The sequence below is a fragment of the Hetaerina americana genome, unplaced genomic scaffold (genome assembly GCF_022747635.1).
Source record: "Hetaerina americana unplaced genomic scaffold, ioHetAmer1.1.p SCAF_4, whole genome shotgun sequence".
In the NCBI taxonomy this organism is placed as follows: domain Eukaryota; kingdom Metazoa; phylum Arthropoda; class Insecta; order Odonata; family Calopterygidae; genus Hetaerina; species Hetaerina americana.
The window spans coordinates 31,244,931-31,353,845 of NW_027286985.1; the positions used below are offsets into that span (position 1 = coordinate 31,244,931).

General features: G+C 36.0%; 3 protein-coding genes and 1 long non-coding RNA gene across 8 annotated transcripts; 2 read left to right on the top strand and 2 right to left on the bottom strand.

The window, feature by feature from the left end:
* Positions 1-4,135: 4,135 nt before the first annotated feature.
* MetRS (methionyl-tRNA synthetase 1) lies at positions 4,136-51,794 on the bottom strand. Of its 2 annotated transcripts, XM_071590627.1 has the most exons (17): positions 51,730-51,794; positions 37,425-37,562; positions 36,009-36,184; positions 35,592-35,699; positions 35,142-35,283; positions 32,003-32,136; positions 29,818-29,939; positions 29,570-29,686; positions 25,372-25,665; positions 23,176-23,362; positions 21,356-21,520; positions 14,702-14,921; positions 11,604-11,817; positions 9,490-9,732; positions 7,851-8,034; positions 6,338-6,565; positions 4,137-5,436 (listed from the first exon to the last, which is right to left on the bottom strand). In XM_071590627.1, exons 2-17 carry the CDS (start codon positions 37,435-37,437, stop codon positions 5,263-5,265), a joined length of 2,721 nt encoding a protein of 906 aa, XP_071446728.1. In that variant the 5' UTR covers positions 37,438-37,562; positions 51,730-51,794; the 3' UTR covers positions 4,137-5,262. The 2 variants fall into 2 exon arrangements, with proteins under 2 accessions (XP_071446727.1, XP_071446728.1); XM_071590626.1 differs by lacking the exons at positions 37,425-37,562; positions 51,730-51,794 and adding an exon at positions 36,498-36,710 and having other exon boundaries at positions 4,136-5,436.
* A 531-nt stretch (positions 51,795-52,325) lies between these two features.
* LOC139692441 (methylosome protein WDR77-like) lies at positions 52,326-72,648 on the top strand. 4 transcript variants are annotated; one of them, XM_071590633.1, is made up of 7 exons: positions 52,326-52,536; positions 59,896-60,062; positions 64,826-65,094; positions 66,228-66,409; positions 69,375-69,573; positions 69,674-69,751; positions 72,261-72,648. In XM_071590633.1, exons 2-7 carry the CDS (start codon positions 59,904-59,906, stop codon positions 72,421-72,423), a joined length of 1,050 nt encoding a protein of 349 aa, XP_071446734.1. In that variant the 5' UTR covers positions 52,326-52,536; positions 59,896-59,903; the 3' UTR covers positions 72,424-72,648. The 4 variants fall into 4 exon arrangements, with proteins under 4 accessions (XP_071446734.1, XP_071446733.1, XP_071446732.1 ...); XM_071590632.1 differs by having other exon boundaries at positions 52,326-52,515; XM_071590631.1 differs by lacking the exon at positions 52,326-52,536 and adding an exon at positions 57,152-57,580.
* Positions 72,638-98,312, bottom strand: LOC139692439 (staphylococcal nuclease domain-containing protein 1-like). Its single transcript, XM_071590628.1, has 17 exons — positions 98,145-98,312; positions 96,947-97,065; positions 91,871-92,019; positions 90,138-90,298; positions 88,922-89,089; positions 88,355-88,522; positions 87,987-88,157; positions 87,297-87,421; positions 85,168-85,368; positions 83,120-83,303; positions 82,892-83,033; positions 81,736-81,898; positions 80,235-80,376; positions 78,419-78,653; positions 75,953-76,164; positions 74,575-74,781; positions 72,638-73,976 (listed from the first exon to the last, which is right to left on the bottom strand). The coding sequence occupies exons 1-17, from the start codon at positions 98,187-98,189 to the stop codon at positions 73,866-73,868; spliced, it is 2,703 nt and encodes a 900-aa protein (XP_071446729.1). The 5' UTR covers positions 98,190-98,312; the 3' UTR covers positions 72,638-73,865.
* Positions 98,313-98,391: 79 nt separating this feature from the next.
* LOC139692442 (uncharacterized) lies at positions 98,392-99,399 on the top strand. The gene is made up of 2 exons (XR_011701759.1): positions 98,392-98,613; positions 98,769-99,399. It is a non-coding gene; the product is annotated as an uncharacterized lncRNA (long non-coding RNA).
* Positions 99,400-108,915: the final 9,516 nt, after the last annotated feature.

Consider the following 108,915-nt stretch of genomic DNA (forward strand, 5'->3'; position numbering starts at 1 on the left):
CACTATACTTGTCAACTTAGGTCATGAACACTTTCCAAATAAATGTAGCGCCTTACCTGCTGTAGTTTATAATTATCAAGTAACCTACCAGTTGAGGTAGGTTTCGGATGAACAAGCTACCAAATAAATATTTGGTGACTCCAAAAAAAACAGTCCACCAACCTACTATACATCACATCCCTCTTCATCTCGGAGTACTTCCTTCCTCCCTTCATCCTGTCCAACATCCCTATTCTGTTCCTGCCCTTTCCTCGTTTGCCTAACATTCTGCCCTCTATTACAGTGTTCAACATCCCACTGCCGATCCATACGCCCTTCACCATTTTTCCGGCCTCCTTGGGATTTCTCCCAACAAACCACTCTCCTCGACCACAGCTAGTACTTCCTCATTTGTTTTCCTTTCAGTCCATTTCACCTTCTTCATCCTTCTCCACACCCGCATTTCAAAAGCCTCCAATCTACTTCTATCCTCCTGCTTCGGTGACCACGTTTCCGCGCCGTACATAACTACGCTCCATATCAAAGTTTTAACGAATCTGGTCTTAACATCCTCACTCAACGTCGCTGTCATAAACTCCCTCCTCCTTGTGAATGCCACTTTTCCTGGGGCCTTTTTCTGCCTGGAAAATCACATGACCTTTGTTTTATTTGTATTGATTCTCATCCGATACCTGTCGCACTGAATTTCCAATTCACTCAGCAATGCTTGAAACCCCTTGGCTGACTGACAAACTATGAATCAGTCCTTATACTCTTCCTCCCACTTTTTCCTAAACCTTTTAGTAGTTCCGCAGCAACGTTGTCTTATTTGATTTCATTTCCCTTAATGCCTTTCTATAGTATCTCATCATCGAGTATGCCTGGACCTAAGCTATCTCCCCCTTCGTCATGCTCTTTTTCTATGTCTAACCTTGTTGGCCTAAATTCTTTACCATACAATTCTATATATTCCCTCCAACTTTCTTGGATCTTTCCTGAGTCAACTATTATCTTACCCAACTTATCTCTAACTGTTAGCACAGATCTTCCTTCTTGCTTCCCGATAATGATTTAACCTTGCTGTACAGAACACCAATTTCACCCTTCCTCAGCTAACTTTCCATATCCTTGCTCTGCGTCTTACACCATGCTTCTTTTGCTTTATTCGTTGCCCATCTTTATTTACTATTTAACTCTTCGTTCTTCTTTTTGCCTCAGTTCATTTCCCAAGTATTAGAACTCTAAGAATCAACCTTCTGAAGTTGCATCCTAAATAGTGCTCCAAAATAATGAACACGTTGTCACATTTAAAATTGTAACTTTACATGATGGAAATATTTCACTTGATAAAACTTCATTAAACTGTCACCATTTTATACTGCATTTGAATTTTTCCGGAATTTAAATTATTTCTAACTTGGATAGTTCCAGATGTAACCCTTTTTTTTCTAATCCTTAATTTGAATTACATCAAATCATGTCAACAGTTTTTATAGGATATCTGTCATGTAGATAGAACTTGGAAGCCTGCCTAATCTGTGAAAGTTTTGAAAATCACCTCCAATTTAAGATACTGCAACAAAAATTAGAAATTGCACTGAATTCCTCAAGCAAATGCCACACTTTTTCGGTGTTTTTTTGATATGACTACCGACCTATAAGAAGCATCTATATAATTTTCAATAGTAGTGAGTTGATATCTGTTATGGCCTGAACCCACCAAGAAATTTAGACACAAGGCTTTTCCTGACTGTATCTAGTAGCAAAATCCAAGCATTTTTCCAGAGTTTGACATTTTCATTCGAGCAATTAAAAATTGAGGCATCCAAAGAAAATTTTGTTTTTTACCACATGAAATATTACCAGCTGAAAAACCAGATTTTGGAGAAGATTCAGTTTTTAAGTTTTGAAAACTGAAATCTCTACTTAGGCAACTCAACACGCAGCTAGTTTCAAACAATAACTCAAGAATAAAATAGGAAAGAATAAACCTCTAAATAGTAACAATTGTCATTGAAAAAATAATATGTAAATGTATATGGTCAAGGAACAAGTAATGGTAACATAGGGGATGAAAACCCTAAACAAAAATACATGGGAAGGTCCAAAAGTAACCGGCCTGACCTAGATATGGCAGCAGTTGTTTGAAAAATATCACTGTATTAGAAAGTATGCAATCTGTAAAGTATATGTTTCAAGTTTGAAGACGCTATGTTGTTTAGTATTTGCTCAGCAGCCATCAATAGTGAACGTTTTCAGTGAACTTGTGAAAATTGAGAAAATTAGTCATCGTTATGAGATACAATACTTTTATTTGAAAGGTAGTAGTAGTAGTATTTAGAGGAGCAGAAAACTGACAGCTGAGGTCATTTGCACTATTAGGAATGGACAGGAAAGGATGAAGGGTGGAGAAAAACCCGGCATTAACATTAGCTTACTCTTAACGAAAGGCGCCTAGGAGTCTGCAGCTTAACGTCCCATCCGACAGACAGCGTGCTCACTCCAAGTGCTCTCCACAAAGCACCTCAAGTAGGGATCAAGATACCACTGAAATATATTCAACCCCGCCAGGATATGAACCCGGGCCTTCTGGGTGGGAAGCTAGTATGATAGCCACCGCACCATCTCTATTTAGTTTCTAGACCTCAGCCCAACCAATATAAAGGCTGAACTGGATTCTACTTGGGGGGAGTCAGCTCCTTCATTTACAATAGTAAAACATTGGGTAGCAGAGTTTAAATAAGGCCATATGAGCTGTCAAGACGAGCGTCGCTTTGGTCGACCAAATGAGGTGACGACTCCCAAAACAGTGAGGAAAATCCACGAAGTGATACTGGATGATCATCGGCTGAAAGTGCGCGAGCTAGCAGACATCCCTGTAGTGAGCATTTCAAAAAGTGCGGTACATCGCATATTAACTGAAAATTTGGACATGAGAAAGCTGTGTGCAAGACGGGTGCCGCGTTTTCTCACACTAGAGCAAAACCAGTGTCATGAAGATGTTTCAATTGAGTGTTTAGCAAAGTTTCACAGCAACAAAGCAGAATTTTTGCACCATTTCATAACCATGGATGAAACATGGGTTGATTACTTCACACCCGAGACAAAAGAACAATCAAAACAATGGATTCAAAAGGGAGAACAGGTTCCAAAGAGGGCAAAGACCGTTTCATCCGAAGGCAAGTTCATGGCATCAGTTTTATAGGGCACACATGGGATAATTTTAATTGACTACCTTGAAAGAGGAAAAACTATTACACTATTAACAATGTATTATGCGAACTTATTGCAAAGTTTGAGCAAAGAAATCAAGCAAAAGCAGCCGCATTTGGCTAAGAAGAAAGTGTTGTTTCCTTAAGACAATGCACCAGCTCACAAATCCGTTATTGCAATAGCCAAGTCATGAATTTAAGTTTGAATTGCTACCTCATGCACCCTATTTGCCAGATTTAGCCTCCTTGGATTATTTTCTGATCACAAACTTGAAGAAATGGCTCGGTGGTCAACGATTTTCCAAGAAGTAATGAAGAAGTAATTTCTGAAGAAGTAATGTCGGCAGTTAATGGCTATTTTGAGGAGCAAGACAGTTCTTGTTGTAAAAAGGGTATCAAATTTATTGAACATCACTGGGACAAGTGTATAGAGCTGAAAGGAGATTATATTGAAGAATAAATACATTTTTTTCCAAATTTTGGTGTTTTCTTTGTTGAGTCAGGTACTTCTGGGATTACTCTCGTATACAAAAACATAAACAATGTTCAAAGTTCAATTTTCTGAAAAGCATAAATTGCATACTGCAGGCATTAGTAACAATCAAAATTTACCTGGTCATAGAATGGCATTTTCCAGATCTGATAGTGTTTTTGACTTAGGAAATAATCAATGCTTCATAGATTTTCAATAAAAAAATTTAAGATTTTCTGAAAAATGTAAATGCACAATCTTTGTCACATCAAGGCATAGAGTTGCTTTATTTTCACCCACTATGAGTAAAGAAGAAGAAAAATAAGTGGCTGATCTTCCTGGGGAGTGAGTGTTGGCCTCATGGGTTCCCAAGGGCATACCAGTTGGATGAGTGCATATCCAATTCCTTTGTGAATGTTCCAATTAATATTATTTCCTCATTACCCCTACTGACCCAAAAAATCTCTCTTATTCCCTTGAACGCATTCTCTACCAACTGTGAACTTACTACATTTTGCTCACCGAGAGAGAGAGAGAGAGATTTGGCAGATTTTAAGAGATATCTAATTGGCAGAAAACTTTACCAAATGATCATAAATCTGAGAAGAGATAAAAAGAGGGGCATGTTCATGCACAACATCAGCAGAGCTTTCTTAAGAATTACAAAAGAGACTGTATAGTCAATTGAAATATTTTTATTTCAATAAGATCACCTCGAAAAGATGGCAGTGAAGTCAAAATTTACGAATAATAAAGATATTTGAGCCAACTATTCCATCTATTTCGTTATTCCTCATAATTAAGTTTGAAGAACTTAATACCAGAAAACAATAATTTTATATCTTTCTTCTTTTGAGTGTGTATTGATGTTAAGGAAATACATTTCCCCATCTGGGTTAGCCATCATTAATGTCCATTTCTCTTGCTATCTCTATTTTCCTGTCTTATTACCTTGAGGCATTTCCCATCATCACTGCTGATCAACTATCATGGGTTATTCCTCCATATCATGTTGTATTCCTCCACAAGATTGAGACAAAATCCATTTGAAGGAAGGATCATGTTTTTTTTTTAAATTACCCCCTGTGCTCATAACATTGAATTCAAATAAAAATTAACAGTAAGAGAAGAGGTCACAAATTACAAACAGGCTAGCATTAATTATCAATAAATCATCTAATTTTAAAGCTTCAAATTTTTGTTCTTTTTTGCCCACGTGAAAAACCCAAACACCTTCCGAGCGTTTATTTGCTATCAACCCTAACTTCACATTTCCTGTTTTTTTTATATCAGACTGATGTGATGGTAATCTCACAATCGATGCCACACAAAACTATATGTCGTGTATGACCAGAGTAATCGCAAATCCACCAATTTGACAAAAACATTCAACTACCACTGAAACAAATAAAATGTCACGACTGTAATTAACGATATGTCATCAAATCATTACTTTTATATGCAGCTGGAAAGTTAGAATTTTTAAAGACTTAATTAAATTAAATATTGCCCGAATCCAATCAATAATACTTTTAAGATGATTCAGATATTGCACATCTTACATTTTTTTCAATTCACTTCCTCTAAAATTCCACATCCTCATTTCGACTTTTTACTCTTCCCTTTCTTCCCACTGCTACTGTTTCCTTTACTTGGAGCTGAGGTAGGATCCAAAGACAGTAACTTTGCTTTCAGTTCTAATAACTTAAGCAGTTCATGCTCCCACTCAGACTTTGGCAACCCTTTGGCTTTCAAATCACGAACAACTCCTCCCTGAAATGTAACCAGATTACCGTAAAACATGACAATATAGACATATGAAAATGAATTGACAAAAAAAAACTATTTCAGCATGCATTTTTCATTCATAAAAATATAATACTAGAACTAACACAAATAACTTGCAGGTATAAAAAATATTGACTACTTGAACTACCTAAAGAGTTATGATAGAGTTGAAATGAAACACTCATTGAAGATGTACATTTCCATCAATATTGAGTGTACAATGCAGCAAGTTTTTTAAATTACAGCGACACCAAATTGGATCTTAAAATGCATCATATATTCATTGTTTATACAATAAAAAACAAATATATGTAGCAAATATATCTATCACTGCTCATCAAAAATTCCTACAGTTCAAAGACCAAATGATTTCTCATGCTCTTATGAATCATTGGTGCTCTTGAGATATTGATATGACTGCCAACTGAGTGATTAAAGAAAATTACATCATGGTTTGCAATTACACACAAATATTCACAATTGTGCCCCAGATTTCTTCAAAAATATTTTACTGTCATCACTGAAAAAAGTTAATTTTGAATTTTTTCAAATTAAAGAGTTGAAATGGAACATATCAAAGATGTACACTTCCACCAATATTGAGCATGCAACACAGCAAGTTAGTGGGAAAAAATGCAAAGTTTACTAATTCTGTGATCATGGATTTTTACAAAGTAGAGCCTAAAACCAATGAATTCATTTTACTGTCAGTTCAGCATTACCATGTTAATTATTTAATACACCTATAAATCCACTCGATTAGTCTTGGAAGTGACAACTGCTACAGAGAACTGCAAGTAAAAGAATTCAAATACTGCATGCGATGATGGCATGTACCTGGATCTAAGATTAACTGGAATATGTGGATGTAAAGGAAGAAACAAACCTGCTTATCAACTTCTGCTTGGAGTCCAAGAATTTCCTCATTTGATGCTTTAGGTGACTTTTCTGGCTGTACACTAACTGGTTGCGAATCAGCACCATCCTTCACAACAGTGCTGGGAGATTTAGTATCAACAGTTGGCCCAGGAGATCGATTCTTTTGATTTCCCGAAAATCTGTTCCTCAATTCATCCATTTGAGCATTTTCTAATTTTGTGAACAAAGGGAATGGCTGAAATGGAAGTAGAAGAAGTATTTTAAATGCCTTCAAAAGGCTTGAATGGTAGCACTATAAAAGATTATATATTTAGACGAGATAACTGAAAGAGTATTTAAGAGGATGCATTTGAGTTTTTTTAAAAGAGGTCTAAACACACTGATCATTTTCCCCTACATTGAATTGAACCAAACTTGCTTTTTCCCAGGTAACAACTCAGTTATATCACAATTTAAAATAACAGCTTATATAATCAGAATAAACAGGTAAAATAAAAGAAGAATAAATACATTTAAATACCCACCTGAGCAATAAAATCATGCAAAAACGTCAGGAATTATTGACATTTCTTAAATGGATATTTTGACAGTTTTTGAAAAATTAAAAGACATATTGTGGATATGACCAGTTATTGTTAGCACATTATAATTCCTCTGATAAGGCTAATGCGAGGGAAATAATAACAGGAAAGTACGGATAATACAAAAACATATAAACGGAAACATTAAATACTACTGACAACCTTTGATTTTATGAGATTAAAAACTTCTAAGAAAGCCCAGGTATTTTTACTGAAAGCTCAAACTTTTATTCTTTTAAGTAGATTAAAATTTCAATGCAATTCAATTGTAATTACTAAAATTTTGAAGCACTGGGAAGAAAATAGCAAGGAAAATCCACACATGAATAATCAAGAGTTTATTCTATTAAAATATGTGATATATCTTCAAAGTAAAAAGATAATCCGATTGAAAAAGCCACTTATTGGAAGTTGACATAATTGTGTAAACAAATAAATATAAAGTATACACTTGCAGAATTGATGAGGCATTTTTCTCTCAATACATACTATCATAAGGAACTGGGTCTCAAATGGGAACGTTGTCATGGGGAAAGTAAGGGGAGCCTTTTGCATAATCTTTTAAGACTAAATATGAACTGATAATACTAGCAAATTTATGATTAACCTCAATGTACATATTTTCCATCATACTTTTTCTTCTTTATCTCACAAAGGTGTAGAGGAGGAGTTTCACTGCATTTCATGTTAAGGTGGGAAAAGGAGAGAAAAAATAAGAGAATGATCTTATGAATCAAATATAAACTATTCTCTTTAAAGATCCTCTGACATGAAAGGTAGTTGAATTCGAAACTAAGAAGAAAATCAATAATAAATGAGAGGGTTAAAATAGAATTCAAGGATATTTAGTATGCAGTAGTACCCATTTAGGAAACATATCAAAGGTGGACAGTGAAACATAGAGGCCAGAAAAGAAAGGCAAAGCTATTTCATCCTCACCTTCCCAATTTTATGACCAGCAGGCAATAGGCAGTAAAAATGATTTGGAATCACAAATGCATTCTGTGGAGCATTTAACTGCTGCTGCAACTGCCGGGCAGTTTCTGGCATGTAAGGTGACAGCAACATAGATAGAAGGCATGTTAAATTTGCACAAAGACCAACCACACTACCACCTTTTTTCCTGAAAAGATAAGTTTACATAAATAAAAGCAAGATTTTTCATGAATTGATTAAAAATAGGGTTTAGTTAGTGTTGTATCAGGCAATTTTGTTTATCCTCAGTTTGCAGCTGAATTAAATTCCAAAGTTTTAATGACACATTATAACCATATAATGTGGTTTCTTTTTTCTAATTACTCATTTTATATCAATGTAAATCACATTCATATATTAAATAAATGACACTTCTCCACAGTTATGCCATGGGGTTTCTGTAGATGCGGTTCATGCCCTTATAAGACAGCTGCAGTACAACTGCTTATCAACCATATGTTATCAGAAATGATTAATCTCCAGATTCACAGATTATGCACACAGCATATAACTTAACGCACCAAAAACTGGGCTACAAATTATCTAGTAATGAAATAAACAAATTTAAAAAACTTTCCGAATTTGGCCAAAAAGTTCCAAATTTGGCCATTAAAATCATGCTGTCATCTGATCGGTCCATTAAAATAATAGGTGAATTAATCTGATAATTTTGCAATTCAAATATTTCTCTTGTTTAGGAAGGAAGCACTTGCTTGCTTCCATGAGACTCGAGAAAAAAATACGAAAATTAATCCATATCTCTTATAACTTACAGAGATTTACATTTTGTAAGTGTAATGATTCAAATAAAAGGAATTATTAATGGTAATTCAATTCCACATTGAAATCCTCTCAGGCTGCATTCTGCTTTTACTAACAAAAATACTGGCTTAACTCCAAATGTGTCACTCATTAAATAACATTATAAGATCCTTGTTCCTTTTAAAACAACTGTACATGCATTGCTTGATAATTGTGCATTCTAGCAAAGTTCCAATTCGCATCTGATATTTAAAAAAAAATAATTTACTTCTTCCTAGCACAACCTCTGAATATTATTCATAAGGATAAAACTCCACCATTACTGTTTCTCAACTACAGGCAACTTTTTGGAGGATTAATGTGAAATATAGTAGTTGCAGGGGAGGCGACCGACAGCCGAGGTCATTTGTGCCATTAGGGATGGACAGGAAATGATGAAGGGTGGAAAGAAACCCGGTGTCGCTATTAGCCTACTCTTAAGGCAAGGTGCCAAGGGGTCTGCAGCTTAACGTCCCATCCAACGGACAGTGTGCTCACTCAAAGTCCTCTCCACAAAGCATCTCAAATAGGGATCGGAATACCACTGAAAAATATCTGCCGCCTCTGGGATTCAAACCTGGGCCTTCTGGGTCAGAAGCCAGCACGTTAGCTACCGCACCATTCCAATCCCATAATGTGGAATATTCCTTTAAAAAACTATTTATATACCATATAACCCTGGTGGACCTATGTAGGTATTCAGTTGACACAGTCTGAGAACTTGCTTCATGATTATTCTCAAGCATTAAATAAAGAAAAGACTCATACATCCAACAGCCAAATATACATAACGTCAAATTACCTATCTTCTGGGCTGCCCTTCACCAAAACCCAAGGCTGACTGGACTGCATTAGCAAGTTCCCATGACGAGATATCACCAAAAGACAACGAAGAGCATCCCTTAAACTTCTAGCATTTTCCATCAAACTCAAATATTCCTTCAATTCCTTGTTAACGGCACCGACTAGTGCTCTTTCAAATTCACCATCTATGTTTATTTCAGGAACCTTGCTCTCAAAAAACTTTTCAACAAAAGTCAATGCTCTGGAAGAAATAGAGAAATAAATAAGTAGATGATACAGATTAAACTAATAAGTGTATACAAATATAGAATATGTGCTAATATATATCAAGCATTGTCTTACAATGCATTTATAGAATTTCCAGGCGGTGGCATAGCTCCTCTCTTTTCACAAAAGGGTAAATTTACAACATGTATTAGCAACCAATGAAACAATTTCAGAGAGTAATAATCATTTGCTTTGACCAGGATTATCAAGTTAAACGCACTGATTGCAACAAATCAGTACCAATGAGTTTCTGCCGACCATCCCTAAGGGCAAACATGTTATAATGTCATTCTTCTAATGAATATTGGAAAATATATTGGCATTTATCATTATGGGTCTGTAGCCTTTATCACTAATAATATTATGTCAATGAGAATAAACACCTTTCTATAAAAGCTTGCATTTATCTATGTCAAAAAAATTTGCCCACAAAAGCATTCCATATCATAGGTGAAACATTATGGAAACCATAGATAGTAAAGGCAACAACCCACTTTTCCCAAACAATGCATTTCCCACATTTCATTTCACAGCTTTTAATTTGGCTAAAATTGATATCATAAGCATGGTTCAATGCTTCTAAAAATAGGTGAACCCTAAGGGCTCTTTTGGAATGTTTATAATACAGCATTTTGTTAGGGCAAAATGACCACATGCACTAATTAGAGGAGATATTACAATATTTGCACACCGTGCATGTAAATATTAATATCCATCATTAAACTAGATGAATGTAAAACACAGGTTCTGCCTTTCATTTCTCACCCATGATTTCAATCCAAAGACTAAAAATACTGATTTTTTTTTAAAATAATATAGGTGAAGCAAAAAAATTAATAGCTCATATCATTATGATTTATATTCATTATTCATATACATGATATGTTAATCACCAACATGTCTTGCACATTTTATAAATTAGATTTTTGGGAGGATTTCCAACTTCCCATAGTTAAATTTCAGCAAATAGCATTTTATCTAAATCTGGTTAAATTATCATTGCCCTTATTTTTTCAGGCAGGGCCTTAAATTTGTGGTAGTATGCCCTAATCTGAGGCTGTAATGTCCTAATCAGAGTTTGCATGCAACTCTCACAAACCTGTTTTGTCTGTCCAAAGGTTTAATGTGGGATTGCATACTAATGACCAAGTCCACAAAAAATGAAGTAGGTTATGTATTTAAGATATTTTTTAAATCTTCGGTTCAAAAGTTTTCATTAGTCAAGCACTTGAAAGAAAGATTTAGAAGGAGTTTCAGTACCAAATCTTGTTTTTTTATGGTTTTATTGCTTATAAAATTTATCCAAAAATTTTGACTTCTGAGCAGTGTGCATCCATTTACTGCACCAACCAAAAGTAATTTGCTAACCAATATTACCTTTCAATAGCATTCCACTTTCTGATTCACCCGTAAAGCCCTCTCCAAATTTCTTCCCCTAGTGATAGTCACTGTCTTGATCAAAATATGGAAAAAAATTTCTGCTTTCTATCATGCCTTAATGGCTCAAGGAATTGAAATGTTAAATACTTGCTTCTATCATTTAGGAACATTAGCATGCCTGTTAACCTGACTGGATAATAATGGAATAGTTTCCCTGACATTGCCCAAAAACAATGCTTAGTGTAAGCACATACTGGCTCAAAGTTACAATGAAAGCATATGACTTACACTATACAGCTGCTTTGATACATGTACGATAATAGCTAAATACCTATGTATTTTTTTGCTGGTCTATGAGCATACTTGAATCAAGTAATAATTAAATAAGTGCAATCATTAACATTCATCAGAAATACAATAATTTCAAATAATTGCACAGCTAGGATCAACATAGACTTGACTCACCTTAAAGCAAAATTTCCAAAGTTATTTAACAACTCAGAGTTGTTGCGTTGAGCCAAGTCACTCCAAATAAAAGCTGAATCCTGGTTTTCTGGGCGAACCCATATCAAGTAAAACCTCCAAATATCTGATGGAATGCCTGTGCTCTCTGCTTCTGGTCCAAATACACCCACACCACGACTTTTGGAAAATTTTCCTTCTTCATAGTTGAGGTACTCTGGATTAAGAAACTTCCATTGTATTACAATATTTTGTGATTTTTCGATGATCAGAAAAAATTCAATCAATGATTGAACATTGAACAACATATTTTTTTAGTATTGCTGGGATGAAATAAACTATATGAATTACTGCAGTCATTGTTTTTAAGATATGGGAATCAACAGTGTTCTATGAAATGGGATTAAATAGCCAAACATGTTGTTTTCACATAAAATTTCACATGATGTCACAGTTCTCTTACAGATAATAGTTGCTATAAATATTGACATGCAACCTTATTTATAACTTAGAAAAAGTGGCTATTGAGGCTGTTCCATCTTTGAAACGGATGTTCTCGCTGTATGAATGCACTTAGAAATTGTACATTAAGCTGGAGACAAGGACTGAAGGAAGGCAATCATAGTTGCACATATAGTGTAGTCCAGCACATGTTACAACTAATGTAAAAATCAGAAAATATTTTAAAATATCATGGTTTGAAACATAGAAGCAAATAGTATTGTGAGCTAAAATAGGAAATGGGCAGTTATGCAATGTCACAATTTCATGATTACTATACGTCCTATATTGTCAGGTGAGAAATCTTACAAGAACTAATGTTGCTGCTGAAGTCACACGCCTACTTGCAACCTTCAGAACTATTCTATGCTTTCAGTTTCATTGCTACAAAGTATGAATGTCTTTTAATGTATCACAAAAACTGGTGGAAATCTGGAGCTTAGGCATATGGATTCAAAATAACCCAAAGGGGTAAGTTCATAAATGGTAAATATAATAGAAACTATTATCGGAAGCCTTCCTTAGCTTTTCCTAATCATATGAGAGATAACAGACCAGAGATGCTACAGAAAGGTAAACCAGAGATGTACTAGGGGTGACAAGCACACTAGTGTAAAAAATTATCACAGCATAAACGTATGGAAAATATTGGGAACCAACTTCTACCTGAGAATATAAGAATAGTGAACTCATCAAGAAGCAATGTAACAGAATATAAGGGGTGTGGTGGGAAAGATATGCGCTGTAAGCATGTACATTCAGGAATGCAGAATACCATTACTGGTCAGTACTGACTTAATCCTCTGTCCATTCATGAGAACTGTTCAATAAAGAGTGATCTTAATTTTTTTTTATTTACTTAAATTATTTGACTTAAGCATTGCATCAGCTGCATCTATTTAAAGTTGAAACCTCAGGAGGCATATGGTCAGTCTGCCCTTCCCGATTGCACAGCTAGAAGATGACTTCAAATATTTTGAGGAGAGACAATTCATAGGATGGTGATCCAAGAGCTCCAGTCAATGTTCTTAAACATTATCACCACAGCTGCCATTGTGGGAGAAGATCATTGAATGACATTGAGGGCCAGAATCAGAAATATTAAATATTTTTTTAGATGCCACCCACGCAGTGATCAACGAAAAATTGCACAATCAGGATTATCGTGCAAAAATCAGTGTGATGAATGTTCCTTCTTATAATCCAAATTATGAGGCTTTTTTTTTCCAATGTGAAGATACACCGATATGGAAAGCATTTTTCACCACCGGAAGCAGGTGAAGGCAAATTGAGAATGTTACAACTCGCTATTACTACCACTGCTGCCACAATACCAGAGTGTAATCAATTAGATTTTTACCACACCCATGTATACATTATATATCAGAGTAAAAATAAAACCATGAAATTTTTGCACGAGAGACTATTAAAAATGTTATGACCACTATTTAACAGCTTTCGTATATGAACTGAATACTGAAATCAGGAATGAATATAAACTAACAATTGGCCAACTGAGCAAACACTCTCAACGCTGTTGCCATAAATGATTTACCTAATTGGTACCAACTCCTTGATGCATACTCTGATAAAAATCAGGAAATTCACCAAAACACTCCTCAAATGGGCAAGTGATACAATGAGAAGAGGGAGAAAATTGTACAAAGAATACTCTGAGACATTATTTCAGGGAAGATTAGAGCATCTGGCTTGCCAGATTTCTAATAGTGAAATCCACCAGCCCTGATACTTCAGCTAAATGGTGTCCTGCAGAGAAATTACCAAATAGGTATCCAAATGACTGAATAAAGCTTGGGAAGAGTAAAACGCACAATGCTGATTAATGATGGCTCCACATGAATAAGACATTTGGTACACCAACTGAGGACTCTAAACGATGACTAAGAATGCAGACAGATTCACTGGACCAATCCAGCCAAATGAATTAGGTGATGGAGATCAACAGATCCACCAGGTGAATGCAGAAAACAGATTAAATACAGTGGGTCCCTTTTGGCGGAAGTGTTTGGGCAAGGAGAGAGTACCATCAGCCTGACTGAAGGAATTTCAGACAAAGAGCGAGATTGATTTTGACTACAGGGAGGTAGGATTAAGTTATGCACCTTGCCATGGCACCCTTGCCTTCAGTTTTTGAGGTTGGTGCCATCTTGAATTGATGTTCTTTTTTTGGTTTTGCTAATAAATCTTCTACATAAAGTTAATGTCCAGGGTTTTTTTAATATTGATCCATAAAACCAGACCTGAGTTTCACCTACACTGCAGATGGCAGTTCCTGGCCAAATGAAGCTTACTGTATCATGATATTTTAAGTGGCATCATGGACCACTTGAAAAATCCCAAATGATTAGCTCCTCCAATGCTTTAACATCAATTAACCAAACGTTCATATCTTTCCCAATCAAGTGATTTATAAATGTACCACTGTAAGGCTTGTACAGTTAACATTTCCCAAACATTTTGCCATGAATAATTCATTACATTTTTATATTCCATTTAAGAATCTTGCCAACTATAAATAATAAGAGACCATATTACATTTTAAGGAAGACTAACTTTTGAAGAGAGTAAGTAGTACTAACCTGTTGCCATAAGATGATCAACTGCAATGAGTCCAGGGTTAGCAGCCAAAATACAAGAAGGAAACATTACCGAATGGAATGGAACATTATCTTTTGCCATGAACTGGAAATACTTTACAACCACAGGCTTCTCTGGTTTCCACCATTTTTCCCATTCATTAGTATAACAATTCAGAATGCTCATGTAGCCTATTGGGGCATCAAACCAAACATAAAAGACCTGAAAGTAGATAAATGGTGAAATGATCAAATCAAATAAATCCAAAGAGAAATATATGATTACTCGTGAGAAAAAACTTAAAAAAGTTACCAGCTGATCTATGCTTACAAAACATATCATTAGTGTTTTCAGACCTCAGGAGAATGGCCAGTTGGTAACATTCGCTTACATGCTGTTGACAATGTTTAAGTGGTCAAGGTTGATGCCATATTAATTCTGTTAATGACAATCACACCATTGTTAATTGTTTCTCATACAGCCAAGTGATTACACACCTAACTTGAGTTTTTCAACTTTACTAAATTTGAATTTGTAATTTGGGAATTTTGCAAATTTTTTTCTTTCTGATATTCTGATTTAATATCCACTCCAAGACAATTCAGTACATTTTGATACAAAAGGCCTTCTCTATGCACACCTTATTATATATACAGAGCATAAATGCACTTTGCACATTAATTAGCAAAGATTATATCGCAAAATGGAAAGATTTGCCTTTCTTAGCAGTCTACACAAGTTCTCAGATGAGCACTGCAAGATTTTAATTAGACAAAAGCTACAAAAGCATCTCCATATCCTGTCAAAAACCTACATTTTCGCCAGAATTTCCTGTTTGTGATTGCACGTCTTGCTGGGTGCACGACACTATCCTAACTATTTGAACAGTTTCAGTAGATTTACCACTGTTGGAAACATGTCTTCCTTATAACCTAGAGGTCATAGGCTGGAATCTCAAATTTGGCAGCAATATTGAGTTTGTTTTAAAATGATTTAATAAATTAGGGTACACGCTATGGCCTAAGCAACTGAGTTAGTAATCAAAACCCACATATTTGAATTGAGCTCTTACGGCTAGCAGGATTGAATAAATAAAATCACTCCAATAGCCATAAAGAGTTTACCTTTCAAAACAAAGCACAAATGAGGTTAGATGACTAACACCACAAGTCAAAGGATGGTTTAAGGGTAAAAAAGGCAGGGATGAGAAAGGTGAATACGAATACGCATATTTCGGCCACACGCCTAAGTAGCCCTCTTTAGCTTACTGAAGGTGAATTGTCACGACAACACAAGTTGAAGGGAGACCCCTTTACTTTACTTTAACTACTTCAATCTTCAATCATAACTACTTCAATCTTCAGCATTATTAGTACATTTTTTAACCTGTGTTCTGTGATGGCATTTCATAAGGGTGCCTCGGGAAACTTGGGCACCTGATGTTCTATACAATAACCTCCAACTTTCTGTGTGAATGTGGTTAACAACTAAGCTTTCAACTCAATCATGGTAGGAGTACCTTTAATGATCAATGAATAACTGCCAAAAAAACAATTTCAATTTTCAATCACCACCAAGCAAGAAACTACTTCCCCACTAGTGTGCACTGGTAGCATTTCAGCACTTAATCATGTTTCACTACAGTTAATGCATAACCCATTCCCATGGAAGTTAAACTGACCTTTCTTTCTTACCAGTGACTACTTTAAATAGAAATGAGTAAGCAGCCCATCAGATTAGTTTGGTCTACTGTATTGTTGGTTTTACTAAAAAAACTTAGCCATAAAGTGCCAAAGGGTTAAGAAAAAAATAGCAAAAATGTTTCTCAAAAATAAGTGGAAAAATACTTGTACGAAATTATCTTATAGCCATGTCACAGAGGCACACTTAATGTCACACTCTGGATGAAAAAACATATTGTACAAGAACTTCAATGATGACGTGTACAAATTCCATGATTTCTTTGCAATTTTGTATGCAATTCAAGATTAGAAGACATCCTATTTTTCTTTGATAGTAAGACGTAACTACCAATCAGAGGAAAGTGTATGTTTGCCAGTGAGAGAGAAAAAGATAAACAAAAGTGTATTACCTTGTGCCTGTAAACAGAAGTAATTGAAGCTATTGTAGGAATTGAAGTAACATTAAATGAGATTATTATCGGTATTCTGATGGTTAAATTAAGTTTTGGATGGACACATACTATACAACTTACAGTGACACATTTCCTTGCCTTTCCAAACAAAATACATCCTGATATCCAACAATACAAAGAGCCCCTATTCAATTCTGTATGCTTCCTTCTTCCATTCATTCCATCCAACATGCCTATGCTTCTACTACCCCTTCCTTACTTTCTTAATGTTCTTCTCTCTACTACAGTCTCCAGTTAATGTGAAATTAACCACTTATTCAACCCAATACAATGAAACTGAACAAAATAAGACATTGGCATTGCCACCTTGACTAACCTGAAGATAAACTTCAGAAGAATGCCTCGAGCATCACAAATTGTACATAAAAACACATTCGTTAGAGATTAAAAAATTTCAAATATCATGAAAATATTGAAGGAGGTATGACTAAACTGAATGATTGATAAAATGCAAAAGCCTATACTACCTTGATCAAAAATTTCCCGGAATTTATTCAGAAAATTAAAAATACAAGTTTATTCATCTAAATCTATATTGTCCCCTTCAAAGTAATCCCCATCGACTGCAACACACTTATGCCAGCGCTTGATCCAATCCTCGAAACATTTTTTATATTCGGTTTTCGGTATGTCCATCAGTGCTTCCTGCGATTTTTCCATTACTTCCTCTCGGCTGCTAAAACGCGTTCCCCGTAATGGTTTTTTAACTCGATTGAACAGAAAGAAGCCACAGGGAGCCAAATCAGGTGAATTCGGTGGCTGTTGGATGGTATTTGTTGCATTTTTCGTCAAAAAATTACGAATAATGATAGCACTGTGCGACGGTGCGTTATCATGGTGCAAAATCCACGAGTTTTCTGCCCACATTTCTGGTCTCTTTCGGCGAATTGCTTCACGCAAACGTCTCATAACGCCCAAATAATACTCTTTGTTTACTGTCTGGCCTTCTGGCAAAAATTCATGATGCACTACACCGTTGTAATCCATGAAAACCGTCAGCATTGCCTTCTTTTTTGACTGAAAACGACGTGGTTTTTTTGGTCTCGGCTCATATGGTGAACGCCATTCACTTGCCTGATGTCTGGATTGTGTGTCGTACTCATAAACCCACGTCTCGTCTCCAGTAATGATCCTTTTGATGAATGTGGGATCGGATTCAGCCTCGCAAATCATGTCTTTTGCGACGTCAACACGGTCTCTTTTTTGCATGAAATTGAGGTCTCTTGGCACCAACTTTGCTGCTTCTCGACGGAAACCCAAATCATTAACCACAATGTCTTGGGCGGATCCATAGGCAATGTTCAAGTCCTCCGCTATTTCTCTGATGGTTAATTTGCGGTTATTGACCAACATTTCTTTTACTTTATCAATTTTTTCACCGACTTTCGATGTCGATGGTCTGCCACTGCGTTCATCATCTTCGATTGACTCACGACCACTTCTGAACCGCTCGTGCCACTGGTAAACGACCGTTTTTTTTAGAGAATCGTTGCCGAAACACTTTTCCAACATTTCCAACGTCCGTGCGCCACTAAATCCGTTTTTACGCAAAATTTAATACAAGTTCGTTGTTGCAAATTTAAATCCATTTCTGCAATTGTAAAAAATCGCCAACACACACAGAGATAGATGTACTCTTGGCTACGTAACTTTTGCAAATGTCAAGTTATGACACTAAGATTTAAAGGGAATATCAACAACAGATGTACCAATTTAACAAAAAAAAACAGAAATCAAATCGGAACGATGGGAGCGCCACACGGTGGTTATTCCGGGAACTTTTTGATCAAGGTAGTATACCTGTAATGAAGCTCATCAAAATTAAAGTTACTCAAAGTAATTGAAACTAAATATTTGTATGGAATTTTTAGAAAGAATACATAAAATGGAAACCAACAATGGATTAAAAGCTCGAGATTACCCCTTGTTATTTTCTTATGGTCAATCACTGCTTTTTAGCATCTGATTTCTTCTACATATCAAATTGCATTTTCATGGTGTCCATTTCTCTTGAATATCTGATGACATCAGACATGCCTCTACATGTTTTGAGCTTCATGACTGAGAAATTAATATTGGAAACCTTACTTGAGTGCTTCCGACATGAATTCTTTTTTATTTACTTTTGCTCCTAAATATTTTTTCCATGCCAATGTGCTTGATACCAAGAAACCTAGATGCTTAAATTTTATGCAATCCATGCCACAAAATAAAGACTATTGGAAAATTAAATTCCCAAAATTTCCATAATGTGGTAAGTTAGACAAACATTTTTACCGAACTTTAACTGGCCATGTTTCCACCTGTGCTTAAATAAGATGCACGTCAAATAAGTTTTCACAGCTGAATAGCAGGGAAATTGTAAATGTTTATATTATATTGTTCAAATAAAATGACTTGCAGAACAGTATATAGCAGGGAGTGGAAGATAAAAAAGTCAGTGAAACATGATCGCTATCAACAATGGTTCAAAGTGAGATTGAATTGAAAAATAAGTACATGATTTAAATGGTTCAAGGGGAGGAGACGATGAAAAATGAAGTTAGCCGCTAAAAACAGGAAAGAAAGAAGCAACTCCAGTTAAATCAAAATTCAACATACTCATACACCTAATATGAAAATGAAATTCCCAAATTATCCACAGCTTTAACATGCAATGGTCACCCTGTAGCTAGAACTCATTAAGTGTATTTTTGGAAAGTCATTTTTGGAGACACTTGAGCCACAACCTTGTAAAACAATTTTCATTTTAATAGCACAGCATCTTGCAAATGGTCAAAAGGTCCCATACAAGTAGTAGTTTTAGAGGAGGCGACAGACAGCTAAGGTCATATGCACCATTGGGAATGAATGGGAAAGGAGGAAGGGTGAAGACAAACTCGGCATCAGCATTAGCCTACTCTTATCGAAAGGCACCGAGGGGTCGGCAGTTTTAAGTCCCATCCGACAGACAGCATACTCACTCCAAGTGCTCTCCACAAAGCATCTCAAGTAGGGATCAGGATACCACTGAAAATCATCTGTCCTCCCCAGGATTTAAACCCAGGGTCTCTGGGTGGAGGGCCAGTACATTAGCCACTGCACCACCCTGATCTCTAGCCCCATACAACCCTGACATGCATGTCAATCCACAGAATTGCAGTTGGGAACAATGCACCCACAAATGTTGGTTCTTTCAACCTTGCAGACATTCTTAATTTACAAGGTCTGTTCAAAAAAGATGAGACTGTTAGAATCAATACTTTATTTTACTAGTTAGCCTTTCTGCTTATCTCCCTAAAAATACAGCCCTTGGCTACCAATAAAATGCTCCCTATGTTTTTTCCAGCTTTTGAACACCACCTGGAATGTTTCTTTCAGGATAGCCTTTAAGTCTGCAGTACCATTTGGCTGGATGTTTTCAATAGTTTCAAATTGGTGGATTTCGACTTAGGAAATAAGAGAAGGTCTGCTAGAGCAAGATACGGAGAGTAGGGTGGTTGGTTACTTTTTTTGGCCAAAAACTCAGTAACGATTAATGATGTGTTCACGGGCGCATTTTCTTGATTTAAGCACCTAGACTTGTTTTCCACATTTTTGGTCTTTTCCATCCATCATTTTTGTCAAAATGGTGAAACACAACACTAATGACAACTTCGTTGGCAAACTCCCAGACAGTTAACATATGGTTTTCACGCACCAAATGATTCACAGTGTTGATGTGGGAATTGCTTGTTAATGGTCATCCACTTCTCGGTTGTCATCAGTTGAGGTTTGCCCAGATTGGAAATGGTTGTACAAATGAAAACATTGTGCCTGACTCATAGATTCATTGCAGAATGCCTGTTGAAGCATTGCATAAGTTGCCCGAGGTCAAAACAAAATTAGATGTGCGCGCCCTGCTTCTCTAACACCTTTATTCTCACCGACAAAATACTTTTCACAGCAAGTGTGTGCAAGCTCAGACAAGAATTGCTGTCGTGTGGAGACAAATCGAGATAGGGCCACAAGCAAGGAGGTGTTTCACTCCTCACAAATGGCACTATAAAGCGTGACCTCACTGATTGTTGTATGCACATTGTACTAAAACAAATAGTAAGAACAATTTCTTTAACGATATGGGATGCTTCTGGTTGGTTTCTAAGGGAAATAAGCATTTACAGCAAACCTTCATTAAGACACTCCTTGGTATGTCTGGCAACAGGCCAAAATTAAAATTAAATTTGCCAATAGATGAATTGTCAACCCAGAGCTAAAATCAATAAAAATTATACATGAAACGATGCCTTCCATATGCAAAAGGGCACCATCAAAATTGAAGTAATGAGAGCCCACTTTAGTTCATTTTTTAGTCTTTCAAACATCCTGTTCAGAGATGGGTATTTCAAGTTTTCTAATTATGACATACAATTGTTTTAAATAAAAATAAGACATTTGCTAAAGTGACATTTGAAAAGAGGAGGAGACTAGCTCCAATTATAACTCTTGAGCACCACAGATGAGCATATTTAAAAATACGTACCTTGTCCTCAAAGCCTTCCACAGGTACAGGGATTCCCCATTTCAGATCCCTTGTTATACATCGTGGTTTTAGCCCATCCTTCAGCCAGGACCGTGCAATTACTTGAGCATTGTTACTCCATCCATTTGCAACAGTGTTCATCCATTCCCGCAACTTTGGTTCAATCTAGAGGATTAACAATGAAAATGAAGCACACAAATTCATTACGCTCCACAACTATTAATTAAATCTTTAAAATATGTGACATTTATACATATCATATATTCTTCCACAACTCAAGAGTCCTGCGTGGGCCTTGAAAGTCTGCCCCGAGCTCACAGTTCACCCGGCTCAGGGCAGCTCATGTCAGCTGATGAGCTAAGCCTCCTAATGAGTGGGCCTGAGCTGGATGAGCCAGCCTAAGGCTATGCATGCACACCAGTACCAGCCCACTGATGACTACACAGGCATTCTATGTAAGCCTGTTGTGGGCCTAAAGCTGCACATGGGTGAGCTACATGCAGACTGCCATAAGCATGGACGGGAGAATGCAGCGGTGGGGTTTCCAAGGAAAAAGGTTTAGTACATTACATAAAATAGAAAAATATTTTACACAGTCCTTGAGTCTTTACAATGTATTATCATCTATAAAAGTTTTCACCGCAGTAACAATCCCAATTAATGGCATTACGTTCCTGGGAAGGGGAGCAGAAGGGGAGACTGGAGGGGAATCACTCAGCTTCAAAGGTCACTGCGAGCTGCATGTAGCTCACACATGTACAGCTGTAGGCCCACAGAGAATGCCTGTACAGCTGAAATAGGAGGTGAAATGCCCATGAGTGAGCTCGAATGCCTGCACATAGGCTGGGTGGGCTAAACAGTACCGAGCCCATAATGTGGGCTGAATTGGGCCTAAGACAGCTCAGGCATGTGGGCTGGGCTTCAGTGGGTCGTGGGCCACCAGTTCAGGACTCTGTCACAACTGCTTCCCATAGAGTACAACCAGGACACATATGTACATTGCACACAAACTGCACAAGCGTGAAGGTCAAAGTAGTAAAGAGATTAAAATAAGAATTGGGTTAGGTAAGGCAGCTTTTACCAAGAGGAGCAAGTTGAAAACAAGAACCTTAACTAAAAATGACAAAGGAAATGAGGTAAAACTTTGGCATGGAGATTTGATTCCATACAGCTCAGTCAGTCACTATGAAAATGAGCGTGATTTGGAGACTTCTGAAATGTGGGAGTAGAGAAAAATGGAAAAATAAAATGGACATATAGGAAAACAAACAAGGATATGCCTGGAATGTTAGGTGAAGTGAAGGTTGCTGGAAGAAAGTCTAACAAGGCAGGAATAGTACATAAGGGCTTTGAAGTGGTAATGGACTTATAGAGGGAAGAATATTGGGTAAGCTAAGTAGTGGGGTGAAAGGATAAGATGTGTTGGATGGAATGAGGAGAAGTTGCACTTATGTAGAGTTTAATAAATGATTCACTGTCGTAAATTGTATCTAGAGCTTATCCATGTATATATTTAGAGCTTAGAAATGTAACAGTTCTTAGTCATTGGTTCTAACAAAACATCAGTTGACTGTTAGACTACTCCTAATTATACCTAACCACCAGCTACCTGAAGATTTGCTTGCATGGAAACTAAAAATCAATTAAGGCAATACTTCAACATGCAAAACTCATTTATGAATTAATACATTCTCAGTATCATTAATTGCTTACATCTGCTTTAGAAACAACTTGCCCTCATTTGAACTTCATCTATTCTTCAATTACATGATTTCTCCATAGTTAGATGCCAAATACATACAAATATCTTGACGCAGTACCTTGGGAAGATCAAGGAAAAGATGTGTGGATGACTTGAGCGATGGTGTACTGGAGCACAGTTTGCAACGTGGCATCTTGAGTTCGTTGGCATTCACCAGACGACCACAGGAGTCACACTGGTCACCACGAGCATCCACATATGCACACCAGGGGCATGTGCCTTCGACAAAACGATCAGCCAAAAACCTAATCAAAACAAGAATTTAATATTAAATATTAAACCAAAAAAGCAATTAACTTAGTTTAATATAAACTTCAAAATAATGACAATATGCATGTGTACTGCTGCTGTTCATGAGAATATCATGACAGCTTTATCATAACTAATCTGACATCCTCATTTAATGCTCAATAATGCCAAAACTGCAATATTCAGATGAGGTAGAATTAATAAGACAAAGATTAGGAAAATATCCTACACGCACAAATTGGAACACACCAATGGTCAATTTAATTCTTTATAAACACCCTAGATATGGCTGTGATTCATAAGTGATACAAAATTAGATCATTGAGCATAACTGGTGATTGTAATGGATCTATTTGGAATTTAGCTGAAGAATTTCTGATAAATTTATCAAACAAACTAGTACAGTGAAACCTCACTTAAAGAGCAGGAATTCATTCAGAAATCCTTGCAAAGCAAAACACTCATTAAAAGAAAGAAATTTTCCCATATAAATAAATCTAAAATATGATAATGCATTCCATAGAAAAAAAATCATGTACAAGGTTTATTCAAAGAAAATTATATACATATACATTGTTTAGGATCATGGATTATATTCATCTTTTCTTCTACCACAGAATGAAACAACCTGGAATGTGAATTCAATTTGCAGAAAACAAAAAAGGATTGAAATAGTTATTTGTGATACATTCGTACTTCTTTTTTAGTAGAAAGCTGTCTAGAGACATTTCTTTTTGCTGATATTTAAAAATGTTACGCAAAAGTAATACAGTGTCATCATTAAATAATTTTGTTGCACACACAGCTACTGCCTTATTAGGGTGAAGCATCAGATAATGAATCATCTTCATCATTTCTTCTATTGCCTATTTGCCAATGTGGAATGTGAATCCAATTTGCAAATGGCAAAAAAGAATCAAAATAATTACTAATCAGTAGATATTCTTGAAGTCACTGATGAAGTTCCCTGCTGCCTTTGAGCCAGATCTTGCTACTTCAACATGCCAGAGAACACTTTGGATGCCCGTTATTTTCTTAAACTTCTTGAATTACTCGCGGCTTGCCTAAAATACTTCTTCATTGGCCATTAATGATCCTGGCATCTACTTATTGAGGTCAACAAATATCACTTTTGGCATTTTAAGAGCAATTGCTTTTCATTTATCCATCTGAGCACCAACCTTTCAACTTTGTTGAGAATTTCTATCTCCTAAATCTTGTTCTTAAGGATATTGCAAATTTCTGACATAGGCCTAATTAGGCCTATGTCAGAAATTGTATGTGAATGTACCTATGCTTATGTGCACAGATTGTATGTGAATGGTAAATCAGTCACGCTCGCATCTCATTCTTGCTTTTCAATGACTTTACTTTCCATTTCTATGGCTATTTTTATTCTCTTATGGCTGTCTTCTCACAACTTTTTCTTTGAGGACATTTCTAAAACAATGCTCAAAATATTATTTAACTCTGCACAAAAAATTGCGAATAATATGTCTGAACAAAAGTTTGGAAAAATGTGTGATCACCAGCAACACTAAGAAGCTAGCAGAAAGAGTACTGAACACAAACTGAAGCAGCAGGCACGCCAACATTTTGGAAATTTTCATCTCCAGATCACTTGTTATACAAAAAGCCTCTCGTTCAGCCAGTCACTTCTGGGGAAAATATTTTTGCTTCTTATGCGCATTACTTGTTGTGCGAGGCGCTCATAAAGTGAGGTTCCACTGTAGTGGAATGTCCCAGAAAGAACTAGCACATTCCACTTTCACAGAGAGATTAGATTAAAAATAGAAAAGAAGTGAGTAGAATTATTAATATTATTTGATATTCTACCAGCTAAGGTTTTGGATTGACACAGCCAATACAAATATAGCAAAAGTGAATTAATAAACATTTCATGAGTTGGAAAAAAAGTCCTGCTCCTTAGACCTCTCTAATAATCACTCAATTCATTTATATCAGAAGTATACTTATGCTACCTTACATAATAAGTCCAGCTCACCTTTTACAATGCTTGCAGTACTGCTGTTCGATAGAGTCAGATCTTGTATATCCATTTTTATGGACCTCAGAAAAGAGTTTCTGACATATGGCTGCATGCTGAATGGTTGATGTCCGGCCAAAGTGATCAAAACCTATATTAAACCACTTGTAGACTTGGGCATGCAATTCATGATAACGATCGCATATTTCTTGAGGAGTGACCCCTTCCTCCAGAGCTTTTGTTTCAGTTGCAGTACCATACTCATCCGTCCCGCAAATGTAGAGAGTATTATATCCTCGTAACCTACAATACCTACAATGAAAATCAAAGGATAAGAACAGGTAGCATTTTTTTCTAACATACTAGAAAATATTGAGGAACTGTTAATGAAAGTAAAAATGTTATAAGAGGTAAGGGAAGAGCTGGAGATAGGAATGAAAATCAATTGGCAGTTCATAAAATCAATTAGGTTTATGGATGATCAAGCTTTAGCTAGCCAGTCAGGTAAGGGGTTACAATTATTGCTGACCACAATGAAAAATCAGTGATGAGATGAGAATCAATGTGCACAAAACTAACATGTTTTCAAGAAAGAGAAAGAATAAGTTAAATGTTAAATGTAGAGGGCATAAACTAAAGCATGTGGAGCAGTTACTTAAGATGCTAAGAAAAAATTAGTAAAAACTTTGGCATGGAGTGTGGTTTTGAACCGTGTGGAAACTTGGTCATTGAAGCAAAATTATAAGCATATAATTGAGACCTTAGAGATATGAGTGAGGAGGATTGGAAAGGTAAAATGAATGAAAATGAAAACAAATGAAAAGGTACTATGCATGGTGAAAGAGGTGAAAGAATTGCAATGAGAAATTAAAAGGTGGCAGGAAATTTGGATGCAAAACATTTTGATCAATGATTAAATGCTAAAGACTGTGATAGACAGGATAATTTTATGCAAACAAGGTAGAGAAAGGAAAAGAATATTTATGTTGGATAGAATGAAGAAGGCAAAAAGTATGGGAAAATAGAAAGTTTTATTGTGGAATCAGTTACCAGGTTCTATCATGTTATGCAGGGCTTAGAAATAAATGTGTGTTCAATCTATGTCTAAAACCTACCTTAAATGATAAGACTACCAAACAAATATATTGGGTGCAAACACTTGTGATTATCCTACCCTCAGCTGATGTTTTAGTCCACTGTGTAAATGAGGTAAATGGAATCAAGAAAATTTGTACAGAAATTCATCATGCATAGGTACTCATTAGGAGTGAGTAAGTGTAGTGAAATAGTAGATTTTTTAAAATTGGAATCAAAATAAAATTCAGATAAATAGGCTTATTGACTATAATTTGTTTTCTCATTTTTATATTTAAACACAATGGAGGGGACATGGCAGTCCAGGGGCTGTAACTACTGACCAGCGGGCCCAAGTTCAATTAACAGGCACGCCTCTACACATTTAATATCATCCCTTTGCATCCTCCTTTCTGAACTTATGTTTCCAATCACTCTTGCTCCTGTACACCCCTGTTCCTGAATTTCAACATGTGCATCCTTGTTCCTGCCTATTCACTTTCCTGTGCATCCCTGTTCCCATTCATCCCCTTTCTGGGCTCATTTTGGTTTAAACTAAACATCAGTTAGTCTTCAGTGCTGAGTTTAGAGATTCCACATGGGCTCAAAAGTGATTTCCCTTAAATTGTGTGGATAATGATTGTGCTAGCATCTGTTTCAATTCTCCCTATCAATCCCACAAATACCAATTTGTGGAATTCCTTGTATTACCAAAGCGAATCTCTTAATTTGTGCTTAGTAGTAGTAGTATTTAGGGGAGGCGACCGACAGCTGAGGTCACTTGCGCAATAGGGGATGGACAGGAAAGGATGAAGGGAGGAGAGAAACCCGGCGTCGGCATTACTCTAAACGAAAGGCGCCAAGGGGTCTGCAGCTTAATGTCCCATCTGACGGGCGGCATACTCACTCAAAGTGCCCTCCACAAAGCACTTCAAGTAGGGATCGAGATACTGCTGAAAAATATTCAACACCGCCAGGATTTGAACCCGGGTCCTCTGGGTGGGAAGCCAGTACGATAGCCACCACACAATCTCCATCCCCATTTGTGCTTAGCTACTGTTTAAATGCACCCTATCAATCCCTAACACTAACTAGTCATTTGTGCATCATACATTGGCATCAAACTTTTCCTTTGCAGTATTTAGGGCAGTATTAAGTGTATACTAACATTTGCATTCTTATTTATTAATTATTATTGTTGTGACTATCGCCTACATTTACCCCTGCGAAAACTTCCTTTCAGTATCTATCTTCAATTAAACCTACTTAATCCTGCAAGATGCCACATTTTGCATGTAGTAGTAAGCATTAGGATAAAAGCCCTAGGTGGTTTGGTGATCTTCCTTGATTTTTTTGTTCTCCCCTTTAAGCTTCCTTTCTCTGCATTAGTCTTTGGCCTTTCCACTTCACAACAATTATGGACCCTTCCCATTCATCGCCTGCTGGACTAGACCCGCACACAACTCATTCTGCCACTCACATATCAACAAGTTTTCAAACTTTCCTCCCAGTAATATGTCATTGTCACTCCGTTCCCCAATTCCTCTCTCTCTTCACTTCCCCACATCACAACATTTGCCTTCTCCGTCTCATAACAGAAGTGCACCCCTCTTCCAACCCCCTGCCATGGCAGCAAACCATTCACGACATTGAACGCACATTCTAAACTCATTAACACCACCTTTTGCCAGTGCACACTTGCCCCATGCCTCCTGTTCGGGCACCAATCTTGACCCTCATGCCCCTTCGCATGTCCCTTTTTGTTTCCGAAAAGCATTCCAATGTCACATTTCTCCCAAAAACCCTCAAAATTATTCTGCAAGTACTCAAAATAGTCCACTCAACACTTATGAGCTCTTTGCGCTCCAGCTGAAATCATTCCTGGGATCTTTAAAAATGATTCAGCTGAATAACCAAATCCTTCCTCCTCACTTCCACTAATTATGCTCCATACTCTCTAACAATACCTTTCAAACCATTGCACTAGCCGATACCTGGCTAAAGCCTTCCATTTCATCTGATTCCATAAGAATACCCAATTTTATCTTATTGCATAATGATCATTTATGTACAGGGCTAGATTGCCAAACATTCTTCCCTAAATGAGAGTTCTACAGTTATGTAAAGAGAAAAATTAGATGACAATGTCAGAAATAGCCATATAGATCTATTTAGTTTGTACTTAAATCTACAGTAGACAACCCTAAAACGGTAACGCTATTTTTTTCACACTATTCCGGTAACAATTTTCAAAAATTTCTATCTCACACCCAATACACCTATGAGTCATATGAGGGCTCATTTTTTTTCGTTTTTTAATGTAGAATCACGTGATATAAAAATTTTTTTTCAAAGTTTATTGGATAAGAGAAAATTTATTTTAAATACGATATTTTCAACTGCTTTGGGGTGTTTTTTCACCCCCTTTACCGTCTAGGGTTAAATATGGCACATTATTCTGAAGGCATACACCAGAACAATTCATCTCTTAAAATGCAAAAATGGGCAATCAGCATTGTGTGAAAAGTAAGTAAATAAGTTAGTTTAAACAGTTTAAAACACTTCCATCAACATATACATATTTGTTCCTTAATTTATGATAATGTCAAAGTAGTAATTGCTTTGATAATGGGATATGATTCATTTATTGTATTGTATCAATTATATTATTTTCTATAAATTATGTTTTGCAGATCTTTTATGCATTGTTAAATATCCCTTGTTTTGTAGCAAATATTCTTATTGTTATTGTCATTTGTGAAATGACCACGGACCAATATAATTTATATTAATTCATTGGATGTCCTCATGAGGTCTGAAAATAATTAACATGTTTATAATGGTAGGGGGATAAATAAATGATGACATCATATTCCCATTTCTAGAAGCTACAATTCAATTTAAAAGTCTTCTGAAATCAATGATAAACAAAAAACTTAATCAGATACAAAACATCCGACATATGACAAGGAGAATGGAGGAATATATTTATAATGAATTTATATGAACAAAATGCATACACTTTCACATGATCTTCTTAGCTTATAGACAGAGGCCGTGGGCGGGATTCAATAATTGCTAGTTGAAACGGAAAATTTGAGCTGGCATCTTCAATGAAAATTTAAGTAAATTAATGGCTTACCTGGCATAAACATCAGCCGAGAGAACACAGCCAATTATGTTGCCTAAGTGGGGAACATTATTCACATATGGAAGGGCTGAAGTAATCAGAATATTTCTCTCCCCAGCAACAGGAAGCCTGAAATCAGTAAAATTCCTTTATCTAGCATGCACATTCAAAAGAGATTAAATTGCATTCACTAAATATTAGACAAATTACAACGAGAATGACTTCATCACATTAACAACTAACAGAAGGGTAAAACTTACACTGGATGCTTAGGTGTCTTAGGTTTTGGCCCATCTTGACAGCCAAGTTTCCAATTTTTTACAGCCAACACAATTTCATCTTCAGATGCAGAGCCAGGTTCTGGTGACTCACTTTCTTGCGGCTAGATTTGATGAAATTGTGATAAAAAAGAGATGATTAATTATCATCACTAAAAGCATTTTTGTCAAATTGACAAAAAGGGTTGCCATATTTGTACATGTTAAGTTTTCCAGGACAACAATGATATTTGTCAACAAAGTTTTAATACTCTGTGTGTTAGGTCATTCACATATCTCAAAATATTATTTTTTTATTTGCATAACAGCCTGTCAGAAAACTCCTTAATACAGCCAACCATTTTAATTATATCAAGCATGGAGTGGACAATAAAAACAGTTGAAAAAAGCAATCTCGCCTCAAATTCAAGAACATGAAAGTAAACATTTTATAATGCTTATAATCTGGCACTACACCAACAGCTAAAACATGGCTATCCCTGGAGAGAAAATATTTGCATCAAACTGTATTTTGATAGTTGAACACTAACGAAAAAGAGATAAGCTTTATAAGCCTTTGCAGTAAGCATGAAAATTGAAATCAGTATTTTGATATTAATCTTACCACATACATTGATGGCTCTCTTACTCCCTTGTCAACAGAAACACTCAGTTGTCTGAATAACAAATTACTAATAACTAAAGTCAAAACCACCAATATATGTTGGCAAATAAGAGGCAAGAATATTTTTGGGACTATCATTCTCATTACCATATATGCATTATAGGAACAGAACAACAAGCCCTAAGTAAAAAAAAACCTAATCTCCAACCACAAATACCCTCGCTACTACACTCCTTAATTGGATAAGCATGAAGCATTCTAGTAACCAATTTGGCTTGAATCACTGGGATACCCATAATTTCAGGTTACTGGAGAAAAACGTCTAACAATTATTTATTTATATACACCCTGCAAGGGTGTGGGGTAGGGGTGAGTACACACCAGAATAATTTACCTAATCTCACTAATTTTATTAGCATGATCTCTCCCACTGAAGTACAATGGGGTAATAATATATTTTCAACATGAATGCTAAATAAACTTCCTTCCAATTTACACAAGAGATTTAATCTGTAATTTAACCTTCACTCTGCGAGTGATTCCCAGCCTAGCTACTCTAATATTTTGCATACGCTATTAAGTTTATCATAACAACATTTTTACAAATCTAGCTCCTATATGCTACATTTGATCCAATTCGGCAATTAACAACTTAAAGAGGGTCCCATATACTTGCAACATATTCTAAATGAGGCCTAACCAACGACAGATAACATTTCTCCTTGACCTTTTCATCACATTTACCAAGTACTCTTCTAAAAATCCTGATTATTTGTTAGCTTGTTCACATATTCCCCGTAATTAGGCACTAGCCAAACATATCACAAGTAACCTAAGCTGAAGGTTGGCCATTTCATAGACATATGATATTTCAAAATAAAATACAGCCACATGCTATTGTAACTAAGGGAATTATTCCTCCTAGAAGCATATTTTTGTAACCATGACCACACACCTCTACATTATTCCATTACTATATGCAGTTATAAAGCAGTTTGGGCTACGTAAAACATAAAAAAAAGTATTATAATACGCGTGTAACCTACTATACTGCTAAATTGTATGATAATAACAATAATCTTCATTGGTTCCTACAAGTTGTTTTTAACACCAATGGAACACGCTCATATGCTTTGCAGATAACACAGCGGGGATAATACAGAGTCAGCATATTCTCAAAATCAAAATGTAAAGTTACTGAGTAAAAACTAAAACAGGAACCAGGATCTTTGCTAAGTTATTTATGATTAAAATCATTTGCTTTGAGACAGGGACGTGAATTCATCAACTGTATAGGTTTGATGCTCATAAAGGAATTGATATAGTAGGTGGTGTCATAAATGTGAGCAGGCAAGTGTTTCTAATCAAGTAAAAACACAAAAACATAATCACGAATTGTGTGGAAGTCTATTAAAGCTTAATTTAAGGAGGGAGTGAATTAAAAGGTTACTTTCCATGCCAAAATCAGATTAATACTGGAAAATTAAAATTTTGAAACCATCAATAATACAACACAACAAAATCAATAATATCTCATACAAAATACATATACTACTTCCTTACTGATTTAGGTAAAACTTTCACAGGAGCAGCTGCTGCAAGTGGGGCTTTGGTTTTCACAGCATGTGATTTGGCTTTCATGCCATCTGACTGAGCAACACAGCAGGACACCTTCAGTTCATTGAGCTTTTGGACAGCTGCCTGGAATAACATATAAAAGACTATGAGAAAATATTTTATGCATTGTAAGCACCCTGAGGCATTGTAAGTAACTAATAAACATGATTTCCGCTACTTATTACGCTAGCTTTTGAAGGACCAAAGACAAGTGATTCATTGTTAAAAAAAAACCAACAAAAAATATGAAAGTTCCATTTAAAAAGATTATTTACCCGATTGCAGAAATACTGAGTTCTGATACGAGTTATAAAAAAAATAAAAGTTTGTTATATTTTTCACTCTAAATTGGCGCCACTGCTGTATGTGAACGATGTTTTCAAATAAAATAATATAAAATAAAAATGGATTTGTAATAAAAGAATTTGTTTGCACATCATCTGGGTTTAACCAAATGCAGGATGGCAAGAAGGGCTCAATGCAACCAATCAAAAACCTGACAACAGTGGTCAACAGTTAGCTCTAAAATGTTGTCTGATAAAGACAACTATTGCCAGAACATGAGTCTAGCCTAAATCAATCCATTAAATATGAAGTGATGTGCACTTATCAATTTTAAGAGATAGATTAATCTTATCTGGCTTGGATTTTCAGATTTAAAATAGAATTTTTTAGATGAAAACTTCAATTCTAAGGACCATTAATATTAAGTACCAATAAACTTTTGGAATACATGAGTATGAAAGTGCATACACAAAAACAGGTGAATTATACTTCATGTATAAAAAAGAAAATGATTGCCATTTTCTAAGCACCACAAAAATTGAGCAATAAGTATCCACTCAGTAATTGATTAAATAGTGCATTTTGCAATCGGTGAATACTGTGATCTTTAATCACTGGAACTGAAAATATTTCAGAAATGAGATAAATTATAACATTTCCCAGCAAGCAAAGATCATCTCAATTTCCCTAATTTGTATGCACCCCAAAATTAATGTGCATTTTGGTGTGACGACCAGGGACGTAAGAACGATGCCAATCATGGTGGGACACTTTAATTACACGCTCCGGAGAGAGACAGGAGATGTGGATTGGAGTGAACAATGGGAGTTGCAAGACACCGGGACAGATCCACCGAAAACCTGGGGAGGTAGAAAGCGGAAGTGAAAGGTACCTACCACACCTTCCACAAGATAGATAGATAGATAGATAGAGGTCTTTATTTGGGAAAAATTGAGACCAAATGGTCCCTTCTTCCATTTAACCCATAGGAAGATTTAACCCAAGATAGGAAGGGAGGAAAAATACCACCACCTGCGAGAGCTGAAGAAGATAGCCATACTTAGACCCGGCATGACAAAACAGGCAAGGGAAATGAGAGAAGACATTAGAAGGTGGTACAAGAAGGAGACAGAAAAATATGGCCAATATGGGGAGCGAGGGCTTAGTGGCCAAAGACGCATCCCACGAGGATGGCTAACCACAAGTCCTCAACTGTGCTCACATTGATAAGAATGCCCAACGGCATAATCAACACCCAGACTGACCTGCTGAGGCAAGTAATGGAATACTTCATCCACAAATACAAGCTACAAACAACATCCTGGACCCACAATGCATGGCTGAACTCACCACAGGACTGCGTGTTCTGAAGGAGAAGGAGCATGACTAGGCACACGAAGACGTAACGGCAGAGGAGTACTAAGTAGCCATGCAGTCCCTCAGAAGCAGAAAATCTCCAGGGAAAGATGGCCTGACGACCGAATTTTACGAAGTATTCTGGCTAGAACATAAAATGCCATTCCAAGAAATGACAATGGAAAGCTTCCAGAGGGGATGTCTACCTCCCTCAATGGAGAGGGCAGTACTCACCCCTTATTCACAAAAAAGGAAACAAAATCAAGCTGCCAAACTGGAGACTAGTCTCCATAACGACGGTCAACTACAAGTTCCTCACCAAAGTCATTTCCAACAGGCTGAATGGCTTCATGGAGAGTGTCATCTCCTCCAAACTAAGTTGCTCCGTCCTCAGAGGGAGCATCCATCAAAACCTACCCTTGGTCAGGGATCATATAAGGTTTTCCAATCAAAGAATCCACAACCTGGGCATTCACTCTTTAGACCGGGAAGGTGTCTTCAATTGGGTTGATCGAGGCTAGCTATTCACCACCATGATAGCAATGGGATTAGGGAAGACCTTTACCGATTGCATTAAAACCCTGTTTGAGGGGTCAACAGTGCTCACCAGGGTGGAACAAAGCCTGACACCCCTCCCATTCCCTTCTCAAAGTACATATGACAGGCTGGTCCCTATCAGGACAACTGTATGCTCTTCCTGACACACCCCTACTTACAACACTGAAGAAGCAGTTAACAGGGACACTGGTACTAGAAAATGAAGAAAAACTGCTGGCCATTTCCACCACAACATCAGCGTCTTTATCATGGAAAATCAAGACTTCCATGCAATGGAGGACATTTTCCAAGAATACAGTCAAGCCTGCAGAGCAGCAGTAAACAGGGAGAAATCCAAGGGCTTGTGGTGTGGCAGAGGGATGAAAAGAGATTTTAAGCCATTGAAGTAGAAGGAAAGAAGCTAACTTACTAGGGGTTTTGTTGGGTAACAACCATCAGAATACAGAAAGAGAGGCATATGCGTAACTGAAGAAAAAGCTTAGTGAGGGAGTAGAAAGATGGAAGGGGGTGAATGTAGAGTTGTCCTTGAGGGGTAGCGTGAGGGTTGCCAACCAGTTCCTGGCACCCAGGTTGTGGCATCAGCAGCAAATTACAAAGCTATTAATAAGAGAACTAAAAGGTAACCTTGTCTGTTTTGCGTGGGGCTAGGGAACCCAATGGGTGGAGAGTGCCACCATACACACAACACCATACACATACATGAGGTACAAACACACTCTTTCAGCATTACTTCTTGCCAAAATCCTATAATAAACTACCAAGGTATGAAGGCATCACTATTCAATGCTTTCTGAATTCGGAAGAACAAGGCCAGAATGTCAATCAATGTGTTGAAAAACAAGTATATCAGCAATAAGTTACATTTATGTCAACCAGAGAATTTCACTTGCCTTAAAAGATTCCTGGGTTAAAAGTTTATCATACCATTTCTTCAGGTTAGGATATGTAGACAGTAAATCATCTTGATCAATCAACATAAAGTGCAATGAAGACCATACACAAACATCAGCAACTGTTGCTTCTTCTGTCTATTAAAAATATAAAAAAATAATTTAAGCTTTAATAAAATAGAAAATTGACTAATTTGATTCTAATAGAAGGTATCACTTTGCCTTATACATAAAGTTACAGCACAGAATGTCGAAAAAAACAGAGAAGATAGACACCATCCAATATATAAATAGGTGAATATAAATAGAGATCATTTGTAAGGCTTAAAATATATTTGTATTTTGTTCAATTTTATGGAATCGTAAGTGGAGTATGTTACTTTTAACACACAATTCATCAGGAAAAGTTGCAGAGATCATCTCTCCGATAAAAAAGGTACACATACCTCAGCCAAAAAACTGAAAGATTTCAATGCCTCTTCCACTTTGGAGATGATGTCATGATTTGGTGGTCTCTTTTCATTTCTGAGTGGATTCGTAGCATCAGCTGCAGGCTGAAAAGATGAATTACCAAGGATGCACACCTTATGCAAATTTTAGCAGTAAAACCATGCCTAAAGAAAGCCTTCAAGTGTGTTAAATTCATGCCATGAAGTTATGAAAAACCGATACCTTCCTTGAGTCACTTGCGGTTTCCCACAGAGCTCTGATACTCAAATAACCAAACCGAGAGGCATTTTAATATCAGTTTAAAGACGGAACGTCTGATTTGAACTAAGGACACTCTAGTCGTTGGCATAGTCTGCTAGAATATCATGCTGCACATAATTATAAGCAGGATATAAAACTTTGATTTTCCTAACCTGCATAGCTATTGCCTCCCACTCAAGCCATTGCTCCACAACTGACTCCTCTTCAGGATGATTTTTCACAGACTTTTCTTTCATCAAAAGCCATGCTCCAGAATTGGGGGAGAAAATTTGTTCCCCGGAATCCAATAGAAGAAGTGATTGCCTTTTAGTACCAAGAGTCGAGGTATCTGAATAAAATTAAAATATTAAGTGTATTATTAACAGCTACTGAATATTAATGTAAGGGCAAGATTTGAAATCACAGCGCTGAAGACCATTTTTATAAAGGCTGAAATTAAGAGTCCTCATTCATTTATATTAACTCGTAAATTTGCTAAGGTTGTCTGTGGCATCATTTTACATCTATCGACAAAAATGGTCATATTATAAACCAAAATGACTAATAGGACTGTAAATGTTTATTTTATGCTAAATTAATTTATACCGTCATATTCATCTCGGAAATATTTTTTTAAGTATTAAACGAAACTTGTTATTTACCAACTACATCCACAACAAGTTTAACGTCTGCTAAGTTCGCAGCGATCAAGAACTTCAAAGTGGAGGAATTGCGGGATGCTGTCCTTAATTTCATCTTCACTTATTAAAAAATTAAAAATAAAAACCACTAATAAATCTATAAACAATAACTTCACTAGATCTTCAATCAATTATCCATTACACACGTGTACTGCCTACAATCATTCTACTGCAACTTTGATTCAGAAGCAATACCAACTATAAAAAAAATGAATTTCTTATAAATGCCATTTTAGACCAGATGGAGGTATTTTTATTTTAAGAGACATTTATCATCGCACGGAATGATACTTTGGAATTGATATGATGGTAATTTTAAAGAAAAAAAGTGGATTTCGTTAATATTTTACAGTTGCCATTTTATTTCATCTTATGTCCGAGGGATCTGAGGAGGCCGCCACCTTCTCGAGTGGCGAGGGACATATAATATTGCTATAAGCCAATACACTCATTTATTACCTATTGTAACAACAAACTACTTCAAAATCACATACAATCCTACAGCACAGTGAATAATACCAAGATAATTTCATCAACTCAATTTTATCTTCGCTCTGGTAAATAGCAAATTTGTTACGAATATCTTCAAAATTCCACAGCCTATTGTCAAGTTATCACTGGTGCTAGTTCATTCCTGCGTAATTAAATACAGATACCGACTTAATCCAAGGCTTACAGATAGACAATCGACTGCATCTCATTATATTTCACTCGTTGAGTCTTTAAGACAAATTGAGCTGGTCAAAGAAGTCATTAAAACATTTCACATAGATAAGCATACAACATTGACTTCAATGAATAATTACAGGTGCCCGATGATATAATAGGATCATCACATATCAATTAAAAGCAGCAGTTTATACATAGAATAAAAACAAAATAACTTACTCATACTTGTCATCACCTACTGCAAATTTGAACATATTGGTAAGGCTGAACTTCAGACTCTCAACTTTAGTAGCTTAAATCTACTATCGAGAGTGGGATAGTTGTATTGGCTTTGGATACTCCAACAGAAAAGGCACACTGCAACCAAGAAAAGGTAACGTTATGCAACAATGAACACATTTTGCACTATCTACACCGTAGATTCCTAATGTAATTCTTAAAGGTACTCTGCCATTTTTAAATCCATGATCATAAAAGTGTACAACCGGAGTAATCAAAAGAAAGACAATAAGAACTAAGTGAACGAGTGAGAATATGAATCTTGTTTACAGAACCAAAGCTCACTAACAGAAATTTAATCAAATTACAGGCTAGGAGTGTATCTAGGTATTATACTTTTAAGCTTGTTTTTACCTTCTGTTAGAACATATGAGTCTGCTAAGATAAAGAGATTCTGCAATGCACTAGCAGACAAAATTATATCCATTTCAATAAAGCCTAATCATGGTGGAGATTGAATAAAAGATTTGGCTCTAGGTTTCAAAAGAAAATTTTTTTGATAGAGATAAAAAAGATAGCCAACATCTTACTCATTGCTTCTTTACCTAATTTTTCATGCAAAAATTTGTTATTAACCACGAAATGGAATATGCTTTATTGTACATTAAAAAGATGTTTCATACATGAGGATGTCAGTGGGGTATGTGAGCAATCAACAGCAAAGGGCAGTTTACTCTCTTCTATACTGCATACCATACATAGATAACATTCATTCATCATTAGTACAGAGTTGTCTATTCAAGATAACAATAAGTTTTTTCCAGGTCAATGTTTTTCTACAGTTTAACGAACATAAATTACATTGTTAAGTACAATTGCACTGCTGTTTTTGGGAAGTAAACCAAGATAAGGCTTAATACAAGTATGATAAGCATCATCGAGTATGCAATATATGCAGTCAGGGTAGGATGAATTGTATAAACATCACAATAAAATGTCTAAAACACTACTTTGATATGTAGATTAATTTTATTAAACAATCAAAGAATGTCTTTAACTATAGAATATTTTATTTAAAATTCTAGTCAAGAAAAAAACCTAATGAAATGGTAAGCAAGTGAGTGCTCAACAATTTAGATGACATTGCTATTGATGAAGAATACCTGAACAAATGAATAAAAAAGATAGATGTGTGTATGACACAACCAGCTTCTATGTTTTGCTTTAATTCTGCTTTCATTATATTTGGGGAGGATAAAAAATAATGTGATAGCAGTGGTTGTACAATATGGATAGGATTGCATTGTAAAGGCTTGGTGAAAGACTCACCAGAATTAATTGGTATTGCATACAGGAAAAGTATATGGGCCATATGATCATGCTAGATAAAGATTGCTAGTTTCTCTTCAGAAGGAACACCATCTTAGTAAATTATATCCAGTAATTTTTCTGGCGGATCACATTTGGAGATTATTAAAATATTAAGGTTTACAGAACCCAAAACAAATTTTAAATGTTGTAGAAATGATCACCATTTCTCATTATCTGGGAAATTCATACCACACCATCTTAGTCTGCTTCTTAAAATCAGCATCATCTAATTTTTGTCCTTTTCCAAGCTCATCACTACTACCTACCAACTTGTATGGAAAATTAGTAATAACTATCTCCTTTGCCAGATGATATTGCAGGGCAAGACACTGAGTGAATATAGTTAGTGTATTTGCAATTACTTCAACTACACATTTTATCACCACCATCTGAACGAGTGATCACTCATTCATTTGGGTTGGAAGGGCTTTCCCAAAGAATGGCAAGGTTGTAATTAAAATCTTACTCAATAAAGATCAAAAGTTAAAAAATGTATATGATGAAATGCAGGTAAGGAACCAGTTAAATATAAAATCTGCTTAGTCAATTTTTTTTAATTTGCCATCATCAGAGACAATAGTTACATAATTACCTTCAAGTGAAATCATACCATATAATACACTCATCAATTTCTGAATTACAAATGGTATTGTATATTTAACTGAGTACTAAGATCTTTTATTTGCAGTATGAATTACAATTCCTCAACAAATCACCTTATTATTTACAGGGCATTTACAGTGTGTGGATTGCTGCTAGAATGGATCTCAGTTCGATAATCATATCACTAATTCATGATGACACTTTCCATGAAGAAATGATATGTGATAAAATTGTGCATTAAGCTTGGAAAATTGGGTTTGGAGACCATGACCATGGTTTAGGATGCTTGTGGAGATGGATAAATTTCCAAAGTGATGGTTTTCTCTTGCACAGGATGTTCTGGGAAGGTAACGAGGATGTTGACGATGAGAAATACCCTGGATACCCATCAGCAACACAGTGTGATGAAAATGTGCAAGAAGTTAGACACATGCTCAATTCTGATTGACCCCCAAGTGTAAGGATATTAGATTTGAGTGTAATATTCAGATAATCATGGTGTATCGCATTCTTATAGAAGATTTAACCATGAGAAAGGTGTGCCAAGATGGTCCCCAAGGTGTTGTCCGAAGACTGCTTGTAAGGTAACCTTGCCTTGGATCTCTCGGACCACTGTGAAAGTGACCCAAATGTTTTAGAATAGGTGATTACCGGTGACGAGACATGGGTCTTTGAGTATGACCCAAGTATAACCCCTTTGAGTACCATTTTGGACCACTGGATTATGCCATGATGAGATGCCTGGACGAGGGTCCTGTTGATATCTTACAGGAAGCATACCACAATTGGCAGAGGCACTAGTATTGGCATGTAGATACATAAGGGTACTCTTATGAAGAATTTTACTAATTTGTACTTTGTTCAGCAATAAATTTTTTCCCCAGATTTATTCTACTTATTTTAAAAATGCTTAGATAGCGCTATGCATTACATGCACAAGAAATACATTCCATTCATATACTTTTTAATTACTTATATTGCATGCTACTGAAATTCATCAGGATATTTTTTCTTTAAACTTGCCTTCCTTGAACTGAATCAGCACTAAAGAAGCTAGATAAATAAAACAGTTTCTGGCCTGACTGATGATGACCAGACAATGTTGTACTATTACAAAACCTAGGTCGTAAATAAACAATTTTCTAAGCGGAAAAGCCAAATTGTTTATTTTGAACTTAAAAATAAAGCTAGATAAAACAAGCCAAAAATTAACAAAGAGCAAAATATATTTCAAATAAAAGGAGAGTTTAAAAAACCTCAGGGCTAAAAAAAATGGCAAAACATTTACAACATTATCAACATCCATGTGAAAATGAACCATGCTCTACAAATTTATGAACCAAAATCTCATAATATTTTCCAAGATAAACATGTGCCTCATCCTTTAATCTACTGCATGAATGAGAATACTTCACATAGTCAGAGGCTGGCCATGTGTGATGAAGGTTGAATGGGGTTCTGGATCAGTATGATAATGGTAATCTATAGTGGGAGGTTGGAATTAGCACTATTTTCACATAATGCTTCAAGCATCTGTGGAGCTGCATTTCTTCCCTAGCAGGCTGCTATATAACTCAATATGGATTCAGTGAAGGTGTAGCGTGTTAACTGAGCAGCAGGAGGTCCTTTAGATCACGTTTTAGCCCAAAGGCGTTTTGTTTACATCCTAGGCTCTTTTCATTAGCACTCTTTGTTGAAGACCCTGAAGCTAAGGTCAAACAAGCTAAATTCTATTGAGGGAAACTACTCAAAGAGAGGGGACAAATGAGGGGATTACCACATTATGAGTACGAATAAGCATACATTAATTCCATTCTGAAGGCAAAATCGAATTATGAAACACAAAATTAATTCACTGAGTTTAGGAGATAAAATTCTAAAATCCATAAAATCCCAATATCTTTCAAAATACCTGAGACTTCATTGTTTTGCAAGCCAAATTGTGATGGCTGTGCCCTCACTCTACACCCAAAAGAGACTATGGTTCTATCAGAATAACTTCTTTACCAGAGCTATTCAACCAATCGTTTCCTTCTTCCACTGTCATTGATATTGCTAACAATCATGCAATTAATAAAGTATGTTTCTTTGTTATACCTGCAAAATTTATTAATGAATATGATTGGAGTTTTTATTTAGTTTATCATAATGAGCTCTGATTGTACAAACAAAAACTAAACCCAGCTAAGTTACCTTTAACAGAAGAAAGAAGATTCTAAAAGGATATTAGCCAATATGGAGAAAAGGATGAATTAGTAAAAACTCAAGATAAACAAGATTAGACTGAGAAAATGGTCTGCAGTCAAAGAAAGCAAGATAGTCTCCAAGTAAGACCAAGGAAAGACATGCTGTAACATGTGGAAGAGTTGTGTTATTAAGGAAGCAGAATCACTGGTGATAGAAGAAGTAAGAAGTGTGTAGTAAGCAGAATAGGATGGTAAAGAAGGCTTTCCATCAGAAGAAGCAACAACTAACTACAAACAGTTCTAGCATAGGCATACATAAGCGATTCATTTAAACTTATATACGGAGTCTACTTTTCTATGGTTGTGATGATTGGATGATAGTATTGGCAGGGTAAAAAAGAATATTTGAGGCAATGGAAACGTGATGCAACAGAATAATGATGAAAATGAAATGGCTACACAGAATAACAAATGAAGAAGTACTTCAAAGAGTGGGTGAAGAGAGAAGCCTATAAAGGACACAAGAATAGGGCAATTGATTGGACATATCCAATTTATTGGAGTCACATTCCTGAGCTTTGAGGATATCATGGAATTGGCTAATTGGAACAAGATAGTTTGGAAAACTGCTAAAAACCAGTCCGCAAATTGATAACTCAAAATGACAATGATGAAAGACTGAAAGCTTCCCATGGAATGAAATTTAATGATTGGTTTCTTTTGTGCCCTTCCTTCCCTTGTAAAACCATAAACACAGTAATCAACCCAAAGGTCAGTTGGGCAGGTGATGTTAGAGTTCACCCGGTTCTAAATACAATGGCATTTGAAATTCACACATCAGGGTAGGGCCAGTTCCTTTGCCTGTGCCAATTAGGTTTTCCAGGAAGACCTGGTAATCAAAAAATCACACAACTTGGGTGAAGCTGAGGGTACCCAGAGTGGCATGCCAAGAATCAAACCCAGACCCTCTGGTCAATAGTCCAATACTTTACCCCTGGACTACTGCAACCCATCCTTCGCTTGTACTTTTCCAAAAATCAGATGTCTTACAAGAAGGAATTCCTCCACTTTAATTTCTGTCATTCTGAAGATAGTAGTTAAGAGTCAAATGCATGTGCTGACATTCTTACAGTATAAAACTGTAGCAGAAGTAATTATTAGAGGAGGCAACCGACAGCTGTCATTTGTGCCAGAAAGGATAGGTGAACAATGTGGTAGGGGTTGGATATTCAAGGAATGGAGAGAAACCTAACGCCAGCATTAGCCTACTCTTAATGAAAGGTACCGAGGGGTCCACAATTTAATGCCCCACTCAACAGATGGGATACTCACTCAAAGTGCTCTCCACATAGCACCCCACATAGGAATCGTGATACCACTAAAAAATCTGACCATCACCAGGATTTGAACCCAGGCCCTCAGAGTGGGAAGCCAGTACTCGTCCTTACCAACCGCACCATCGTAATCCCCAAAGTGCAAAATGGTTTCCCATTGATCTACCCTCTCCTATTGGGAATTGAGACAATTATTATAGTATTATTCCAGTTGAGTTGGTTTCACATTGTTTAATTATTAATTAAATTCATCCCTTCCGCACCTTTAATAAGTCAGAGAGCAATATCAATAATTCCTGACCTCAGTATAGTATTTATGCTCTTTGACACCTTCATCAACCTAATTCTTTTTCAATTATTTTGTATTAAGACCTCTCCCATTGTGAAGTTACTCCAGAGCCATTTCTTCAGTCTATTTCCATTTAAAATTCCTCGTCCTTGTGCCAAAATTTATTGCATCTTGTGCTTTGTTCCTTGAAATGTTTTTCACCATCCTTTACCTCATTGAGGTGGCTATCCTTTTATTATTCTACTTGCTATTGTTCATGATATGCTTGCAACTTGAATAAAGATTACCTACAGCACAAGCAAGTTATAATCCACTGCTATTACCTGCATTCAAATAGCTAATGCATTAGCTTCATCAATACCTTCTTCATTAATATACAACCAAATTGAAATCTTCATGTATGCTTGCAATATCCACATGCATCTTCTTTGGAGGTAGTTTTTCAATAGGAATTTTCCAATATCCATTTGCTGCATCATTAGCGCAAACTACAGTAGCCACTTTGCTTGGCTTGATACTGTCAGTACTCTATTGAGTGGAACTGTCTCCTGAAAAGTTTCAAATGGATGTCTTCCATTGCACTGGATCCTGAGCATCTTCTTTGTATCTCATCTGAGCATCCTTTCTTATCTCATCAAGTGTTCCAATCCTTCTTCCTATTTCCCTCTAGGACTTATACGGATCAATTTACGTGCAGGATACACCCTGACCAAGACATCTTTCCCATTTTAATTTCCCTCGACAGTTTTCTCCCCTCCTCTATTCTAATAATTATTTCCTCAATTCTCAGTCTATTAATCCACTCTACCTTAAGCATTCTTCTCCACAATCATATTTCAAAACTTTTCATCTTTTTTTACCCATCCACTGTTTCACTACTGTTAGGCACCAAATTCTAAACAAAACATTTAGCTAACCAATTTCTCAGTTCTACTTGCGGTCAAAAGTCCTTCAACCTTTCCAAAAGCTTTCTTAACTGTAGATATCCTGTTTCTCAAGTCTTTGGTACAGCTTCCATTCCAGATTGCTAAGCTTACCCAAGCCTGTGTAATTTACATCCATGCATTCAAAAATAACAGAAATCAACAAAAAACTCCAGTATGAGGTTTCATAGGTGAAGGTAGAGCTCACGTTGCACTAAGTCCAATTCAATGTGAGATTCATACATCAAGTTAATGAGAGGTGGGGGGGGGGGGGTTTAGCTCCTTTCCCTGCATCACTTGATTTCCAGGAAGTTCAACCAACAAAAAGATAACCATCCAGTACCTCCTGCATCCATTTTTCCTGCCTTTGACTTCTCCCAACTACTTTCTCTCCACCCTAACATGCCTCAAACTTCTTCCTTTGTTTTCTTTCAGTCCATTCTCCTCCCGACCCACCTATCTGAAGCCTCAAATTTAAGCTTATTCTCTTGCCCAAATGACCAAGTTTATGAGCCATACAATACCAACCACAGAAATTGACCCAAACATTTGATAGGTGTGGGTACAGCTCACCTCGTAATAAGCCCCATATGGTGTGCAGAAGTCTCACATCAGGATAGGGGGGACAGTTACTTCTCTCTGCAGTGGTTTCCTAGGAAAACCTGGTAACAAAAAACCACTTAGTTTGGGTAGAACTGTGAGTGCCAAGAGGCATTACCTGGAATCAAACCCGAGTTCTTCATTCGGCAGCCCAGCACCATGCCCCCATATACGAATACTATAAGGAAATTGGAAAGTGTCTGAATGGAAGAAGATGAGTATGTGTAAGGAGAATAAGGATATAATGATGGTGACAAGGTGAGAGGTAGGAATGAAACAAGCAATAAATAGCATACTAGAAGATCTTTACAAAGAATATGAGGAAATAGGAATGAGAATAACCAAAAAAATGGAAAAGATGGCAACACCTACAGCTAAGGCTAGGTATGAAATAAAAAGGGAAGATTGCTGTGCAGGCCATTAGACAAATGATTAAGCAAGAGTGAGGCAATATTTTCAGTCTGGAGATTGGCATTGAAAGGCTCAAATATGAACAAATTAAGAAACGTAGAAAAAAAACAATTGAGACAATTAAACAGAGGAAATTGAGGAAGTTAGAGAGTACTAACAGCTATATGGATAGAAAGTGAAATGCTGGGAGTCCTGATGACAGCTGGCATGATATTACCATAAGAAAATGGAAACTGATCAGGCAGAGAATTAGATTTACTTATTGATGGATGCCTAGGAAGAATTGATTGAAGGAAAATGAGGAAAAATTCAGTAGGTGCCAGAGGGGAGATGACAATGCAATGGAAGGAAAATATAGAATGAAGGGATTGGCATAGGATAGACAACTGTGCGTGAAAGACATGCCCCAATGACAAAACACATTCATTCACTCCATTTATGTCGAGGATTTCCGTAGCCTTCCTCCTTTTTTGTTCAATATTCCCATTCCATAGCATCCAATTGCTTTTCTTTCCCTGCCCTCTCTGCAATGACCATAGGAGCTCAAAGTATAATCTCCACTACTGCCATTCCATTCACAAATCCAAAGTGAATGTTAGTTGTCACCTCCTCTTCAAAAGTTTCTTTCTCAAGGACATTTCATTCCCCCGGTAAACAATATCTACGCCCAATCTTTGCATTCCTACTTCCATGTCTCCAGCTGTAGATTTGAAAATCCATGGTCCAGCCTCCAGTCCAAACCTATTTCTTTTATTCCACTTGATCGATGCACTCTCTCAAGAAAACCCCTTCCAGTGGTCTAGGCAGCTGAATGGGGAACAGGACACTACCTTACCTCAATGGGCATACAAAAATGAAATGAGATAGTGGCTGATAAGCTGCTACTCCTGGGGAATAGGAGTTGTTCACTGTTGGCTTCCAGCTTGTAGTACTGCATCCATTGAAGTAGCTGCTTTTTATCAGCCCCTATGAGGAACGGCTGTCCTTTACTGGGTAATTAGTGTTATTTATCGGCAGCTTCCAGTTGCCGAGTTACACCATTTCTGGAGATTATTTCATAAATTTTATCTTATTCAAGGATATCAAACATCCACAAATTGATGAATGCACTAGCCGAAGCTAAAAAGTATACTCTACAACAAAATAAATATGCGCGATTAATCAACTGATTCAAGACATAATTCAATTACTTATTGAAAGTGCTCATGACTATATTTGACAAATTTTGTTCAACAATTGAAACCTAAGCTGTATTATGAAAGAGATGTAATATGACCATAAGGATAAATAGCATTAATACCTGTATCTGTACAGAGCATTTGGATAATTGAAACATGCATTCAAAATCACAAGTTAAAATCATTGCCCTTATTTCTACCAACAGCAATTATCCACAATTGAACAATTAATTGGTGGTTACACAATTTAGAAAGTTGGTCTTACTTGTGGTCTCTTAAGTGAACAGGGAACCCGCTACTGGACACAATAATTGTGCATTTAGATTGAAAGTATAACATGTATTTTTGAGGTATCCAAAATGAGCTGCATTTGCCAAAGCTAATCAAACACTTAGTCCATTAATTCAATTAAGATAAGTTACTCTTTGGTGGAAAATGCCAGAGCAGAGGACAAATCATGGTGCTGCAATTAAACAAAGACAGAGAGAGTAAAATTTTCCTGATGGTGAAATAGTTGCCGATGACAGCAGTTTAAGAAAAACTGTGAAATATGAAATAATTGAGTGTTACAATATTTTTAAAAAGTTCACAGAACTTCATGTGATAAAATGCTGTAAGAAAAGAAAATCAGGGTATGGCATATATTCAGGTATTTGTTGAGGGTACCATGGATAGTAACAAAAGTAATGCATGTGTCGTACCCATCAATTAATCACATGACATAAAGCAATTTATGAATCAAGAAGCCCCAGAAGTATATCCTCATTTTAGCTCACAGCATAAAAGTGGAAAAAATATATCATTATGATGTAATAGTTCATCCAAATGTTTCAGTTTCTTGGGAACAAATCTACTTCCCTACTGTTTGGAGCAATGATAATATCAAGTTGACATAGAAAGGTTGCCAATAGAACACAATCTATTTTGACTGGTCGGATGAATGAATGGTCTATAAGCTGTGGACCCCTTGGTGCCTTTCGTAAAGAGTAGGCTAATGCCGATTCTGGGTTTCTCTCCACCCTTCATCCTTTCCTGTCCATCCCCTATGGTACAAATGACCTCAGCTGTCGGCTGCCTCCCCTAAATACAACTACTTGAGTACGTCCTCATTTGTTTTCCTTTCGGTCCACTTTCTCCACACCCACATTTCAAAAGCCTCCTATCTACTTCTATCATCCTGCTTCAGTGACCACGTCCATATCAAAGTTTTGACAAGTCTTTTCTTAACATCCTTACTCAACGTCCCTGTCATCAACTCCCTCCTCCTTGTGAAAGCCTCTTTGCCCAGCCCAATTCTTCTCCTTACATCCCTACTACTTTGACCCTGTTGGTCCAAAACACTCCCGAGATACGTAAACTGTTCTACCTGCTCTAGTTTTTGCTCTCATATTTTAATGTTTAGCTTAGGCTTTTTCTTTCTGGAAAACCACTTTACCTTTGTTCTACTTATATTGATTCTCATCCCATATCTATCGCCATGAATTTCAAAATTCACTCAGCAATGCTAACAACCCCTTGGCTGACTGATTAGAGCTTGGTCATCAACAAACCTAACTGATTTTACGAATTCCCCTCCAACTTTTAATCCTACTTCCAGCTCTTCCCATGACTTTTTAACCATTTCCTCCACAAATACTTTCAACAGCATCAGTGATAATGGGCAACCCTTCCTTACACCTCTTCCTAACACTGCCCATCCTGACTCTTCATGCCTCACTCACCTGCAGGAACACACATGATTATGTCCTCTTAACTGATTGTATATCCCATCGACTTCTTCCTCCTTATGATTGCTTGGTGGCATACATGTATATCTGAATGATGACCAAGTTCATCGGTCCTGCTTTTATCTCTACTAGTAATATTCTATCTGCCTCTAGTTTTATATTGACTACGCTTCTTCCTACCTCTTTATTCAATATTATGGCAATTCCTCGTTGGCTTTCATTTCCCCCTCAGTATATTATTCTATCACTACCACTCCAATTATTCCCGCTATCCTTCCCTCTCACCTCACATAGACCTAAAATATCTATATTTCCTCTTTCCATCTCTCACTTAATAGTCTCTAATTTTCCTGTCCTCATCATTCCAAGTTTCTACTCTAACTCATTTGGTCTTCTTCCTCTGCATCTTCTGTCCTCCTGCTGTTGGTTTTCCTTTGCAAGGGTTTAGTGAGATGATGAACATGGGAGCCTTGCCTCTCCCGCTGCAGGGCACGACACACGGCTAGTTGAGCAGTGTCCCATAGTTGCCAGGACTCATATTCTCCATCATTCTTTTCTTGGGGAATAATAATTGAGGTAGTTACCTGTTTGTTGCCTTCCTCAATAATGTTTTTAAGGTGACACTATATCATTCAATGGCCGCCCCACTGGGGTCAGGCACCTTTGGAGCCGCCTCACTGAGGAACAGATGCTGTGTGGACTACCTTTCGTCTGGCTCCTAACCTTCCACCTATATGGCATGGGTGACCACACCAGTAGCAATTATCATTACTCCCACCAGCACAGCTCTAGGGGTCATCGGAATGCACCAGACCTTCCACCATGTCAAGGTTGTAGTCGATGGGAGGGATGGATATATATATTGAGGAAGGGTACCTGCATTTCCTGAGAGAGCTGCCTCCCATCATATACGAAACACTCCCTTTCTCACTCTCAGTCCATGGCCTCCATCTCTGCAACAACACCCCTCCCAACCTTAAAAACTACTTAATAGTAAAATTCTCAAACCGTTAACCCAATACACTCTTCTCCTCAAACCAAACCACCCAAAATGCCCCAACCTTATCACCAATTTCTTCCCTGGGACCCAAAAAATTAAACATATGAACTGTGAACTCTTCCCTATAATTACAAACAGTCAATCCACATTACTTTTATTCCTCCGTTGTCCCTCCATTTTGTTTAAATGCCCGTCGAACTTGCAAGACATCTTTAAGTCGACAAAACCACCTGCAGGCACCCCTGTCCGCACCATGTAACCACCCACGCTGCCATCTTCTGAGACCAGCCACCTTCCTTACTATCAATTCCCAAACCAATGCCACCTGCACCTCAAAAAACATTGCATTCAGCCTCTCCTGTAACTTCTGCCCTGCCTTCTATACGAGTGAATGAACTACCCTTTCCCTCCGCATGAATAACCACCTCTATTCCATCAAATCTCCCATCTTCCTTGATTATCCCATCCCTACTCAACACTGCTTCCCACGACCAATCTTTCAAAAACTGCTTTTCTGTTTCCGTGAGTAAAACCCTTCCCAAATCTGCAAGTAGCATAAAGATGAGAACCCATGAGAAGCTGCATATCTGGGTGCTCCAGTCATTTAAACCAACCTGACTGAATCAAGCCCATTGAATCCATCCAATAACATCTACATATCCCTCCCCAACCCCTGGTCTGTTAACTGTTCCTCCTTTACCTCTCCTTCCTTCACTGTTCCCCCACCCATATCCTCTCTGCTCTTCCACGAGAACGGCATTCTGATAATGACAGCCGTGCCATTGAAACTACATGTGTGTCCTTTCTTTGTTTTAAAAATCTATATCAGTGTTTTTATATGTGCGTAGCCAAAAAGGTTTCTATTTCGAAGATACATATACATAAAACACAGAAATCAACCCGAAGTTGATGCATAAGGTTTAGATATAATGGTTTGATGCATGGGGAATTGGCTCACTTTGCACTTAAGAGAATCAAGTTTATTAAACTCAATGATAGACCGATATTTATTGTATATGGTGTCAGTAGTCGCATGGTCTTCAATGAAGAAAAAGAAAATCAAGGTAAGATTTTGTATATTCTATGAGTAAGTGAAAAATTCTCAGAAGGAAAAAATTTCCAGACACAATCTTATAGAAGATTGCCTTATCAGTGTGAATACTGACCTTTCATTAAAAAACCACTGTTAAGGAAGAAGATAATTGAATATTCACAAAGTCACTGAATATTCACAAAGCTGATATCACCAAAAGAGAAACAACCAAAGAAGAAGTATGAATGCAATTTTACATGGATATAACTTAAATAAGTACAGTAAGAATTTTGTTAGTTAAATTTTATTCATTTTCTAACAAGATTTAAAAATTATATTCTTTCAATTAGTACAATCATTAGTTTGATATAGTATTAAATAAACCTGCCTATTCACACCTTAATAGGCAGCTACAATGAATACCATCAAATTAATTATGCCACAATCAAACTGCACATTAACTACCATACAGAAAATAATGTCTGATAATGAACAATAGCAGCATGCACGCAACAATGCAATAACTGATACCAAAGATTATTATGCACTCAGTGAACTACTTACTTCATCAATCCACTGCTGTGCCCTAGCCCTAAGCACAAAGAATTAATCAACGGACTGAAGTCATTTGGTACCCCAGACATTCATCATGATCTACCATGCAAAATAAAAGCAAACTAATGATCGTGAGGATGAAACATTTACAATATTTGTACTGTTGGATTGATTTTAGAATAGGACACGGCCTCTTTGTAGTGTGGGTGAAGTATCCATTGCACAATGTTTGAAGAGAACGCTTTCACACTGGTGAGTCACGTTTACTTCGGAACTTGACCACACACAAGTCCTTGCCGATAAATTCAACTGATTCCGCAAATGTACAACGGACACGGTATACATCACGGTGACCATAGACTTTTCTGCCCTTCACTATAACAAGTGTTACTTTGAAAAATAATGTATTTCTGTCAAAGAAACATTCAACATGGTAAAGTGCACTTCATGCTGCAACACATCCATTTTTCATTCAAAATGACACTTAATTGCACAAATTAGTCCATTGTTTAACTAGCATCGATCGGTAAATATTACCGAACTGCCAATAAATATCATTGTCTTCCTAAAATAATTATAGAAGTTTCTATACTTGAAAAACACCTGCACGTGCCCTACGAGGACGATTCATCACTTCCGGAGTCTACGCTCTCATCTCCTTGACTCCCGTACGTTAAAGTATTACATGAAGAAGAAAGAGAGTCAGAATCGCTCAGTGAAAAACCAACTGGAACAACTTTATTACCCTCCGAAACTCTTTTACTGTCGAGCTTTGGGCTACTTATATTCAGTTTTTCCTCTAACGCTGCCCATGGATCTTCCACCATTGATTGGTGGTAGTAGAGTGAAATATCTGCGACATTACCATGGTATGAATTGCCACCTCTTTTCTGCAACCAAACGAACAAAAAGTATTAAAGGCACTGAAAGCTGCCTTGTGATGTTATAAAATATGTATATTCAACGTCTACAACTCATAAATGCAATAAAAATATGTATCAGAAACTTTCAGGGAAGGGAAGGTGTTCAAAAGTCATACACTCATTTTAGTACTAGAAATGCGTTTGCATGCAAAATAATATATATATGGTGTACCCCTCGATTCGAAGATGAAAATCTGCCTCTATTGGACTGGAAGGGGCTCATATTTCCTTTATAACCTCCCTGACCGCCATTATTACCATGAAACCGTCTTTTTCCAGGTCCTCTATTCCATTGTCCTCTACCTCGCCCACTGCCAAAACTATTTTTTGGGCTGCTATACCCAAACGGAAGGAAATCTGGACTATCCTGGCCAGAACTATGACCGGGAGAACTAGAATTTTGCCCACCACGGGGTGAACTGTTGTAAGGTGAATAAAAGTTTCCTCTCCCACGGCTCTTGCCGGGACGTATCTTACTTTCCCCGGTTCGATCAATTGAAAACAGGGGAGAACTGCCATCATTGAAAATAATTTGACCCCGATCCATTTCTGAAAGAATTCTTACACTCGAAATAACTAAAATGCTCCCTCTAGTAAATCACGATTACCGTACTAATTGTTTACGACGCCATTTTAAGACTACCAAACTTCGAGATCTCGATCGACTAAAATCCTTGATATCGAGAGCATTTCTACGATCGATCTTCTATCAATAGATACGTGCGATGCGTACTAAGTGTTGTGGCAACACACCTCTTAAAATGAAACTTTAACTAGTAAATAGCTTTTCCCTTTCCTTGCATTCGAATGTATTATAGTTTAAAAATACTGTTAACTGCCATTGCATTATTATCGATGGAAATTATGCTCCCGTTTAATTATCAACCGAATAGAAACATATTTAAAACTCTTCTTAGAGCCAAATGGAAACAATCCTAATAATTTCATCTGTGCAGTGGTGAGATATTTAAAACTATAGGTAATGTTAGCAGCATAAAATGCGATAAATCATGAGTTGCAGGTGTTTAAGGAATTGATATTGTGACCTTGATATGTTGCATTGGAAAACGAATTTACGTCATAATCTCACGTTTTTCATTTTCTCTGTGATTTATTTTTTGGTGGTGTTTGTGATGTATTTTTCGTATTCGTTTCCAATTAGGTGTAAAGTTAACGAGACCAACACACCCCCTGTGTTTACCTATCAAAATTTTCCCTGGGGTGAACCTAGGGGAAACCTTTCAGTAAGGTTGATTTAAAAAAAAAAGTTGTTTCACTGCATTTCTTCCTGACAGAATGTGTTTTCTACCCCCTAATACTTGGATCCAACCCAATGTTTTGATGGCTATGTTATAATGGGTAATCTACAGGTCAAGTTTGGTGTTGGATGGACAGTCTACACGATAGTCCAATGACGGTTTCCTTGTCTCTTCTGCAAAACACAAGCTGACTTCCAACATTACATTAAATCCCTCTTCAATTCAGCGTACTTAATTCATTCCATCTAATACACTTATCTTATTCCTACCCCTTCCTCGTTGGTATAGAGTTCTCCCTTCTACCAGTCTTCAACATGACATAGGCAAGCAAAATACTCTGCATCCAACTGAACTACCTCCTTTGGCTATAGGGGATCGAGATGATGCGGGGGCTAACGTACTGGCTTCCCACCCTGAGGGCGCGGGTTCAAATCCCGGCGGTGTTGAATATTTTTCAGAGGTATCTCGATCACTGAGGTGCTTTGTGGAGGGCACTTTGAGTGAGTACGCCGTCCGTCGGATGGGACGTTAAGCTGCGGACCCCTTGGCGCCTTTCGTAAAGAGCAGGCTAATGCCGACGCCGGGTTTCTCTCCTCCCTTCACCCTTTCCTGTCCATCCCCTATGGCGCAAATGACCTTAGCTGTCGGTCGCCTCCCCTAAAAACTACTACTCCTTTGCCTATCTTCTGAAAATCCGCTTTCTTCTCCCATCATACCAAGTTCTTTGTTTGTTTACCTCACAAAACCATTTCACTTTTTCCATCCTTCTCCACACCCATTTTTCAAAAGGCTCCAACCTACGCCTATGATCTTGCTACAAAGACTTTCTTGCCATGTGAAACCACTCCCCTTATCATAGTCTTAGGGAGACGTTTCTCATCGTCATTACTCTAGTCCCTGTCATCAATTTCCTTTCTAGTGAAAGCTTCTGTGTCTGATGTAATTCTTCTTCCCATGTCTATACCATTTTCTCCGTCTTGAACCAAAGCACATCTGAGATACATATACTGTTCCACGTGCTCAAGTTTAATAACTCATATTTGAATATTAAACTTAGCTTTTCTCTTTCTTGAAAATCTCATAACCTTTGTTTAGTGTACATTTATTCCCCTCCCATACCTATTGAACTGACTTTCCAATGCACTCAACACTGCTTGCAAACCCATGGCTGACTGATAAGGAAAAGCTTGATCATCCACTATCTTAACTGATTTTATGAATTACCCCCAAAGGTAACTGGCTGAGTACCCTTCCAGCTTCACTAGTGTTATCGTGGAGGTAGAATTTTGCTCTGTGGTTTGTATAAAATCCACCTCATCAATTTTTGCATTAATATCTCCATGCAGTGTATCATAAATTGCTTTGCATAGTTCAGTCTTCAGTTGGCCCAAGAGCTGATAAACGCTAATGGAATTATCCTTTCAAATGTATTTCACATTGTCTATCACCTAGTGGCTATTTATTAAGTTATTCCTTATCTTTGAATTTATCACGAAACTGTTTCATATAACGCCGTGTGTTACCCCCAACCTGGAGGTCCAGGATTCATACTCGTGGTTCACTTCCCTAGAAAGGTATGCTTCACTACTCATGAAAACCTTCCCCTGTCATTGTGGGTCACTGTCATTTAAGTCAAGACCTGTCTGGTAAGGGAGACCATATCAGTAGCCAAGCTACCACTAGCCTTAGCCCTACCTGGCCAGCACACTCAGTGGCTTTCAAAAGGTGGTACACTCTGGGGAGGAGTGACATGCACCTACCTATTGAAATCTACACAAGGAAATAGATGATGTTGACTGTTTCTACTTCATGTCACATGGAATAACTGGCCTCCTCACGAACTCAACTACAATCATTCTGGCTAGGAGTAACAGAATTCAACATCAAATCAAACATGATAAGATTTTTTGCTTTCCTGGTACATAATTTTGGTGGCCTTTGTAGGTTTTCTACCACAGAAGCTGACATCTCGATCTGGTGAAAAACATGCAGACTTCACTGTATATCGTACATGGTGTACAACATGTCAGAGAGATCAGGCTAATGACTATTTATTGTGTCACGTCGATTTCTAATGGGGTCAAAATTGAAATATATGTACACACACACAGATTCTGGCCTAGCCTATCAGTCTGATCAGAAGAAGGCCGAAAGCTCAAACTATCTTAAAAGTGAATATCCATTTTTGGATTTTCTATAAATAATGTACTTTATGTACTATTGTGCTGTCCCAGTATTACACGCACACATGTATATATTTGAATATATATATCTATTTCATGTCAATTCCCTCAATCCTTGATACCTCCATTTTACATCCTCAATTTGTCCTATGTACACGTCTCTAGGTCTTCCTTGTGGAATTTTCCTTCTATTTTTCCATATATTATATGCCTAATCAATCCATTGAGCCACAATATGTGTCCAATCCATCCATTTCTTCTTTGCTGTTGAGTTCTCCATATGGTCTTTCTGCTTTTCTATATACCTCCTTGTTCCTTAGTTTGTCCATCCATTTAATCTTTAATATATGTATACGCACGCATACATATATATACATATGTGTGGGTCATGGTAGTCCTGGGGTAGAGTGTTAGACTATTAACCAGAGGGCCCGGGCAATGCCTCTCTGGGCACCATCTGCTGAACTCAAGCTATTTGATTTGTTGGGTACCAGGTCTTCCTAAGAAACTGTAATCAATACAGGGAAAGTAGGTGGCCCCCCTACCCTGACTTGTGGATTTCACACGCCATTTGGCTTAGTACTAAGTGAATTCTACCATCACCTACCAAACAAACCTTCAAGTTAATAACTGTGTTTATGGTTAATATAATATATATGCACACATATATATATATATATATATATATATATATATATATATATATATATATATATATATATATATAAAATATCTTCGAAATGGAACGCTCTTCGGCGACACACAAATATATAAAAAACACAGATGTAGATTTTTAGAATATAGAGACACAAAGAAAGGACACTCACAATTTGTTATTTTACGTTTCGACAGCACGGCTGTCGTCTTCAGAATCTGCTTCTGAAGACGACAGCCGTGCTGTCGAAACGTAAAATAACAAATTGTGAGTGTCCTTTCTTTGTGTCTCTATATTCTAAAAATCTACATCTGTGTTTTTTATATATTTATATATATATATATATATATATATATATATATATATATATATATATATATATATATATATATATATATATGCTTTCATAGACGTAACACGGAAGTGCGGAATAGTACAATACACAGTAACACACAATATAGAAACACAAAAAAAGATTACTTCTATATCTTCAGAGGAAGACGGATTGTTTCCGTCGAAATATCAAGAAAATACGTGTGAGTGTTCTCTTTTTTTGTGTTTCTATATTATGTGTTACTGTGTATTGTACTATATATATATATATATATATATTTATATTTTAATTTATATATATATATAGATGATATAGAAGCACTCATTAGAGCAATATAACAGCAAAATAGAGTACAAAATAAAATAGATAACACATTATGTTATCTGTTTTATTTTATGTTCTATTGTGCCATTATATTGTATGTAAATGCATATATTCATGTGTCTCATGGATGTAATGTTTATCAAGATAACACTAGGAAACAAACACACAAAAAAGAAACTCACATGTATTCCAAATTTACAGTGGCGCTGCTACCTTTCTGATGGGAGAGAAGGAAAAAGCTGACTCTCATTTGAGAAAGGTGGCAGTGCCACCAACAATTCAGAATACGTGTTTCTTTTTTGCATGCTTTCTGCATGCTGTTTTTGTTTCCTAGTGTGTGTATATGTGTATATATATTTATAAATATATATGTGTATATATATGTATATATATATGTATTTATATATGTAATAATTTTATACGACCCCAAAGAATGGATTTAAGATGATTTTGGAAAATAGGAGAATAAAAAACGGGGATAAATTGTTGTTGAATCCATGCTAGAATATTGAGATAATTAGCTATTAAATAAACTGACAATATAATTTTGAAACCTGTTTGGAGAAAATGTAAAATTAAATAACTATTTAATAATTTAACTATAAAATAATGGCAAAAGTAAAATTATCACTGGAAATGACCAAGTAATTATTGCAATACAACAGGTAGAATTTATTTTTATTGAAAACTCAAAGGTCCAATTGTGTATGGAAATTATTTCTAATTCGCCGAACAAACTCAGAAAAGAATTATAAACTTGTTTTTAATTAATGATCATAATTAATGAACTTCGTCGATTGTTATCAATTATTAGTATAGTTCAGATTAATTAGTACGTCTTTACTTCAATATAGGCACCTCTTGCTTATATATGTTAGATGAAGTAGTAAAATATATACGAAGGACTCCACCTAACGCTCCCATGATAAATAACATAGAAGAGATGGGCAATTGAGCGTGCAATGCAATAAAAGAATATTGTACACCCGCCATTCAATACTCAAGACCGACGTTCTATGAGGCCATCTATTGGTAACTCTATCATTTTGACATCAGGGTGAAGTGAAACATGGAGAGCGGTAGTCGGCATTGTGTTTGATTTAGGTTTAGAGGGTAGAAGCACGTGTAACATCAATTTATAATGAAAATGGAATCTAGCGCTTGTGATATTGAACCAAACCGAGTTGCTGAAGCATATCGCTACTATCAGCCTGCATTTGTTCCCGCTCAGATCGAGAAAAGATTGGATTTTATTGATATAAATGAAGGTAGGAAATGTTATTACTTACACTATTAGCTTATACGCTAGTGTAGTTATTGGAATCATTTATTTGATTAAGCATTTCGCGTGAAAGTCTCTATTTATATTCAGCAACCAACTGTTCGAAAATTCATGGACAACAATGCGTAACCTGTGTTACCTTTCTATTCTCTCCTAGCTAGATTTAATGAATGGTTAATTTAAAATTATATCAGCTTGTAATTCAAGGAATCGATTGTAAAATTTTATTGTTTTCCTGGGATATTTTATCCTGGATGATAGTATTCTGGAAGGATTACCTCTACTTACCGTAATATTAAAAACTAAGAATGTTTTTCTCCCTCGCATCATGTATTATGCCTCTATTCTATTTTGGTAGTGTTTCGATTCGCTCCAAGCTCTGCAATGAGCATAAAATTGTTTGTCCTGATTTTGGTAATCACTGCATACACTCAGGCGCTTGTAATTCATCAGGCAACTTTCGACCCCAATTCCCCCCAGCTGGGCTTTCATGCGTAAATGTCGATTGCTTGAAACTACATTGCTTCCTGACCTGTGACATTATTCTATAAGTGCGCCCGAATTAGCTAACAGAAAAGTTGTTCAGCTGGGGATTACTTTCGTTGACGAGCCCTGTTATATGTATGCAAGAAGACAAGGATGTCGTAACATCTCAATCTCTATCCTGAACAACATTCTTTTCTGTATCAATCTGTCGGCTTAATCGTTTGTCGTGGAATTCACGGAGGTTGCATTGTCTACTTTATTGTTTCTCCTCCAAATAAAACATCTCTTGAGGTGATTGGTGGTCCATTGTCTGGTATCATTGACTCAGTATGCCCCACATTTTTAACCCATCTGGTGGCCTTTTCATCCAGCCGTTAGATACCTCATGATCACTTCAGCCCACGATTCAGTTCATTTGACAGTTTAACCCAGAAATGGCCATATTCTAGCGAGAGCTTGGACCGAAAAATTCTAGAGGCTATTTAAGAATAAAGAGGTGTTTTAAATTACTCAGGGTGATTTAATTGTGGCATTCGATACCGCTGGAAAATTATTCAATATTATTATTAGACCTCAGCATTTGTTTTCCATTTTTTTGTCTTTATTCTAATGTTGACCACAGTCCATGATTCTATGCATTGCAAACTAGAAAAAATGGCCTCCTTATGGTCTAAACAAATATTGGAACCTCTGTAAAAATCGCAAAGTGAACAAGCTTGGTTGCCTCGCCTTCCACGTAACCTAATTCCATTGTTCCCCATCATAACTGGAGAATTAAGAATGGTTAGCTCCAATGATGTTTCTCCTATGTAATTCACTCTAATATCAGAATTCTCAATCATTTTATACTCATCTTTTGGGATTTTTTTTAATGTGTGGCAATTTATTTATTTTTATTTTATTTTTTATTTAGAACTCTTTGGGCAAATTCACTCCGTAGTGGTGAAATTAAGATGGGTATTGCAGCTACTAAATAATCATGTACTTGAGCAATTGATCCTTGAAGGGAAAAGTAATATTGGGAGGCTGGCTCCAAAATGTTGTTTTTAGGAGTTGCACTAGATTTGAATCTTATAAAAAATATGCTGTAAACATTACATCTTCCTTTTGTTTTCTTCTTGATATTAGTTATTATTACTTAAGGGCTCATTTTCTTTTCTTCCTACTGATTTGTTTCAACACATGCTTTCTTCCTTGCAGGTATGTAATTCTTCATATAATTTCTCAGTTTTATTCATATGCCCATGAAGATTTATCCTTTTCAGCTTTTGATATAACTTTTATGCTAACTGAACCATCACAATTTATTCTTTGAATTTTTTTTAGATGTTTTCCTCCTATGCATGCACGTATGCAAAAGAAACTATAAAGCCACATGAAACCAAAGCATAATAATTGGGTTGCTCTGTATGCCATGTTATTGATATACATTGTTGGTAATTGGGTGTCACTTAATAGCTTGAAATTTCTCTCTTGCCTGGCTCCTGAGGTATCCAGTTACTTACAGTTTAAAAAAGAGGGACAGAGGTGATATTTTTTTAGTATGATAGTCTTCTGCTTACATTTGGGCAGCATTTTCCATTCGGTGGGATTTCTTAGAATACTACTTAACCTATGTGTTGAAAATTATGAAAATAGAATTAAAATTAGCACTGATCTTGTCATGTGTTACATTTCAAATTCACATGGGTTCAAATTTTTTTGGGCTTAATTTTTGTCAAAGTTATGTTGATTATAAATATGAAATTTCTGTGCTATTTATGTGCTATCTGTAGCTATTTCTTTAAATGTGATTCCTGATTTTTCCTTTTCCAGATGGACTTATGCTTCTAGGGTCCTCAAATCTGACTGGAAGAATATGGAATGGTTCAATCTGGTGTTATTCACACACAGAATTGGAGCCTAAAACAGATAATAGTTTAACGGGTGTACTGTGTGACAGTGGAGTGTGTGATGGCATGTTCCTCCCATGTAAAGATAAAGTAATCATTATTCTTTTCTATTAAAAAATCACTTATGATCTGTTAAAATAATGTTGACCATACTCCATACACCACCTTTAAGGATCACCGATATAAATCACTTCATCCTATTCTTTCACCAGAGGGTAAAGATATCATGGATATGATATCTTTACCCTCTAGTGGCCCCACCAACATTTATTCTTACGTCCCTTTTTGTGTCTCTTTAACCATTTCTTATTACATATATTTTGAGCAGCTCAGGTGATAATGGACACCCCTGTCTTACTCCTCTTCCTGACCCTGCCTGTCTGTTTTGTATCCCCCACTTGCATTTGAGCCGTCTGAGACATGCACAGGCTGTGAATAAGTCTCCTATCTCTACAATCTACTCCTATTTTCTGCAATACATTCATAAATTTTACCCAATGTACTATGTAAAATGCCTTTGAAATTTATTTTAGTGACAAATACATCTTGATGGTATTCTATGTTCCTCTCTTTTAGTGAACTTGTTACTCCAATGGCATCAAGCATCTCTTTCCTCTCATTGAACCCAAACTGATCATCCCCTTAGTGCTCATTTACCCTGTTCTACCTCCTCATACGTATTGATGATCCTGAAAACCACTTAAGCTATTTGCTAAATCAAACTATTTGCTCTGTAGTCCTCATTAATGGCTGCCTTCCTTTTTTTTGAATGGGTACTAACACTAATATGACAGTCTTTCAGCCTAGTTCTGCTCTCATAAATGACACGAATTCCTCCGTAAGAACTCTTTCTTCCAAGTTTTCCTAAACCTTTAGTACCATATTTTCCCATTGATGACACTTGCATTATCAATACAAAAATGTTCAGATGATCAAAGAAATGACGATGCCCGCTATGCAATGAAAATTGAAAAAATCCAAACATATATGTATTTTTAGACACACACATCTGATATAGACTTATTTTTACACCCACTATGTATAATTTTTGCACGTATATATAAATATATATGTGTGTGGGTCGCGGTAGTCCAGGGGGTAGAGCGTTGGACTGCTGACTGGAGGGTCCCGGGTTCGATTCCCGGGCAAGGCACTCTGGGCACCTGCAGCTCCACCCAAGCTAAAGTGATTTTTCGGGGTACCAGATCTTTCTGGGAAACCATAACCGGGACAGGGAAAGGAACTGGCCCCCCTACCCTGATGTGTGAATTTTCACACGCCGTATAAGGCTTAGTACTGGGTGATCTCTACCATCACTTACCAAACTGACCTTTGGGTTGATTACTGTGTTTATGGTTTTTTTATATATATGTAAAGACAGATGTGCAGCATCTATACATGTTCAAGATAACTATGAAGCCCTGGGCACATGGTACCTATACAAATTCATGATAACTACAAAGTCCTGGGTGCACGTTATACATAAGGTGTGCGTTATCAATGGGAACATACGGTAGTTCTGTGGGAAGGTTGTTTTCCCCAATGGTATTATTTGATTTCAGTTCCCTTAATGTCGTTTCTATCTCGCCATTGAGTGAGTGTGCACCCTGGCTATCATCATCTATATCATATTCTCTTTCTATGTCTAACCTTGCCGGCTTAATGTCTTTATTATATAGCTGATCTACATATTCCTTCCATATCTCTTGAATTTTCCATGGTTCGTTTAATAATCTTCCTACTTATCTTTCATTGTTTGCACAAATTTTTCCTCTCTACGTACATCTCTAGACACTTTTTACTTTTACTTTAGTTACCCTTCCTTTGTAAACTCTCCATGTACTCGCACTGCATCTTCCACCACACTTCTTTTGCTCTATTTTTTCACCATCTCAGTTTATTTTTCAACACTATGAACTTTCTTATGCCTAATTGTTTTTACATTCTTTGTTTCCTTCTCTTGTATATTATTCTAATTCATCTCCCTTTCTTCACTCATAAGTTTCTCAACAACAACCTGGTATTCCGTTTTTCCATTACACTAAATGCTCTTACAGGTCATTTCCTGAACCCTTTATTCTTTTGAATCTCTTGTCATGCTTCATTTGTAATACGAGGGTCATCCGGAAAGTAGTACCTGTTCGTGAAATAAAGACACAAAAGTAAATATTAACAAACATAAAAAATTTTATTTGAAAGAGGATACTTTAAACTACTTCTCAACATAATCTCCAAGCAAATTAAGGCATTTGTCATAACGTGTGACAAGTTTCTGTATTCCTGCTGCATAGTCCTTCGCCGCCAGCTCATTGAGATACGCGAGGGACCCATCTTGCACAAATTTTTGCATAATGCAGATGGTGTTTAACAATTTCATGAACAATTGTTCGAGAAACATTGGGAAAATGCTCACAGATGTCATCAATTGTGACGCGCCGATCGTTCCTCACGAATTCGTCAACTGAGCTCACCAGTTGGTCTGTAATGACAGACGGTCTCCCCGAACGCTCATCGTCGTGTGTGTTCCCCCTCCCCATGTTGAAGTTGCGACACCACCGCCGAACAGACGACTCGTCCATTACATTGTCTCCATACACCTCCTTTAATTGGCGATGAATATCACATGGGCGAACGTTTCTTGCATTGAGGAATTTAATCACTGCCCTCACTTCACAACTGGCGGCGTTCTCAATTTTTTTAAACATTGTAAACAATCACAGAAACAACACAGGCAATGCTAGCGTCACGCAACTTGGCTCAGAGAAGGCAGACAAGCCACTGAAGCTATCTGACCTCGTCCAGCGGCTACTCGCGTCGTCAGCACTTCATGCGGCACGAACGGGTACTACTTTCCGGATGACCCTCGTAAATTACTGGGAATTGTCTGGGAAAGTGAAAATAAATCACGCTGTTCCTAAATATATGCCTAACATAATATAGTTGAACTGATATCTTCCTAGATCTTCGGGCATTTTTCATGTGTATGTATTCCTGTTATGGTGTTTAAACCCAGTGTTCATTATGATTAAGGCCTGTCTCATGCAGAACTCTATTGCTTTCTCTCAATGGTTATTCATTGTTTCTAAATTGTAGTTCACTACTTCATTACCATCCCTTTCTTCACCTACTATTGTATTCCAATCACCATCATAATCAAATGTTTCCCTCCAGGAACACACACATTTCTCCTCTAACTGATTGTATACCCTGTTGACTTCTGCCCATGCCCCTCATATATATATATTTTTATATTCGTTTGCCAAAATACACATGCCATAAAAACTAGTTCAACCTATCATTTCCGGTATACACAGGATACATTCTGTTTATATCAACTTCTATGTCAAACCCCCTAATCTCTGTACTTCCCTTCTTCATCCATGACACACCACTTTTTAGAGAGACTCTGCAAAGCAATGTCATAATGACTGCAATAGACATTACCTCCCTATACACTTCTATTCCCCACAGTGAAGTTCATGCTATATTATGGCACTACCTTTCCTAATTTTTGTCTCCCCATGTTGTTTCCACTGATTCCTCAATTTGACCCACTTTGTGCTAAAAAAATGCTTTCTCGTTCTGAGATGAATTATTGCTGCAGATAAAAGGCACTGCCCCGGGAACGAGAATGGCTGCCTCATGCATAGACCTATTTATGAGCATTCTGGAAGAAGAGTTCCTGTCATCATTAGAACTGAAGCCATAATTTTGGGTCTGCTGCATTGACAACATTTTTAATCCAGCTCCAAAGCCCTAACTCTCTCTCCAAATTCATTTCTGACTCAACTGCTCTTTCTATATCTCATTTACCTTTCATGTCAATAGCCGTCACCCTCCGCATGCTGCAGTAACTTATTGTTATCATTCTTGCTTCATTCAAATGAACTTAATGTAAGCACGGAAACCTTAATCATTGCTCCATGTATTTAATGTGCAATCCCTTATTCACTCTTGATTTGTGCCCATCGCATTTGCAGTAATCATTCATCACTTGACCTTCATTCATATTTAACATCAATACCTCCCTGATGAAATGTAGCTATGTAACTTTTCTTAATTGATCTTCCCTTCTTAGCTGCATCCATCCTTCCTCATCCCTAGTATATGTCATACCCCAAATCGAACATCAATACTCTATTGTCCTTCCTCCAATGCACAACAGCCGTATTTCTTTGTGTACATATGCAACCAAAATAAGTTCATTAAGACAGTGAGCAAGGTGGAAAGTTACTACAGCATGTGGAGGGTGTCAGCTATTGAAATGAAAAGTAAATGGGAGAGAGAAAGAAATGAGTTGGGAAATGAATTTCGAGAGGGTATTGGGGATTTGGAACCAGATTAAAAATGTCGTCAATGCTGCAGACCCAAAAAAACTGGTTTCAGTTCTTGCGATGACAGGAACTCTTTTTCCAGAAGTCTCATAAATAGGTCTGCGTATGAGGGAGCAATTCTTCTGTCGGTGGCTGTGTCTTTTATCTATTGCAACAGTTCGTCTCGGAAGGAGAAAGTATTTTTTTATAACCACGAAATGGGTCAAATTGAGGAATAGGTGGAAAGGGCACGGGGAGGCAAGTGTATTGTAGGAAGAACTTCACTGTGGTGAATGGAAGTGTATAGGGAGGTAAGTATATTGTAGACATTACGGCATTACTTTGCAGAGGGAGATGAGAGTGTGGAGTATCCCCACAAAGTTGAATGTCATGGATGAGAAAAGGAAGTACAGAGTCTAGGGGTTTGAGATGGAAGTAGATATTAGCAGAATGCATTTTAGGTGAATTCATATGTACATGTGTATGTGCATACCCTGATCATATAAATCCTATGTAGTCACATAATTATTTTATCTACAGATTTTGATTGGCAAGGACTCGGGTGTTGTGCAACTTCTGCAGCTTGTGGAGGGCAGCAATAACAGAGAGTGGGGTGGAGGGGGTGGGAATTCAAATGGTAGTGACCGTCTAGTGGAGGCAATGCCATGGGAGCATAGCGATCAGAAGCATCATTTGATGACGTTAGCATCAGCTGGTGAGCATGATGCTGCTGTTCTCTGCCTTGCCATTCTACCCTCATCAGGCTCGAATGCCGTACCAAGAGCTGTCTCTGGAGGTGCGGACATGTGGTATGTTGATAAATCGTTACTTTTCAATAGCTTTTTAGCAGTTATTATGGTTGAATTATTTTTCATGACCAACCACATTGCTGTCATACTCATTTTTTTGCATACCATACAGGTTCATAGAAGTTCATTCTAAAACCTGGGATCTGTATTGAGGAAATAATATTTTATTTTTGAGGAATAATACTTTATTTTTCCACCATTTATCTCATATGGAAATATTTGTTCCACATTGCGTTGTCATATGGTATAATGATGGCTTGATATGAAAAATCTTAAATGGAATAAATTGTTGCGTGAAATAACACTTTCATTGTTATTTAACACTACAGCGCACACTAGCTGTGTTTATTTTGTACAAATTATACCATGCCACTGATACTTGAACTAAGATTAGTTACTCGTCTAAGTTATGACTAACTTTTTATTAATTTCACCCAACAAATATGTTGGTTGTGAATATGGTTGGCCTTTATTAAAACACAGGTTTAATATAGGTCTCATTGGTTTAATGCTATTTTCATTGCTTTTCCTGGATGTATCATGAAAATTAGTTTTTATGGCTGACATGCTGCGATTTTGATTTTTTGTAAAATAAAAATGTGGTTCATAGAGTTTGGAAGTAATTTGACTTGAGTTTCCCTCTTGGTATTAAATCATCTGAGTAAACACGAACATAAGAAAAAGAGAGTTACTATTATGAGTTTCATCTTTCTTCTTCCTAAGCCAAAAAAAAAATTAGATCACATGGCTTACCATGTACATGTTCATTTCACAGTGATTCAGTTTTTGTTGCAGTGTAGCATCACCTGTCCCAGAAGATGAGGTATTCTGAGTTTGCACTGTTGCAAGCTAGAGCTCCAGTTGGGGTGGGAGGATTTGTTGGTCTGTGGTGCACAAAAATATGTGAGGGGAACCAGTTTAGTATGAATCAATTTCTACATCATGCCATCAATTTGCCAACCATTTTGTTCACAATATTTTCTAGAATCAGCTGTCATGGTCGAATAACAGGAATTGTTTGCAGGAAGATTTGAATTTTCAGACTTATGTACTATGTGCAGTACAAATGATATGCTCCCCGGGAGGAACGAAAATAAAATCCTATAGTGAATACAAAACTCCTTATTTTCCAGTATTAAAATATGGGACATTGAAGCTCTAGTGACAGAACATACGTACCGCCCGGCACACTCACATCAGGTGGTTAGTCTGTGTGAAGCTCCTAAAGGAAGTAACTCTGAAGGCCTCTTTGCATCATGTTCTCTGGATGGAACAGCGCTCATTTGGGATCCGCGACAGCCTAGACCAGCACATTGTGAGTAACATTTGAAAGTATGACCAATTATCCTTTGATCTGTCTGTCTCCGATTTTTCGTTCACTATTTGTTTATGTAAAACTCCTAACTTTAAACTATTCTCTGCATTCTATTGCTCTACTTGGTTGATAATTCCACTGAGAATTGCTCTGTGGTAACTAAACCTTGTATAACTCATAATGATTGAACTTAAGTTAAGAGCTTTGCTGTCTTTTGTGTATTGCTACATAATTCTTGTGATAAGTGATTTTGCTCTTTTATTGAATCTTTTATCATTAGGAAGCACTTGGTTGCACAATCTCCAGATTAGAATTGTCAAAGTGAAGAAAATTTGAATTCATATTAAAATAGTTTGCTCAATGTGAAAATTTAATGTATGTAGCAGACAAGTTTTTAAGCAGTGAAGCCATTTCTGTTTTACCCATATTGCATCCAACATTGGATGCCCCTTAATATGTGAGCCCCAAAATAAATGGCCTGGAAGTTTTATTTTCCATTTGATATTTCTTCTCTTCCCCCATAGGATTTCTCTGCCCTTTGCTTGTTAAGATGTTTTATGATATCCTGGAGTCACTAATGATAGATTGCCTATGATGTACTTCCTATTTTTAGCTTTCGTTGTTGAATATCTAATGATTCAGTCGCTAATTAGAGTGCTAGATTTTCAAATTTCCTTGGGTAATATTTCACTCTTATCCTTATTTCACCAAGTTTCTCCTTTAATCTTTTACTATTGGTGCAGTTCATATTCATTTGTCATTTTCCATTTTTCAAAATGTATATCTCATTCATTAATAATGTGCCCAGATTCACTCGTGTATCGTATATACCCCATTGGAGACATCACAATTTCAGATTTATTTATTTATTCAGTATTAGTCCGAAAACAGCACATTTTGGCCTTTACATCGAACTATTATTAATGATAACAATGGTCACATTTACAAACACCCATGCCCTAGGTGGAGGAAAACTCACCCAGGTGGGAATCGAACCCGCAAACTTTGGAATGGCAGACGAGGACGTTACCCCGCCGCCACCGGGGTCGGCGATTTAAAAACTAGATAAATTGCCTAAGTGAAAACAAACTAAGACAACTTGGCTGTTCTCTTTTTATTTTTACTAATGTCTTCTTTACTACTACAATGCCCTGCATAACTCCTCTCTCTGAGCTAAAACTGGTTTTAACCTAATTTGTCATTTGCCTTGTTGCCAAACCTTTCCTTGGTGATTCTTAGTGGTAATTTTCCAGCTAAAGAAAAAGTTAAACCTATGGTCCTAGGCCTTTTATATTCTTTTTTAAAAATTAAATAAATATTGAACTAAATTAGTCTTGTAACTGAACACCTTCATGGTAAATTCTACATGTAAGCCCAAAAATCATCCTTCCGTGAAAGTTGGTAATTTTGAAGGGGTATTAGGCATGTATTCCAGGTGTGGCACATAATATTTCCCACCCCAGCCTCTCATGCCATCATATATTTTATGTTTACTTTCTTGTTTCATTTGTTCTTTTTAAGGCCTCCCACCTCTGTTCTACTGTTCTCATCCTACTGCCAACTTAGTATTTAATGAACTAATTTATGTTATTCCTTTCTTTTTGTTCCAATGATACCAAGAAATTATGATCTGAATCTCTATACAATCCTAGAATATACAATTTATGACAAAATTAATCATTATATACATGAATTGTTTGCCTAACTTAATTGGTGACTACTTATGTATTTCACCATTAAAATATCTATTTTAACTTTGGAAAAATTGTGAGTTTAACAAGTTGTATGTAGTTGAGCTCCCAATTTTTTACCTTATTTTCTGCATTTTAAATTGCAAATTCACATTGTTGGCATAGTGGGAGATGTAAATACTTGATTAGTCCAAGTAGGAATTAATTGAGATGGCCTGGGGTTTGTTTATCGAGTTATTATCATCAGATAAGACATTCAGAACCTTTACTAGAAGTTCATGTATGGGTGGGGGAGAGGTAGGAATACAGGTGAGTCAGGAAAGTTTGGGAGCAGGGAAAGAAGGGATGGAGTTCCGGTAGGAACACCCCATCTCTCATGATGGGGGACCCAACCATCAATTTCATTATTGGTATCTCCGGGTATAGATTAAGTATTAATGTATTCAGTGTATGCGAAATTTATTTTAGAAGAAATGGAAGCAAAACCAAGCCAAAGTCTTTATATTAAAACATGCTGAACTTTCTATTAAACAGCATATGTAGAAAAGGAATCTTCTAATATCAAACATGCTCACTTGAAATTGTAGTACCAGTCTATAATTGTGCACTTGGTGGTTAATTCTCATCAGCCAATGACAAACAATGAAAAAGCAGCTACCAAATCATCCCAATATTTAGAGGGACCTACTGCATACATGTGCGCTTAAACTTTCTTATACTATGTGAATGCAATCTAATGAAAGATACCCTGCACATTGTTAGTGCTGCCAAAAACAATGTGCAGATGGTTAAAATAAGAGCACTTGATGAAGGAAAAGCCATTAATTAATTCTCCTGTATGAAGTCATATTTCTGGCAACCAAATCAGTGATTGAAATGCTATTGAAATAATTAGCTTCATTAAATACCCTTTAAGATGATTACGCTTACCAGGTAGACTACCTATAAACATTCATGGATAACCATTTGTCACTGTTATCATTTTACCTCATTATCATCCATCTGTTATTATCTTAAAACATTTTCTAGTCATCAAGGCATACCTTAAGCAAATATCAAGTCCTCCACATTATGGCATAACATTTAATTTGAATACAACCGGCAAACTCTATGTATATCCCTTTCACAACTTGAGCATTCACCATAAAATCTTGTTATGCCACTCATTCTCATTTGCAGACTTTTTTCTTTTATTTAGTCTAATGTTTCCTGAACAAAATTCCACTCCAATAAATTCTGATGACTATTTTCATTATTTTATTTACTTTGAACAGTGGTATTTGAAGCTCCTGGAAAATGTGGTGTGCAAGCAATAGCTTGGCAACCACAAAGTTGTGCTGGAAACCTTGCTTTGGGCCTAGGAAATGGTGCTGTTCATTTGGTTGATTCTCGGAAAGGAAAAAAAGATTCTACAACCACGAAGCTGCCAGTCTTTCAGAGATCATTACACAAACTTAGTTTTTGTCCTAGCAGGTAATTTTTAAGTTATTTACTGGGTCAGTGTCTGTCAATATTTACTTGGCAAATTTTTCATGTGTACATTTGTTGAAATTTAATTTTAATTTCTTACCAGATCTCATCTGTTGGCAGCATGTGCTGATGATAGTGTCGTGAAAGTCATTGGCCTTGATGGAAACTGTATGAATATCGAGTGAGTTGGTTAAAAGTATTTTGATTATATTGAGTAGTTATATCACATATTAACATTAGATATGTCACTCATATGCATGAGTAGTGTCTGGCAAATTTGGCAAGAGACAATTTGCTGCATTGCCGATTGAACTTTCTTTCCCAAACCGAGGTTGTATCCCACCATCTAATTGCCTCCAGGATCATTCCTGATGCCCATTAAAATAGAACTCAAAGGTAGTGAGGAAAGGCATTTGTAAGAAGGGAAGGCATTCATTTTAATCATAAAAATTATCATATGTATGTGGTAGGGGAGAGTCAAGTTAAAATAAATTATTGGGGTATACTTCTTGGAAAGATGCAGAAATTAGGTATTCACTTTTGAATGATTTTCTGCTGAATGAAACTCATTGCCTAGCCATGTAAGCGGTCTCAAGCACTCTAAAGAGTTCTTTTTTCATCGTAACAGGTAAGTCCTCCTTGGATTGATCCAAAGGGAAAGCTTTTCTTTGGGATTTGACTTTCCTCACCAACTCTTTGTCCTTCCTCTTCCTTGTCAGTTCATTTTCTGCTCAGCCTGCTGTTTGAGCGTTGTGTTGAAAGAATGAGAAATTATGGCCTACTCCATTTACTTTAAAGTTCTCACTATCAAATCCAATTTGATTGTGTCCATGACAGTGTTGCATATCTCCAAAATGTCACGTTATAATGCTATGGAAAACCAGAAGGCCCTCTTGGGCAAAGGGCAGACCCTTTCTTCATAGATCTTACTTCTCTTGGAAACTATGGCCAATTTTCTTTCTGCATGTCACAAAATCTAAGATCAGTAGCCCTATGTTCAACTTCATAATTCGGGTTCAATTATCACTGCATATGACTGATTATGAACTGGAATACTCATCACACTGTTGTTAGGAAAGAATTGAGGCAAAATGATGACTGCAAAATTTATGACTGGACAATATGCTAGTAAACTGTAATGCGTTGGACAAACAACCAGTAAATAACTGAAGTTTGTTTTTTGTAATAAGAGAAGGTTCAATAAAATTGCAAGGGGAATTCTTGCATGTTGGTGTTTGATTCACTGAAAGTCAATTTTCAAGTATGAATTTCCAACCATTTAAATAGTTTGTAATTTTATTTTTTCATGTTACTGAACACATGAATGGAAAGTAAACGTAGGGAAGTAATATAAAATATTTTTCAGTCTAAAGTAACAGATATTCTCCTTCAGGGTGACTTGGTGTTTGTAAATGTTCTAGGATTTAGATAATTCAAGAGTAACAAAATGAAGTCTGTGTCAATTTTATTTGCAGCAAGCAGAAATTTTGTTGCTGGGCGTTAAATATTTTAATATTTCCATCCAATTGAGTCCTAAACTTGGTTGAGTTTACTGTATTTACTTAACATTTTCATGCCTGCGTAAATTCAAGTGTGTCTCATTTTGATAGCAGTGTTACATTTGCTTACTTTGGTAACAATTAAAATAGGTGGTAGGGGTTGAGTCAATGAATGGTGATTAATCAGAGGTAAATAACTTTTGAAGGATTATACAGCTCTTGAATTTATTTTATCACAGCAATTTTGATTTTGTTATGATATAATAATGGATATTACAGGTGTTGTTGGTGCTGAATGTCTTTTGTTGGAATTTCTTGATTTATGTTTTGCCAATACAATAGAAAGGTCCCAAAATTTGTTGCAGTTGTTAAAACAGTACATTTTGCATATTCATATTTTGAACTTTTTACCGCGACATGAATTTTGTTATGATATAATTGTTTCCATAGACACTGGCTATTAAAGAAATTGAATTTCTCTGCACATGGAATAAGTTTTAGTGTGCATACTTATTTGTACAATACCAGTACAAAAAATGCACACAAGTGTAGGATTTTCTTTAATACATCACATCAATCTTGATTCAGTCTTGAAATTCTCTTGGGCTATTTCTCTTGTATATATATATTATCAGCGAGTCTTAAGTATTAGTTTCTTACACGGTTTCTAAGTCTAATATATGTAAAATTTTAAAAATTGAAGTTATGTCAGTTTGTTCATTAGGTTATGCATGATTTCAGCTAACTTTGTGGTTTTTGTTAAATAGCAAAATTAAAAGGCATGCAAATAGTTCTAACATAAAATAAAGAAAATTCTGGCAAGGCTCAAAATGAGTGTAACTGTTGATTGTAAAAACTGGCGTCACCAGGACTCTCAATAACATTTTTGAATATGTGCAAAATTGGAATTGCTCTTTGCCTGTTAGAAATGTCACTGCGTATTAACTATAAATGAAAGTGACTAGAAGCATTAGCTATATTACCTCTTGCAGGTTTTAAAATGCCTAAATACTGGTTTAAAACCTATTAAGTCAATGTCTGGGAATATCATGATTCTGAAGGTTTTTCATATGAGAGGTGGAGTCATTTCAACTGCCACAAAGAAGTTGTGAAGGACTAGTTTGGACCAGCATTTGTTGAAAAATTGCCCTTTCATTGTATGTCTAATGTAAATTTTGTTGACCTTTGCAGATACACAGATGATCGTCATGAAGATTTTGTTCGTGGGTTGTGTTGGGAAACAAAAGTTGGCACTCGCCTTATTACATGTGGATGGGATCATCAAGTTTTTGCCCATATACCCCCATCTTCTACTCTTCCTTCTCCACCATCTATTACACCAATAGATGACTAGCAGGTGCTCATGAATGCATTCCATTTCTGGCCATCAGTGGCTTCTCACCAAGTATTGATTCCTGATTAATGGCCTGGTAAAGATAGGTGTTTGATGATGAACCAAAAAATGTTGGATCAAGAATTTGTATGATTTAGGTATCTGCAAATCCATCAAACAATGTTAAATCAGTTTCAAACTGTACTTTTTGATGATAAAATAATATTAAATGCAATTACCCTTCAACAGTTTTATTCAAAGAATTCTGTTTTTTTTTTCAACACAACCCCATTCCCACCAGAGCAATTTATTTTTTCAATATCGTTCAAAGGCTTGGTCTTTAACTAGCCTAATGGTATATAAAACGTTCATTAGTCCCTTACCCATAATCTCTCACTTATTTGCAAATTAACAGAAAGCTCACTTGGAATAAACACAAGGACTACTTCATAGCAGATGCACTCTTACATTCACTCCAAGTTTATTCCTCTTCCTTGCTATGGAGACGACCAACATACAGGCCTGCAGCAAGATTGAACAGACACACACCCCTCCCTGCAGCAAAATTGCAAACAACACACATCTATATCGCTCCAAATATTTTCTGAATCACAGGACATGACCTTTGAGGAAAAAGGCCACGATCATATCTTGAGGCATATAAAACTGCTTTTCTTCTAATATGATGATGAATTAATGCATTAAGTCTTTCTAGTGAGGGAAAGTACCACAACCAGGCCAGTAGAAAACATATGCCTCAGCAATTCACTAATAATGGTTACATTTCCCTCACAGCAAATCATATTCCAACTGGTAATCTCCTTGGGGAAATGCATTAACCTATCATGATAGATTAAAAAAACAAGCAAAATGCTGGAAAATATAAGCACCTAAGAATTCCCATTAACAACCTCACCCAATTACAGCAATTTAAATAGTCAACAAGGGAACCATTAGGTGCCTTAGGCACTTTAAATTAACACAACCACACGCAAGCACAGAAATACTACACAAAAGTATATGAAATGAGTATAGAGAACATAGAACAATAATCCAAAGGTCAAATAAATTTCTTAAAAAATCAACAAGCAATTCAACAAAAATGAACACCTTTGGTCAATCAAAAAGTAACAAAGTTAAAATATCCATTTTCTCAAGGAGAATGCATTTCAAGTGACATATCTTCCATGCTTAGCGGACTCATTAGCCATCACTCAATAGTAGCACATGATTAGAGAGTATATATTTCGAGATGAATGACAGAATGAGTGAAGGAAAGAATGGGCAATGAGATGGAGGTCAGAAGGCAGGCAGAAAGGTATGCATTTGCCCAAGGCATCAGGCCAGGAGAGGACGAATCGCTGAACGTTTTGGAGTAGATGCTCTCTCATTGGCCGCCTCATACAGGGCAGTGGTCCAGGGACTGGTTGGGCCAAAGGGGTTGATGGTGAGGTGGACGACAATCAGCGGCTGTGGCCAAACTCCTTAGCATCATCTTCGGTGGCATCTCCATACTCCCACATGTTCTTATGCCCACGCCTTGCTTCATTCTCTGCTGCCATATAGTCATCCATCTAAAATTGAATGTTTTTCATAACTAATAAAGATGCTCTCAAATACGGAATCATCATACAAAATGGCTAGGAATCTTACAGTTGAGTGTTCAACACAAAATTGAAAACATTCTTCCAATAGACAATGGTTTTATGGTTTATTACATAATTTATTTCAAATTCATGAACATTGCTAAACATTAGAAGAAATTTATATATTTTTGGAATAATTGAAATTGATTTAATATTTTAGAAGTTTTATGCAATGATTTTATCCTCTTCCAAGTAATTTGAAAATTGGATGATATTGATTATGTAGAAACAACACAAGAATTGCAGGATTATCAGAGTAGGAATGAACATATACATGCATGCATGCACATTTGATTCTTGATGCTATCATGGTCAAGACTATGATATATTCAAATTAAAAATTTATCACAACATTTTTGTAAGAGATGTACATGGGCGCTCTCATGTCTCTCACTATGTGAAATCTTTTTTGACAAATATGGGCCAATGCAACTTTGGTATATAATTGGTTCAATTATGCATCGCTTGCCCTTTATAGGGCACATCCTTGAACTGGATGGAGAGGTTTGGGAATATAACTACTCACCAGCTCCTTAAAGCGGAATTCACGCCGTTGGTTGGCAAAGACCCGACCTTCTGCCACCAATGATCGTCCAATATCTTCTCCTTCTAGATTTCTAAGCATTGCGTAAGACAAGCCGCCCACTCGATACTCCTCATTAAGACGGACAGTTACCTCACCATTACCAGTGAGATACCTTAGTTCAGCAACAGCATCTTCCTTGTAGTCCTCCTATTTCAAATTAATATTAGAAGAATTCTTTCAATGTTATTTAAATTTAAGCACCATAATGACATCATTGATCACAATTTAAAAAAATCTTAATTATCATAGCCACAAAATGTTTTTAAATGTCTATGTATTCATTGAGACTACTTGATGCCACCTCAGTTTCGAAGTTAGAAGGATTGTTTTCAACTCATGTAATACTAGAAATGAGTTTACATGTACAAATGGAACAAATAATGTCACATGAAAATATCTTATCAATGCTATGAACAAAGGAAAAATAAGGCTAACAATGATGAATAAATGAACAATGAGTATACAGTATGCCAAACTATTAACTACTAAAAAACCTTTTTATTTCAAAAGGTCTGATACCAAAATAAAGCAACTCATTAGCCAGTTCCCGATTACAAATTTAGTGGTGCAAGTCTTTTTATCATTATTTCTTTAAAATTGACACTAATAAACACGATAAAAAATGTAAGTTATCCAGATAGAAAGCAACCCTGCAATTCAGGAACGAGAAATACCAATTTTTTGCTGGTCAAAGCTGGGAAAAAATCAAGAATAGCATCTCACCTTGTTTAAAACCTTTTCATAATTGAATGCCTAAAATTGGATGCACGTAGCACAATATTTTACTCAGTATTTATTAAGTTCCCAAAAAATTAACCTAAACTGAACTTCCACATGGCCAATCAGTGACTATGGCCCCCAATGTCAGAAAATTCAATAATAACAAAATATTTTTCAAAGATTCTATTCCAAATGCTGTGGTTTTCCTAAAAGCAAAATTAATCCCCTCAGCTTTCTTTACACATTATTGAATTTTCCTGCTTTTAGAAAATGATGGGAAAGTCAATAAATATTAATGTTACACATACAATAGACTATCTTAATTGGTCTTGCATTAGACAGCCAATGCTTGACCTGCTGTTGGTTTCCCAAAAGGTTGAATCATACAATTTATGAATGAGCACCATTTGGGAATTTTATTTCTCAATGAATGGTCAATAATTAATTTTACATATTAATGATAACTTTTTCAATTAATTTAGGGCACTGAAATGGTATTCTGAGTTTTCTGATTAACCATTCATTTATTCTCCCAGTTAAGAGGGAGTCCACTGTACGTTAAAACATTACAACTACACTTATTCTACACGTAACTCACATCATTTGACAGCCGCACAAATGCCAACACATATTCTTGAGCAAATGGCTTCTCTGATGCAAAGCATGACGGAAGTGGAGCAGTGCTGGCAACCGGCACAGATGACCTGTTGCCATAATCCACATACATCACTGTGACATCATCTCCAGCAACCTTTTCAACCCTGGCTCGGTACCACTGGTCATCTACGAATTTAGCAGCACACAGGTCACCTAGAAAAACAAATATTTTGTAGTGGGTTATAATTTAAAACTTCATCGTCTTAGCAAGTACACACAGTCAAAATGCATATTATGCACACTACAACCCATTTCATTTCTGATTCTAGGGGAGTAAACAAAATTAATATTATGCTATAGTTTTAATCTCCAGGCTGGTAAATTGGTCACACTTCATTGAATGCCCCAGTATATTGGATTTTTGAGCAGTTTTAAGAAGATTCTGGCTAGTGGTTCATGGGATTCAAAATTTTCAGTTTAGAGGTACATGAGTTATAAATTTTTGGGGATCACAGTTTTAAAGATTTGAGAACAAAGAGTGAAGAAAAGAATTTTCAAAGAAGGATTTGAGGGCCTCACTGTTGCCACCAAATGCAGGAGTATTATTCAGTTAGTTAAAAGAGTTATGCAGTTTTGATTTCCAGACATGTTTCAATAAATGGTGACATCATCAGGGTATAACCTAATTTTGCTTGTTCATTTATTAGTTTTTATTCCTGCATAAGATCATAGGAGGAAGCAAATTTTCATTTACACCGGTGATGTGAGAACAAAAGCATGAGTGATTGTCCCAAGGGGTAACTTCTTCTGCCACCCCAATTACTGAATTCGCCAGCACATAAAATGCACTTCTTACACCTGAAAATATATTAGTTGTATGCCAGCCATCAAAATGAATCAAAACTTGTTTGTAAACTTCCAGTTCATAAGAATATATATTTTGAAGTACCCTGTTGCATTTTATCCTTTTGCAAAAGAGTGGTTTAGAATAAATCTTTCCATAATTGTTTTTTTTTTCAAGGTAAAAAAAGTGAGTTGGGCGATATATTTTTTTGAAAGAATGAGCATTTGAGCAATATCAGCTCATATTCACTGACATCAATTCCTCCAATGTGTGCAGGTATGCATAATTCAATTTGGCAAAAAATTAGGTCAAATTTACACATAGAAATAGCAGGGTGTTGCTTCGTTTTCAAATATTGGAATGCATTAATCAATGGAACATTTTTTAACAATTCATCAAAGTTATTTATTTATATGTTGAGATTTCATGACAGAGCAATGCTCAATATCAATGGAAATTCTACTATGACGCTACATTCAAGCTAAGAGTGACCACGTACAGGGTCCGTACAATAAGTATCGTGACTGGTTTGCTGTAGCCTCAATGGAGCGGTGGATGGGGGTCAGACTGGTCGGCTCGATAGAGGGGTCCCCCACCACTCAGGTGCACTTTAGTTTAGTTCAACCTTTAGATGTTCGCATTAATCAACCATTTAAAAGATTACTGAAGAGAAATGGAATAGTTTGATGCAGTCTACAAATTTTGAAGGGTCACTTTCACAAAGGAAGACATGGCTTAGCATTTCCAGATTTGTGAACGAGTCAAAACTTCATGGCATGCTATGAAATGTGAGAATTGTAAAATCATTTGCGAAATGTGAAATTATTTATGTATTTGATGGCAGAAGAGGACGATTGGCCATACAAAGATTCAATTTCCGAAGAAGAGGCTTCAAGTGATTCTGCATTTAGCTCTGGAGATGAATTTCTCGGATTTGTAATGACAGGACACCTAGCTACAATTAAAAATTTAGACATTTATCTCCTTAAAAACGTGTATAAAAAAGGGGATTGTCTTATATGCTGAAAAATGCAGTAACTTCCACACACTAGCAATAGAACATCAGCCACTCTGACTTGATATTTAGCCACTTCAGTGTATTTAAACTGAAGATAAATCAGTCCATGAAATGGGGTGAGAATGGCTCTGGGAAAAATACTGAGCAAGGTTAAAGCAAAATTACACTAATTAAAATATTTTAATAAATAACCCTGCTCAATCAAGTCTTAAGGAATTTTCTTTGTTCCTAATGTGTCACTTAAATATTGATTTTTTTATAAGTCCTGTTGTAAAGGAAAGGCATACTTTCTGAGTGCCCCAAACACTAATTGTCAGTGCAATTTTCCCAAAGTGAGAGTGCAGATGGCTGAGGTGCTACTTTAAAAATATCTCTCACAGAAATATACCAACATCTTAGGCCCAAAATTGAGTCAACTTTTCAAATCACTCAGATGCACATGTTTCGACAAAAATGTTGCACTTGATGCACATGTTATATACTTTCTTCCTGAAATTCCCATTCACTTCCACATATCTTATCCAAACTAACACAGCTATGATTGCTATGGTAAAATATCAAGATCATATTTGTACCTAAGAATTCATCAAATGAAAATAAATCACCTTTCTTAGGAGTGTATGATCCAGGCAATGGTGGGTTGGCATCAATTTCTGCTCTCATCTTGTTTGTGAGCTCAGTGAGGGTATCCCCTTGTTCAACACGCTGAACATAAAAGTGAAGCTCCGGAGTGACCTCTGATACCACCACATCAATGAGATTTTCCTTTCTTTCTTTGACCTTGTCATCCTCAGCTGCTTTGTCGTCTTCAGTTTTGTCCTCAGTGTAATCCTTCCATCGCTGAAAGAGAACATTATTATTGCAATAAATAATAATTACCAGCACTTTTTCTGACACTGTTTATTGGTTCTGCCACAATTTATTTATATTGGTTTCACCCACAGAGCATGCATATTATTTTTTTATCTAAATTATGCTTTCAGAAAGGTAAGCTATAAATATGACAGCCAAACAAAGACATTTGCAAAGAGTCACAGTGATATTCCAAGGGTGCTGTAATTTATATAATGTGTGGCAAATCACATTGATTTGAAAATTTTATTACTCTTAACGGTTTACTCCAATTGTTGCTCCAATGTGCTATACTAAAATTATTTTTCTAATATGATGTGTCATGAAAGAACTAATACTTGTATAATATGTGCCTCAGGATTAAGAAGCAATGCGAAACAGTGCCGCAGAGTGTTTCTAAAATGCATTGCATTTAACTCACGATTAGATGCTATGATATGCGCACAATGAGAGCACATGAGAAAATAGCTTTGATGGCCTTGGACTTCACTGAACGTCCACATCGAGCAATAAGCAGCAATTAATATTAAGTAAATAAATATTGGTCGATTCATTTCGAACCTTGAGATTGGAACCACAACTGAACTTTAAACAAAACATAAAGATTCTAGAAACAATATTCAAGCTTACTTAGTTAGTGGTTTTCACACTAACACCTCATATTATTTTATAGCATTCACTTCAGGATATCAAAATTCCCATTAAATATTTTTAAGCTGCTTCCAGACTTATTAGGCATTAGAGAGCATACTTTTAAGTTTCTAAATGTTAGGCATCTAATGAACACGCAGCTTGAGAGACACTCTACACAGTAGTACTGCCATCTACATACCCAAGAATCAGGAATAAACCAATGATGTCTAAATGTGATTTTTCAGATATTGATTCAGAATTTTGATATTTCAGATAACTTGGGCAAACCTTTGTTTGTAGTTACAAAGCCACGTAATGGTTTTTGCATAATTTTGAGTCCACTTTACTTCATTCTGCAGTCTTTAATTAAGTTTTCCTTTTTTTTCCCTTTAATTTAGGTAAAAAACTAAAAGTGAGACTATCATAATGTCTTGCAAAAATTGAGTGCAAAATTAGTAATGAGCTAGATGAAAGTGAAGAGAACATTGTGTATGAGGAAAGTGACAACCCCAGGGAAAATAACAGCGGAAATGATTTGGCAGCGGTGATGACAAATTTCTGGATAATAGGATAAATTAACATTGACATATTAGTAGCTACAATTTTTTTAATTGAACATTTCCATATTATCTCAAGTGTATCATTAATACTTTGATACTTTTCCTGCCTAATCCATATATTTTCGTAAATTTTAACCAGAAAAATCATGGTGCATCTTTTGGGCCAGGAAATATGGTAAATATTCTGGGGTCATATTTCTATAATGTGATTCTTGAGTAAAGGAAAATGCTTCAATGACAAATAAATCTTTGATATAATGGAAATAGTTTTCAAAACCACTCCATCACATACCCAAATAAATTATCTTCACATTAAAATTTCCATTCATGATATTTTCAAAAATGTAAAACAGAAAATAAACAAATGTAGTTGTACCCTGAGCCTTGCTTTCCTGGCTGATTCTTCGGCTTCTGTGAGGGCACGATAGTAATCAGAATGATCAGATGCCACATACACTGCAGCAAAACCTGATTCCACTAACAGCACAGACAAGTTGGCACCATCAATCCAGAGCCATCTGCAAACAAAATCATTGAGATTAAATGAAAATACTTACGCAAGCAAAGCAGGACAAAAGGAATATTTTCGAGAGAAAGAATAATCTCACCATCTGCTGCATACCTATGCAGTTGGGGAGAAACCTATTTATTCATTAAAAAAGCCTATACACGTCAAAGTCAACATATATCATTTTTTGTTATTGGTTGACAATCACATGATTAATTAGGTTTTGTATTGCCAGTGAAAAACATTATTTACCTATGTGAGATTTTTTATTCACTTCTGATAAATATAAACCTACTTTCCATGTCATACATTAAAAGAATTTTCTATTCTTTCCTTTTGTTCCTGGGTTACTATTCTCCTTCTTTACCACTAATTTTCATATACGATTACCTTTCAATACATATCTCCATCCCCTTTTCTCATCCAATTTTCCCTAAGAATGTTTTCCCAAACTTCACTCAAGAATATTTTGTCTTCTACGTGCATATAAGCCTTCTTCAGCTTACTCCCTCTCTAACAAACTTATCTTTTCCATTATTTTCATCACCCAGAACCTTGAGCTCAAAATCTACATTAATTCTCTTAAATCAAATTTATCTGGACAAACTTATGAAACAGAATAGAAAGATCTGTGGCAGAGACCTATTGTATGGCTTGCCATATTTTAAAGAAATTCATATTTTCCCATAGAAAAGGCAAAATTTGACTGGTAAAGCAAGAAAAGACTATGGAGCTTTCAAATAGAAACAATAAAAATATGAAACAAATAAACAAGAGAGATTGTTATAAGCTTAAATACAGTGACAGCAGAGCTAATTAAATATGCAATACAAATGCTGTTTCAAAAAAGGTAACACCATACAGCTGGAAATAGACATTGCAGCTCTTGAAAATGAAAAGAAATTGCTGACATGAACACCTGGTTAATAAAAATCAATATCAGCGACACTTTCCTTCCCCTATACTCCTCATACTTGTCCAAATGGGGGTCCTGTTGGCCAATCCCCCAATTTTGACTCACTCCACCACCACATAGCTCCACTCATTTTGCTGTCCTTCAACTTCCCATTGCCCTCAACTTCACTTCTATCCCTTTAAAAAATATCCTACGGCCCAAACTTAAGAAATTAAAGCCAGTATCCAGTAATTGAAATACTATTCTAATTCAATCAATTTGATCCCATTCTAGTTCCAGAGCTATATTTGTTCATTCCAAATGAAAATAACATTGTTCAATAACAATCCATATTGAGTGAATTTCAACCAAGAAAAATCCACTTAACATTCACAATCAAATTACCAACAAAATTTGATCACTCAATTTGTTTGGAGCCCTTGAATGTCATGACAATTAGGTATGGCCACTCACCCAATGTAATTACCAGCCTTATCCATATTTTCAACAATGATCTCCACTTCCCTCTGCAACACTTTTCTCTTGGTAAAGGCAAGAGCCTCTTCCCCAAAGGCCTCTCCACCAACAGGAGGGCCACCACCTGGAGCAGGTCGAGCACCTCTTGGGCAATTGATACCTTAAAATGTCATACAAACAATTTTAAAATCAAATTCATTCTTATGCTATCAAAAATACATTGAAACTGATAGATGTTACACTAGGGGAGGAATTATGAACTCTAGAAAGCGATCATTGTCACACTTTTAAATTTGAAAACCTTTCCTTTCCATTTTTGAGTTCTTAATTTTTCATGATTTCTTGTATTTATTAGTCTTTATTTTTTCATTGAGGTTTTATCTACTTTAAAAGTTGACACAATATAACATTTTAAGCAATGGCTTTCGAAATTGATTTGAATAATGTTTTCATATATGCCACATGAGATATGGCAATTCTGATGCACAATTAATATTTAATTACTACTGTGAACATATTCAACTATTAAGCGCAAACATCAGGTTCATTCCCCTTCCCTTTCCGGAAATAACAATAATTACAGAAGCTAAAAATAACTGGCAGGATTCAAATAAAATTGTTTTTCAGAGAATAAATGGCATAACTTGTAAACTAGGGTGACATTGTACTGCACAGCCAAAGAGTCAAGTATTGCTATTCTATTTTTAATCATGTTACAATTCTGTGATTCTCCCACTCACTACAGACCATGCCAAACATGCAAGATGGCCAGCAATCACATAGTTTCTGACTCCAGGTTTGCAAGGACAAAAATTAATTTTCCAAGGTTTTGTGATAGCATTTTTAAAACATTTTATCCCTTAACTAATCCATTAGAAATGCTAAATTTAAATAAACAAATACTATTCAGCAAAATTTCAGGATTTTCCTATACCTCATTTTTTCCAAGTAATTGAGGATGACCAGTCACCCAAAATATGTCTATGAATGGAAAGAAGAGCTAGTCAGGATCAATCTTAAGTAAAAAATTGACCCAGAGGCCAAAAAGTCCTGCTTTTGGTTGTTTCTAATACATGGTCATAGCAATACCCCCAACACTGATAAAAGAAAATTTCTAAATAGGAATCAATGGGGCTCACATATATGAACATACCTGCTAATAAGAATGTTATGATGCAAGTTTCCTTTGGCACATAAAGCCTCAGTCTTGACCCACTAGCAACAAACTCCACCAAAGCTTCCGTTCTCCTGGCACGTGTGAGGTATGGCAGAAACTGCTTTGCTTTCGCCACATCCTGAGGATTTAAGTTTTTATTCTCAGTACTAGGCTTAATAATGGAATCTGCTGAATGATATCAGACAAAAAGCAAATGCAACATACTCCTATCACTTCTTGCACCCTGTGAGTAGGTATGTCTTTCTTTGCATGAACCCCTCTCATTGACTTATTCGCCTTCAATTCAGCAGCTATCAGTTCATCATAATGGGAGGACCGTTGATCATCATCCTGACGATACTTCACCACAGTCGCAAATCCTTTCAACACCATTGCCTCAGCCACGTTCCTTTATCACCAAGTAGAGCACAAAGAAAAAAATAGCTACATAACTATACAGATTTGTTCTGACCTAAAAAAACCAAGTGCATGTACCCAATAAAACTGGACAGTCAGTCACAATAAATAATGAAATCATTTGAATGAATAAAGCAGTCTTTAAAGCATAGGGTAAAGTTCTTTGTACTCTCCTGAGCCATATTGATTTTTCATGCTAATCACCAAGGGATTCAGGGAGCAAAATCTTACTGTTGCAGGCAATATGCCCTATTTGGATTTTCTCATTTACAACATTGCACATCAAAATTTTTGCTAATTTTCTGCTATAAAACTGCTCATTAATCAAGGCATGAAATTTAATGAACCATTATTCGTGTGTATTCTCTCTGTTCTGACTTTTTAGACTTGAGATCAAAACAATTACCTTGTTATTGGCATTTTTTCAGAAAGAGGCGTGGGAAATGAGCATACTATCATACTCCTGTCATCAACATACCTATCTACAGGAAATTAAAAACGTTAATCTTCATTTATCCGATGAAAAATGCTACTAAGCCTATATAATGGCCTTACAGTTGGCCTAGGTAGTTCACAATGCCAATGCATTTTCTATTTTCATGGAAGAGATCGCACACCAAACATAATTAAACTAATCAGTGCCAGAGTTCACCATGATATATACAAAGTATAAACTAAGCATTGTCCAGTAGGAAAATCTTCTTCCCCATATTATGTAAGGGAAAGAGATCCTCATCCCTAGGATTCCCCCTCACTCTGTAATATTATAACAATACATTGTCAATTATCAATCATAACAAAAAAAACAGACAAATCATCTCATGCATGTACACAGTTGCTTACACTTAAATATTAACCTTTTATTCAAAACATTACTTTTTAGAAATACTGATTTTCTGTAGCATAGGAAATAACTAGACTACGCTTTTCCCTGTTACTGTGACCCTTCTACTAGGGCATATAAAATCCCAAGCTCGCAGTAAATGTTGCAAGTGCTAAAAAAATCTTTTCACATAACTTTTTGAACTAAATAATGAACATAAATAAATACTATGATTTTCAACTCTATGAACCTTTCTTTAATTCATTTCAGTAAGTTCTGCAATAAAGGCCACAAAGTAACAGATGTGGATAACTCAATCTCAACTAAGAAAATGTTTAAAATAAAAATCACCTCAGGAATAAGCAGTCAATAGAGAGTCAACTAAGATTAGTACCTCAGCAGTTGGATAAAATATGTCATGACTCGTACAGGTGTACTCCTGTATTAATACATTAATGAAAACTGTCCGTTTTACTAGCCGAATTCATTCAATAATATGTGAAAAATTCATTTACCAGGGCACATATGTGAATTTTCAATGCTGACAATAATAATAATACATTTATTTTACTGTTGCAAAACCACTTTTACTTTGTTACATTACCACCTAGTCCAAAAATAAAAAGAAAAGGATTACATTACATTATTTGACGAGTCTCCCAAATTATCACTTACACTGTAGAAACACTTTTTCGCAATAAATAAATTGGCCCTCATTTTAAATACTGCAAAAAGGGTAATACCACTAATAACATTGGGAATCCTGTTTAGTAATACAGAAGCAGAATTGTAGACACCTTTTAGACAGAGAGAGCTGGAGTGTTGATTTGGATATATATATTATTTCTTGATAAATGGACACCAATCAACCCACTGCAGCCAAGCATTCCTTATTATTACCATGCATTTATTATGAACCAATACCATTTATCATAATTGTAAATTTGCTAAATCAATCATCATATGATTGGTCACAGCTGTTTTCTTTAGGTGCTGTAATTGAGCTAATTAGGATTACTACAAGTTTACTCACGTTCCAGTGTTTGTTTCCACAGTGCAACAGATTTTCTGTGGGAAGTTGTTTGATGCAGGCATAACATAATCGACCTTCACATTTACACGCTTGCCAATGAGATTTTTCCTCAGGAATTCTCTTGCTTCAAACATCCATGGTATATCATACAGGGCACGGCTTCTTTTCTGCTTGTCATCTGGCTGCTTTTCCTCAGATAACCTATATTAAATAAACTTAGGATGTTATAACTGCAGCAACTAAAAAACATTTATTGATTTCCCATTTCCATAACATAAAAAGTGAATGGATGTTAGTACTATCAGTTATCAACTGGTGTCCAAAACCTATTATCTGGAAAATGACTTCTTCTATACTACATAGCAGGATATTTCAGTTGGCAAATGAAGTTTAATATAATATATAGTGTAATATAATTTCAATCAGCATATTGCTCATCTTATTACCTGAAACACTGCCATAGGAAAGCTGAAAGTTTGCCTATGGCAATGATGTCGATAACAAGATGAGCAATAGGTTGATTGAAATTTCGATTTCACCAAAACAAATCATCAGCTGAGGTCTTAGTAATGCTACACGAGCTTAGTGAAGCCAGTTCTTCCATTTCTCACAGCTGGAAGATGGTGTAAAATTTAACAAGGGATGAACAAACCATAAACACAGTAATCAACCCGAAGGTCGGTTTGGTAGGTGATGGTAGATATCACCCAGTATTAAGCCCTATACGGCGTGTGAATTCACACATCAGGGTAGGGGGGCCAGTTCCTTTCTCTGTGCCGGTTATGGTTTCCCAGGAAGACCTGGTACCCGAAAAATCACTTAAGCTTGGGTAGAGCTGCAGGTGCCCAGAGTGCCTTGCCCAGGAATCGAACCTGGTACCCTCTGGTCAGCAGTCCAATGCTCTACTCACTGGACTACCGCGACCCAAAGGGATGAATATAGATTTCAAAAGAAAGTGGACCCAAAGCTCCAGTCACTGCTCTTATGCAAGTACACATTAACATTACAGCTGTCAACGTGAGAAATCATTGAAAAACATTAATAGCAATATCAGAACTATGTAATTTTAATTTAACCCTGCCCATGTTCTACCTGGACTATACAATGGTCTAACAATTCTTACTTACCTATCCTCAAAAAAACATAACCTGACATCTACCACTACCATAAACCCTTCCTTCAATCCACATACTTTCTCCCTCCCATCATAACGTTGAGCATCTTCACCCTATTCTTCCCCCTCCTTAGCTTTCCTGGCATACTACCCACAATAAATTATTTTCATCTACCTTACCTACCTCCTTTGGATTTTGGTTCACTATCCTCTTTCCTCTCCACAAAACCTAGTATATCCTCATTTGTTCACTTTTCCATCCTTCTCCACGCCTACAATACATGCTTATCATCTTACTTTGTGCAGTGCAAGACCAAGCTCCAGATCAAAATTTTCACAAGTCTTTCTTAACATCGCGAACATTCTAATTTAATGCCATCAATTCCCTCCTCCTTGTGACAGCTTCTTTGCATGGCATAATTTTTCTTGCACCTCGACTACTTTGCCATACTTGTTTAAAACACTGCCAACATAATTAAATTGGATAAGTAGGTTAACTGCCACACATGATCTAATTCCTGTCCAACTATTTATACATTTACCTTAGCCTTCCCTTTTCTTGAAAACTGCATTACTTTTGTTTAAATTGATTTTCATCCCATACCTATAATAATGATTCTCTATTGAGTATTTATGCATACCTTAAAAGATTAAGGGTGTTATTTCTGCAAATAATAACCATACTTAGGAAAAATATTATGGAATAGGTAAACAAAATCATTTTTATTCCGCATCATGATGCGAAATGCTTTCACTGGGCTATTTTCCTTTGAGTAAATAATTCACATTTCTCCTTTCCTTTGGCAATATTTTTTCACAGTTGTTAATATTGTTAGCTAAAAAGCTAATCATTATTTACTTTCACCTTAGCTACACATTACTAACTTTCACCTATTATGAAAACAAATTCAACTAATTGTTTATCCTTCAAGTTAGATATACAACACTAATCCCATCTTTCTAAATAATACACATCTCCAGAACACACAATGAGTAACAAAAGAGATTTCATCACCTAGGAGGTCTAATGCTGGCTAGGAAAATCTTCTTAGAAGTTCCATCTGCAAGCTCAACCATAAGAGCATCAGCACTGACGATTTCTGTTACTGTACCAGCAAATTCCTTTTCTTTTACTGCCAACTGAAAAAATAAAAATAATCTAACTGATTATCAACATAGATCCACAAAGAATTTTTCAATACATAATTTGATAACATCAAATGCTCTGACGAACTGGTTCATTACTGGAATCCACAAAGGCATTAATGCAATGAAAATACAAGCACTCCAAGGATAACCTATAACCATTGATAAGCCATTCATGGATAGGAAGCCGCTTATTATCAACAACTCATCAGAAAAGGGATATAAGACTATGTTTCAATTTAGAAGTTCACACCTAGTGTTCAGATTTGATAATGCTTAATCTCTAAAATAGAAGAAGGCTTACTTGAAATTCATGGGAATTATTTAGAAAAATGTCATACACAAAATATTTTATTTAATCAAAGGAACACATATGGCAGAAATCCCTATTATCAGCTTTAAAATGTAATTCGCAAGTTTCGCAAACAATTCTTTCAAATGATTCATATCACAATAGAGCATTTATGAAAATAGATGGCCAAGTGATGCATATAAATCATGTCTCGCATCAACATGTATGCTGAGTATTATAGAATATTAGAACTATTTGACAGCTTACCATAGAGCTATTAGTACTGGGACTCCAATCCTTCCAAAGTCGCACCTTGTGCTCTTTAGCATAACGCTCAGCAGCACGGAGCTTCTCTGGTCCACCGTGAACAAATGCCACCGACCAATCAACACACCTAGCAAGACCTTCCTTCAGAAGAATTTCAGCAATGTTCCCTTTCTGAAAGGACAATAATTATTAATTGAAAACTAATATAGGAATGAATTCTAGTACTTACAGCATATATATAAGATTTTTTTCATATATCAAAATAGAAAACACAGAATGAAGCATTTTAAAATAAATACATATGTGCATGTATGCAGTTTAACTACTATGCAAGATCTAGCATTGAAATTCTTCAGGTTCATACTTACAGGATGAATGATACTGCCAACAAAATTGTTATTGGAGACAGATTCAAGGATTATTTCTACATCCCTCTGCAAAAGACGACTTTCTACAAAGTATCTGGCTTCTTTTGCATATGGCACATCTTCAGCAGGATTAGGATTGTTTTCAGACTCAAGTTTGATGGTGGGGCACTAAAACCAAACAAAAAAGTCATAAAATATCATAAATGAACTTTTAAACTGCTTATACTGTGACACAGAAAAAGAAAAAAAGTAAAGACATCTTCTTCAGCTCCAAGAAAATTAGGGGATATTCCCCTTTATTACACACAATAAGCATTTCTCAATTGAACTGCAGATAAACCACCTCCCTTATTCAAAGAATTCATCATACAATTTGGCAAGAGATATGTAGCAAAAAAAGTAATAACATAAATACCATATATATATATAACCACAATTATAGTAATTCAAAATACATATTTCATTCATTGCCTACTAACTATTTAAAATTATCTACAGTAAAGATAGACAACCTATGATTTTAGCTTTAATGCCTCACATTCATAAATCTGTAACATTAGAACTTACTCTAATGCCTGATATCATGAGTGTTATGTTGTAGAAGTCAGGCAGCAGATAAGCTCGAACAGTAGACCCATCTCTGACATGCTCTATCACAGCACGGAATGGCTTTCGCTCATGCTTTTCACAGAACTGACGAAGATTTTCAATTTTCTTCGGATTTCTGATATGATCCTAAAAGAAATAGAAGAAAAATAAAATCAATTTTCTTGAAATGTATTAAGTTCTCAAGAATGCTATAAATTACTTTTTCACACAACATATGAATTATCATATCACAGTTTCAAAGTTAGAGCTACATCAAAGGTAGAGCATATTTACGACACCTCAGTTTATAGGAGATGGTACAGAGAAATGTAAAAGAAGGTATGTACAATAAAAACGGGCAAAAGTATGAGGGTTGAGTGGAAGGACTCAAAAAAACTAAAATGGATTATGGTTTTCCCAGGTAAGGTGTAGAGATGAGAATATTGCATTTAAACGTTTATAATCATATTTGATAATGACTGTTATCTTAGGTATCCCAACGTATCATTTCCCATCAATGATCTTTTCTTGTAGTTTAGCACTAATACTATGATGAACTATTAATGCCACGAGGCCAGGGATTCAGGTAGATGGTTCAAGTAACTACCTCGCAACAGATTACATACCACATGCAGAGCAAAATGTTGTAAATGACTTAGTATACAACTGATATGTTCACAATATTCCCAGGTAAAAAAGTTTTGCACTATTAATGTCTTTGATGTTTAGGTAAAAGAGAAAATCTGATAGTTCTGCCTTCCAACATTTTTTTTTTCATAACTGAGTGAATGAAGCTGAGGATAGTGGTAAAACCCACAAAACTGGTGAAGTACCCAAGAGGTAGGAAGCTAATGTATGATGGAATAAGTACCTCAAAACATTGAAGAGACAGTTCCCACTTATTTATTTATTAGAGTATAAGGGTGATAACTGTGACAAACGAACTACAGATGACAAGGGTATACTAGTTTATTCCACTCACACATGCTTTCAATTTGATGTTCTTGACTACCTTGAATTCGTTCATTGTTAATTCTTATAACAGAAGGCTTTGCTAACAATGTCACTTCAAGGGGATAATACAAACATTCACAAAATTGGAGACAACATAGTCATAATAAAATTCTTGTTTGATTTTTTGCAATTATGGCCACATTTTATCATTATCTTCATTTTTATGCTACATATCATATACCTGAGCATTTGGAGACCATTTCCCTTTCTTTGCTGCTTTTGCTGCCTCCTCCAATTCAATTAGCTGTGTCACTTCAGGAGCTGACCTTGCATTTTCTTTTCTCACTGATGCAAGCCCCTCAGACACAAGAAGGTTTGTCATATTCTCTGCTGTATTTTCATCTGTGAAAAGAAAACATACACATTTGCTAGCTTACATACATCCTCACAACCTCTTACATTTTCATAATAATATATCTTGGCTGTTGGGTACATAAAATGTAGTTAATAATATAATTATTTTAAACAATGAATTTAACAAGATATTAATAGTTTCGGGCAAACTTATCAAAAACTTGATTCCAAAAAATTCTATTAAAACATGACCAGGATTTGAACATAGAAAGTGATCTTCAGGCTAAGACTAACAGACACTGTTTATATATTTATCTAGGCAGGGGGAGAGGGCAGAAATAGAGAACCGGGAGCAGGATTATAAATTCTTTGGAGGTAGGGAAGGTGAGCCAATGATGAGTGGTGTGCATGAGAGAAGGGAATGAAGTAGAAGGGAGCACCCCTAAAGGATGAGCACTTCTCTTGAATGAGGAGGGAATGAGGGCTGTGAGAGGAGTATGCTGCCCATTGAGAATATCTGTAACCTTGTATAAATCTTGCAAGACCTGATTGAGGTCGATGGAAGCATATAGATTGGCCAATTGAGAGGACAGGTACTGAGGAAGGAGTAGTAGAAGGTGAAAAAATTCCATTTACAAAGCTCTCCTTAGTGCATAAATTATTTAAAGTCTTCATTAGCTCTAATTCATTTAGCCTATGTACTTTAATTTCCACTTATAAGATTTCATTAATTAAGTTACTATTGGGATTGATTTCAAATAAATGCTTGGCAAATTGGGATGCTGACTTTACATTTTTCATACAGTCCTGTCACTCCTGAAATTTTCAACCTCCTTGCATTACATATACAGCATTACACTTGCATTATAGCTTGGTCCAATTTATTAAAATCTATTTGTAACTTATCTTGAAGTAGTTCCTTACAAGTTTCATATGAAGTGACATCCAGATACAGGATTCTATGCCATTTAACAATGGAATTTCTAGCGGTTGGGTTAATAAATATCTTAAACTGCCAGTTTTGTTAGTTCCGTAAGCTACAGTTTTCAATCGCTCAGTGTATCCATTGCTATTGTAGCCAATTCTTTTTTTTTATTGGCAAATGACATAGAAATATTCACTAACTGGTGAATTATAGAATGAAAAGATATAATTTCTGGGAAAAAAATTGCGTTGACTTAAAAAGAGTTTCTAGGTCAATGCATATTTTCCGAAAATGGGGAAACCTTGGTGGTTGTTGATTTATAGGAATACACTTTTAAATGAAGAAGATTGAGGGAATTGCATTTTATTTATATTTCTCCCCTTCTCCACCCCCATAAGGTGTATTTGTTTGAGGAAAGAGGGAAATCTTGCTAACAAGAAAACAAGGATTCAGTAAGGTGAGGTAATAACTGAAGCGAGTAACTAATATATTGGCTGCTGAATGTCACTAAAAATGCTGAGATTTCATTGTTTATACATCAGTGAATCATTTTGTCATGGAGATCAACTTTTAACATTAAGTTTATGGTTGGGAATTCTATTTTTAAGGCTGTTAATATGCAAAAACAAGAATTACACACAATCCACCATGTAGTAAATGTTAATGTCAGTGATAACACTTTCTCAGGATCTTACCTTTCCCAAGGAGAATGCAACCATAAACTCTGTTGTTACGCTCATTACTTTTATCATATTTCACAATCACATCCTGCCCAACCAACTTATTCCTCAGAAATTCCCTGGCTTCCCATGCAAACGGTTCATCCTTCGTTTCTTCTCCTCCCCTTTTGAAAAAAAGATAGAAAAGATTACGATACTTGCTATCTTAACCTTTACATTTAAAAAGGTTCAGTTTTTACAATTTATCAACCTATCAACCGCTCACCAGTAGTACCCCACTGACAATCACTCCTCTAATTGAATTATGTATTTATACACTCTTAATTAAATGGCTTCTTAATAAAAATTGTTCACAGATTTGCACTTCTTTAGATATTTCTATGGTCACTGGTATTTTTTAGATATTAGAGTACTCTGCAAGCCACTGCTAGGGTGAGTAGCACGGGGTGAATGCAGACCAGACTAATTTTGAGCAGTGAATAGCCCCTACCACAGTTGGACAATGTTATTCTGATCCCTTATTGTTCGTGGAAAAATGACATCTTGAATCTGTTGTATAATTAATTCTCTAATTTTATTGACATGCTCTCTCCTACTGTAATACAATGTGGGTCATGATGCATTTTCAACACCACTGCTAAAGAGACATCCTTCCAATTTATGCAAGAGATTTAATCTGTAAATTAACCTTTGCAATAAAGCCTTGAGAAGTGCCCGTGCTCGCCTCTGCAGCTCTAATATTTTGGATATGCAACTAAGTTTACAATAATAGCGCTTTACAAATCTAGCTCCTCCTCTAAATGGCACACAATCCAATGCAGCAATCAATCGAATTTCGTGAGAAGACCATATCTCAGCAGAATGCTCTAAATGAGGCCTAACCAGCAAAATATAACATCTCTCTTTGACCTTTTCATCACACAATAATGGAAAATTGAACTAACTTGAGGAGAAAGAAAATTTTCAGAAAAAATGTTTGCCACATTAAAACTAACTTCCAGCCTCACTAGAGGTAATTTCTTTTATGAGTGAAAATTTTATATTATTGATAGTTGATCATTTCTCTCTCTTTCTCTAAGTCATATATAGTTCATGAAGTCTTCATGTCCTAACTCAAATATCTTCAATTTCAGCAATGAGCACAGTAGAAGGAATAAAACATCCAATATTTAATTAAAGATGATATTATTTGCTTAAAATGTTAGCTCAAGTAAATAAGGAGAAAAAAGGTTTCATCAATGACTAGTGATCAAAAGAATTTTTTTTTGTTTTAATTACTTCATCATATGATGCAACCACCATTAACAATTCTTCCTCACGAATTTCAGCTACACAACAAATATTTATCTAGGCCTGTTTGCATATTAATTAAATGGTTCAATATTAAATCATTTTAATTTCAATGCTGGAAAAAACCTGCATATTGTATGCAGTCTTAAACCAAAAATAACAAATTGAAACTGCTAAAATACTAGGAATTTACATTGATACAAAACTTCACTGGAAGACCCACATGTCAGATCCGCAAAAAACTGACCAAAGCTATTTAAATATTTTATAAGAAAGCTCAACTTTCTCATTCCAAATGAGTAATGGTTAACACTTAGTCATGCCTTCCTTCAATGTCATTTGAATTATGGTGTTGGGTTATTATAGGGTCATTCCCTACATGTTAAACAAATATAGCTAGCTACTACAAAAGAGAGCTATTTGCTCTCTTGCTATTATACCACCACATGATTCCTGCAAGCTTTTTTTAATAGGCATGGAATCATGACTGACTTTAGTTTATTCATCTATAAGGGTCTGATTTAGGTGAAAGTTAATCTATAATCTCACATCCATATCTACACCATTAGATGTAGAACAAGTTTGAATACTACTTGTATATTGTCCTCAACGTACAACTCATTTCATGATGTTAACATCGGATTGTATAACTGACTGCCAACTCAGTTGAAATTGAACTCTCAGTACAAGAATTGGGTATACCACTCACTACTTGCTGAACCACTTTACCCAACTGATGAATTCTTTTGTGAAAATCTCAATCACATTTAAGAATTTATGTATGTATATAGAGTAATATTTATATTGCCTACATTGAATATGGTTGTACCATTTATCAAAATGAATCAAATATATTGTAATATTATTATTATAGAACAAGAACAAGGAAATCTTCATGGCTTGTGGCAACATGATACAAAATGAGATAACGCTATATCTATTAAATATGATCAATGCTTAAGGAAATGGAAATTACAGCTCCACACAAGTAATTTCCTGTTTCATTGATACCAAAACCTCAATAATCAACCCAAGGGTTGTTCTGATAGGCTCGGATAAAGCTCAATTGATGATTGGTTAAGATAGAACCAACCAAGTACTAACCCAAACGGAGTGTGAATTCACACACCAGGGTATTGGGTCCAGTTCCTCTTCCTGCACATTTGCAGGTTTGGTAAATTACACAAACCAAAAAAGCACACAACTCAGGTGAAGCTGATGACCCATATTTTATTTTAATATTTAGATGACTGCATAAAATCACAACAGCAATTATAACAACTAAAGTATTTAGAAGGCTTTCAATCACAAACTAAATGCTATCTCATACAATATAACAAACAATTCGGCCAAATTAACCTTCAGTTTTCCAAAAATTCTTTTATTTACACAAAACTATTTGTTGAACCAATATTAATTGGAACACGACATGAAGTAAATACAGAACATTCATTTCAAGTTTTAATATTTCATCTCATTATTATGTTAACACAGAGATAACAACACATTATATCAGGAATCCATAGTCAGTGGAGTAAAATAGTGCAATCATAAATATTTATGTTAACACAGAGATAACAACGCATTATATCAGGAATCCATAGTCAGTGGAGTAAAATAGTGCAATCATAAATAATAAAGATGATCAATATTTTCTCATTTCATAATTGTTGTACTGGATTCCTTTGTGAAAAATTATGACCAATCAATACCTAAATGCTGTTATACCTGTGAAAACATTTCTCTAAACAAAATATATATTCACATAAAGGCACCACTTCCACTAAATTTTCAGTTGAACTTAGCCATTATGCCTCACTTAAGTATTTCATATGGGCTAGAAAATTCAATGATCTCCAACAAAATCACCTAGGATGGCATTGACTTTCACCAATTGCCTAACACAAAGCCAGAAAAGAGCACCAATAATATACATACTCACAAAACACCCATGCCAATTATCAATTTCACTGACACAGGATGCTTAATAAAAAATGGAACTAGTAATTTCTAGTTAGAAATTCCAAAGAAACTGCGGGAGATGCCGCAACAGTAACTTTTAACGGAGTCATCCGCTAATGTGCATTTCAATGCAACAATTTCAGAGCGTAAAAATCATTCGCCTTGACTGGGACTCGAACCCAGATCCCTCAATATCCGGTCGAGTGCTTTAGCCACTTAAGCTACCGAGGCGTCCTCTTAAACTCTGAAATTTTGGGGCTTTTAAAATTATATAATCGCAAGAAGTACAAGAACCACAACCAGGTGAAAGATGCCTTTGAATTCCTTAAAAGAAATCATTTGCAATATCAAAAGGATGAATAAAGCCACACATACATTGACATAACTTGTATTGGAATACAATATTCCAAGTGCTAAAAGCATTCACACAGTTTAAAAAACTATTTAAAGCATTCATTCATTCCAAATCCTCATATACATTAACCATAAACACAGTAATTAACCCTAAGTTCGGTTTGGTAGGTGATAATAGAGTTCACCCAGTACTAAGCCCGACGGCATGTGAAATTCACACACCAGGGTAGGGGGCCTGTTCCTTTCCCTAGGCCAATTATGGTTTCCCAGAAACATCTGGTGCCAGAAAAATCACATAGCTTGGGTTGAGCTGCAGATGCCCAGAGAGGTTTGCCTAGGAATCGAACCCAGGCTCTCCAGTCAGTAGTCCTATACTCTTATCCCTTGACTACCACGACCCACTTCAACTATGGTTCTATAAAAATCTAATGATCATTCTTGACAGATCCAGAATATATTTGAATTTTGGCCTTCTTAACTCCTCTCACTGGTGAGTGACAGAACTAACCTTATAACATGAGTTGGCATACAATACTTGGGATGTTTCAGCCGAAGGAAATTAAAATTAGTTTCACTAACAAACGTGGTTGCATCGCATGTATGTCATGAATGTTTCAAGTCTGTATGACAAATTTGAACCATTTGGATAATACTGATGGTGGTGGAGTATGTAATGTGCTTTCTAATTAGGCTAGACTGGTCTGAAATTTATGGTTTTGAATCCCAACTTGATCTCAGGAGTTAATATGTTCTGTAACTAATGTACCTGTTTAGAAAACTATTAGAAAAATATATCAACTACTCAAATAATATGTTAATCATGAAAAAAATTAATAATGGCTCATGTTACATCGATTCTAATATTGGCTATCTGACTAATACACAACTTACCACAATCAGAAAACAGACATATTGAATACCTTTTATATTTATTCTCCTGGCCCATTTTCACTCATCAGTTACCAAATTTAATTCCACATTGATCTTCATAATTAAGTTGAATATTATTAAGTGTGGTTAGATACTGACATTACAAGTGAACAAAAAATCCTATACCAATTAAATGTTTCCATTCAAACTCCTTTTATAAAACCAAAATTAACTTTTGGTTATGCTTAATGGTACATTTTCAATCAGACATACTATATTTTGGTAACTTTATAGAAGCATTAGTCCAGTTTTTTAAATCCCTTTGCAAAATTTCTCCAGTTGCCAAACAATAGTTAATTAAGACTACCGAAAACTGAAATGTTTTAACTGCATTTGGTGATGGCTAATATCCCATGACTTGAATATATATGGAGTGAAACCCTGGAACAAGTTGCTGGGCAACAGTGTCACATGAAAAATGACTACATTCTTATTTTTCGTAATACAAAATGGAAATGAGTATATTATAATGAGGTTTTCGAAATACTGCCCAACCGTTCTCACGAAAATGTTACTACCTTAAAAAGAAAATTTAACCAAATAAATATGACTTACTTTGGTGTGGGTCGTCTTCCCAACTTGGGAACAACGATATTGGCGAGTGAAATGGTCTTCTCGGCCGGTGGACCATTTCGTGGTTGTCCCCATACTATTACAGAATCCCCAGAGAGGACCTTGGATGAAAATACAACGATACTACATTAATGAAACATAAAATCCACTATTACATGACATAATTTAATAAAAAAAACAACAAACATGACTAGGAAAGCTGCCAACACTGTATCGCGGCGAATGAATAACTGTAGTTCTGAGGAGTGACAAATATAAAATTTAAACTCCTAAAATACGTGAAACATTCAGAATATTTTTCTTCCGTGTCATTTGCAAACTTAAACCCTGGCATGGGATCAGATAAATTTATAATTATCTAACGCATTCAACGGTTTCTGCGGACATTTAATTGCGTCCGGAAGATGATTTCTCATGATTAAAACCCGCAGTTTTATGAATTATACATATAAAACATCATTAAACTTATCTGTCGAAAAGAAAAAGATTTTTTATTCCGAAAATCTATTAAAATTATTATTGAGCAAAATGTACATAAACACATGGGCGACGAAAAATATGAAACAATTAATAAAAAAATACACAGGATAATTTACGCAAAATGAATTAATATGCGAAAACATATTTTTATTCATTTCTGGGGCAAAAATATTACAGATATTACGCAAACATCTCGTCTCTTTTACTTTCTCGGAGAACTATATACGTGTACTGTGATTTCCTCTGATACAAGAATTAGTGAACAGATGTTTGGATTAATCTTCTTATCCAAAATAGCTGCTAAAATTAAAACGTTTGTAATTATTTCGTGAGCAGAATAAATCTGTAAACGTGATTAACGCATCAATTAAAACGTGCCAGACTGTAGATACTGGTTTAAAATCCCTTGGAGTCAGCTTAATGAAAAAGACACCATAAATTCTTCTGTAAACTAATATGCTATCGGGCATCCTATGTTAACATTTCCTTGGCCTAAAAGGAAATAATAGCTATCAACTACTTGCCAACCCGGCACCCTAACCCCTTCAATGATGTCTGCTCGTTTCCGCAGGCACACGGCGAGAACAATATTTGTAGCGAGGAAATACAAGCTACCCCGCTCACCATGTCGTTAAACATTAGAAGGATTAGTCACAGAATTATTGCTTCTAATATTAGTCATAATGTTTCTTTTTCTCACCTGTTTTACGATTGTACGTTGCTTCGTTAGCTGTGGAGTACTCATGTTGGGCCCATGCAGATATGTAAAAGAGAAGACCTGAATCACGTGACCTCATACGCGTCTTTCTGCCTTCAAGTATGCGCAGTGGTTCTGTAGGAAGTTTACAATGGTATTTTATTTTTAAGCGAAAGTTACAATTTGCCGCTAATATGATGATAAATGTGTTTGTGAGTTAAAAATTAATATTCAATTAATTCCACTTGAAATTTCGGTCCATGTGTGCATACAAATTTAGCCCATGTGGCCTGCAATGCTGATGTGGCAGACTGATTGAGAAGACTTCATTCCCTCTAGTGATATGTCAAGGAAGCAATCTCAAATATTGTGAGGGTGAACTTATCTTGATTGCCGTCCTTTGGTCATTCGGAAAGAATCTAGTGGTTGATATCTGTTGTTATTTAATTTTCATCGTACATTGTGCAGAAAGGTCCTTGAGAATTATTTACTCCCGGCCCTCAATTTAGATGCTCGTGTGCTGGATTTATTAGCTGTTACATTTAGTTGTATCCGTTGTTTATTTATGTCAATATATTGCTAGTATTGCAGAGGTATGTTTCGTTCATACGTTTTCATTTATTTCAGATCCTAAATGAGTTTTTGGTAATTTTGTAATCGATTGAGAGAAAATGTTTTTTTTTCATCGGAAGTCGATGCATGTGATAGAAGAAAAATGTTTAATTGTACTCGACCACATCCTTCCAAATGAAAAATCAAGCTAGTGAAGTCGTAGTCTAAACTTCTGCTCTGGTTTATCGGCCACAAAGTGCACACATTGAAATAATAAATACTCGATAGGCCGTCTTAAATCGGACTCGGAAATTCTCACAATGTGTATACGCTTTTCTCTCAATTATTTCATTTGTCAGTACAGAAGTGTATTTCATTGTAATAAATGATGTCCATGAATACTATACCAAAGCCTCTGAAGAATTCAGTATTGCCACTCATGAGTTAATCCTTTTTATCGAGACTCCTATTCATTTAGGTGTGGATTTCGCTTGCTTACCAAGGAAACTAAGGGAAATCTCTTAACACACTCGTACTACAACATTATCTTGTACGCGGTACATTTTTACTGATGATTTCATATATTTTTAATGAACGTATTTGTATTAATCTGACTCATAATGTAGTGTGTGGTGTAATCTAATGACCTATTCTATACCTGTAAACATGTTATGGAACCAATAAAAGTAATTATTATTTAATGGTTTCTCAATTCGTTTTTAGTGATTGATGTTCTCTTGTGCATTTCTCAGTTTTCGAGATTAAGTATGCACACCTCCTAATGACTGACTTGATTGATATCTACAACATTTCATCCCCTTCAATGTGCTTCGTAGCTCGAGTGTAGTAATTGTAGTGTACTTATGTTAATTCTTTTTCATCACTTGCTGCCATTTTGTTCATAGAACCAATGAGTAAGCCACTCACATTTTATGTGTACTTCCCTCATATTTAAAATAACTCCCCCACGATCCCCACAATGTTCATAAAGCTATTTCCTTGAAATTTCCGAGGGTGACGTCTATATTTGGAAAGTAATGAAGGAAATGATTCCATTGGTTATGCAAGGTGGACACAGATGACCCTATATTTCACTCTTTTTCCTGGCAATATGGAGTACATTGCTTTTATTTCTAATAATTACTTGAAGTGAATGTAGTAGTTAATTACTTATTTTGATTTTGTAACACCTTTATTCCCCTAAAAACGGTCCGGAAGGCTGGCACTTGGTCATTTCCTATTATTATTTCCTTGTCCCATTGTAACAATTAAATATCAGGTGGGTTAATGATTAGTTTCCTGTATTCAACTGCCTAATGGATAATTTTGCTGATTTAGCCTGCAGTGTAAAAAAATAACTGCCTTCAACAGTTTTTCTTATTATGTTTCTGCATTGGCTTTTTGTGACCCATGTACATTTAAAACTTTTATTTGATATTTAAAGAAACCCTCTTGACATTAGCATAATGGTTTTCCTCCTTGTTTGGTGATAAGGTCAATATGGTTCTTATAATCTTTATTTGAGCAATTGAGCTGTATAATTCTTCAGGGTTTTCTGGCTGAAACCCTATGCAACCAAGTGTACCCAGGACTTTCTTATACTTTGTCGTGTGTATTTCAGTCTTAAATCAATTTCCTTGATCAATTGATAATTGACTTAAGCATCATTATTGTTTTTATTGCAGCAGCTGTGATTTTTTGGAATTCTGCATCTGTTAGAACTATTCATGTTCTATTCATATTCAGGTTCCTCCTCCCACATGGGTTACCTTTTGTCTTGCTTAGTACAGATATTAGGCAATTTTTCATGGCTTTCACAATGTTCCATCTCCCCTTGAGGACTGTCAGAGGTCCCATACCTTTGCCACTGATGGATTAATGATGATTTTTATTGGTTCCCAAAAGACATGTATGGAACATGTCACGCTAATTGCAAATATTGCATGCAAAACATCGCAATCAGAGTTTGAATACAACTGTTCAATAATTAAAAAAACAGTAAACTGGAGCAGTAGCAGCATACATAAGAATACAATTATTTATCTAGATGGAGAGAGGCATGAATTCATCCACCATACAGTGTTGATGTTCGCCCAGGAACTGATAAACTTGAGACTTAAATGACAAAATATTTTTATTTTCCTTATTTCTCTTGGTAATGATTTCTGCAATTTCACACCAGCATAACAGGGGTTCTTAGCAAACGTAGCTGTGTTATAGGCTGTTATCCTCAAGTCATTACAACCTCATGTGCTGTGCCTATATGCATTAGCATTGGTTATCGAATTGAACATGGCTTTGTTTCGCTGCCCAATAATAATAGCATGAAAATACTGGATGCAGCAACATGACTTCCTTTTTTGAAAGTGTTTTGCATTTGAAAAAAGGAAGTTATATTGCCTCACACTGAATGTGCACAGAAGGAACAGTTTGGGTTAACAATTAAAATTAGGTATTATCCTTTTTTGAGTATATTCTTTTTATTATTGTCATAGTTACAACAGTGCCATCATACATATTTCATGATACTAAAAGGTAGTAAGACTACTATTCTCACAATCATCATGAAGTTATACTAAGTCTGAAACCATTACTTCCCTGTCCTGCTTGATGTCCAACAAATACCAGAGTTGGAATCTGTGTTTAAATAAGGCGTAGGCTCTAGAGTATTCATCTGAAATGCATATACCTTCCTTTAGACCCCCAGAAATTATATGCTTTTTCCTTTTAATAAATTGGTTTTAGTTTTTATTGAAAGGCAGAAAATATGGAAACATATTTGTGTTCAGCTACTAAATAATATACATGTATATTGTTATTTGCCCAGAAAGAGATTTAATTTTTTTATGGGTCTTCATGAGAGTCTTTGATACACATTTGTGTTAAAATTATGATGGAGTCTTGCCATAGTTATGTCCCATGCCTATTCTCACTTACAGTCCCATTTAGTACCTGTTGCAGTCTATTGTCTTGAGTATTGACCACACAATGTAGTACATATGCAATGCATTAAGTACATGTATGCATTTCAATGAAAATCATCCTGATGGAGATCATTGTTCCTTTTTCTACCTTTTTTTATTCCAGCTGCCTTCGATTTTAAATTCTCTTCTGATTCATGCTCATCCATCCCTGCAGCACAGGTAAATTAACTTCCATGAAATAAGTGCATCGCAAGACATAAGGCAATAATTTTACATGTACACCAGCACTCAACTCATGCTATAGGATGGTGATGCATCAATCTCAATATGATGGAATGTTCTTTTGGATGAACACAAAGCCATGAATGTAGCAATATCAGACTTACCTTATCGTGAATGCTGAAATGCATTTTTGTAAACAGCCCTATAGTATTTTTATCTGGGTAATACCATGTCATAGTCAAAATGTAAATTTTAACAGATCATTGCAGCATACGCTTGTGGTCCCAGAGAAAAAGAATAAATTTAGTGCAGTTTAATAATTTGCTGATCCTCCAATTCATGATGCGTAAGTCTTTTTTCTATTTTTTAACTGGTGAGGCAATTATGAAAATTCATCCAAATCAATGTTTTGAAGCTCACTTGCAGCTTTGAAAAACTCTTGTTTTTTAAATCATCAGTTAATTTTTAATGTCCTTTTCTGATGGCCAGTATAGAGTTCCAACACTAAAATATCAGTCAGTGATTCTATGTACCATCTCTTATGCTACTATTAATAAGAACGCACCATGGCTAATTTGGAAACATCCACTTGTATGAACCCATACTTCTAAACCATACATGACACTCAAATTAACTATAACCAGGCAAAGAATTTGAAACATAATTGCCCATAAATTTAACTTGGGAAATTTCATTTGGTTGATGAAATGAACATGTAAATTTGAACAATGGAATTCACGTTTATAAAATAGACAAAGAATTTAAGATATTATTATGTTTCTCAAGATCCATTTCAGAGTTTGGTTGCTAAAATCTGTATTTCCTTTCTAAAAAGTTCATTATTATGTACTGTTAATATTTTATCCTTTATAATCAGTAATGATAAATTTTACCGTGGATGTCTTTGTCCATAAACAGCACCTATGGAATCATATGTTGTATTTTTTTTAAAAAAACTGCGAATATCTGTGAAAGCATATGTTCTACCATGTTGATGAATATCTGCAACTATAATTTGCAGCTGTATATTTTCTTTGACATGTCCTGTACTTGTACAAAAAATGCTTGGACAAAAACACCTTAACTCAAGATACTTTCTGTAAGCTAGATATTAGAGAATCTAAAAATGGACTCCTGGGAAAAATTGAAAATGCTAATTCTGAGTTACTTTTGAGTCAACATAAGACTTTTAGAAGTTCTTTCGGATTGTGTGCTTTTTCTCAGTTCCTTTTACATTTAGTGGGCTATTTACAGTTTCACTTTGTTGAATTTTGGTTTGTATTTAAGAATCACCACCATTGGCATAGGGAAGCCCTCTAGATATGGTTAAGATTAATGGGTATCGTGCCCCATGTTATGCAAATGAAAATGTTCCCATGCCACCATTCACACATTTACTCATAGTCCCTCAGTTCAAATGTTGACTGCAGATTTCCATCCTCTCTCTAGTGGCCTCCTCCCTGAGAGCTCTCTGAGATACCAGGTCTGCTATTTATCATGTGATCCATACCCATGCCATGGCAATGGGCCATTGTGTCACCTACGCTAGCATTTAAACACGCCAAAACTTGAGAGCGCAAGCTACCCATATGCCAGGCAAAAGCCACTGCTGCATTACTTGGCCTATGATTTGTTATACCTTTATGCGCCCATTGCGCTGTATCCATTTACATTGACAACCAGGCTGTTCTCGCTGCACTGCATTGCAGAGGAGGCCTGCTCTTTGCAGATCCTACCTTTATTCAAATTTACAGGTATGATATTTATGTGAATTATTTGAAAATAAAGAAACCGTCACAAACTGTGACCAGGCAGTATGTTCCCTTGGCAGCCAATTTAGCCGACCATCCATCTCAGACTGTCCTGCCTTTCTAAGTATGCTTTGGTTGGCTATCTTAGCCACCTATAGAATATATATTGGGGCAGGCATCTGAGTCTTTGGTTGCTTGAGGAGATATGTCCAGTCCATCCACCTGACATATGTACTTGTCCATTTCCTCCCAGACTTCACCATGAGACCTCCCCTTCCATATTCCCCTTATATTTTGTCTCTGTGGGGCTCTTGTGTATGTAAGCCATCTTGTTTTTTTTCTGTTTAGTTGTATTCTATGTTGTCTTTTTCCCTTACACTATTCTGTGGCCTTTATATTTTTCACTATATCTACAAGTTTCAGTTGGAATATTCTTCCAAGTTTGCTCACATTGAAAGGGAACTTTAGTCTGCATTTTAATTTAATTTATATTTTAGTTCATTATTGGCCATTTAATCATATAAATTGAAGAGATGGCTAATGAACTTACATTTTTTACAAGTTTTTTTGACAGGCTACTAACAGTCATTTTGTGTAAATAAAAAAAATACCAAAATACTATCATAAGTATGTTCTCCTTGGACTATTTCCATAATGTACTGCTATTTTATATGTTTGGGGCCTAAAAATTTGTGAAACAGGTCCTTCTTAGTCATCCTCATCCATACTATAAAAATATATTAATTCATTAATGTTTACTTGAAAATAGTTAATTCTCTCTTTTTAATATACGATACATTCCCTGCAAGAATTTGAAAGCATATTCTACTTTTCCCGTTGTACGTACTCAATTTAATTTGCCAACACTGCATTAATCTGCCCAAAAAGGTTTTATAGGCGAGGATTGATCTCCCTCATACTAAGCATGTGAAATTCACACATCAAGGTAAAGGGTCCAGAACCAGTCCCCTTGATTCACATTGTCTTTGGCTATGGAGTTCTAGATTTTTCTTTCTTTTCACTGATTCAGTTATATGATGGGATGGTGAGTTGCACTTTCCCAATGGTACCCACCACTGGCACTGCTTTGTTGTCCTTTCTTCGAATGATGAGGTAATTTGTTTGTTAATTTGTAGGTTTGACTGGCAGACTAGCAACTAGACATATCAGAATTGTTTTGAGTGTATTTTCTCATGTTGCTTCTGAAAGGATAAATAAGTTTCTTCACCAAAATTGTTGCATGTGATCAGCAAGGTTTTTGTTCTTTGCAAATAATCTTTCCCCAGTTATGGGAAAATGTTTGAAATGCATGTTCAATCCTTATTAAATACCATCCAAAACTTTTTCCCCTTATGTGTCAAGTTTTACTAGAATTGACAAAGTAAATTTACAATGCTATTTTCAATGAAGCAGCTGTTGATTGAAGGTCAAAGATTTGTGTAGTCGTAGTTATTAGGGGGATGCACTGGAGAGTTAAGTTCATTTGCACAATTAGGTTTAGGTGAGAATTCAGTAGGGGTAGGATATTCAGGGAGTAGAGGAGGGATGAAGAGAAACACTGTGTCAGCATTAGCCTAATCTTAAAGTTAGGTTCAAAGGGATCCACAGTTTAGAAGCCCATGCAATTACGTATTGTTCAATGGCAAATAAATCTATCTATCTATCTAGTGACATTTGATAGACAGCATACACTTGAAGTGCTCTCAACATAGCAATCCAAGTATGGATCAGAATGCCACCAAAAAATCCAGCCACCTTTAGGATACAAACCCATGCCCTAAGGGTGAGAAACCAATGCACTAACCACCACACCATCCCATTCCCCCTTGCAGATTCAACTGTTAGAAATTAAAACATTCCATGGTTCAGACATGTGAGCAGATTTTTTGAGTTTTTAGTATTTTTAATCAGGAAGATTTCTGATGATAGTAATAACAGTAATATTTATTCATCCCATGTCAGCATTTTCATGGAGAATGAGTTAAGTTGAAAATATTATTCAGAATGAGCTTTGAAAATATCTCTGAGCCAATCATGTGGCATGCTTGTAAAACAGCAACCCCCACTACTCAGACCATAGAGTCGAGTTCTAACTCTTTTATGTTCTTTTTTATGGAGAGGTCACTGATTTTATTTTTTAAATTTATTTAGTACCCTGCAAGCCACAGCCAAGGTGCGTGGCAGGGGGTGATTACACACCAGACTGCCCTGGACCCAAAACACCTTCACCTCCTAGTGCGGCCAGACGAGCAATATTTTATTCTGACCCCTTATCGTGGGTGGGAAAAATGACATCTTCAATCAACCTGTTCTACAATTAATTTCTTGAATCTGATAAAATCAACTGAATTTTTAAGAATTTTAGATGAGAAATTATTTCTATCTACTATGTGAGATTCAGTCTCAGAATCTTACATTATATGTTTCAGAATTTTTTTTGTATCATTCAAGATTTGTCCCAAAAGTAGTATGACTTGTTTACCGACCGGTTATTGGAACAGCACTACGTCATCAAATTTTGCATTAAACTGAGTAAAACCAGGAAAGAAACTCTTTACATGCTCAAAACAGCTTATGGTGATAATACCATGGGTAAATTGGATGCTTTTGAGTTGCGCAAGTTGTTTCGTGAGGGAAGAGAAGATGTTGAAGAGGCCGAATGTTCAGGATACCTTTCGTCCTCATTATGTGACAAAAATCTTTCAAGAGTGAAGGCTTTGTTGGACAGGCATCACAGATGAAGTATTCCCAAGGTTCCCGATGAACTTGGCATTCCTAAAAATGATGTGCATCTACTTGTGACTGAAAACATGGACATGAGAAAGATGTGTGCGAAGTTGGTGCCACGAGTGTTCTCAGATGAACAAAAAGAAACTCGCACGTGGATCCGCCAAGAGCTCGACCATGTGAGTGAGTATCCAAAATTTTTACACAATGCCCTATCAGACTTCTTCCTCTTCCCACATCTCAAATCCATGCTGTAAAGATATCACCATGACTTGGTGGAAGTGTTACAATAGGCTGTGATGAGGGAGCTTAGCAGCATCCCGGGCGCTATCTTTTAGAAGGCTACGAGGTGCGGAAAACCCAATGGCAGCGGTGTGTGGGTGCACAAGGGTGTTACTTCGAAGACTTTTGAGGGAATGTATCAATTATGGCAATTCATTATATTTATCGACTCAGTTCTACTACTTTTGGGACAGACCTTGTAGGATGTCATACACATACAGAGTGGTAACAGACTAATCAATATTTTGCATTGCATGAAGAGACTTGAGGCTTCTTTCAAAAGATTGCTCTGATCTTGTCAACTTACACAAGCATCATCCTTTGACATGGTCATCCTTTTATTCCATCTGGAGCTTCCAGCTCATTGACTGGTTATGCAAAATTGTTTTTCTTGTTATGACTATATTTTTTGGCTTTAGCAGGCCCAAGCCTTTCATCATGATGTTTTAGTGGCTAATGCTGGAGTTGCTGGCTGATTCAATTTTATGAAGGTACATGAACTCATTTTGTTTCAGGATTTTGGTCTTCTAATTTTAATCTCGCAATTTTATTCCTGGGTACACATCCATTCCAAATATTTTATAAACAACTGCACTCCTCTAGGACTTAAAAAGTGCTACAATTATTGGTACCTAATGTCTTTTCTACTATTATTGCCACATAATTTGCTGGCACCCATGTTAAAGAATGATGGCTGCTCTGGAAGACATGCTGACTGCTTCACCCCATATATTTGTCGAGGGGAAAAATTAGAAGAGGAAATTTCTGATGATAGGCTTATACAGGCTTGGGCTTGTAGCTGTGTTGGTAAACAACTCTTTACCAATTCAGAGTTAAAGTACGTAGATAAAACCTTACTTTTAGTTGTAAAATATTGGGATAGAATAGTCTTGAGTAAATAATGATCTGAAAATTTGAAAGCTAAAAAAGATTATCATTTTTCTTGAGAATAAAGCCATTTGGATGAAATGAAGCCATGAAATTGTATTCTAATTCAAATCAACAAATACCTGGGAAGACGGACTGGAATTAAATGATAAGTGGATCAAAAGTGACTTGCTCATAGTTCTAGTGATAAATGTTAGTGACTGTCGCAGGAGTTCAGCATAATTCAAACTGTGGGAGGAATTTTAAATGCGTCAATAAATGAGTGCAGCAGTTGATGATCTTTTCTTCAATAAACAACTACTTCCTGAAAGGTTTGTCTAAATTAGATGAAATAAAATTAGGTACTATTACAAATAGCTGGGGATTTTTTGTCATTTGAATAATTTGATCTAAATATTGAGCCAATAATATTTGTACAATATGACTCCATAGGTATGAATAAACGTCTTATAAGCTATGAGATGCCTCATCCCTGGATTTTGGTGGCTTACTAAATATAAAGGGATGAGGCTTCTTCTTTTGAGATCCATTTCTTAGAAACCAAGATAACATGGGGTCAGAAATATCTTGAACCGTTTTTGTGATGGAGTTGAATCACTCTATAACAATTCCTTTAATAGGTCTGAATTATCATCATTAATCTTCTTATCAGCTTCTAAGGCTGCGGAAATGGTGGAAAGAAGTGGAAGATGATTGATGATGCTAAAGTTTTCATTTAGGTTAATTGATCCATTGACCTATAGATATTAAATAGTTATGTAGCGGTGTGGTATTTTTTATTATTGCTAAGCCTGAAACATTTTAGGATTAAATGTAACTTTCTTTGTAAAAGATCCATCACTTTTAATGTCATTTCTATTTTCTTGTTACATGTTGATGAAACAAAGCGTGTTCTAAATGTGCACATAGGTACACTATGTACGTACCACTATCCAGTGATAGGTTAAATAAAATCACCATTGGGACACACTAGACTGGAATATATATTTTCAATGTGGTTTCCAGCAAGTTATTTGGCTTGGGATGTCTGTCAAGATGCTTTCTCTACTTTTTTGAAAATTAAAATGCGATTAAGAAGAATATGTCTATATAATTTACCGACCTACTTTGGTGTCAGTGGTTTAACTAGGTGAAATCAATAGATATTTTTTATTTTCATTTGATTCATTCATTATTTTTATTCGGCTTTTCTGTTGTAGTCTTTCCAGATTGCTTTGTCATCCACAGCTGATTCCAGCTAACATGTGACTTATTATGTCAATGACTTGACTCCTTCCTTTTAATTTTTACAGACCTGTGCCACTCTCTTTGGTGCTTACCTTTATAGATTAAATTTGACCATGATTGTATGATCAACAGGGAACAAGATTAGTTCTTGATGTTGTGTTGATGGGCATTTGCAATTCCCATATATAAGTTTATTCATTT

Excerpts from the sequence above, each read along its gene's own strand:
- MetRS (XM_071590626.1), bottom strand. The coding sequence starts at position 36,591 with ATGAAATTAAGGACAGCATCCCGCAATTCCTCCACTTTGAAGTTCTTG. Across the intron at positions 29,687-29,817 it reads AAGACACCTAAGCATCCAGT|GCTTCCTGTTGCTGGGGAGA; the intron begins GTAAGTTTTACC and ends TACTGATTTCAG. Across the intron at positions 23,363-25,371 it reads TACTGCAAGCATTGTAAAAG|GTTTTTGGCTGATCGTTTTG; the intron begins GTGAGCTGGACT and ends TGTTTTGATTAG.
- LOC139692441 (XM_071590631.1), top strand. The coding sequence starts at position 57,454 with ATGAAAATGGAATCTAGCGCTTGTGATATTGAACCAAACCGAGTTGCT. Across the intron at positions 65,095-66,227 it reads TCTGGAGGTGCGGACATGTG|TATTAAAATATGGGACATTG; the intron begins GTATGTTGATAA and ends CTTATTTTCCAG. Across the intron at positions 66,410-69,374 it reads ACAGCCTAGACCAGCACATT|TGGTATTTGAAGCTCCTGGA; the intron begins GTGAGTAACATT and ends TACTTTGAACAG.
- LOC139692439 (XM_071590628.1), bottom strand. The coding sequence starts at position 98,189 with ATGAGTACTCCACAGCTAACGAAGCAACGTACAATCGTAAAACAG. Across the intron at positions 85,369-87,296 it reads GCCAGCATTAGACCTCCTAG|GTTATCTGAGGAAAAGCAGC; the intron begins GTGATGAAATCT and ends TATTTAATATAG. Across the intron at positions 78,654-80,234 it reads CCAGGAAAGCAAGGCTCAGG|CGATGGAAGGATTACACTGA; the intron begins GTACAACTACAT and ends GTTCTCTTTCAG.